Raw genomic sequence first — 118507 nt, forward strand, 5'->3', positions numbered from 1 at the left:
TCTCCGTGTCTTTGCTGGTGAGGTCACCCCCGCCCCCTGCTGCCCGTCCTGTTGAAGATCGTCTTCAGTTTCACTCCCGCTTTCGCTTCTCGGGAGAAGATAATCCATCGTGACTCCTGGATTTATTATCAAACCAAATGGATTTTAAAAAAGAACATTCTTGGAATGGTTTATGTGATCATTTCTCATTATTTCTTCATGTTTAGTCAATTTTTTGCATGCTTTTATTTGGAAAATTTTTATCTTAATCTGTGTGTGCTTGAACTTTCCTTCCAAACTCTTCTGTCTCTTCAGCGCCTGACTTGGCCCATGGACACTCGCCAAATCTGTATCTGCTCAGCTCTCTTGAAAGAAACATGTCAATTTGCCGAATGTTCTACGATCTTACCACTTTCCTTTTTTTCCCTTTGTTGGTCGTAGGACTAAAATGTCTTGATTAGATGTTTATTGGGTGGGGAAAATACCCATTCTCACCACAAGTCTTATTTGAAATACGAAGTGTGAACCTGGGCCCGGGAACACACAGGTCTGAGCGGCTGTATGAGGCGGAGGAGGACGGTGTTCAACACCGTGGGTGATGTCATGCTATAGCTGTGTTCACACCTGTCACACCTGCTCTGTCTGCAACACCCACCTCACTCTTTGCTGAAATGAATCCACAGAGTTCTCCCAGTGTGTGCACGGGTTAAGCAGATGCTGAAGGAGGAAGCTAGGAAGTGGGTACAGCCAGCGGTTAGCAGATGGGCGCCCCAACCCCAAGTCCATTTATCAGCCTGATTGAGAAACAATCAGTTGGAGCCAGGAGGGCCCCCCACCCCGACCCCTACTGCCGACCCAGTGAAGAGTGGCACACTCGGAACCCGACACAACAACACAGAGCAGCAGACCAACGCTGCTTCCGGAAAGGTAGGGGGGGTCACATGGGGAAGCTCAGTGGGCCCCGAGAGCCTAGGAGACCCCATGGCCCAGCCAACCAGACCCCTACTCCTTCCCACTGTACCCACAGAAGTACCTACCTCTCGCCACCGCAGTGGCCACCCACCCAGGCCCCTCTCCATTCAGAGCTTTCCGGTCCTTCTTCTGTTAGGGGGAAAGGATGTCCTGCACAGACTCCACACAGGCTTTGTGGACGCCACCCCCACTCCATCAGGACACTGGGAACTACAAATCCCAGGATCCCTAAGGGGAAGTTACGAGGCCTGAGGGTGGAGTTAAGCAGCCATTTTCTGGCGCTGGTGTTTGTAACCAGCCATGTGAGTGGGGTCTTGCTCTTGGCTCCTGCTCTCGGCCAGGCAGATTTGGTCTCGGCGGGTCATGTGGGATTCCAGGTCGGCGGAACGGGTAGGACTCATTTAAGAATTTATCTCCCTCTTTTCTCCATGAGTTGTGCATTTCCTCATTCCCCTTGCCTTGTGAATAAACCTTGGTTACCCTTCGGTGTGTGCCTGCAGGGTAAGTCCCCTTTAAGCCTGCAGGTGAGGGCCCACAGTCAGGCAACCCGTTTTATATCTGGCCCCTGTAACACCTCCGTCTACCCACAAATCTCCTGCTTTTCTGTGACTTTGGTCTCGACACTGAAGGCTTTCCTCACCGAAGACAAAACGACGGAGGGGCCACCTGGGGCCTTCAGACTCCAGGCTTGCTCCCAACACCCCGATTTAATGCCACTGTCATTACAGTTTATGGCATCTGCCAAATAGGTTTTTAAAAAGCCTCTTAGCTATTTGCGATGATTTGCATTTTTGTATGAATGGTAAGATGTTTCATTCAATTCTGAAGTAGATAAATTATGGTGGAATTTCATTAAATTTACATTGAATTTATAACATTAAAATTGAGAACATGGACTTGTATAAAGAATGCCCTTTATTATGCTTGGCTTTTTGAAAATGTCAGAAGCATTTTCTTTTTAAGTCCTTTTACAACAAGGACATGGCAAAGTAAACATTTCTGAGGTCTCAAAGCTAATGTGCCGTCTTAGCGCTTTTATTCAGAGCAAGAAAAGAAAGATGAACGTTAGCAGGCAACAGCGGTGGGACGCCAGTGGACACGTTCCAAGGAAGTGGCGGCAGGCATCTGGCAGACGTAGGCATCTGCTGCTGGGGCGCTTCCCAGTGTCAGGCAGCTCCCCCTTGCTGATGAGCTTCTGCCCAAGGGATGCTGTGGCCCCCAACAGCACCCACTGGAGCCCTGGCCTCCCAAGCTCACCTGAGTGGCTCCTAACTTCCCCCCTTTTACGCCAATTAAAATGTACTCTTATATCACTGCCATGTGGATTTCCCCAATCTCGTGGCTGTCTCAATGGTCAGGGAGCCCTCTCCCGGGTGACGGTCAGCATGTTGCGATCCTAACTAGACATGTCACACTCTAAAAATTCTCCTAAAAAGAAAAAAAAGTCTCTCATCCATCCATCTATCTATCATCTATCTAGTGAGTTGGAACTACTGAATATGATTCGGGGTTCCGTGGGGCGTGCCCCACTCCCGAGTCTTCGTCGAGGGGCTGCCGGTGGTGTGCCTGGTGTCAGGCTCCGGTCCATGACAGATGAGGGGGGTATCTGAAACCGCCACTGGCCGAGCCTTGTGCTTGCTGGGGGTCGCCAGGTGTCCGGCAGGGCCCGCTGTAGTGTTCCGTGATCCCTCGTGAGTACGGGCTTATGGGTATTGATGGCCAAGGAGCCACTTGGCAATTTAAAAAACAATGGGCTGGAAGGCCATTTTCACCTGCATTTCATACTTCATCACGCACTCAAGGGCTTGTTTTACAACGAAGCGTGAAGGCGAAGTGCCGGCGCCCGAGCGGCTGGAGGAACGCGGTGGACAGTGGGCCGCCCCCGAGCTTTCCTCTCCCGGCACCGACAGGCTCGTGGCGCGAAGTGCTGGGCTTCTGGGGCCTCGTCCTTATCCCCCCAGTTCTTCCACCCGTGCAACCCGCCTCACGCTTCTGGAGGCTTAAAGCGGCTCTCCCCACGGGCCTCCGCGGCCTCTTGGTCACGGCAACACACAGCAAAGAGTCTGTTCTTATCTCAGTCAGCCTGGGAGTGGCGCGTGGTGCCGAATCAGCAGACCCGCGAGGGCTTGGCCCGGCTGAAGGGGTGGCGATGTGGACTGAGGCTGCTTCCCCAAGCTTCAAACAGGCTGGCCAGGGCCCAGGGGCTCTGGAGCCCAGACCGGGGGGCCCAGAACTGCAGACTCAGGGCTGTCTCCAGCGTGGCATGAGGAGGTCGTGATGCCTGTGAGGACTGCAAAGGGCCTGGGGTGAGGCCCCTCCTGCTGGGGACTGGAGGTCGGGAGTCTGCCCAGCTGTGTACCAGCTGTGCACACGGTGCCTGTGGGCTAGGCCGGCCTCTCAGCCCCCGTGACAGGGGCCAGACAAGGAAGGTTCACCAGTGCGGACCCAGCCTTGCACCTGCCGTGTTTTCTGTGGAAAGACAACAGTTACACCCTGACATCGCAGGCCCTGTACTCACCACGTCCATGGTGTGTGTCCAGATGTCAACACAGAAAATTTAGACTAAACATTGTTGTTAAGAAGTCCTGAGTTACGTGAAATAGTGCAGCTTTTATTAGTTGGGGTGCCAGAACCCCGTCCTTTTTGGTTACCCCAAGGTGTGCAGTATTTGTTTTTGACAGCGTGTCCCCGCACGCTTCCCTCTTCTCAGCGTCCATTTGATTTCAACCCAAAACGCCAAGTTCCCAGCTGTGCGTCCCCAGCTGTGCGTTCCCTCGTCCTCTTGCCTGTGGACTTCTCTCTCCTGGCAGCGAGGACGAGAAACGCAAACCTGATCTTGGCTTCAGAGACTTTAAAGCTCAGGTCTTCCTCCTTTGGCCCGCAGATAAAACGCTGGGCTGCGGACACGCAGGCTCTTCTGGTCCTGATTCCAGAAGGGCCGGGCTCACGCGCCCCGCGGCTCTGCGCTCCTGGCTGTCACATCCCCATTCCTGCCGTGCCCCACAAGTTAGGAGCAGGAAGGGAAGGAGTTGGGACGGGCCGGGGCTGGTGAGACCCAGGTACAGGCCCCACGACCATGACACGATCCACTTCTCGTTGTCACACAGACAGGTCATGACTCCCGAGTGCCTGCGGCCTGCAGCCCTCCCGGCGCCAGGGAGACGCCTGCTATTGCTGGCTGCTGAGCAAAGGCAGGAGCTGGCTTGTCTCTGCACCCCACCTAGTGGTCTTGGGGGTGCCGGTCTCTGCTCAAAACAAGGACCCGGTGGGGTGGGTCCAGGTCTTCGCAGGCCTCGGCTGCTCCCCGTGGCTCAGGTGTGGCAAGCCCCCTGGGGAAGCACATTCTCGTTTTAAGCCCGAGAGTAGGAGCCGGTGACACTTACGATGCCTCACGGAGGAGAGAAATTCTTCAAATATTTATATTAAGGAGCGCTAATGTTTCGAGGGCCAGTGTAGCCCACAGTTAGGGTAAATACATCAGCACTTCCCTGCGGGGACCCTGCCTCTGCTCAGAAGGCCCCGATTCCGTTTTCCGAGGCGGAGGGCCCGTCCCCTCCAGCGGGGCTTTGCCACCCCAAGCTTTGAATTACCTGACCCTGCTTGACGGGCCATGGAGACGCAGACATTCAAACACGCAGCAAAGGGTTGGGGTGCCCGCCCTTTGGAAACTGGTTTTCAAGCCTGATTTTTTTTCTGACCAACTCCAAGCCAATGATTGATTTTTCCCTAAAGACAATCTCCTTAATGAGAAAGACCCGGTGAGGTGATTCGAGTTCATTGGCAGTAGCTGCGCAAAGCAATGGTTAAGAAACAGCTCCTGGGCCTCCCTGGTGGCGCGAGAGGTTGAGCGCCCCACTGTGAGGCTGTCCGCAGCTCTGCAGCACCGGTTCAATCCCGGCTGGCCGGGGAGATTCCCACAGGGCGCGGCGGACCTCTCCTGTCTCCCCGCTGCTCCCCTCAGCAGTGGATTTCGTCAGTCTGCCTGTTCTGCTCCCCGCTCTGTCTCTAGTGGATCCTCTCACCCGCCACACCTCTGGCCTGTACCCTGGTTCTTGTATAAATATATAAATCTTAAAAAAAAAAAAAGAAAGAAAGTAACAGTTCCTGCTCAGGTTGAAGCCATGGAGCCAGAGCTTCCGGCCGTGACGGAGCAGAAAGTGAGATGCTCAAAACAAAAGCCTAAAGAAAAGGAACATTTTTCCAATGACGTGCTTGTCTTTCAAATATGATGCTTCTTAAAAGGATGTCTGAAAATACCTAGGCGCTGTGAAGACTGGGGGGAGTGGGTTCTACTCAAGTCCTCTGTAACTTACTTTTTAAAAATTCACTCATTTATTACTGCTTTGCCCTTTTTTTGCAGTAGCAGAAGCGTGGAAGCCCCCGTGGCCCCAGCCCCTGGAATCGGGGCGCCTTCACAGTGACTATCTCTGGGCCATTCACACTGTGATGTGCCCCTTGATGGGGGGACAATTTTTTTTCCTTCAATCTTTTAAATGTAGAATGAGATCAAAGAGAAAATCTTTTTCGAAAGCTCAGTGCTAATAAAGACGGGCGACGCGGGCGAGAACACCTCACCGGCTCCTCGCACTTACACACGCGCACGCCCCACGCTCCCGGGGCCCAGGTGTCCCGAGTCACAGGTGTCAGTGGCCACACCCATGTCCCTTGGGTGGTGTCGCTGCCACAGCCCAGGAGGGGGCGAGACCTCAGGTGCCGGCCATGCGGGGGGACGAAGCCTGACGTACCCCAGAGTCCCCGCAAGTATCTAGTGTCATATAAATGGACCGATATGGGGCTCTCCTCACAACCCCTGAGCTCATGCAGCACAACCTGCCTGGGGTTCCAGCTAACACACCCCAACAGCCAGGGTGAAGCAGCCGCCGGAGAACAGACCCGTCTCATCCGTGTTCGCGCCCTAGATCCTCTGGGCTCTGGACGTGAGCCCGGGGAGAGCAGACCCCCAGGTCCTACCTCCTCCCCCACCCGTGGGGCTGGCGCCGGCCCCTGCAGAGCTGCCGCAGGACCTGGACGGGGCTGAGGACAACGAAAAGAGAAGCAGAGGCAGGAGGACACGTGTGCGAGACACTGTCCCCCAAGGCCGCTGCGCCGGAACTCCGGGCGAGAAAGCAGCGGGCGAATCAAAACGTGGGAACGAGCGAAATAGAAGCCGCTGTGAAGACCCAACACGCGGGGCGCAGGGCGTGGGGAAGCTGCTGGGCCCGGAGGAGCCGAGGGCACCGCCAGGGACACCCGCGCAGTGACCGCGGCCTGCTCAGGCAGTGGCAGGGGGCAGCTCGGGCAGCCACGGCCGGGGGGTTCCCTGCTGCTCAGCAAGCTGACCACAGCCTGAGCCTGCCCGGCAGTGGCCAGCTGGGGACACCCCGCCCCGCAGGCCCGCACCCGGTGTCCCCGAGGCTGTCACCGCAGGGGCAGCTGGGGGGCCAGGCCGGGGGCCAGCTGGGGCTAGGGAGGCGCTTGGGGCAACGGGGCAGGGGCCTGGGGGCACGTGAGGGGCTCTGGGACGGGGCAGTGAGTTCCAGGCGGGCTGCCCGTGCTCCAGAGCCGCGCTGGACATCGCGGGGGGCGGGGGGGGGGGCTGGCGGGCAGGACAGCGAGTCCTGCGGGAAGAGGAGGCCCTGGCCGCGGACGCCGCGTTTCCAGGCCTGGACACGCCACAGCGCCCCCCGGGCCTCGCCGTGGACAGACCGTCCCCGCCCCCCACTGACCGCGCCGCGCCCCCACTGACCAGAGCGGCGACGGCTCCTTCTCCAGCTTCGTGAGCGGGACGCGGCGGCCGGCGAGGGGACAGGACGCGGCGGCCGGGCGAGGGGGCAGGACGCGGCGGCCGGGCTCCTGGCGGCCGAGGGCGGCCGGCGCCGGGTCGCGTCCAGGGCGGGCCCGCGGGACGAGGCCGAGGGCGGGGCGAGCCCCGGCCCCGCAGCGCGGACGGCCAGTCCAGGAGGCGGGTGGCGGCGAGCGGGGGTGGCCGCCCTCTGGCCCGGGGGACCCGGAGCCGGCGCCCGCCCTCGGGGTAAGCCCCGGCGCCCCAGCAGTGGCCGGGCAGGAGTGGCCGCCGCGCCGCCGGCCAGGCTGGACGTGGGCGCCGCCCGGGCTCTGCCCGCCGCTCCCGGAGCTGCCCGCGAGGTTGGGCGGCCTGGACGGCGCGGCGCTGGGACAGCGCGGGGGACAGCGCGGCCCGGGGGAGGGGGGGGCCGCCCAGTGGGCTCGCGGCGGGGGCGGGAGCGCGTGGACGGCCAGGCCCGGCTCCTACCCGCCCGCTCCTCCCCTCCTGGCTCCTCCCGCCCGCTCCTCCCCGCCTGGCTCCTCCCGCCCGCTCCTCCCCACCTGACTCCTCCCGCCCGCTCCTCCCCGCTCGGCTCCTCCCGCCCGCTCCTCCCCGCCCGGCTCCTCCCGCCCGCTCCTCCCCGCCCGGCTCCTCCCGCCCGCTCCTCCCCGCCCGGCTCCTCCCGCCCGCTCCTCCCGCCCGGCTCCTCCCGCCCGCTCCTCCCCGCCCGGCTCCTCCCGCCCGCTCCTCCCCGCCCGGCTAATCCCGCCCGCTCCTCCCCGCCCGGCTCCTCCCGCCCGCTCCTCCCCGCCCGGCTCCTCCCGCCCGCTCCTCCCCGCCCGACTCCTCCCGCCCGCTCCTCCCCGCCCGGCTCCTCCCGCCCGCTCCTCCCGCCGGCTCCTCCCGCCCGCTCCTCCCCGCCTGGCTCCTCCCGCCCGCTCCTCTCCGCCCGGCTCCTCCCGCCCGCTCCTCCCCTCCCGGCTCCTCCCGCCCGCTCCTCCCCGCCCGACTAATCCCGCCCGCTCCTCCCCGCCCGCTCCTCCCGCCCGCTCCTCCCCCCGGCTCCTCCCGCCCGCTCCTCCCCCCGACTAATCCCGCCCGCTCCTCCCCGCCCGGCTCCTCCCGCCCGCTCCTCCCCCCGGCTCCTCCCGCCCGCTCCTCCCGCCCGACTAATCCCGCCCGCTCCTCCCCGCCCGGCTCCTCCCGCCCGCTCCTCCCGCCCGGCTCCTCCCGCCCGCTCCTCCCCTCCCGACTCCTCCCGCCCGCTCCTCCCCGCCTGGCTCCTCCCGCCCGCTCCTCTCCGCCTGGCTCCTCCCGCCCGCTCCTCCCGCCTGGCTCCTCCCGCCCGCTCCTCCCCGCCCGGCTCCTCCCGCCCGCTCCTCCCCCCGCTCCTCCCGCCCGCTCCTCCCCGCCTGGCTCCTCCCGCCCGCTCCTCCCCGCCCGGCTCCTCCCCGGCTCTGCGGGCGTCCAGCACCGGAGCTGAGTCCCGGGACGGGGTCTGGTCAGGGGATTCCCCTTAATAAACTTCTGTCCCTTCACCTTTGGTGACAGCGCGTTTCCTAGGGTGCCGTGGCGGGGTGTGGGGTGTGTGTGGGGGAGTGTGGGGTGTGTGGGGGGTGTGTGGGGGGTGTGGGGTGTGGGGGGGGCATGGAGGGGGTGGGTGTGGGGTGTGACGTGGGGGGGGTGTTCTCCTTACTGCACCCCCACCACGGGGCCGGGGCGCGCCCCTGGGTCTCCGCGCCCGATGCGGGGTCATCGTGGGGTTTCCCGCGGGTCTCCCGAGAACGAGGCGCCCCCTGGTGGCGACCGCCGGGAGGCGCAGCTGCCGGGCGAGCCCCCCCCCGCCCCCCCACCCCGCCGCGCCCAGCCCGGCTCGTCCAGAGGCTCTTCGAGGCCCCTTTCTGGGAACCCCCCTCGCTGCCGCTGACGCCCGCCCTGGCCGCCTTCCGCACCCCCAGGTGCAGGGCGCGCACCCCGCCCCGCGCCGCCTCCCACCTCCCCGACCCCACCTGGACCCAGGCCAGCGCCGTCGGGCCGCGGGTGTCCGGCGTCGGGGCCGGCGCGGAGTCGCGGGTCCCGCCCGCCCCGTCCGCCCTCGGGCAGGGCCACCTCGCAGCCCGCGGGCGCGGCACGGGCTCCAGGGCCTCCGGGGCCGGCGGTGCTGCGGGTCCGAGCGGGCGGCCGCCGAGCGTCGAAGGACGCCGGGCTGGGGCGGGCCGGGTCCCCGCGATCCCCGCTGTCCGCGCAGGTGCGTGGGCAGGTGCGTGGGCACGTGGTCCCGCGTTGGTCCCGCGTTGAGCTCCTGGAGCGCACACCTGTGTGCCCGGCAGGTGTGCGTGCAGTGTGTGGACTGCGTGGTGTGCTGCGTGGATCCACGCGCGCGTGCGCGGTGGGCGTGTGCGCGGTGGGCGTGTGCGCGGTGGGCGTGTGCGCGTGTGCGCGGTGGGCGTGCGCGGTGGGCGTGCGCGGTGGGCGTGCGCGGTGGCTTCGAGGACCCCACTCTGCATCGCCCTGCCGCGTTCTCCGGGACGGCCCGTGTCTCGCTGCACTCCGGGGGGCCCTGCGCCTCACCACGAGTCCGGTGTTGACGGCAGAACCCCACGCAGAACCCCCAAAGCGGCGGGGCGGCGCTGGGCAAGCGCGCACTGAGGGCAGCAGGCCCGGGAAGCTTGGGGGGCCACGGAGCCCCCAGCCCTGCGGACCTTGTCCCCTTTCTCTGGCCCTCGTGGCGCTCAGCGTCCGCTCTCGCCCCCCAGGGCCCTCCTGCCCGTAGGCCCGTCCGGCGTGACGAGCCCTTCGGCCCCGGCCTCCCGCACAGGCGCGGCCCACGCACGCGCGCCCCCGAGCCCCGCGCGCCCCTCCCCAGCCACCATCGCAAGTGCGGCTGCACCCCACGCCCCCGCCCAGGGCGCGCTCGCCCACGGAAGGTGGGGAAATGCCTGAGTTTTTGTTTCATTTACCCCACAGGCGGACCCCACCTCCCACTGGCTCCCCCAGAGATGCCTGAGCAAACGTGCATCTGATCAGAATCTAAGTACCCCCAATTTCAGACGAGAAGAAGCGAGAGCCACAGTCTGAGGCTGTTCTCAGGGGCCCTGGGTTTAGGACTCTGGGGCTGGATTCTCACGGCCGCCTGTGCAAGCCTGTCATGATGGGGGCCTCGCCGGCACTTAGGCTCTGAATGATCTTTAATTTACAGCTCTAGCTGTAGTACTGGTGTGGACACTTCCTTTTGGAAATATGTAAACATTCATGTATTCAAATATTTTTGTCAGACGCAAGTTTACTCACATCTCCAGATTCTCCAGATAGCGCAGATATTATTGTCACATCCCGGCACATATGCCCTTATAATGTTTTACAATGATGCACCTCATTTTTCAAATGAAATTTAGTAATATGGAGAGACACTGAAAGAAAAATGATAGTGGACAACAATCAGAAAATGAGGCTAAACATGCTCGGGTATTCAGCTCAGCAACCCAAGGTAGCAGCTCCGGGGGCACCGCAGCCCACCTGCTCCCAGCGGGGAGCTCCCGATCCACTCATCTTTCCTTCTCAAGTATAATACCGCGAAGCCAAAGACATTGCAAAAATGTATTTAATTTTAACCAAAAAGCCAAAAGGATAAAAATCAAGAGTCTTAAACAAAGTTTAATAGCAGACACGAACTACAAATCATTTTCTGCTTTGAAAAAAAAAGACTAAGGAAAATGAACGTGGGCCAGGGTCACTCTCCCGTTTCCTGTAGAAACTAATACAATACATTGTGTAAGGAAGTAAACTCTTTCCACTTTCATGACATAAAGGAGAGACAAGCAGCACAGGGGATGTTATAGACACGGCAGGGATTCCCGCGAGGGCCACCACAGGCTCCACAGACGGAAAGCGAGGCCGCCGGCGGGCGCCGCGGGCTCTGCCACAAGCAGGTGGCCTGGGACATTTCAGGATGTCAAGAACCTGAATGAAGCCCCAACTTCTGTAAAGCCGCTCTCATGAGTACTTGCAAAGGCTGGAACTAGAATAGCAGCAGTTAAAAACGAAAGGACAGGAAATAAAGGGAAATGACATTATAACTGGTAGGAGAGACTTTTTTAAGGAAAGCAATTATCATTATTTCCAGTTCACGCTTCTAGGCTTGCATTGGAGTCACCCTACGTGAAAACTTTTTGAAGTGAGTGAAGTGAGCGATCGAATCTACATATAAGCAGAGATACGTGAGAGAATTAGCTCCCTTCTGTGGAAAAAATGTCTGGGCATCCAACAATATATAAAATTAGAGATAAAATTGCAAACTTAAACCAAAAAGACTTAAATATTATCTACCTCCTGCTTTCTCACCATCTAATATGATAAAGTTGAATTTAATTTACCTTTTATGGGCCAGATGCAAGATCCTGTAACTTTTTCACTTTTTTCCACATCATTAACTGAGAAAGGAGAAAGGTGTGTTTACCATAAAAACGTGGGATAAGTCCTGAGACTTCCCACAAGTATTTGAACGTCCTATGGGGGGGCCCTTGTCCTATGGGAACTGGTGGAATACCGTTTTTGAAGAAATGATTACTGTCCCTTTGAATCTTGTGCGTCCCCCAAAATGGGAAGCTGTGCCCGAACGGCTCAGCGCGGCGTGAGAGTGAGGAGGCTCCTCTGGCCGTTCCCCGCATGGACCCTATTTCTTGTAATTCACATGACACCCTTTGGCTGGGGTTGCCTGGTAAGTTTCCTGTTTTGGTCTTGTTTGAGCAAACCAAAACAAACAGCTCTCAGAAAAGGCTACGGTAATGACATTTTTTTTTTTCCTTTTGGTATTTCCAGTTAAATGTTTTCTCCTTAGAGGTACAGAGAAACGGAGGAAAATAGCCACAGATGAGGTGTAAGTAGGTCACAGCAGCTTCAGCGCACCAAAAAATGTGCCGTCTCCATCCTGAGATATTTTAGCACCTTCTCGTGGTATTGCGAGTTGGAGCTCATCTCCTTCTTCCAGCTTTGCGATGCCTGGAAAGGAGTGATGTAAAAACAAAAACAAAAAAACAACTGTAAGTGTTTGTACAAAGGGGGAAAAAAACTTAAATAAAACTTGGTTTTGGCAAAAATGTTAACACAGGCATTCACACTTCTAATTACACCAAAGGGCTCCTGAACTCGTTACTGTTCTTCAGAATGAAGGAAATAATTAAAGAAACACACAGGAGGAGTCACAAGAGATATAAATGCTTTCATCATCTACTTTTAAAAAAATGGAGACTCTAATAGGAAGCAATTGTCTAGGAGAAAAATACAGCACATGTCTTAATGGAATGTTATATAGTGAAAAGTGCCTTTGCTTCACTTTATTAACAGGGGAAATATTTTATAGTAAAGTTAATAAAAATATAAAACACACACGCGTGTCTCTGAGTATGCAGATACACTATGAAGTCCTAGATATACTGTTTAATGTGCATATAAAAAATTCAAAATATCTAAACGCAAAAAAACAAAACACTGTCCATTAACAAAGCACTTCAGTTAACACATTTTCCCTGGAGTCTGGACTCTGGACTTAGGCGTCATTGGGGTTATGTCCCTAATCTTTCAAATGACAGGTTTCTTTCCAGGCCCATATGTGTCTTTATGATCAAAAGTAACACGGTCATTAGCCTCTTAGCCCTGATCAATACATGTGCATGTGACTAATTCATAATGATGCATCTGTGGAGAGAAGGCACATGGAACACAGCTCAGGAGCCACATTCCTTGTGTGGGAAAATGTTGGAGCCCACTTTAAAAGAAAAATATGAAGGAGGGGACAGAAGAGAAGAGGGGCAAAGAGATGAAACTAACAAAGTAAGTAGTATCTGCCCGTCAATGTGGGCAGCCAACAATTCAGAAAGCAGTTGCGTTGTTTCATTAACAGGCAGGAAGTGTATCTCTACCGGCACATCTGCATTAACACCTACTCTGTCTTCAAGCCCACAGCACCCACATTTCCTGGGGCACAGCCCGAATTTATAGAGCGCGTACACCATCCAGGTAGGCCCTGCTCCCGGGATAGAGCAGAGATCAGAACGGCAAGATTCTGTCTGCAAAGCTCTGGCTTTTTGTAACAGACCAACACAGACAACAAACAGAAGGGCAGAGTTTTAGGTACTGTTAGAGTCATGTGTATATTTTCTCAGATGGTTAAAGCATCTGATGACCACCTTAAATAGAAAAAATAAAGACTGGACTGTATTTGTTGAATCGCCATTGTCATAGAGATTGAAGGTAATCTAATATTTTGATAAAGATGATACGTCCTAGACTATTAAGTAATATTAACTCTAAAAATAACGTTGGTCTAGATTGTGCTTAACATTCCCGCACTGAATTACTGGCTATTTCAGTTGTTTCAGATTACTGCAATCAGCTATACCGTTTGCTGCAATAAACAAATCCAATTGGTGAAGTGCATAATAAATAAGATTCAGCTGTGTGTATCAAAGAGGTCCTTGGTATTATATTGGATTCCTTAAATGGCTATTTTAATTTTTTTCCGGTTATTATGGAAATGTTTTATGCATTTACACACTGACGTGCAATTATAGTGGTTTTAAACAAATTCATCCCAGACAGCTAAAAATTGCAAGCCTGACATTTTCTAGAGAATAGTTCTTATATTTAATGGTAAGCCATTAACTTTGAGAAATAGCTTTAAGGTCAAGTTAATTATTTGCAAAGACTGAGGCATCAAAGAAACCTGGCAGAACACCCTAACGGGAAGTAAAATTGCTGGGGCCAGATGATTAGGAAATTTGAAAAGGAATCCATTGTGAAGCTCGGGGAATTAATGAGCCCAAATAAGTTACAGATTGGAGAAGCACTGTCGTTTATAAATATTTTGCAACACTCAAATACTGGTCACCATGGGGCACGGGCCATCATTTCTTTATGAAAATTAGGGAATTTCAGTTCAACAAACTTCCTCATCACCCACCTCAAGCTATTTAGGGTGGAAGACTCAGAATGGCAATTGTGGACTCTTTTCCTTCCTTTCTGATTTCCTGTGCGTTTGCTCCCGAGTGCCTTTGAAGCCAGGCCCAGGAGCTGTCTGGCGGGGGAGTTATTCCTAGGGCTACTGGATGCATCTGCAGCATCACCAGAGGGGAGGATGTGCGGAGGGCACTTTTCTCCTAATGCCAGTCTTGGTTAATTTGAAATTAGCCCCAAGCTAAATGAACCTTACGTTGGCGATATCAGCTGGACGAGACCTGGCCTGGTGTAGGGTAAGGAAAAATATCAGGCTTTCCTGCCTTCCCGCCATCAGGATAGATGAGGGAACCCTGTGATCCTGAATGCATGCCTGATGGCGGCACCTGGAGTGGGCACACCTGGGCTAAGACTGTGCTTTTAAGGGCGGCGTCACGGGATGCCAGGAGAAGCCCAAGCAGAAGCCGAAAGAGAAGCTGAGAAGCAGCAGAACGAACGCCAGAGAGCCCACATACAGTGAAGACTTGCTGGGGGCTGGGAGGCTGGCAGGCCCCCCAGCCAGCACCCCTGCCTGCCATATGCCTGGTGAACCCCAATAAAAGACCTGCAAAAAACCACTGAGGACTCTGACTCCTCCTTTACCGGGTCTGCATGGGATCAGAGAACCTGCCCTGTGTCCTGTCCTGCCCCTTACACCTGGCCAGAGCCTGCCCCTGCTTCCCTGGCACCTCCGCTGGGGTGAGGGCCCCGCGCTGGCGTCCGCCACGGTCACGGTCGGCGGTGTCCATGCACCCGGGCGCCCGCATGAGGTGACAAGGGCCGGGGTGCTGGCGCCCGCCCTTGCCCTGCCACCGCCTTGACGCCGCGCGTCTGGGCGCACTGGGGCCCCACTGGGCCGCGCGGAAAGTGCAGGATGGGGGGCTGCGCAGCGAAGGCAACAGGAGCCGCCTATCGGGGCTCGGGTCCACCCCCCTCACCAGGGCTCACACAGAGGAGTCCGAAGCTCAGGCCCCGGCCGGCCCTCTGGGGAGGGCATCACCACCGGGCGCTCGGCCGAGGGGAGCGCAGGGCGGCCTGTCCGGCGGGGCGCAGGAGGCGCGCCCGGGGCGCTGCAGACACGACGCTGGGACAGGCCTCGCGCGCAGGAGAAGCCCACGCACTGCCCAGGGCCTGTCTGTCTCCACGCGCTTCTCCCTGTCCTGGTTCTGCGCGCCCGAGCCCCGGGTCGGCCGTGCCCGCCGCAGCGCCAGGCGCTCACCCGCCGAGTAGCAGGAGTTGTTGGGCACCTCGGCGGGCATGTTCTGGATGCAGCGGAACAGCGTCACCAGGCTCAGCTCGTCCCCGAAGACGTGGACCTTCTTCCTCTGGATCAGGTGGCCCATGGCGAAGGTCTCGTCCGTGTACAGCACCTGCGCGAGCGGAGAGCCGGGTCAGGGGCGCGCGCCAGCCGGGGCCGCCGGCACAGCCGCCCCCGCACCCACCTGACCGTAAATGAAGAAGTAGCCGGTCTGCTTCACCAGGATCTTGTTCTCGCGCTCCTCCAGGGCCGTGCCGCGCTTGAAGCTGAGCAGCCAGGGCACGAAGGTGTACGGGCCTGGCGGGCGGAACCACGGGTCAGACGGGGGGCCGCTCCCCTTCGCCTCCCGCTTGCCCGAACCCCAAAACCACTTTCATCTCTTAAAAAGAAGAGGAAGGAAGATGCATCGCGCCCCTGCGCCGCTGGCTCTGGGGCGCGGACACGTGGCTCGTCGGGGATGCTCCGAGCAGAACCGGGCCGCTCCGGGCGGCACCGCGGCGCTGCCGGGCCGGGTCCCCGCGTCCGGCGCTGTCCATGTCGGGCCCGGTATTTCCCCCGAGCCTGACCCCTGGCTCCCCAGGCAGACAGTTACCAAATTAGCGCAAGGACTTTTAAACATAAAATAATCTAAAATGATGCTGTTGCTTGAAACAACATCGTTTTTAAACAATGATTTTTGCTCAAAAGCATTTTACTAACGAGCTACTATAATTCTGGGAACTCAAGCATCCTCCACCATGGAACTAGGATAGTCTCTGCAATTGAGGAAAAACACAAATTTCTAACACTGCCTGTGTATATGCTGGTAGAGATAAATCTTTACTGAAAAATGCCTTGGTAATATTTTAAATTAATTTCTTATTTTTTTATCCTATGACTGTACCTATAAAAATCGGTGAGCTAGTTCTTAGCTGCTATGTCAGAATAGGGAAAAAAGAGCGTTATTAGGCTTATATTCTTATTTTCTTTTGGATGTTGTTTTTTGGCATTTTGTCAGGTGAGCTGTAAATGTTCCTATTGAAGAGAGAGCACGTGTTTACTTGTTTTCAAGTAATCTGCACTTCCCCCTGTGTGTGTGTGCTCACACACACACACACACACACACACAACCCATACACAAGGTGCACATATGAGTTATATTCACATGTCCAAGGCTATGACTACTTAGATGTGAACCTAAATGCCATGAACATAGTTTGCCCTCAATAAATACATGCTGCTGAGTGAATTCAAAATTCTTTAAGAAAGCAGGCTAAATAATAAATTAGATGGTAAAGTGATCATAAACCAAAGCATACATTTTATGGCATGGTTCTACATCGTAAAACTTAGATTTTTAGCACACTAGTTAGACTGCAGATAAATGCCAACAAGAGAATGAGCAGTAAGTGCCTCTTCGGGGCAGTGTTTTTCTACACTAGCATTAGCTCGGCAGCAGGTGTTCAAGAATGTGGAAGTGAACTCCAGGAATATCAAGAATATCACTGCTTGCTTCTTTAGCCAATGGCTAAACTACAGAAATACCTTTATATATAAAACTTGACTATCAGTTCCACTCAGCTCTAAATACTTGATAGATTTAAATGTTGTTGAAAACTGAAATATGATGTGCCCATTAGTAAGCAAAATTAAATTAAAAGGTCAGTATTAATATGTGAAGATAATTGGCATGTACTTCTTAAGATATCTTAATGAGTAACTCTTTCCTGTTCTGACATGGTCAAGAATTCTCAACAAAAGACTAGCAAATCACACTCAGGTGAACACTTAATGGCTCACACACTATGATCAGGTGATTTTTTTATCAACAGATGCAAGGATGGATAAATATAAACAAATCAACAAGTGCCTGTATCACACTTAACAAATGAAAAAATATATGATCATTTCAATTGATGCAGTAAAAGCATTGCCAAAGATCAACGTTCTTTCAAGATAAAGATTATCAATAAGTTAGGTACAGAAGAAATTTGCCTCAACATAGCAAAGGTCTATATGACACACCCACAGCTGCTAATATACTCAACAGTGAAAAGTGAAAAGCGAAATGCGTTTCCTCTAAGATCAGGAACAAGCCAAGGAGCTCCACTTTTGCTATTTCTATCCAGGCAGAGCAATCAGGCAGGGAAAGGAAATAAAAGCATCTACATTAGAAAGGAAAATGTAAAATGATCTCAGTTTACGAAGGACCCAGCCTTATATATAGAAAACCCTATGGTTCTTCATGCAAATAAACAACAAATTCAGCAAAGCTTCAAGATATAAAATCGGCACACAAAAATCAGTTGTGCTTCTATCCAGTCACAATGAACAATATGGAAAGGAAATTAAGAATACAATCCTATGCAGCATAGCATAGAAAGACCATTAAGTACTTAGAGATAAGCTTAACCAAACTGATGAGCGATCTGTACATGGAAAACTATTAAATGTTAATGAAAGAAACTGAATAAGACACAAATGAGTGGAAAGACATCTACCCACATTATGTAAAACAACCTATAGATCCAATGCAATCTCTATTCCAAAATTCCAATGAAATTTTTCACAAAATCAAAAAAAAAATCCTAAAATTTTATATAGAATCGCAAAATACTCTGAATGACCAAAGAAATCTTGAGCAAAAGCAAAGTTGTCGTTCCATGATTTCAAAATTTACTACAATGCTATGGAGTCAAAACAGTATGGTACTGGCCTAGCGGCGAACAGACCAAAGGAACAGAACAGAACGCCCAGAAATAAACTTGTGCAACAACACAGATAAGCCTGGAAGATATTATGTTAAGTGAAATAAGCCAGTCACAGAAAGACAATTACCACATGATCTGTCTTCTCTGTGGAATCTAAAAAGGTCCTGTTCTGAGAAGTGACACTGGTTACCAGGGGCTGAGAACGGGAAGAAATGGGGAGATGCTGGTGAGAGGCAGTGCTTGCAGCAGACATCAGTAGCATAGTAGAGAAGAAAAAAAAAAAAGACTCAAAAACTGGAATATGTTAAGGTCAACATCCTCAAACAGGGGGAAAATATGAACTGTCCAGAAATGTGTTGGTTTCTAAAAATAATTGTGTGGAGGAAAAATTTAAGTTGCATAGCTCACATTTTTTTATCAAGATAAACTGAAGTTAGACAAAATATTTAAATGTAAAATTAAGCTGTGAAATGAAGCCATTAAATTGGGATAGAGAGCATTTCTAGAAAACTCTGAAATTTAGAGTCTTTTGTAATCATACCTCAAAATCCAGAAGATTAAAAACATTAATAGAACTTAACAACAACAAGTAAAGCTTAAACAAAATTACAAAGACAGCTGACAGCATGGGAGGAGGGGATGCTTTCAATTCAGCGTGGATTCATCTGCTTGCCACGTGAAGAGTGCATAGAAATTAATTTGAAATTGAACAAAAGTCCAACAGAAAGCTGGGAAGAATCTGAACAGCAAGCTCACAGGAAAGGAAACAGAAAAGAAAAACACAGAATTTAAAGATAATTATCAGCAATACAAAAAGCATTCTTAAAATATACAAGATGGTCCGTATAGTTCATATTTGAAGAAAAGCAAATTGAGATGTACTGTTTTCCACCTGCTATTGTTTTGCTGCCACTGAGACCAGAACATTTAAAAACCCCATTGAGTGATGAGACAATAACCATCAAAATTCAAAATCTCTCCTATGTGTGGTGACCCGTGTGGAACGAAGACTGTACAGCTATTCTTTGCAACTCTGTCAGAGCTGAGTCTGCTCACAGGGAGCTGGTTAAATAAATTATGCTATATTCACCCCATAGAACACTAGGCAACCTTTTTCAAAAAAACAAGGAACTCTGTTCAGATATCAAAATAACGACAATATGCATTGCTAAGTGAGAAAAGCTTATGATAGTGTACCCAAATAACATCCACATGAGTATGGCACATCTTCTGTCAGGAAGAGGGAAGCCAGGGTACATTCTCATTTGGGTTTACAGCAAGTGTTGAAGGCCACACATGAAGTGATGACTTGGTGGGTGAGGCTGGGTGGGGACGGGCTGGAAGGGGAGCAACAGTTTTGAATTCACCCTTAATGGGCTTGTTAAATTTATTTGCAAAACGTACGTGTACCACCTATTCAAAAATGAAATTAAAATTCCAAACAGAGAAATAAATAGGAGAGACATGATTTTTCACCCTGCCAGGCTCTGCTGCATTTCATTTGTGGAGGCTGCCTTTGCCCTCCCTGCCTTTGCGGGAGAAAAGCATGAGAGAGACCCGATGCGAACAGCCCTTCTCCTCCGAATGTCCATGAATTTCATCTCCAGACTTGACGTGACATATCTTTCTCCAGAAGGTTTCTTATGGACTTCTGTAAGCAAGCTTAACAAAATGAAGTCTAGCTCTGCCCTCCCCCTACAATTCATGTGCACCGACATTCAGGAGTTGTGCCAGGCTAATCCCTGGTCCGAGTTCACAAACCCAGAGAAACACCCTCGGGGGCAGAGAGAGCTGGCCCCACGGGATCACCCCCTCTGTGCACTTCACACTCAGTGGAGTAGCAGATGCATCCTTTTGTGTGAAGTACTATGTCTTTGTTTTTGGCAAAATGTATCAAACAAAGCTTTTCCAAGTTATGTATCTTTTTAATTTAATTTTTGGAGCTTAGGGATTTTTTTTTGGCTTAGTTTAATTCTTAGGAAAGAGTTTGCTGCCTATTAAAAGTTGTAAAAACATGACTTTGGAAGAACAGAGCAATAAATAACAGATTTCAAGTCATTTAATGTTCATGTTACAGTTAGCAACACTAAATCACACTGAAAATTATAGCTGCAAGACAGCTCCCCAGGGTCACTGCCAAGCTGCATCCAACACCATTATCTGGACTCCTGGACCCCCGCTCCTGGCCTCTCTGCGCATCTCAGCTCCCTTCTTGTTCCCAGCACCACATTCTCCCCTCCGCCTGCTTTATTCCTTTCCCATAGTGTTTAATTGTATCATTTTCTACTTTGCTTGTCCATTGGGGGTTTATTGCTGGCCTGTGTTCCCCTCATCAAAAGGTAAGTTCCCTGAAAGTGTGAACCACACAGATTTTCTTCACTGCTGAGGGACAGTGCTGGGCAGGAGCTGGGACACTGCCTGCTTGCAGCCAGCCTGTGTATAAAGGAACCATTTGAAACTAGAATTGATCATAGAAATGCCACGTTCATTTATTTGTCTGTGCCATACATTAAGTCATGAATATTTGTGCTATTTTAATATCATGTTTAGGCTATAAAACGTTCAGTTTTACTCTTCATTCAGTCATTTCTACAACCTAATGAAACAGGAGAATTCATATTTGTGAAGATCATCTTGAGTCATTGCATAAGTGAAAAAGATTTCTAAATGATAATAAATAAATCAAATTTGGCTTAATGTTGATTTTGCGTTATCATCTGCTGATTAGCTAACATTGCTAAACATTGGTGTTGCTAAGGTAATTCTGTTGGCTAGAATGTTACATTTGCCCCAATTGTTTTGAATCCATTTAAATTTATTGTGTTACATCATTTTACAAGACATTTTAGGGCAGATAATTGATCTGAAGTCAAGTTTGAATATAATTTATGGACTTGAAACTTAGAAGTGATGGAACTTACTGAATTCGAAGTGGAAAAATTACTGGGGCAGGCAGTTTTTTTTATTTTTTAATTTTGTACATTTTAAAAGGGCAGGTGTATTAGGAAAAGCAGAAGGAAAAAGAGGCACCTGAACAGTCACAGGTGGGCAGGAGAGCTGCCTGCGGGGCTGTCATTACCTTTACGAATAGCAGGCGTGCCGCTGTCTGCGATCAGTTGCAAGCAGTCTTGGATGACTGAAAAGCAAAAATATATCTTTTTAGCTACTTGAATAGAATTAATAAGGATATGAAGGTGACTGAGAATATAGAGCTACAAATCCATACTTCCTGAAACAATGAGTCAATTACACTTGCAACATGGCTTGCATTTTGCCCCTAAAATTACTTTCTGATCTTGCCTAAGATTTTTAATATAACTTCAGCTTAAACCATAACATGTTTTAGCAAAGCTGTATGCTGCAGAGATGCAGTAACAGATCACCTCTGCATGCCACCTGACTGGCTTTCAAAAGTGTTGCCTGCAGAAAAAGCAAGTTCGTTTATTGCCACTTGTTTTTCAAGTTTTCAAGGACATGGACAGTCAAATCATATCATTCTAAAAAAGATTCTCTGCTAAAAGCTGACATTAAATAATGGTTCACTGGACTGAAAATACTGCTATCAACATCACTGGGCATAAAGAGATAATTGCTATGTTTATGGAGCAGATATAAATGCGGGTGATGTCACAAATCCTAAATATTACATACTGGAGACTAAGTCTTGAAAGATACAGATCCTAAGAGGAAGCAATTGACCGGCCAGAATTGAATCCATGTCCGCGGTGCTCTGGAGCCAAAGGCAGGCTTTTGGACAAATATTTTGGACCAAAATAAGGAGAGAAATATCTTTTAAAAAAATAATAAAAGGAAAGATTTCCCCAAGATTGCATAATCAGTAAAACTTCTGGGAAACATCAATTCATGCCACACATTACATGTAGATTGCTCCAGAGAATATTCAAGCCAATAAATAACTATTTGACTTAATAAAGAGAAATGCCTTCAGGTAAGAGCAAAATAAACGCACCCTGTGTAGGAAAAGCAAGGAAAGCAGCAGGAACCTGTGGCAGAGAAGGCCACACACGTGAGTGCTCTGTAAATCACCAAAATGCTAGTTTAGCTGTTCTATTCCCTACAAGGTATTTCATTCAGAGCTGAAATAACACTGTAAAAGGACACTTCTCTCAAGGCGTGGTATCGCCACACGGTGAAATACTATTCAACCACAGGAACCATGGAACGTTACCATTTCTCACCAGATGGAAAGAGCACGGGGGGCCACGTGGACCAGGGTAAGGCAGAGCCACAAAGGCAAATACTGGATCTTTTCACATATGCGAGTAAAATACAAAATCAAAGTGGATGAATGGATAAAGCAAAATAGTTATAAACTAGCAGGCATTAATGCCCAAGAGAGCTTTCTGGGGTTCAGAGAGAGGTGGAGGGAGAAGAGGTCAAAGGTAGGTGGGGGAGAAAGGAAAAGCAGGATGTGTACTGCAGAGGGACAGTTTCACTGTTACAAAAAGAAACAAGAAGATTATACTCACTTCTAGGAGACAGTATTAGATAATATATTTACGACCCCGGGTAAACAGAAGAGTAAAATCATGAAAAGACAGGGCTGATCAAGGAGACGACAATTACATCTAATCTAACATAAAAGATCATGAAAGAGAGGCTCATAAATTGGGGTACTTTGCAGTGAGTAAAATAAAAACACACTTGTCCTTGCAGGCGGTGACGAGCTGGCCGCGGTGCCGGAGTTCTGCTTCAGTTGATTAACTGAAATTTTCTATTACTTAGCGCTTGGGATAACAGATGTAAGAATTACATCCTGAGGTGGTACAGGCACAGTGACCTAAAAAGATTGTTGTCAGTGGAGTGACTGCTAAGAAAGCCTGTGAAGGAATTTCCCTGGTGACTCCGGGGTAGAAATGGAGCCCTAGAGGCTGCGTTTCCTATGTAGGCCGCAGCTTCTCTGACCCATCTTTACCCTGGTGCAGTCTCTAAAGCCCAGAGTCCCCTCTGGCTGACTGTCAAACAATGCAGCGCTGTCCGTGCCGCAGGAGGGGGCAATGCGGCGGTGCAGACGTTACGGGAACAGGGCACAGCATCCCAGTGGGCAGAGGCGTCGTGAGAGGACGGCCGGAGAGAGCCTTGACGGGGCACCTGGACAGCTCACGGTGGAAGGAGCAGCAGCGGCAGGAGTCGGATCCAGCTAGTTTAGGGGAGTCCTGTTCTTCCCGCCACACCGGGAGGAGCCGTGCCCAGGGCCCGCTCACAGAGGAGGAAGAGGGTGCTGATGAAAGCCGCATTCCTCTGGCGCCACGTGTGCACACGTGGATCAGCAAAGATGGGATAAGGCATTTGAAACATTTCATACTTTTTTTTTAAGATTTATTTATTTATGCATATAAGAGCTGGGGTACAGGCCAGAGATGCGGGGGGTGAGAGGATTCACCAGAGACAGTGGGGAACGGAACAGGTAGACTGACTGAAATCCACTGCTGAGGGGAGCAGCGGGGAGACAGGCGAGGTCTGCCGCACCATGTGGGTTTCTCCCTGGCCGGCCTGCTGGGATCGAACCCGTGCTGCAGAGGCTGCAGACGGCTTCACAGCGCTGCGCTCAACCCTCTGCGTGGAAACATTTCATATTAAACCTGGTACATAAAATACCACAATCTCAATTGTTTTTCTTTTTTTTTTTTTAAGATTGATTTATTTATTTATACCAGCACTGGGCACAGTCAGAAGCGTGGGAGGGTGAGAAAATTCACCAGAGCCAGAGCGGGGAGCAGAGCAGGCAGAAGGACCGAAGGACACTGCTGAGGGGAGCAGCGGGCGGCAGGAGAGGTCTGCGCGCCATGCGGGACCCTCCTCTGGTGGCCGGGGAGCAGCCGGGGATGGAACCCGTGCTGCAGAGGCTGCGGGCAGCTTCGCAACCCAGCGCTCAACCGCTGCGCCACCGGGGAGGCCCCAATCTCGATTGTTATTGGTGGCAGTGCTCTCATGCTTATCTCTACATAGCAGTGAACAGACACCCGGACGTAGGCAGATACTGGGGGCTGTGCCAGCCTGAGGGCACATCCGTCGCCAGGAGGCCAAAGAAAGCCCCAGTTAGTCCTGTTCACTTCCCCTGACTGTTTCCCCAAAGGTCCTGGAGGAGACTGACACTCAGGGGCACACCACCGGAGGCCTCAGCACTCACTCGCCCGAAAATGCCTGGAATTTACCCTCTGCCCTCCGCTGGCCTTGGCCACAGCCTGAGCCCCGGAGACTGAGGGTCTGTTCTGTCATGCAGGGGAATTCGAGCTTCAGGAAGACCTGCTCTGGAAAGTTCGTTTCTCCAAATGCTCTTCAGAAAAGAAAAGCGGCTGTGCACCCCGCCTTCTGCTTATTCCAGAGACCGTCACCCAACTTTCCTGGGAGTTGCGGGAACCAGGCAGCGCGTGGGTACACCTGCCCCCCACACTGCGCGCCCCTGCAGGGAGCTCCCCCGGTGCTCACTGCTCCCCTGGCGGCCTCCAGCCCCGCCTGTTCCCCACAGAGATGGCTGTAGGCTATGCACGGTCGCTCAGCTAAAAGATCACCCCCTAAGAGTGGCCCGGAGGGGCCGCCCGAGAGCAGGAGACCCCATTACAAGAGTTTGAGGAGGCAGAGCCACATGTCAGAGCCGCGGAACTGGTGACAACTGGTGACAGTTGGTGACAACTGGGTGTTGGTTTTCAGGCGCTCAGGCATCTCTCTACCTTTGAGATTAACTATACAGGAGGTTAGAAAAAGTCACTTACTCTATACCTTGTGTAAAATATTTGGAAAAGCGAGGTGGGGCACTGATAACACAAGCAGTTCACCGAAGAGAATTGCTAAAATAAGAACTTTTAAGACAAGACAGTTTTCTGTTGCTCAATAGTTGATATAATAAAAATCCAAGCAACGTCACAGTTAGAACAGCACGTAAGTGCTTTCCGTATGGAAGCATCTCAAGCTGCAGGCGCGTAACATTCAAACTCCATTTAACCAGGAAAAGTGCCTGGAAAGGATTCGGGGCTGTTGGTGTCGTCGTTTTGTTTTTCTTGAATGAGTTTTGAATAATAAGCAGTGGCTGGAAAGGGGCAGTGAGGAGAAATACCTCAAAGATCTAAATATTGACCTAACCCTGGACAGAGAATTGTGAAAAAGTTGGAGAAGTCGCGGCTGACCCGTCCCCGGTGCCACACGAGGAGGGAAACAGGGCGCGGTGGGGAGCAGCTGTCCTGGGCGGGCCGCTAAGGAGGCTGTAGGAATTAAGAACTTTTTTTTAAGTGAACTAGATTGAGAAGTTTGCATTTGACCCAAAAAGTCGGCCGGACGCCCGCCTGTGCCCAGAGCGAGCGCAGGATGCCAGCGCAGCGCCCGGGACGAAGGCGAGGCACTCGTGAGTTTCCGGCCAGGGACCAGGTGAATGGGAAGATGAGGAAACTCTAATGACCAGTCTCTGATTCTGGGAGTTCAGGAAAAGGGGAGCCCGGGGACTCGGCCAGGGGCGTGGCTCCTGGAGGACGTGGCAAGGAGATGATACCATAAATGGAAATCTTTGCAAATATTTTAAGAATTTCAAAAAGAAATGGCCCAGCTGGACAAGCGCTGGGATTGAAGGGCCGCGAGGCTGCGGCGTGTCCATCGCGCCAGGCCGGCAGGTGCACCCGCGCGCCCCGCGCAGGCCTGGCAGCACCAGAGGACACCCCAGAAGACGCCACCCTCCCCCGCGCTTCCTTTTCCAGCTGATCAGACATGTCAGTGCCTCCTCGCTCACCTTACAGTTGCCGGCAAGTCCACGGGGCGCGCTGGCCTCCGCCCGGCCCTGACTTCCTTCGAGTCACTTCCCTTGAAAGGCGCGGGGGGCGGCGGCGCACCCAGAAGGCCCTGGCCCCGGCCACCCGCTGCCCCAGCAGGTGCCCCCGCCGCGAGGCTTCCAGCTGCCCCCTGACGTCTCCACCCAGGCCGGCGACACCCTGGGCCCCGCCAGCCCCAAACTCTCTTCTGTCCTCACACCCTCACTTCACACTCCTTGGTTTTCTCTTGGCGCACACACAACTCTACCTCTGAGCTGTTCAAGCCAGAACCTTCTGTAAGTTGATTTCTTCCGATTGTCTGATTTCTTTTTCCCCAACGAATAATCTCGTAATCAAGTTCTAAGGGCTTGAGTTTGTAACTTGTGTTCAATTTAGATCCCGTCTCTCGGGCATCTCAGTGGACAGTTTTATTAAGCATTAAATTTACGTCCTGTGTCGTGTCAGGGATAGGGGAGAAAAGAGAGAATCCCAGACGCCCCAGAGGAGCAAAGACGCATCAGTATCGCAAAATAGAGTGAATGTCCCCCAAAGAGGGGCCCAGCGCCCAGATGTTAGACGGCTTCTCTGGACAAGTGCACTAAAATCCAAAGGAAGGAGGGGACAGGAATATCCCAGACTAAGTTAGCAATCACCAGACTATCAAAAGGCTGATGATGGAGGGACGGCGTGAGTGGGCCGGGGGGAGAATGATCAAAACAAGGTGAGGGATGTGGCGGCCTCAGTGCCGGTCTCCACCCGCCCCGGCGACGCGGCCCGGGGCTGCCAGCTGCGCCTCTGCTCTGCCCTGCAGTCCTAATACGTCACTTTTGCTTCCTGCACAATTGTCTCCCGAGCCCAAGTTGTCCCTTGTCCTTGTAGTAATTCCCCGCAGGGTTTCCTTGGACACAAAGCCGCGTCTCCTGTCATGGCTGATGAGCTCCACTCAGCTCCCCTCCCGCCTGCTCAGCAAGGGCCATCTGTGCGCTCCAGGGTGCACCCCAACCCGGCCTGTTCCTACGCTACATCTTCCTCACTCTCCACCAGGTGACGCCCCACCCGCCCTTCAGAGCCTAGGCCAAGTGTCGACCCTGACCTGGATCCTGCGAGCGGAAGCCCTGATACCTCCACACCTTGTCCGTGCATCCACCGAACCACATTTCACTGCACATAGTAATTGTTTCTATAACTGTCTCTCTCCCTAGACTGTGAGTCACTTGATACTCAGAATTTGCATAGTGACTGAATTTTAACAGACTGAAAAAAATCTGTGGAGCAATTTAGAAGGTAGAATAGACATTTTACAGCATCTGAGCTTCCAAATAATTCTCAAAGATCTCATGCTGACTCCCAACTATATAATACGTGCTGAATCCAATTAAATTAGGAAAAAGATTTTCGTATAAAAAATAATTCCCACAATTTCTAGATGCTCTAACAATAAAGCTTTAAGCCCATGCTTATAGGGAAAACATTTTCTACAGCAAATAATCTTCAAGAAGTTGTTAAATCTTCATCCACAGAATGATGGCAGCTATGACAGTTTTTAAAGGAAATGGTTGTGTACTATTTCTCTAGCACGGCTTACTCTCTGTTTCGCAGAAGAAGCTTTAAAGAAGAAATAAAAGAGAAAAAAAAGATCTTAATTGTGATCTCACCTTTGGGGGAAGAAGCAATGGAAGAGCAGGTTTTCAATTCCTTTATCTCTGTCTGAAACAGTCCAATCAAGAGGAGGAGGCTGAGCTGAACAGGGAGGGGAGGGCGAGGGGGTGACTCTGCACTTGTGAAAACATGTCAATCAATCAACTCCTGCAGAAATCCCAAAACTCCGAAGAGTAAAGGGTGGTGTCGGGGCCTGACATACATCGGGCCTCTCGTCTTTCCCTACGTCCCGTTGAGTCATGTTCCACCGTGGGCTGCACCCTCCTCTTACCCGGCAATCCTCAGTCTTCATACCCCAGGGTGCTCTTCTGCACCCTGGCCTGGGTGCCCTCCCCCCTGCAAGCTCCATCACTGCCATCCCTTGGGTCCATGACCAGTGTCCCTCACACTGGCAGCCTCAACAGTCTAAGCCTCTCCAGGACCGAATAATTTGACACCTACAGCTCACACGGTTGAAAAGACTCACAATTTACAATCAGTAGGTAATGAATTCAAGCCCTAGTTCTCAGACCAATGACTGTGTAGCCTTGAGACTGACACTTCATTCTGAACAAGTCTTTCTTATCTGTACAAAGGGAATAATTTATACCTCACAGTGTTGCTGTGAGAATCAACTGAAGTCATAGTTTACCTGTATTTTGTAAAGGCTGAAGAGCTTGCTGTTTATCTTACTGTTACGTAAAAATTTAATTTAGGAGCCTCCCTGTGGTGCAAGGGGTTAGTCTCAGTACTATGAAGCTATTAGCAGCCACTGCAGCACAAGTTTGATCTGTGGCCAGGGAGCTACCCACAGGGTGCAGCAGACCTCTCCTGTCTCCCCTCAGCAGTGTGTTTCAGTCAATCCACCTGTTCTGCTCCCCACTCTGTCTCTGTCTCTCACACCCCCTGCACCTCTGGCCTGCACCCTAGCTCTTGTATGCATAAAAAATAAATAAATCTTAAAAATATTTAACTTGCCCAACTAAATATCTAGCTGGTTGACAGAAGAACTTGACTGTCTGAACTTCAGTTTTCTCATCCTCAATGAAGACGTCAGGCCCACAGGTGGAAGAAGAGACTGGTGGTGGCGACGGGCGGGGGCTTGGGGCGGGGGAAGGCTCGAGCGTCTAGTTATAACATAAGTAGGTCCTGCCAATGAATGGACAGCATGGGGCTGCAGTGGACAGTACCGTCTTGCATACTTGAAAGTGGCTAAGATAATAAATCTTGAAAGTCCCCATCGTAAGAAAAAAATGCATAAGTGTGTAGTGATGGATGGTGGACTGGGCCAGGGGTGAGGGGTTACCACGTATCCAAATACCACACTGTGATGTGATGTGCCTGAAACTCACGTCAACTAGATCTCCACTCAGAAAGACAGTGAAGACCACAGCACCAACCAAATTGACTCACCCTGAGAGGGTGAGTCACCTCACAGGTTGGACCGGCCTGCACGCAGGGCCCGAGCAGTGACCGGGGGTCTCGCGCCCCAGTTCAGTTCATTCTGGAAGCTGCTCGGAGCTTGCCATTTTGAGGACCATCTGTGTCTTCTCTGACTCTTCGGAACCGGGCAGCACAGGGGCAGCGGGCGCGGCCCCTCGGGTAGGGCTGACCAGGAAAGCGCGACCAGTGTCCAGTCTGCTGGGGTCGTGAGTGAGAACACGCCACACACGACTGTGTCTTTCTATATTTCCTACGAATGTGTGCATTTTTTTTCTTAGAAAGTATAGAGAATGATCGAGCTTCAAGGAGAAGATCACACTCACCCCGGCCTCCCCGTTGGGAGCAGAAACGCACCCCCTGCCGCTCCTCGCCCTTCACGCCGCTGATTCTTGCCGCCCACCTAGAGAGTCCACTTTGTCAATGTATTTGTCTTTTTCTCATGTGACAGTTTCCTCACGAGTTACGTTTGTCAATTACATTCTTTCCCCCTCGCTTTGATCTCCCGAGGGCCCAGTTCTGTGACTGTGTCCTGGTGGACACCCAAGACCCGACCTGGCGGCCGCCTCCGGCTGGAGGGGCGCCTGCAGCAGGCACCGTCGTGATGGGCTGTGCTGGCTGCCTGGTTCCGGCTCCTCCACTTCCCAAAACCTTGAACTTGACGAGAACAGAGTTCAGAGGTTGGGTCCTCAGCTCACTATTTTCAAGTCAAATACTTTTTGAAATTGAACAGACACCAGCTCTTGCGACACTGAAGAAAAGGTCTCTCATAATGGAAGCAGAGGAGAAAAATAACTCTGGCCAAGGAAGATTCTGGGCAAAGATCGCCATGACAACAGCCAGCTGTTCCCGGCCTGGAAGCAGGGGCCCTTGCTGGGCGAGAGGCTCCGGCCAGCCTGGTCTGGGAGGGCCTGGGTGGCTGGGTTCTGCACTGGCCTTTCAACACTCACCCTACGCCTGAAAGCGGCTGCCGAGCCAGAGCAGCAGTGGAGCGGAGAGGGGGCGTGACCCGCCCTCCCTGCCAGCACCTCGCCCAGGGAGCGCCTTGGAGTCTGAGGCAGAAGACCCAGAGGGATTTGGGTCTTGGTAGTTCTACTTTCAACCATTAAAAATGTCTACCCCAGGGAAATACACAAGTCACAGTACTGGGTGTTCAGTAGGCACAAGATAGTCCCCGCGCTGATCTTAAAAAAAACGGCAAGTGCCAGGCGATCCTGACGAGGGGAACACTGGTGGAGCCCCCAGAAAGCCTGACTCATCAGTTAGGTCCCAGGTTGGGCTCTTCACCGTGACAAAGACCACAAGGTCAAAGCCAAGCTCCCTGCACCCCCTCAGGTCTTGCCTGTCATCCTAAAGTCCAACCTAAAAAGCTTACTTGAAAATGGAGAATAAAGTACATTGGTTGAAATCTTACAATAAATATTTAGAAGATAAAATATGGGCATTTTCCCCATGTTTTACTTAATAGTTCTTTGAATTCTTCATGTTTTCACCAGTTGAGACAAGTATAATAAACATGATCAATTAAAAAAGGAACTTTGTCTTTCTGTAATCTAAAACACATGGGTTCCTGATAACTCTTCACTTCCCCCAAAATAAAGGGAGGGGTGCAAGGCCACCCGGCTTGGCCAACGGCTGTTCTGGCTCCGTGGAGGCGGCTGGGAGAGCATCCCCCGGACTCTCCGGGACTCCCAGGGCCTGAGGGTGAACAGGCCTCCGTGGTACGCGGCTCGCTACGTGCGGAGCCGGAAGCTGGGGAAGTCTTCATACACACATCTCCAATGCCGAGTTGCGTCAGTTATTTCTTTCTAACTGGGACTATCTTCTGGGTTTAAAAGTGAAGTTTGGCTGGGTCCAACCACTATGGAGAGCTGTGTGGAGATTCCTCAACCTACTAAAGATGGAGCTTCCATAGGATCCAGCAATTCCACTCCTAGGGATTTACCCAAAGGACACAGAAACATCCATTCCAAAGAGCACCTGCACCCCTATGTTTATAGCAGCACTGTTTACAATAGCTAAGCTTTGGAAACAACCCAAATGCCCAAAAACAGATGACTGGATCAAGAAGATGTGGTACATACACACCATGGACATTCAAAAAAGATAAACACATGCCATTTGCAGCAACATGGATGGCGCTGGAAGGGATCATGCTCAGTGAAATAAGCCAGAAAGAAAAAGAAAAATACCGGATGGTCTCACTCATAGCAGGAATCTAGAAAACTTAAATAAGGGACCAGGAAAAAGAATAACTATAAGAAAGTGAAAATCAAAATCAACAAACAATTATGAACCAGGGACACACTATGCGGAGCGGGGAAAGGTGGGATTGGGGTCAAAATAAAAGGGTTGCTATTGTATAGGGAATATAAAAATAAAATTAAAAAAAAAAGTGAAGTTTGGGCTGATTTGAAACATTTGGTGATTCTTTGATCCTGGATTTCCCCACATTTCTGTTTGTTATACCACCATCAAACATTATCTTATGAAACACACGAAAGTTCACAAGACTTTGATTTAAAACAACATCATTAAGAAAAACAAAGCCAAGGCCAAGTTCTGAACAGATCCCCATAACCGCAATGTCTTTCTCAATAAATGAGATATTAGTAAAATACTTATGTAACTTTTCCAAAGTTAAATGACAGGTTAAGGTCCTTTCTCTCTGCGGAAAGAAGTGAAATGAACAATCAAGGAGAAGGGGCCTGGGGGCGGGCGGGAGGAGGGGGTCGTGTGCCCTCGGCTGCAGTGGGGATCGTGAACACCCACCAAGCGGCATCCTTGAGACACGCACCCTTGTTCTTATATAAACGATGCTCAGTGAGAATAACAGGTGCTAAATAAAACCGGAAATCCATGAAATGACCCTTCCAGAGACCGCTGGGTGCGGCAGTTCTGCTGAGGCTTCTCAGCAGCCCAACAGGCCCTGCCTGGCCGGCAAAGAGGCCCCAGAGCCTCCCTGCTCCCCGCCCGCTGCCCGTGCCCAGCTCCTTCTTGGGTTCAGTAGCTCCTTCCAGGCCTCGCCACAGAGGCTCCTGAGAAGGGCTGTGGCTGACACTTGACAGGGGGAGAACTCAGAACCGGGCACATCTCCCCAGGAACAATGCCAGGTCACGCCCAGGCCACTCTGGTTTGGCTTCACATCGAGGTCAGAATCAACCAGCGGCCGTGGCTCCTGGAGCAGGTGCTGTTGCCGGGGTCGGGATGAGCTGACGACTCGGACCCAGGCCCTGGGTCTCTGCTCTAGGCCAAGGAGACAGGGCCAAGGCGAAGGGAGACTCTGGGTTATGTGTCCAAGGTGCCCAGCGCAGGTGCAGCATCTGCCTGTGCGTGGGAGGTGGGCTTAGGGCCCCGCACCCTGCACATAACTACAGAGTGAGGTGCACATAATAAAATTGGAGGGCCTGGTGAACTGGGGTTGGACTTACAGAAAAATAAAAGCAGATAACATCCTGGTTGCATTGTTTAGCAATACTGAGCTCTTTTGGCCCAGTTTTACGGTGAGGGTGCCCTGACGCCAAGCAGTCGGTGTAGGATACGGAATATTCTAGAAAAAGTCTATAATAATCCTGTAACACAGCAAGTATACATCCACTGAGTGTGCTGATGTGGCTTAGAGATAATGTGACATCAAATACTGTACCACTTATTTAAAACTGTATAATTGCTCAGCTTAACAAGCACTTGAAAATGCTAAGGCTCCAAAATAACAGCAGAAGCTTGCAGAAAAATCACCTGGCAGAACGGGGAGGCCGCCGATGTGCAGCTGTGACGATGGCACATGTCCTGTTTACTCCCAGAGTCATGGAGAGCTTTCAGGAGAACAGGAATGGAAACACCTGTGTCCTGTTTCCGCACCTGCCCGACACAACCTAGGTGCTCATACCTGCCCTTTCTGTGTGGCAGCTTCTGCCCCTGAGGCAGCCTCTGCTGCTGAACGCCAGTGAGCATGCTGAACAAAGGGTGGCAGTTACTCAGACACAGAAAGTCAGAGTACATAAGACCCCCTTCCCCTGTGCGTTGGACTGGACAGCCAGTGACAGGTAAGATCGGGGGCAGACGACAGAAGGCACTGCCTGCATAAGTGTCTGCGACTCCTGACAACCTAAGACAGGCGCAGTCCCCGAGGGGATTCATAAAAACCCCTTCTTTGGCCTTAGAAGAAGATGGCTGCTATAAGGCAATGCCATTGTATTCCAGCTGACACTGCCCAGCTTGCCGAGACCACGCCGCTCATCTTTAACTTACAACTCAATAGCTTTGTGCTTCACTGCCCAGTTGCTGCCTTAAACTGGTTTGACTATTTACAGAAAATGCTTAAGAATCTAAATGTGAGAAATAGCTGTTGTGATTTTATAATAGTAAATTTAATCAACAGAAATAGTTATAAGTAATAGTAAAGAAATATCCATATTATAGTATATACATAATACGCAATGTAGATGGGAAATTAATAGTTGAATCAATGTTTAAACTAAGGTTAATAGCAAAGACCTGAGGGTCAAAAATGGTTTCGGACGAAGGAGACCTCTTGCTGTGGTCTCGGTATGAACTTGATTTATTGATGATTGTACATGAATGGAATCTTGAAATGGTGCATATTGTTTTTTGTTATGTTTCACTGCATGTAATAATCTAACGTATAATTAACCACAAACTGTAAAAAATAATCTCATGTAATGGTCAAAATAATGTATAAAAAGAGAAAGTTAATTCCAGCCAATTACACTCAGATTTTCACTCCCTTAGAGTGTGTCTGTGTGTCATTTCTTTTCGTCCCTCGCCCTAATTCCTTCGACCACCTCGTGCTTGTTCTCGCTCATTCCCTGAGAGTGCCTCGATTTACCCGCCGCTGCTGGGCTGGTCCGCGGCATTTCTGTACTGAAGGGAAAGCGCACCAGCAGAGGACGCCTGCGAAGCTCGATGCTGGCCCACGGGAGGCCAGCCTGCCCGTTCATCTTTGATTTGAAGGAACGGAACGGGAGCAGGGCGCTGGGAAGACCTCACCCACACTGAGACTTCACAAATCTGTGTCATTTTGCGGAACATGAAGACAGGCAGCAGCTATGAGCTAACGATCAGAAGAAGGTTCATATACTGTGGCTCACTTGGGAAGGTGCATGTGAAAGCAGAATGTGAACACCTCTGTGTGTGCATACAATAGACTTTTCTCAAGTGGAAAGCAAGCCGCCAGCACACACACACCTGCTCCGCGATGACTCTGCCTGGCTGTAAGCACCAGATGCACCTCAGGACGTCTTGGTCTGGAGCCCCCCACTGTGACTCAGGTAGCCAAAACCCCCACAGTGTTCCATGCTCAAATCACAGCGTCTCCCCTGAAACCAGCTCTCTGGAGGAGAGACAGCCTGCAGCCCGTGACGTCTGCCTGCACCACATTTGTCATGAAGCCACATCTGCACCAGCTGGCAGGTGGCTCAGCTCCCCGTGCTGTTCTCTGGCCCCAGCCTGGACGTGCCCTCCACACCTGTGAGCACCATGCAGCAGGCGTTGCACAACCCCAAGCCCCCATCCTACCTGCTTCTTCGGGACCCAGAGCAGTGCGCTTCCTCCTGCTGCCAGAGCTGGCGTTGCTAGGCGGTGCAAGGCTCCCCTAAGAAGAGAAAACCCCAAGTTATTACCAAGGCCTCTGCCGTTGGAGGAGAAGCGCGCGTAGGGCTGCAGCTGCTGCAAACTCACTTTCTGAGCTGGGGTGACAGCTGGGGTCTCCGTCAGAGTTGCCCTGGGGGCTGCTGTCGCTGCCTGGGGAGGTTCTGGCTGCGCATCTGCAAGGGGGGCCTGCAGTTCTGCCCGGAGGCTCCCCAGCTCCGCTTGCAGGACAGCCAGCTGGTAGAAAGACACCCCGGTGAGGCAGCAAGACAGCAGGGCCAGCAGCAGGGTCCCGGCCAGCAGCTTTCCATCTGGGGAGAGCAGGGCAGAGGGGCTTTCCTTCTGGTTGAGGATGGGGACACCCTGGCCTTTCATTGCTTCCCTGTTCTCAAAGCAAGGAGAGAGGCGCGCCCGCTTCCTTTCCGTGGAGTCATCCATCCCACGCCTGGGCTTTGAAGGTTAGGTCCTTTAGCCTAAGTGACCACAGGGAACGGGTCATTTCCTGTTCTCGGTGTCTGTGGACGGTCTGAGTTCAGAGCAGCCGCTAGGGTGGCCCCCCAGGAGCCCTCGCCTGCATCCTCTCCCCTCTGCCCCTCGGCATCGCTGGCCTTGCTGTCCTGGCATCGCCCTGGGCCGATTGCTCAACCAGCCTTCCTCATTTCACTTTCAGTTTTTGCAAGCATCGTAATGGCATCTCCAGACGCCGGCCACCCCGCGCCCGCCGCTGCGCGGGCTGAGTGCTGGGCTGGGAACGGCTCGCTGGAGACCACCTGGAAGCCCCGGGCTGGGGGCTCTCCGGGGCCCAGGCGAGACCCGGGGCCTGGGCCTGTGCCCAGGTAGCGGGGGAGGGGGGAGGCCTCGCTGTGCTGCTGTGGTTGTGAAAACAGTGAGTGGGAGCGCCGCTGAGTCAGCCCGTCCGCCTGTCCGCGGGCTCCGGGCCCGGCTCTGCAGCGAGCGCGGGGAGCAGGAAAGGCAAGCAGGTGTCGCCTGCAGGGTTGTCTGTCTGTATCTAAGTGGTGCGGGGCCCAGACGCCGCCCCATTCTGGAGCCGGGTTTGGACAAGACCAGACGGGGCTTTCCGCGTGGTGCAGGAGGGGGCGCACCCCACCTGGTCTTCCCCCACCCGGTGGGGCATGCATGCCCCCCACTGCAGAGCCACCTCTGGAGCTGCGAGTCCCCACTCCTGCTGACACTGCTGCAGGGAGCCCGGGCTTCCCTCCAGCTCCAGAGGCCTCCCGCCAAGCCGGCCCACGAGGCCCCAGGGGCCTGACCCAAGGACTCCGCCTCCAGCCAGCTGGCAGGCCCAGCCCAGCTCCCCATCGCCAAACGTGGGGGTGCACCGGGCCAGTCCTGGTGGAGATGACGCCGGGCACACGCTCTGGCCGCCCAGTGCAGCACCATGTGCTGGGCACCCCGCACACACCCCAGCACTGCTGCTGGGCACCCCCGCAGGCCAGGCCGCCCCCCACCGATTCCCCAAGGAGAGGGCTGGGACCAGGTCCGTGCCAGCCTCCCCATCCTGGGTGAGCAGGCAGCAGCCCTCTGGCTCCAGTGGCCACTTCTGCTGGGGCTCTAAGGAGACTAGGGGAGGGGTGGGAATGGACTTGGGGGGTCCCAGCTGGGCCCCTGCGGCCACTCCCCAGGACATGCTCCCTTCTCCGCCCTGGGAATGAGCCCGCTTTCACCCACCCCTTCCTCGAGGGCTTCTCCTGGGGACATGTGCTGCCCCTGGAGGCATCTGGGCACAGCCTGCACCAGCGCTGGCCAGCAGGCCCCTGCCCGGGCAGCGCCCGCCCCGGCTCGCCCCTCAGGACGCCCCTCCTCGTGCTCACCTGGCACGGCTGCTTGTCCTCCCTGCCTCGCGTTCCAGGCCCTTTGAAAAAGCTTCTTCAAAACCCCTTTCAGAACAAACCTTGTGGTCTCCAGTAGTGGCTCCGCTTCTCAGAGGAAGGCCTTCTGCACAGGTGGGACCCTGGCCAGACGGCACATGACCCGGGCCTCTGTCAAGGTCAGTCAGGACAATGCCTTCCAGTCAGCCTGGCGAATAACAGAGTCAGCTTGGGGCTGCCTGGGGCTGGACTGGGGGCTGCCCGGGAATGCACTGGGGTCTGTGCTGGGCTGGGCTGGGCTGGGCTGGGGGCTGCCCGGGACTGGGCTGGGGGCTGCACAGGGCTGGGCTGGGGGCTGCACAGGGCTGAACTGGGGGCTGCCTGGGGCTGGACTGGGGGCTGCACGGGGCTGGACTGGGGGCCGCACAGGGCTGGACTGAGGGCTGCAGTGGGACTGCACCTCAGCTCAGGGAGCAGTTGCCGTGTGTGAACTAGACAAGGCCACCCCAGGATCCAGCAGCGCTAGAAGCCAGCTTTCCCCAGTGAGGGGACGTCCTCCCAGGCCTGGGGGACCCTGTCTCCACATTCTGCAGTAAAAATCCCAAAGAGGGCAGAGGTGACCCGGTGAGCCAGGGCGGGGCGAGCGCTCCTGGGCGGAGACCTCACTCTGCAGCCTGAGGGAGCCCCTGCTGGCCTGCTCAGGCCATTGTAGAGCAAGTCCCCGTCTTGGATCAAGTGGTGGACACCAGGGGTGGACACCAGGGTGCGTCCTCTTGGAAAGGTGTCAGCGCAGCTCCCATGCCTCAGGCACCTCCCTGGAAAGGGAGGTTTGCTTCCTGCCCCACGTGCCAAGGGCCAAGGCTGGGGGGTGGGGGGGCAGAGAAGACCCGAGAGAAACAGACTCGGAGGCGGAGGGTCTTGTGGAGAACGACGCGTCCGCCTCTCGCCTGGGGCTTCACCAGGGACTCGGGACACGGAGGAGACCGACGAACGTGGGCGAGACGCGGCGGGAGGCTCACCACGGCCGCCCTTGTCTGGACGGGCACCTCTCCTGTGCGCCCGTCCTTCCAGGCCGGTCTGGCTCCTCTGGCCCTGCCCTGTGGGTCCCCACCAGGAGGGGCCTTCGGCTGCGGCTTTCAGGCCTCAGGGGCCCTGCTTTGGGCCGACCCTGTCCGGCGGGGCGCTCGTCACAAGGGGGTGGGTGGCTTCGGGGGCTGCGCTGGGAAAGCGCCGTCCTCTCTCCTCTCTCCCCTGCACACCTGCCTCCTGACGCTCTTCCACGCCGAGAGGAGCTTTGTCTTTACGTGTCGGAGGGTAGAATCCCTTACGGGTGTGCAGGTTTGGGGGTCCTGGGGTGCTCCTCGGTCTGCCCACTGACCCCCGCTCGTCCCCTGTAGTGACCACACCCTCTGGGCCGGCAGGAAGGGAGCTGCGTCAGGAGCACCTGGCGGGCGCCGTGGAGGGCCGGGGGTGTGGGCACTCCATAACCCGGGGCTCTGTTTCCTGCCGAGGAAGTGCTTTGACAGTGATTTAACTGAAATTCTGTGAAAAAACCCTTGCGTGCTGGTTCGGGGCTAGACACGCAGCACAGGCCGCGCGGCGAGGCGGCTGCTCCGAGCTGTGGATGCTGCAGGGAAGCGCGGGGAGCGCCCTGCTTGGGCAGCAGCTCCCACCTGCCCCTTCCCCGCCTCGGGGGGCACAGAAGGGGCAGCGGGTCTGGGAGGGGGGCCTGCAGGACGGCAGCTGGGGTCCCCCAGGAGACGCTCGCTGTCACACTGGCAGCCGGAGGCGCGCAGACCTCAGTCACCGCCTTCCGCGGCGGCCCCGGGAAGGCCGCGCAGGCTGGACGTCTGGCCTGAGCCTCCCGGGAACAAAACGACGACTTCCGTGGAGTTGCCCCCACGAGGAGACAGCGGGTCTTGCAGACACGTGTTCCCACACTGGCCCGGCGGGCGAGCGCCCAAGCTCGGCACGGGGAGAGGTTTGCTCCAGAGGAACGTCACGCTGCGGGGAAGGCACAGCGGCCGGGGCGGCGGGCACCGGCGGGGAGGGCTGCTCCGGCACCTTGACCTCGGAACCACAGTGTGTCTTTAAAACAGACCCGCCGGCCTCCCTGAGACGGAAGGAGAGGCTGATGGGCGGGGGGTGCTGGCTTCCCCTTCTTCACAGTCGGCCAAGGACGTCTCTGCCCTCCCCGGAGCTTCGCTGTCTGGGCTCTGACCGAAAAGATCCACGTTCGTGACGCTCCCAGATGTTCTGTTCCGACGGGATGGCCCTGAGGAACCGTGTCCGTTTGTGCTCCCGAAAGTCCTGCTGACTTGAGTACAGGGTCCAGGGTGGGGTTCGGCTCGTGAGTCTTGACCTTCACCTGCACCCCAGCAAGCGCCCGGGAGCACCGAGGGGCAGGCGATGTGGCCACTGCCCCTGCCCATGGACGGATGCGCCCCTCATGGGCCCAGAGCCGGGGCGCGCCCACACCCGCCGGCTGCGCCCCCACAGCAACGCTGGGGATGTGGAAGCACCCCTACGCACCCCGCTCGAGTCGCTCCCATGAGACCTGGCTGACCCGTGCGGGGGAAGAGGCGGGCCGGGGGGGCAGACCGTCCCCCGCCCCAGCCGCTGTCCCGTCCGCGCGGAGCTGGTGTGTTTGGCTGCCCACGGCTGCGGGCCGGGCGGCTGCGCCAGCAGTCGGATGTGAGGGGCTCTGGGGGCTCAGGGAAAGGGGCCCCTCGTCTTTGAAGAGAAACAGTAACCAGACCCTGCTCCTCCCCGTGCCACGCGTGTCCAAGCGATGACCTGAACGGGACGCCCGGCTGAGACCCGGAGATGAGCCCGGCCGGGGCGAGGCTGGCCTCTGCCCACAGGGGTGTGGGTGCGGGTGGGGCGTCCCTACTCCACACTCCCGCTGACTGGTTCTTCCTCCTCGTCCTCTGAGTCAGCTGCAGACAGGATCGGCCGTTAAGGCAGAGGCCTCTGAACTAATTCCGCTGGCTTGGGGAGGCTGAACTCTGGACAGAGCAGCTGTGGGCTTCCTTTCAGACTCTCCCCCAAAGGTCCACATGCTTAGAGCCCATTTTAAAGAGGAAAGGTGGGTCTCCATTGGTCGGAAAACAACTTTATTCCTTAGGAGTTTTATTTGGAGTTTTACTCTGAGGTGACTCTTGAGAGCCTCTGTGACTTAGGAGTGCGAGAAAACTTGCCACGCAGACAGCAGAGACGGTAAAAGAAGCGACATTTGAAATGACAAATTAGTGATGTGTACGACGCCAAACTGAAGCAAGAGGGAAAGCAAGCCAGTGAGACCCGGGAGGCTCTGAGCGGGAGCGCTGAGGCCGGGGAGAGGGCGGTGGCATCGTGAACACCGGGGAGCAGGGGGCTGGGAGCCCACGGAGTTCCTGGGTGTCTGAGGGAAATGAACCCTAGGGAGGTCGGCGGCCTCCACTGCAATATTGGGGTACACAGGAAAGCAGAGGAGTCGGCCTCCGGGAACTTGGCTTGGGATCCTGCGGGCGTGAGGTTGCCTCTTCCCGGCAATGGGAACTCCATCTGCTGGCTTTATGCAAGGAGTTTCTCATCCGGTTTCAAATTCCTTCGCCTCCGTGGTTTCCCATTTCACTCAGGAAGAGCTGCCGGAACCCCTGGTGTGTTGCTGACATCTGAGCCCCTAGCCGCAGGCCTCACGGTCTGTGGCATCCACTTTCCCTGAATCGGGTGTGGCTTCTTCACTCTGGCCTCTCCAGCTGAACGCTTAGGCGCTGATTTCCTGTCCGATTTGATATAAACATCCAGGCAATTAAACGCTCCATATTACTTGCTGTGCAACATTTTTATTAATACATGTTTTAAACCTTGACAACTGGTTTCTACTGTGACTCAAACGTCATTTATGGCTACGTGCCAGTTTGTCTGGTTTGCAGGCACGCTGGCATTCTCTTACTGATGTCTGACTTACGACGCAGGGTGTTCCTCGGCCTGTGGATCAGGGCTGCCGCGTGTGGAGAGAGCACAGGCCCAGCCTCGCTGAGCTTACCGTCAGCGACACCTTCCGTGGCTGGCGTGCGGCACTGCAGGTGAATGGGCGGCCACCTGCCCCTGCAGCTAATGTCCTGGATATGGCCGGGGGGTTTCCACAGGTTATGTGGATGATGAGTGACATATTCTTTGGCGTTGTCTGCAAAGATAAGAGGACCAACTGGGTGGAGGCCCGTTGGCGTGTCACCGCCAGCGCCTCCTGTCAGAGCGTCTCCACTGGCCTGTCCCGGCAGTGAGCTACCTCTCGAGAGTTGCTGTGGCCAGTAGAGCGTGGTGGACATGCCCATGTCAGCTTCTATGCCCTCAGACTGCTGCCCTGAGGTGGCCATGGGTCAGTCTCCCCAAAGGGTGGGACAGACCCTCCTCAGTGTGCGGAGTCGGCCTCGAGGGCGCTGCTGCGGGGGCTGGGCTGCCCCATCACGTACAAAGTGCAGGTTGCTTCGGGGGCTGACACCACTGAGGGAAGCGTCTGCCCCTTCCCTGATGCCAGGGGCCGTCCCTGCTCCCCTGTTGCGGCCTAGAAGAACGGGGCTTGGGGTCCCATCCAGGAGGAGGCTTATCAGGGAGCACGTCTTCTCTCTCTGAGAATCCCGAGTCTGCTCTGAGAGGAGGGCTATGGCCACCCCCTTTCGCCTTGACGCCCTGGGTCCCCAAACACGGGATCAGTATTCCTGGCGGCTCCCTTGCCTTGGCATCCACAGCCATGTGCGGCTGTCTGGATGACTCGTCCGGGCTGAGAGGGGCCTGGGGGCGGTTTCCTCTGTGCCCTGACACCACCGAGAAAGTCAGCCTGGCCCACTGGGCGACAGGACACCGAGGAGCCCCGGCCTGTGCTGGCCGAGAGCCGGCGTCTACTGCCCATCCGAGCGAGCCCTTCGGCCAGTCCAGCCACCCGGCGGCGAGTGACCCCAGATGGACCGGCAGCACCACCCAGACAATCCCAGCGTCACAAGGGTAAGACGTCATCGCTGTGGCAGGCTGAGGAGTCAGGATGGTTTGTTGCTTAGCAAGTGATGACTGGGCCGTCCCGCTCGCTGATTGCACCGCGGTCCCAGTGCCAGGACTGCCGGAGAGCTGGCCCGGAGGAGTGCACTTGCGACTGGAAAGGGACATCTGCAGGTAGAACTTGGATCAACGAGGTGTGCAAAACCGAAGTTAGAAACCACCCAGCGACGCCCCAAGAAGGGAAACAAGCGAAAGCAAAAGCTCACTCAAAAATGACAACACTGGGGGGAGAAGGCTGCAGCCACAGCAGCGGCGGCCAGAGGCACCGCGTGCACCCTGCGACACAAGCCAAAGTAACCCGGGAAATGAAAAATAATAAAGCTGATAAACGCCGGTGACTAATTATTGTGCGCCGCTCGCTGGGCTGTGAGCAAAGGGTACACGTCTGTAAACGCAGAATAAAACAGTTGTTTTGGAAACCAGTCTGGGAATACCCGTAACGCTGAGAACACCCCCCCCCCAGCACACAGCCTCGCTGCCCAGCCCCGGCGCCCCGAGGACAGCAGGGACAGACCCGCGGGCGAGCCGGGGCTCCAGGGGAATGAAATTCCACGTGGGAGTCAGTTGCTTCTTTTTTGTATTTTCTTGTTAAAATAGAAGCAAAAGCCCCCCTGCTCTCAAACTGTTTTATTCCCAAGTCTGATTTCCCAACGACACACCTCTGTACATGGAAATCCACAAAAATTGTCTTAGGTAATAGCGGACGGTCGTAAAACGTGTCTCCCAGACCGGTGAGGCTGCCCCGGTTGGATTCTCACATCTGAACTGACAGCGTTTAAAATGGACTTGCTGAATTTTAGGTCTATTCCTCCTAAATACAAGTCTCTTGTTCTGCCATTTTACTAAAAAAAAAAAAGGTGATTTCCAGAACCTTAACCAAAAGCAGGCTCTGTTTACATACTTCAAACGAGTAACAAGCCTCTAAAATTTTCAAAAGCTAAGCACCCCCAGCCCGCGCTGGCCTCCCGCCGCGGGGACGGGCCGCCAGCAGACATGGCGGCAGAGCCAGCAGGGACCCCCCGGGGGCGCCAGGAAACCGGCCCCACAGAGGCGGTTCACCCCCTCCCCATGTCAGAGCACGACTCCCCACCACCAGCTGGGACTGATGATGTTCACTTTTTGAAAAGTTGCATTAAGAGGCACATAAAATTTCCTGCTTTTCCCTCTTCAATTTGCCTTTACTATAGTTGACACTTGAATGTACAATTCTCGCCCAGATGTGTCACCTTCGCTAGCAGGTTCGTGCCGTTGTGCAGCCATCACCAGCCAAGTTCCCCAGAACTTTTCTCTTGTAAAGCTGAAGCTCCCCTCCCGCAGGGTGTGCCCTCCCCCGGCACCCACCAGGGACTTTCTGTGTCTGTGAACCTGATGGCTCCCGGTCTCCCACTCACGGGGGCCCCACCGGGTTGTATTTCTGTAACTGGCTTTTTTTCATTCAGCGGCGTGTCCTCGAGGTTCACCCATGGGGTGACAAGCGTCAGAATTTCCTTCCTTTTCAAGGCTGAATCATTCTCCATCGCATGGCCTGGATGATGCCTGTGGTCAGTGCCGACGGCCCTCGTTCAATGAACTGAACGCCCGAATAAATCCGTGAGGCGGACTGCCCCCCGAGTAAGAAGATGGACGCACACCCCGAATCCCCTCCGTTTTGTAACAAAACTCTGCTGGACTAAAAAGTGGGACTAAGCAGAGTTATATCTAAGCACCCTCTGTCCTCTCTTGCCCCGTCCCTCCTTGTGATGGAACTTTGGCTCCCGGCTCACAATGCATTCCTCTCCAGCTGCATTCTGGGGACTTGGAACACTGACTGGGTCACACCCCTAACACTCACTCCTGCTGTTGGCTGTGGGGCGATGGCCCCGAGGTGCACTCCCCACCGAGGAAGTCTAACCGTGACTCCTGGCGCCCAGGCTGCCGGCACCTCCTCAGACCTGGGGTGGGAGGGCCCTGTGCCCGCACACCCCACAGCCTCACATCCTCCCCACAGAGGGTCAGGGCACTCTCTCCACTGGCGAGCCAGTTCTTGGGGGTCAATCCCGCTGACTCCCTTGGTGACCACCTCGAATAAAATCTCCTTTGTGAAAAGACATGCTCATTTTTCAGGGATGAGCTCTCCGGGCAGCCATCCAAAGACTTCCATCTGTGTGCACCGTGCATCCGGCAGTTTGCTCTCCGGAGAACTGACTCATCAAATCCCACATCTTATTAATCCACTGATCCTTCCGTGGACATTTGGCAATTGTGGATGATGTTGCTAGGAGCAGGGGTGTGTAAATAGCTCTTTGCCTCCAGCTTCCGATTCTTTCAGGTACATTCCCAGAAGCAGAACCACAGAATCATGAGGTAGTTGTATCTTTGCGTGTTTGAGGAAGTGCCACCAATGTACACTCTCAACCACAGTGTGCAAAAAGCCCCAACCTCTCCACAACCTCTCCATACTGTTATTTTCTGCCATCCTCTATACAAAATTACTTTTAAAAAGTAACACAGCAGCTTATTAATAATGTGAAATAAAATTACACACAATTCTTGTTCACTTATGAACAAGTTTTCTCAAATATGTAGATTCATGTGCAAATTTACCAGAGAAGTGAAATTAGAAGCACAGGTGGCTGAGTACAGTGGGGGGTTTAGCTGGATTAATAGTTACTATTACTAGCTCATGTTAGCAAACTAGACCTACACCCTCTATGAGATACACCTGCTTGACCCCCACATCTCCAGGTCATAGTGGACACTGACTGCCCATCTGATGTCCACTCTCTAATCCCCCACTACTGAACACCCGCTTTTCTCTAGGTGAGATATTATTTGTCCTTTGAACTTGTTAGTCTTGTCCCAGGGACCATGCTATTTGTTATGATGACTTTACTTCTATTTAATCCTACCATTGATTTTTATAATATAAAACATAAAGCAAATACAATGTAAAACTAGAGAAAATCCTGGTCAAAAACATAGGTTTACATGGATTGGAAGAATTTACATTGTTAAAATGGATATATTACCTAAAACAACACACAGAATCCATGCAATCCCTATCAAAAACTCAGTGGAATTCTTCACAGAAATAGGACAGGGATCATGAAATGCATGTGGAGCTACCAAAGATGCTGAAGAGCAGAAACACTCCTGAAAAAAAAAAAAAATGCAAAAACGGAGGTATCGTGTTTCCTCATCTCATACTATGCTATGAAGTGATAATTAAAACAGCCTGGGGCTTCCCCGGTGGCGCAGCAGTTGAGCGCTGGGTTGCGAAGCTGCCCGCAGCCTCTGCAGCGCCGGTTCGATCCCCGGCTGCTCCCCGGCCACCAGAGGAGGGTCCCACATGGCGCGCAGACCTCTCCTGCCGCCCGCTGCTCCCCTCAGCAGTGTCCTTCGGTCCTTCTGCCTGCTCTGCTCCCCGCTCTGGCGCTGATGAATTCTCTCACCCTCCCACGCTTCTGACTGTACCCAGTGCTTGTATAAATAAATAAATAAATTTAAAAAAAAAAAAATCCTGGTAGTGAAATAAAAAGATACACAGATCAACCAAAAAGGATTGGAAACTCATAAATAAAATCATACCAATGTATGGTTTATGACAAAGGAGCTTCGAGCATGCGGGAGAACAAAGAATGTCTCTTCAATAAATGGTGCTGGTGAACGGGGCCACTACACGCAAAATACTGGAACTAGCCCACTGTTGCACGCCAGACACATGAGTTGATTCAAAAGGGATCCCAGGCTTGGATATAAGACCTGGAACCATAAAATGCATAGAAGAAAACTGGGGATTCTCCCCTTGACACTGACTCCGCGCTCGCCGCAAGGGAAACAAAAGCAAAAATAAGCAAATGGGGCCACAGCAAAGTAAACAGTTTCTGTATCAGATGAAAAGGTTTCCTCGAGAGGGGAGAAGCCCTGACACGTGACACTTCCCACAAGGGGTTGACATCTGAAATACACGAAGACCTCATAGCACCCAACAACAAAACCGAACTTTTTGATTAAAAAGTAGCTCGAGGATCTGAATAAAGACTAACCCAACGGCGACACGCAGAGGAGCAGGAGGCATTGACAGAGAGGCCCAGAATCTCTCCTTTCTTAGGGAAGCAAAAATCAAAACAAGGTGTCACCTCACACCTGGGGGAACAGAACGGCTGTTCCCTGAAAGCCAAGAGACGCATATATTCGCTTTCCCGCCTTCAGGTGTCCAACTGGGGGGAAAACACAAGAATGAGCTGCCGCCATTCTATTGCCAACCAGGAGGAGTTTGCATTGTCCAGGAAAGCAAAGTGTGGCGCCCGGAAGGGACACGGGCTGCCGTTCGTGACCAACTCTCGGTGGGCACAGCGGCAACAGCGCGAGTTCAAGCGTGGGGGGGACCTGGGAGCTAAAGCTGGTAGCAATGTGTTCTGGAAAGGGCGCCTGGCCCCTGCTCCCATGGAGAAAGCGGCCCCGGGCGGGGCGGCCCCTCTTCCCCTTTTTATCTCCCCGGACTCTGCACCGTCCTAAAGCTCCCCGGGGACACCAACTTGCTCATCTTTTGCACCAAGAAACCAACCGCACCAGACTTTGCAACCCGCGCGTCTCCACGAAATCAGCCAACACCACAACCGGGCGCGACCTGGCTGCGGCCGGGGCTCCTGGCTTCCTGCGTGTTTCCAGCCAGGGAGCAAACCGCGCTGCAGGCTGACGGGCCGAGGCTCAGCGGGCACCTGGACAGACACCTCAGTCTGCTCCCCCACCCCGGGGCGGGTCTTACTCGCCGAGCCTTTAAGTGTCCCAATTCTTCGGACTCCTCCGAGGCTCTCGTTTCCTTGCAGAGTCCTGGCCCAAACATTCTCGCGCCTTCTTGTTTTCTAGTGCAGTAAAGTACACGTCACAGCACTGGCCATTTTCTGCACTTTCCGCCGTGGTGTCCAGTGCACTCGGGGCCTCTGTGGGTTTCACAGACAGCGACAGCGACTCTGACGCCTCTCCTCAGCCCAGGCCTCGTCCCCAAAACCTCTCCCCTCAGCCTCTCCTTTGAGATATTCCAGCCTCCAGGGTTCCCTTAGGTGCAAGCAACGTAAATCAAATGCAGCCCGTTGACGAGAAAGGCAGTATTGCATGGAAAGCATCGGGGGTGGCTTCCAGCACACAAGCCTCTCCCAACCGCAAAGCAGACCTGTCCCCTGGACACCACTGCACACAGCCGCGGGGCCACGGGCCCTGCAACTCGGGCCTCCGCAGCTGGGCCCACCGGAGCCAGGGACTGGATTTTCACGGCTTTCCCTTCCCACCTCACCGCCTCCGTCGGAAGTCCGGAGAAGAGTGTCCAGCAGACAGAGCCCAGGCTCGTTCAGCGCTGGGTCAGCTGCGGGAGGGGCCTCCGTGCTGGGCACAGCTCACCTCCCCGCGGCGGGACTGTGCGCACAGGGCGGGGGCTGGGCTGTCGGAAAGGTCTGATGTATTTTTTTCTGTTTTTCAAGCAATATTATGAACTTAATGTAAACTCCTGGCATCTCTCCCAAGGCTTTTCTTCAGTTCTCCCGATCACCCAGGTAGGAGCGGCGGTTGTTGAGGCATCGCTCCACATTCCCCCGCACAGCCCCCGCCAGCAACAGCCCATGAGGGTCTCGTGTCCACCCCCTTCCCTCCAGCTTCACTCCTCTCAGCCAGCTCCACACACGATTTCCCCACTTGGCACTGCTAACAGGTGTCGCCCATTAGGGGTATGATTGACTAGTGACGCTGTTTCGCGAGGAATGACTTGCGTGTGACCCGGCTCATGCATGTGAGGTGTGACACAATGATTTTCAACCCTGAAGACTCTGTGAGGCAGAGCGACCCCATGCTCTGTATTTGAACACGCTCACTGCCTCTCTAAAAACCCGTGTCCAGTAACAGTCACTTTGCATTTTCCCCCCAAAGCCCCTGAACGTCACCATCATTCTACGTTCTGGCCCAAGAGAGGCGCTACCCGGGGACATTTCACTACGTGGGTCCTAGAAGGAGGGCCTTCTTCGGCGGGGTTCTTTCACTCTGCGATGCTTTCGAGGTTCGCCCATGTTGCAGCCTGCGTCAGAATTTCACTTCTTCTCACTGCGAAGCAATGACCCATCGCGTGGACGCGCCCCTTTCTTCTATTCAGTCATCAGTTGATGGACATCTGGGTTGCTTCCCACTTTTTTCTGTTATGAATAATGCTGTTGGGAACATTCGTGTGCAGGTTTTTGTGTGAACATGTATTTGCAATTCTCTTGGACACATATCCTAGGGGACACCCTAGCTCCATTTTCACCATGTTAAGAGCTGCTAGACTGTTTCCTGGAGGGCTCTGCTGTCTTACATTCCCACAGGCCATGTGAGTGTTCACATGTCCCCACCCGCTAGGTGACACTGGCCCGTGGTTTTGATTACACCCATCCTAGTGGGTGTGAAGTGGTATCTCAGTGTGGTTTCAATTTGCAGTTCCCTTATTAGTAAGACGCTGAGTATCTTTTCATGTGCTTATGGCCATCCCGTGTCTTCTTGGAGGAATGTCTGTTCTAAACCTTTGCCCATTTCTAGGGCAGGCTGTTTGTCTCGGTTGTGAAGTGGTTTCCGTTGCGAACATGTGTTGTATATTATCAAATGCTTTCTTCTATTCAAATGCTGTTAAGGTGTTAGGGACGGAATTGTCTCCCCACTCCGATCCACATGTTTAAACTCTGACCCCTAATGTATTAAGAGAAAAGGTCCTTACGAGATAATCAATGAGATAAGGTCATCGGGTGGGGGGTGCCCTAGCCTGACAGAACTGGTGTCCTGAGAAGACGAGGGCACAATCTCTTACGCTCGCCAGAGGAAAGGCCATGTAAGGGCACGAGAAGGCAGCTGCCTGTGGGCAGGAAGAACCTTCTGGGACCAGTGTGCAGGCTCCCAGGTCTCGCGCTTCTGTCCTGAGGAACTCTGAGGACGTCTGCTGCTGATGCCACCAGAGGGCGGTGTTTCCCTCCCTCGCTGGCCCAAGCTGACCTATGCGTAAGGTGCGTCCTATTAACTGATCTTCAGACTTTGAACCAACCGTGCATTCCCGTGATCAAGGCCACTTGGCCACTGTACTTAACCCTTTTACGCTGCTGGATACCATGTGACAGTATTTTGTTGCGGAAGCTTGCACCTACATTCCCAGGACCCTTTCATACAATATTGGGGGCGTAACTGACAAAACGTGAAAGGGATCTGAGAACTGGATGTAGCCATGTACTTTGTGTTAATGTCTTGGTTTCCATTCACTGAATTCCAGCTCTGTGTTTCAAGTATCCCCCTGAGTCGAGAAGGCAAGGAGCAGGTGCCCGGGATGGGGAGTGCAGGTTCTGGCATCCTGGGCAGGCTACCGGGCCATGCTGACCCTGTTCATCTCAAATGGGGTGAACAATTAAAGGTTACCTGTGGGGGTCCAGCGACATGGTTTCTACATGTTGCCTTACAAATATACCCCCCAAATGTCTTCCTTCTCTTTCTTTAAATAATACATTAGTTGTATTCTCTGATCATATCCAAGAGCTCACGATTCTTCGGGTGTAGCAGAGAGTACACCCTACAGCAAGAGTAGGGGAGTGAAGTAGGAACGTTACCTTTTGAAAATACTGGGTCTGAATAATACCGCTCTACCTTGGATTCAGGCTGGCGATCTCTCGGCAACGCAGAGACCCTACATAGCATCAGACCTGCCTGCAGAAAGGGCACCGCCAGGGAGTTCTGCACCCCAGCTGGCACGGAGCCTCTTATGGCCCGCCACGCACCCCCTGGCACCCAGCTAGCCCCGACACACTCAGGCACACGTGCCCGTTAGGGAACGAAGTTGCAGATCCCAAAGTGGGATGAATATCAGGCCGCATTTTAATCATCCCGAGCCAGTAAGTCAGTGCTGACGGATGAAAACACAAGGATTCTGTGACAATGTGCTCTGCAAAGCCTGCAGCAGCCTAACTCTGAACAGTTTACATTCATCCATCCCTGGATTCATACAGTGAATCCGTGCTCCGGGCCTGTTCATTCAGCTGCAGCTCCTCTATAAAAAATATTTTTAATTTCAGTCGAACGAAGCACAGGCGGGAGGGAGGAGGAAGGCAGGCACTGTAAGCCTAACGCCCGCTTTTCAGCCACACCGTTGTGCAATAAAATTCATTATTTCAGTGCAAGTCCAGGAGCTGTATTTAATCATGAAGGAAACTTTAATGTCCTACCACACCACTGAGGTTCATAGGAAACTTAACAACAAAAAAAGACTGAATGCAAACTATCTTAAGACATTAACCAAACCTTTAATGTATCAATTTATTGCATATGTCAGTACAGAAAAATAGAAAGTATAATTTAAAAGAAAATTCATTGTAAAAAAACAAATGCAGATGTTTGCTTGCCATGGTGAGCCAGAACCTAACCTTCAAATTTAAGTTATAAAATTTTATTCCTGCTTCAAATGAAGTATGGTAAATAACAAAAATGGCTTACATTATGAAATTGGAATAACTTATTTCGTCCTGAACATACTTAAATATGTTGAAAACAACTTGAATTTGAACGATATGCTGTACTGGCAGGAAGTGTTAGAAGTTATGTTAAAATGCACACACTCACCCTGTCGCATGTGCGTCTCTGGCACTTTATGTAAAAAAGTGTCTCTTGTACATAGTTCTATTTTTAAATTACATTTTTAAGATACAAAATATAAATGGAGGTATATTTGTGCCACTTGGCAAAATGTGTTGACTACTATTAGGATGAATGCATTTATTTGCGTACAAACGAATATATTATTTCTGATTAGCTAAGATAAATATGCATATGTGGTAATATAAACAGAAGTGCTTCTCATTTCTCGTCTAGTCATTTAAAAAATAGATGTCTGTGCTCTAGCATTATCCAGCTTTACCTGAGTGATATGAAAATACAGAGAGAGAATCATCTGAAAGTGTCACGACTAATTTTTTTCACAGTTTTTTCCCCCACAAATGCTGTTCAACGTAATGGGAAAAGGGGAGCGGGAGGGCCGGTGAGGACGTCATCTCAACCGCGATCTGACTTAAAAGCAACTTCCAGGGTATCCTTTCCAGAAGTGTAGCTCGGATCCGCGGAACCTCGGGGAGGAAGGACGCACGGACACGCCACGCTTCTGCCGAGCTGCGGGACTCCCACTTCCTAGAGAATGCGCTTGGCCTTGGCTAGTCAGCGCCAGCGGCCGAGCCTGCTCCCGCCTCCCAGCAGACCTCAAGACACGAGACAGGAGTGTGAGCGCATCGGCGGCTGGACGCTCAGCAAGAAGGAAAACAATGTAATTCCCACTGGCCCGGGGACATGTCACCACAGCTGGAACTCGTGCGATGGTAAGAATCCACCACTCCTCACAAAAACACCAATTTAAGCGGCCCCGTAAGAAAATTGAGAAAACCATTTTCATGAAAATAGCTATTTTACAGTGGAGATGTTTGCAAACCATGGGGAGCGGCCACCCTACGAGCTTCGGGGGGGGGGGGGTTGGCTGGGGTTGCCCTGCCTTTGACTCTCACCAGCCAGCCAGGCCCCAGAAACACTGTCTGCACAGGAACTGTGTCCCGGTCCTCTGGGCGCTTCTGTCTTACAAGAATTCTTTGATCCTTACACATGATTTATTTTGTCCCGTCTCCCAGTGCCCTTTGCTGGGGTCCTTTGTGCCATCTCCCCTGGCGACCCCTTCGGAGCTAAATGACTGCACCTCGCCACATGTGACGGCATCCGAGGATTCCAAATTCACAGCAGCGTCATCCCCTGAAATCCATCCATGATCTTCCACAGCTGCTCGTGCAAGTGAGCCAGAACCACCAGAAGGTGGACGTGCCCCACTCCCGCGGAGGGCCCCGAATGGCCGGGGATGCGCGGGGATTTCGCGCTTTATCCAGACCGAGGCTTTGGCCATGAAAGTGGCAGCTTCTGCCACGCTGCCACGGCTTTGAGGGGGCGTGCCTACGTTTCCTGCTCCGCCGTGCGGGACAGCCCCCCTGGGCAGCTGGAAGGCAGGGGTACCCCGCGGCCTCTGCAGAAGGTGCTCCGGCTGGGAGAGGGTGCAGGGACGCACGCCCCAGGGCCCAGCCCGAAGCAGAGGGCGGAGGCCAGAGCTCCAGGCAGAGCAGCGCGGGCGGCAGGATGGAGGCCAGAGCCCCAGGCAGAGCAGCGCGAGTCGCACGGAGTCGGGGCTCCCCCAGGCCCAGGCTCAGCCGACACCATGGGTCTTGGGTGCCGCGGGGCCTCGCTGCACTTTGCCGGACTGGCTTTCTCTCTTCAGTCCATGCCTGCTTGGGGTCCCGGGGAGCGGAACTGCGCCGTGGGCCGGGGGTGTCCTCTCGGGCATCCTCAGGGACCGGGAGACAGGCTCCTTTCAAGAAATGGCTTTTTTTTTTTTTTTTTTTTAACGATTTATAGAAAAACACTATCCTTTGGAAGTTATGCCCACGATAATTTCTTGTTTTCAGTGCCGTCAGAGAGAGAATGTCAACAGCGTTACCTGGCAGAGGCGCTTCCAGGCCTCTCCACGGGCCGTGAGGTGCGGCGTGGGCCAAGCTGCCGCCCGGCCGGCCCCTCCGGCCCACGGGTGAGGTCAGCACCGGGCACCTTCACGCGCCGGGCGCTCCTGCTAAGCTGCCAGGGGTCTGTGTTTGGAGTAAGAGCTCCCCTGCTTTTCTAAGGCTAACCCTGGCTTCATGCTCCAGCCACTTGCAGTGGTAGCTTCTGTGCTAAAAAGCTGAAGGTTCCACTCCCACCCCCACAGGGGAACAGAAGTAAGATTTCCTACAAAGCTGCCTTTTGCTGCAGTTTTATTTCCTAGCAACTAAAGCACTAAACCAAGGAACGCAGCTCCTTTTGCTTTTGCTAACCTTTATTTTCAGAAAGCCCGATTAATGGCATCGTGGCTTTAGTGAGCTAAATATACCTAGAAACTGGGACTTAACATCAAGTGTGGGAATTTTTGTAAAACAGTACGTACAGTCCTGTAGCGACAGGCTTCCGAATTTCAATCCCCAAAGAAATTCTAAGGTTCACTCTGCCTGCTATTCGGGGGTCAGCTGCAGACTTACAAAATTGATTGAAACGAAAATTCTCTTTGCCCCCAAATTACAAATGTTAAAAAGTTCCCCTCTGTACATGAGAGCTGCAATAAAATTCCAAATTTCTTTTTTTTTTCTCGTTTTCACATGCCATGATCCAGACTGTATCTGACAAAACACGGCAAATTTATTGGAAAATGTGTCCCCTTTATTTGTAAGAAAAAGCTGGGTCTCAGCTTCACCAGAGCAAAATTCAATGGCAACCTGCACACAGCGCTCCATTTCACTTCTCGCCAACAACAAAATAGAGTTTACATAAAAATATAGAACCCAGGTTACCGGATACATTGGTAAATAACCAGTGCTATTTACATTAGAAACACTGCATTGCATAATTTCAAGGAATGTAAAATACCATCATGCATTTCATTTTAACTTTTAAGGTGAAAAAAATGCAGTTACACAATTAAGTTGCTTACCATGATTGTCCTAATATTCACTAAGGAACACACCCCAAAGCAAAGGTTTCTTGTCTCCATGGCTCCTTCCACACCCAGCCACGATCACGTGTCACACAGATTAAACCACTCTAGCAACAAGAAACTCGTGAAGATGCGATATGCTGGCGCACTGAACTAAGGATGTGGACACACCACCACAGGGAAGAGTTCGATGGACACGTATGAAATAATCCCAAGAACCAGAGTTCTCCAAATGTAAAAAACTATTTGGGTCATCTTAAGGGAGCACAGACGTCCTTTCAAAGTCTGACGTCACTCCTCGGCCAGGTACAGATGAACTAGGCCTGGAGAAAGGAACATTCTTTGTCACTCCGCACAAACTGAAACACAGCGCATCCGCGGCGAAGGAGACATTAGATAATCGTTACGTTAGACGAAGTCTTCGCCATCTCCTCGGGAGAGTGGCTCTTGATGACTTCTTTGATGAACTGTTCCAGGGCAGCGAAGTAACCCTGGCACTGCCACGTGTCGTTGTGCGTTCCGTCGGGGAAAATGGCCAATCTCTTAGTCCGAGCCGGGGAGAGTTCGTACAGCTGCTTCATCATCACCGGGGGGATGAGCTGGTCCGAGAGCCCAGAGATGAAGAGAGAAGGCATTCTGCACTGGGAGACTTTTCTGTAGGACAGAAACTTGTTTTTGTAGCACCACAAAGGCAGGTAATGCACTGGCAAGAAGGGAAACAAAGTGCTGGCCATGAGCGGGATGCTCAGAAACGTGTTCTCCACCATGATGGCGGAGATCCGGTGTGCGTTTTCGGAAGCCAGGTGAATCGCCACCGCGCCGCCCAGGGAGCGGCCGAAGAGGAAGACCTTCGTCTTGTCGAGGTCGGGTCTGGCCATGACATAGTCCAGCACGGCCTCCGAGTCCAGGTAGAGGCCCTCCTCGCTTGCCTCGCCCTCGCTCTTCCCGTAGCCCCGGTAATCCACCAGCAGGAGGTTGACCTTGAGGTTCACCAGCATAAGCAGGGCGTTGGGCAGCCTGTGCCCGACGTTGCCCGCGTTCCCGTGGAAATAGATTATAGTTGGGGAATAGGGCGCGTTGTCTCCAGTGTACCGTATCAAAATGAGATTCAGCCGCACCCCATCCTTGGTTCTGACGAACACGTTCTCGTGGGGGATGCCGGTGGGCATGGGCACGTAGAGGCGCGAGGACGGCGGCTGCTCCGGGAAGTAGAGCAGCACGTCCTGGAACTTGTACAGCGTGCCCGCGATCGACACCAACACCAGCAGCAGCGAGACGACGCCCCCGTACAGGTGAAACGTCACTATCAAAGGCAAGAGGGAGATGCGGCAGAGGGCCCAGGACCAGGACGCCAAGGCCCTCAGCCACCTCTCCACAAAGCTCCACAGCATCCAGGACTTTTCCATGGTAAGTCTTGGTAAGTGTCCTAGAGAGAGAGAATCAAAAATTCAATACACGTCCATTAGTTGGAACATCAGATCCACGATCCACCACGGCACGGCCCCGGCGCGTCCTCGGGAGCCTCCAGCCACCCCCGCCTCCCTCGGTGGCGCTGCTGCTCACTCTTCCCTTCTCAGGCCCATCTCCCTCCACTGCCTCTTGTGCGCAACCCAAAGTTGGAAGTGTTTATTTACTGCCAGGTGAATGCACCCCCGGGATTTTGTAGAAAAGCTGACGCCATGTTCTGACTGCGTGTGTGAGGAAAAGGCGCGCGGACCGCCAGCCGCCCCACCCCGGGCTGCACACCCGGGCGTGCTTGTTTCAGGCCTGAAGCGCGCGCCCCTGACCCCTTGCACCCAGTGTGTCCACACGACACCGCTGCCGGTGGCCACCGGTCTGCTCTCGGATTCTGTTTAGAGTCCACGTGAGATCACAAGGGAATTTCTCAACGAATAGCATTCATACGTGTGCACATATGTTGCAAGTACCTACATGCGCACATGCATCTTCATGCATTTATCTATCCGTGGACTCTTAGTGGTCCCCGTATCCTGGCTTTTGTGAAATACGCTGCCGTGAACGCAGCGGAGTGCGTATTTCCGAGTTAGTGATTCTCACTCTCTTTGGACAAATAACCTGAGTGGGACTGGAGGACCCCGGGCAGCTGCCCCCACGGACCTGCGCTACCTCACGTGCCCCAGCAGCGCACCAGGGCTCCCCTGCCTTCCTGACACTTGTTCTTTCTCGTCTTTTCGGTCACTGCCACTCTACGCCGTGCCTCACTGCGGTCTTGATGTGCATCCCCTTGGGGTTAGTGATGTCCAGTATCTTTTCATCTACCTGCCGACCCTCTCTATGTCTTCTTGGGAACAATGTCGATTCAGATCTGCCCATTTTTTAATCATACTGCTTGATTTTTGCTACTGAGTTACAGAAGTTCTTTATGTATTTTGGGTGTTACCCCTTAGCAGTTACATGATTTACAAAATATTCACCTATCCAGTAGGCTGTATTTTCATTTTGTTGACTTCCTTTGCTCTGCAGAAGCGTTTTAGAGTTTAATGTAGCCACATTGTTTATTTTTGCTTTTAGTGGTCCCATTTCCATGTCAGATCTAAAGTCACTGCCAGGAGCAATGTCAAGGAATTTACCCCCTGTTTTTCCTTGTAGGAATGTTATAGTTTCAGGTCTCATGTTCGAGCCTTTAATCTGAGAGCTAACTGTGTGTGATGTGAGACAAGGGCCCAGCTTCATTTCTCTGCACAAAGCTGTCAGTTGTGCCATACCATTTATTGCACATTCTTGGCTCCTTTGTTGCAAAGTTACCAACCACATAAAAATGGGCTTGTTCACAGGTTTTCTACTCTGTTCCAGTATCTGTGTGTCAGTTTTTATGCCAATGCCATACTGTTTAGGTTACTACAGCTCTGTAATATAGCTTGAAGTCAAGGAGCAGATGCCTACAACTTTATTCTTCTTTCTCAAGATTGCTTTGGCTATTTGAGATCTTCTGTGTTTTCATATACATTTTAGGATTATTTGTTCTATTTCTGTGAAAAATTCCATTAGCATTTTGACTAGTACTACACTGAATCTGATAGCTCTGGGTAGTATCGCCATTTTAACAGTATCAACTCTTTCCATGAGCATGGAATTTCTTTCATTAATGCCTTAAAATCTTCAGTGCACAGGTCTTCCCTTTCCTTGGTTAAATGTATTCCTGAGTATTCTGTACTTTTAAACCAAACCGCAATGGCACTGTTACTTTGATTTCTCTTTCTGACAGTTAAAAGTAATCAGAAACACAACCAATTTCTGTATGTTGATATTGTATCCTGCAACTTAACCAAGCTAGGTCCGGTGAGAGTAAATTTAATTCAAAAGCTAGTTAGTAAACAGAGTCTTACCTATCAAGACCAATGCAATTTATTGCCAAATTTCTTTCTCACATTACAAAAAAAAAAAATACATGAGTAAACAAATTAGAATAAGAAAGAATAAAATATCTTCCCTTCTATCTACCTAAAGGTTGTCAGAGGTAAATTTTCTTTCACATCTGATTAAAAAGAAATTCCAGATTGCCAGTGTCATGAAATATCACAAACCGTTTATACAGTCCTCACTGCGATTTCATGCCACTGAGTCAACGATGCTAGTCAAGAAGCATTAGTAAGGCCATGTGCGCAGAGGGAGTAAATGTGAAACAAGGATACAAAAATTCTGAGGAACAGAGATAAATGTAGCAAAATAACTCACTGGAGAGAAGTAAAAAAATTTTTCTGAAAAAAAATAACTGAGGTAAAGAAAATATAGAAAAACTATCAAAAAACAGTCTTTTGTCATGAAGCAATGAAAGTATGCGTGTTGTCTTAAAAGCAAAAGTGGGAGATATGTTACAAGTTGTCTGATGTAGCAGTCATCTACTTAAATATTTACCAAGTTCCCAAAATATTAATTCTTTTTGTGCATGTGTGTGCGTGCACGTGTGTGTAGAAGAACCATAGGTCAAGTGTGTGGGGCGGGGAGGTGAGTGGATTCACCAGAGACAGAGCGGGGAGCAGAACAGGCAGACTGACTGAAGTACACTGCTAAGGGGAGCAGCGGGGAGACAGGAGAGGTCTGCTGAGTCATGTGGGAAGCTCCCTGGCCGGGGATGGACTCAGGCCTCAGTGGTGATAGTGCTGAGACTTAACCCCTGGGCCACCAGGGAGGACCTTAATTCTCTTTTATTCCCTAACCTATGCTAAAGAAGTCATTCTTAAATTGAATATACAATAATGACTGATTTTAGAAATGTTACCATATGCCATAAATTAATAAATGTGGCATTTTAGCCTGTTACATTTAAAAACTGAAAAAACATCAATCACATTCAATTTGCTTATGATGAGTTAAGTCAAATATGATTCAACATATTTGATTTTTCACTATTATTTCACCAAACATGTTCTTATTTCACTGAAGCGACCTTCATCTTCAAATGCTGATTCAGATCGCCATCCCTGAACCAACAGCAGGGCACCTTCCTGAGCTTTCTCCGAGGCCAACACCGCCACCCAGCGGCAGCAAGCTTGATGACAGCTGGAGAACAGGAACCAGGAGGGCGAACAAAACCCGGCCTTGGAGAAGGATCCAAGGCAGCCCTTGGGCCTGGGCGCCGCAGCTGCTGGAGACCAGGCGGCAGCTACGGGAGCGGGGGCGGGTGGGTGGGTGGGTGGGGGTGTGTGTGTGTGTGTGTGTGTGTGTGTCAGGGCCAGTGGCTCTGGGCAGGCACAGGGCACCCTGCGTTTCCCCACCGTGCTGCCTGCCCGTCAGCAGCGCAAAGCATAAGGTCACTTCAAATTTCACCTCCCATTTAATTTTATTTTTAAGTATCAGCAACACTTGAATGATTTTCACTCACACTCAGTAATTTTGGGAAATGTGAACACACATTATTAACTATACATAAAAAAAAAGAACTGCTGCGTAGTGGGTGGGCATGGCAAGGTTCGGGGTGTCAACTTCAAACATACTAGAACGGCGCTCTCTGGAGAACAGGATGCCTTTTAACATAGTTGTTTAGTGAAAATATTAATCTTTTTTTTTTCATAGTTGTGTCAATCATTTACGACCAAGATCTCAGAGCCGTGAGTAACCCGAACATCGTTTATTTGACAGAAGAGTAGGACAAACACACGAACATTCCATCGCCCTTTAAAGTCTTTGCAGTAGCAGGTATTTTCCAAGTAACCCTGGGCTTGCCCCTTCTCTCCAGTCTGCATGTTCTTTCCAGTAGAACCAGAACACCTAAGACCAGTCAGCACGACCAAATAAATTTCATTTCAACAGACATTTAAACGCACAGATGTGCCAGCTGCGGCTGCCGTCGTGACGGCCCTCGTGGCGCCGCCGCTCCTCACGCGCTCTGCTGACCACCACCGGCATCGGCGCTGACCCGCCAGGAGAAGCACCCCGGAGGCGGAGAAGGGCCTGGCGAAGCACTGTGAAAACCTGGACACCCAGCAGTGAATTGCCTCAGCTTTCAAATCAAACTCAGAACACCGCAGAAAATAAAGAGGTTTGAACACATGGACAAGGCAGATTTTGAAATTCAAGCCAAACACACACACACATCTGTACGGATTAAATCTATATAAATTTTCCAATTATTCAAACTTTGGAAAGTTACTGCTTTTGAAAGGCGCCTCTTTAAGTTCTAATCCCAGCCTTCAATACCGAAGCCCACCCGCCAGGCCAGGAGCCGTCGCCTCCCCTCACCGCTGAGTCCCTAACGCGAGACGCCGCTTTGCATCGCCGCAGACCCAGCGACCTGGCACGGACAGCGCGCGGTACGTCCGCACGCCAGACGTCCCCGGGACATCACTGTCCTCTGAAACGGGCGCCAGGGACGAGGCGTGGGACATGCTTGGCCAGGGCAGCGGGATCTCACTGCAGGGTCCCAAGCTTTGGGTCCAGGAGCAGGACGCTGGGCCAGGTGCCCACGCAGCAGCACGTTTCTCTTTTGTTTCTTGCCAGAAAATGAGTGTAAATGAAGACCCTCCACTCCCCTCACAACCCCCTTGAACAAATGGCCTCAACCTGGAGCGGAAGAGGAGGGCTGTCCCCGCGGCTCTAAGCAGCATCTATGTGGCCAACTTCCGCCTGGTGGGGGCAAACCGGCCTGGGCTGCGGCGGGCAGGGCTACGGGGCAGCGGGAGCTGAGGGCTTTCCTCACGGGCCAGCAGGCGGGGCCGGCGCGGCCTCGCCTGGGTCCCAGGCAGCTCAGGAGGAGGACTGAGGTGGGCGCCCACTCACGAGGCTCTGCCCTGGGCGCTGCAGGCCCGAGGCTGCCGCGCTGGGCCGCCCCGTCTGTGCCCTGCATGCGGGAGGAGAGGGCCAGGCCGGGGACTCGGCCGAGGGTGTGGAAGTCGAGGGCAGGCCAGAGATCGCTGCTGCCCGCGCACCGGCCCGCCCATCACGCGCCTCCGGGGAGACCGTGTACAAAACGGGGCTCTGAAAGAGAGGGGTCCCCTGCAGGCGCTCCTGCACGCGCGGGCCTCTGCTGCTAACATCTCAGCATCACGGAGAAGAAAAACGGTGCGTCTGCACCTGGAGGACAAACTCAGACGGGCCGGCTGGGGGCAGAACACTCGGCCGGCAGAGCAGGACACCGGCCGGCCCCTGGCTGCCCGTCACGTCAGCCAGACCCACGTTTGACTTAAACACCGACAGCGCCCCGCCTCCGCCCTGCCTCTGCCCGGCATGCCCGTCCACCTGCCAGCTCAGCACCCCAACTCTCGAGCGCTCGCTGAGAACATGCATCCCGCTGCCCTCCGCAGCCCCTCCTCCCGCGGGCTGTCCTCACGCTGTGCCGGCTCCACTCCGGGCCGGCGTCCCGCGGGCCGCCCCTCCTCCCCACCCGGCCACCCGGCGTCCTGAGGCTCTGCCCGACCAGCGAGGAAGGCGGCCGCGCTATTTCAGGAGCTGCAGCACTGGACTCAGACCCTGCCCGGGGTGAGTCAGGCTCGGCGCCCCGTCTACTCACGGCGCCCCGTGCTGTCCAGGAGCGCACGATCCACTCGGGCAGCAGACGCGGACCAAGGAAGCTCACACGCGGAAAGTGAACCCCTCTGTCCACTGACGACACAAGAAATGACAAAATCGAAGGCCACCACCGTCCTCACACGCAGCAGAAGGCGAACGGGCGTCACCGCGCCGCGCACGTACCCCAGCGCCCGGTGCCATCGTGCTTGGGTACGTGGAGAAACGCAGAGGACATTTGGGCAAACTTTCAGAAAACAAGAGAGAGCACAACCCTACATTCTGGGTGAGAACACAGGGAGGACACCTGAAGCAGCTCCGCCGGGTGCCGCAGGGTCTCAGGAGACAGGCCGCACCCCTGCCACCCGGGCCGGCGGCCACACCGGCGGCGTGTGTGGTTTTCTTCAGTGGGGAGCGCTTCTACTTGAAGAGACAAGTGCCAAACTGGCCATTCCAACTCGGGTGCTTGGCAGACGATTCCGAAAAATGAATGAGGGTGCCAAGGCTCCCCAGGAAGGGAGAGGCTTCTCAGAGAGCTTGGGGGTGCCATCGGCAGGTGCGAGGGCGCCCTACCAGCTCTGCCGCACAGGGCAGACCAACATATTCCAAACGACCAATGACGGACGTCACGTGCCAAGCACTGGTGCCAAGCACGGCACCAGTCACTGTCAGATGAACAACGCACTTGAACCAAAGAGGCCAAGGTCCCCAACACTGGCTCCCCAACGGGCAGGGGCTCAGCCCCGCCAGTGCCCGAGGAGACCCCGGGGCCAGGCCGCCTCCCTTCGCAGCCACAAATCTGAGTCTCATTTTCTCCTAAAACCCATTGTAAGAGGAAAAAAAATGCAGAAACACGATGACCGCCTGACTCCACTGTGCAGACTCAGGGATATCTATAAAAACATAAACGGTATATTCCAAATTTTGCAGTTTTGCAGAAAAGGGTTTACAATGAAATTCTGTCATGATTAAATAAAATCACTTATTTTTAAACTCCCAGTTTTAACTTCTCACACCACCAGTTCTTCTCTGTAGAGTCCACATACGTAAAATCTTCAGGGTCCTGAGTTGTTTGGTAACATAGACGTGGGTGCTGAGACTAAACAGTCTGAGAACTACGGGGGTGCACTGCCTAACTCCCCAGACTTCCTGCTTTCTTCACCCCCAGACTTGCCTCCCTCAAATGAAAAATGATGTACTACATTAACTTAACTCTTTGGTGCAGCGTACTGTATACGGGTCACTGAAGCTCGCTAATTTCTGGCTGACAAATCTCTTTAATGAAAACCCCGAACATTCTCCAGGCCTGGGATCATAAACCTGGGACGCAGACAGCGCCCTGATCAGAGGCAGCGCTGCGGGCGGGCGGGGCTCTGCAGCGCCCACGGATGGAGGGTTGGCCCACAGCTCCGGAAAGAGGCTTTTACCCAGTGGGTGCAGCTTTGCACCTTCGCAGATGAGACTCCAAATGCCCCTTTGAATGGGTGTCCCTTGCCTATCACTTCTTCACTTTGGTGTTGAGTCTCTACATTTCTAAAAGGAAGCAGTTATCTGAATGATCCCGAAGGGCTCACAAGTTCTATTTTACAGGTGATAGAGAAAAATTAAGATAGAGGAGGAAAAAAGACATTGGAATAGGAGTAACATGTCCTCTACTCAGCAGTACAGAAGGCGGGGCCTGGATGAACAACAGGTGTCTAGAATTCGCAGCTCTGCAGATACAGAGACTTGGTATCTCGGGCGAGGTTTACGGTTTATTCATCAGACATTTTTAGTCTCCTCCCAGATCACTGTGGTCAAAGTAATCTGTTAAGGCGCAGAGCAAAGCTGCTGAAAATGACGGGCTGCACACTCCTCACAGGAGCAGGCCGCGCTTCAGGAAGGTGCAGGTAAGGCAGGGGGAGGGAAAAGCAGAGAAAGACGACCACACGGAGCTGCCATTAGTTTCCAGGAGCCCTGCGTGTTTTTCTTTGCTTTGTTAGCAAAGCACAGATTATTCTTTCCAGCAAGAAGCAGTGTGAACTACATGGAAGTTTAATTCCAGATGCAGATTAACGATCTCAATTTCCTCCCTGCCGAAGAATCCCACTACTCTCCTAAAGCTCGTAATCCACTGGGCTCAGTTCTTTACCCAGCAATTATTTTAACCAAAAAATGAAAATGAAGAACAACAAATACGCCAACGAGTAAAACTCAAACGACGGGAATGGATACAGGTTAATCATTACTGCCCCAGGAACCAGCCGAGAGAGACAGCCAAGTGTGTTATTTTTTCAATCACAGTTAAAATTATATTTTAATGAAGGTCAGAATTGTCCCACAAAAACTTAAATACTAATTATTTTAAATTTTTTACATGAAATTTACATTGTGTTGCACAGTGTCTACTTTTCTGACAATAGTAAAGTTACAAAAGCTGTCTTACCGAGCCCTGAATCAAATACGAATTTCCCAAAACCTGTAAGGTTCACGGTGAACCAATGACATAAGCGCACTACTGTTTGTAGAGGTCTGCAGTCAACCCTAGATAAGCAAATTTAGGAACAACTTGTCTACCGGTGAAAAGTGCTCGTGTGTGACAAAACCCATGTACACATGACGCGTGCGAGTTCGAGTGCAGACAGCAGGAAGCACAGAGCGTAGGCACCGTCCTGCTGACATCACCGAAGACGGTGTCCTCGGTGCTCATGCAAGGTCCTGGGGACACTCCCAGCTCCGAGCACATCTCCAGCAACACCGAACTCAGCCCTCCTGCACCACCACCCCTCCTTTGCCAAGCACTGGGGAGCCGCAGAGCCATGCCAGCCGCACAGCTGAAAGAGAAGCAAACAGCTTCGAGCAGTTGTGGGGAGCACGTAGTGCAGGATCCATCTCCCTGATGGTCACTCGCACGCCTCAATAATGGAGACGAGTGTGTTAATAGTCCTGTGGGGCCAATGAACAGTAACTGCCTATGGAGATGCTGCCAGTAATTGAATAGTTCGGAGAGCACTTTACACCCGGATTTCAATCTGCTTGAGCGGGCATCACAGGCACACAGGCAGCCACACAGGGGTGTTTTCATGCCTTCCCCTTTGCCTGATGTGTGAAAAGACTAAGCGAATACAGTCGACTCTGGCATGACAAGGTGACAGATCGTCACTACAAAGGTCGCTCACAATTGTTCTGAGATCAAAAATATCTTCAAGAAAGAAAATGGTAAAAAAAAAAGATGCAGAAGGCTAAAAAGGTAGTGACGGCAGAATGGAGACCAAGCATGAGATTCGGGACATCTCCAACATGTTCTAGAATGTCACTATAAACCAGATGGAGGAAATGCAGAATTAATTGTGTTATAAAATCAAAGTCACAGAAGTAAGATGTTCAGGCACTCGCGAAGCCCACGGTCCCTGTGCTGGAATCACGCCCCCCGGCAGTTCAGCAGAAGGCGCTGCCGGAGGCGAGCAGGGAGCAGTGCAAAACGAGGTCTTTCACTTGGGGGGAAGAACCCGGATTAGAAAAATCAGAACCTCTTTTAGGTTTGTTCGGAGATGGGCACAATGTGGGCCTCAGGCTTTCCTGATCAGCAGCAAGGTTTCAGAGTCTCCTCAGGACAACGGAGATGGAGAAACAGACACCCCAGAGAATGGTGACCAAGATCATAGACAGCTTCTTGTCCCCACACTGGGTCAGGCTGCTAGCCCAGGGTGACCTGGTTAGCGACACTCCCCTGCAGAAGGCCAGCGGCCTGAGACCGCAGATCCTGGGCAGCCTCCTATGCCAATCATTTATCAAGGGCTCTGCTTCCCTCTTCCAAATGAACTCTCAGTGGGAGGCGGTGTGGTGTGGTGGAGAGTTGGGGCTTGGTCTAATAGCTACGTAGCTTTTGCCAACACACTTAGCCTCTGCAAATGTACATTTCCTCATTTTTAAAGGGGGGATGAAACTCGTCATCAGAAAACCATGGAGATTAAAAGTCATACAGCGGCTGTTCACAGATGTGGCCGCTACGATGAGCGTCAAGTACTATCTAGCAGATCGGAGTGAGTGAAAACAAGTGCAGCTACTAGTTCCACCAGACCTGATGACGTAATGGGAGAGACTCCTGGGGCCTGCCCAGTATCTGGCCACAGGAGCACTTCAGGGCCTTGTGCCTCCTCGGCACCCCGCAGCTGCTCCTGGGGGAGGTCTTTCTGGGCCTCTGCTCCTGCCTGCCAACCCTCCCCAACTCCCTCCTTTGCAGACAGATGCTGGGGCACGTGCGCTGCAGAAAGCAACTCATCTGCTAGAGGCTGTGGGCTCCTGGAGAGCTTCATCTTATTCAACTCTGTACTTTGAGCAGAAAGTGAAGTAAATCTCTATTTAAACATTGACTGAACTGAGCAATCTAAGTCACAGGGAGCAGAATTATGACATAACACTGTATGGACAATCACGAGTTCTTATTCAGAGTAATAGAATTTAACCTTTTACAGTAAAAAGACAGGTGAGCAACCTCAACCGGCATGCGGGTCAGCTTCATGCCAGCCACCAGGAAGGAAGCATTCACTCATGCCAGGAAAAGGCAGGGGAGGAGCCTGGAACACCGACATCAAAACTCAAAGCCCCACATCCTGTTTCTCTACCCCGCAGGGTTACACCACAGACACCTGAGAGCCACCTGAGAGCCGATGACCAGAAGACTGGCTGGGGTCAGAATACCGTGGGCTGATCATTTCGCAGGAAAAAAAAATGTCGCCCCAAATGCACACAACGCCCACTTGGATTGTGGGGGCTGTGCTGTCTCCCCAACTCCCCACACCTTCTGCCCTGAAAGGCCTCTGGCAATAGTCGGTGCCAGCCGGGGCCAAGCCAGGGGCAGGACCCCACCGCACCCCCAGCCTGGGTCTCCCCCTTCGCTCTCCATGGCCGCTGGGTTGCAGGAGGGCGGGGGGTTTCCAAGCAGGGGTCTGTGCTCCCCCTGGAAGGAGTCCCAGGCCAGGCCATGGCCCCGAGGCCCTGCCGAGCCCCAGCCCTGGCCCCGAGGCCCTGCCGAGCCCCAGCCCGGCTCCTCGGGCCTCGTCTCCCCAGGGGCGCGCTCGGGGCTCTGGCGGGAAGGGAAGCCCGGGAGGCCCAGGGTCCTTCGCCAGCTCTCCCTGGAAGCCTTGCCCTGTGCCCCCCACCCCCGCCCCCCCCGTACCCCCAGTTCCCCAAGGCCCCTGTCCCCAGCGCACTCACCTAGACCCACTGCCCCCCACGTCCCCGCAAGCGCCCCCGCCTGCAGCTGCTCCCGGCCCCGCACTCACTCAGGCCCGCGCCCCACTTGCCCCTGCGGCCCCCCGCCCCCCCACTGCCCCGGCCACACTCACTCGAGCTGGCGCCCCACTTGCCCCGCGACCCCCCCGCCCCCCGCCGCACTCAATCAGGCCAGCGCCCCACTTGCACCCCTGGCCCCCCGGCCCGGGCACTCACTCAGCCCCGCGCCCCACTTGACCCCCGACCTCCCGGCCCCCAGCCCAGGCACTCACTCAGGCCCGCACCCCACTCGCCCCCCGGCCCCCCGGCCCCGGCCCGGGCACTCACTCAGGCCCGCGCCCCACTCGCCCCCCGGCCCCCCCGGCCCGGCCCGGGCACTCACTCAGGCCCGCGCCCCACTCGCCCCCCGGCCCCCCCGGCCCGGCCCGGGCACTCACTCAGGCCCGCGCCCCACTTGCCCCCCGGCCCCCGGCCCGGCCCGGGCACTCACTCGGGCCCGCGCCCCACTTGCCCCCCGGCCCGGCCCGGGCACTCACTCGGGCCCGCGCCCCACTTGCCCCCCGCCCCCCGGCCCGGCCCGGGCACTCACTCAGGCCCGCGCGCGGGCTGCGCACTCGGCCGCGGACACGGAAGCCGGCGCCGCGCAGCAGCGATCCCCCGCGCCGCCGCCGCGCCTCATCGTCCTCCGCGCGCGGAGGGGCCGTCGCCGTCCAGCCCGGAGCCGCCGCGGCGCCGCTCTCGGGTCCCGCGCGCCCGGCCCGCGCTCGGGGTCGCCGGCCCAGGCCCCGCCGGCCCGCGCATCCCCGCGCCGCCTGCCTCCGGGGACGGCCGAGCCTCCCGCGCATGCGCCGAGCCCCGCCGGCGCCCTCGCCACGGCGGCCGGCAGGGACAAGAGACCTCGGGCGCGCGCCCCGCCCCGCGGCCTCCCGCCCCGCCCCGCCTCGCCCCGCCCCCCCGGCCGCGGCGCCCCCCACGCGCGGCCCCACGCGGCGGGAGCGGAAGGCCGGCCCGGGAGACGCGGGCCCGAGCGGCCGGCCCCGCCCCGCTTCCCCCTCCCCAGCCCGGCGCCGGCGGCCCGGACGGCGCCCCGCGAATGCCGGCTCTGTGAGGCCTGGCCCCGGGCCTCCGGCGGCGCCTGAGGGGAGAGGAGGCGCGGGCGCCGCGCGTGCGGGGCCGCCGGGGCGCGACGTCGGGGCGCGGGGCCGCGCGCCTCCCGGGGCCCCGGACGCGGCCGCTTCTTCAGGAGGCGGCGGCAGCGCCTCGGCCGCCCCGGCGTGTGTCCGCCCCTCCCCGCGCCCCGTCCTCCTCGCGGGGGCCCGGCGAGAGCCGCGCGCCCCGACAGCCGGGACCCCGCGCCTGCGCGCCCGGCCCTGCCCCGTGCGGCCCGCCCGCCGGCCCGAGCTGCGCTCACTCGCGGCGCGGCTCCGGGGCCGCGGCTTCTCCCAGCCGCGAGCCGGGCGCGCCCTGGCGGGGGCGCGGCGGGGGCCGAGCGGGGCGCGCGGGCAGGTGCCCCGGGGACGGCGGGGTCGGGGCCCGGAAGGGAACTGACCGCACCTGGGCGGGGCGGCGGGCGCGGCGGCGGGCGCGGGCGTCCCGGCGACTAACAGGCGTCGCCGGGCTGGAAACGCCCCGCCTGGGCCGCGGGCCGCGGGGTGCGGGGCGGCCCCGAGGCGGGTTCGCGGACGCAGCGTTTCCTCGGGGCGGCCGGGACCGTTTCTTCCCCCTGAGGACAGCGGCGTCTTCACTAAAAGGGCGTCTAACGTGGCTTCCCGCCTCCCACGCGTCACTTCTCCGTTCCCGTCGGGGAAGGGGCCGAGCCCGCGGCCTCGGACGGCGGGACGCCAGACCCTGCCCGTCCGCCCCTCGCCCGGCGCCCGCGCGCCGCCACGGCAGGTGCCCGCGAGCCGCCACGGCAGGTGCCCGCGCGCCGCCACGGCAGGTGCCCGCGAGCCGCCACGGCAGGTGCCCACGCGCCGCCACGGCAGGTGCCCGCGCAGGTGAGCCCTGGGCCCGGCGCAGACCCCGGGAGTGCACAGCTGGCTTCCGAGCCTGCCCCGGGCTGTGTCGCCGTGGCCAATCTCCCACGGCGCGCGGCCCAGCATTATGTGTCACTCTTTGTCGCGACGCCAGCACCCGGGGGGCCCTGCGGGGGTCCCGCTCCCCAGGTGGGCGGTGCTCCCGGCGGCGCCGCGTCCCCGCGCCTGCGCACTTCTCCGCGCGCCGCACGCCCTCCCTGCCGGCGGGTGCGAGTGCGCCTGCGCGGCGCGTCCCTCGTCGTCACGCCTCCCCGAACGGCAGGTGCAGCTGCGCCTGCGCACCGCCTCCCGGCCTTCACCGGCCCCCCCCCCCAGCCCCGGCGCGCGGGGCGAGTGCGCCTGCGCAGTGCACAGCTGGCGGAACCGGCTTTCTGGGCGGCGGTTTCCGGCGGGCTGGCGTCCGGAGCGTCCCGTCCCGCGTCAGGTGGGGTTTGGCGGCGGAGGTCGCGGCCGGGCCGGGCCGGGCCGGGCGGCGGGGCCGGGGGCGCCCGCCGCTCAGGCCCCGCACCGACCCCTCTCTTCCTGCTTCGGCGCCTCCCCGTGGGCCCCCCGGGGCGGGGCGGGGCAGGGCGCGGGGGCGCACCCGGCCGGGGTCCCGGACCCTCCCGGAGGCCCGGGCAGGGCTGGGTCAGGGGCGGGGGGCGGGGGGCCCAGCGGCGGGGGCCCCTCCAGGGCCCGGGGAGCGGTCCCTGCGGGACAGGCCCGGGCGCCCCCCTCGGCCGGGTGCCCGCCGGGCGGCTCGCGTCCAGGCCTCTGGGTCTCCCCGGGGCGCCGCACGCCCCCCCTGGTCTGGGGAGCTCGGCCTGCTGCTTGGGGGCGCCCCGCCGACGCGGACCCGGGGCGCGCGCTGGCCGCGGATGGCGGGGATCCCTGTTACCCCGCTCAGTTTCTTACACTGAGGAAAACCGAGTCTTACAGGAATTAAGAGGCGCCGCGAAGTCGGATTTATGAGATGCTCGGCTCAGCCCCGCCACAAACCTCCTCGCTGGCCTTTTAGCCAATAAAAATCATAGATCAAAAGCCTCAGAATCCCGAAAATAAAGTGAGCGTGAGCGTGAGCGCGTGCAAAAGCAGGGGCGTCCTAATACTTGGTATTTTGTACAAATTTGATACCTGAAAATATCCGACTATTCATCCCGTACTGAATTTTGGCCCCCAGTCCTCTCTGCGGTTTCAGGGTACGAGCCCCAGCATGCCCCGCACCTCCCCCCAGTGTTAGGCTGCAGGTGTCTGCCTGGGAGTTGCTGAAGGAAACTGCCGAGAACTGGGGCCCATTTAGAATCTGCAGATGGGTCAGAAGTGGCCCGACCTTGAGCCCTGGTTTCTTCGCGGTTTCACTTCACACACTCACATGTAGTCGGTGTGACGCAGACCCAAGTGTACGCCCCTCGGGAGCATGTTTTGGGGCAAATAACATAAGCAGGTGGCGTAGCCCGTTGTGCAGACCACACGCAGCCAGCCAGGGGAAGTGGGGCGCTGGAGCTGTACCCCGGAAGGTGGTCTTGTGGGTTTGTCTCTGGGTCTAACGGCTCAGGAGAGGTTGAGCTTCTGCTGCCAGGCATTAGGCTGAGAAGTGCAGCAGCCTTTTCCCTCAAGACCTGCAAGTGGTTGTTTTGAGTCTTTTTCAGAGCAGTCCTACCTACTGCGTGTTTTTAAAAAACTGCATCCCACTGGCCTCATGGGGTGGGGGGTGTCTGCGGGTGACCAGCTCTGGCTGTCCCCAGTGCACTTTCCCAGGAACTCAAATCTAGGTGTTGAGGAATTCATTCAACAAACAAAGCTACAATGTGCCCTCCTGGCACAACATGGTTTCTGACTGCAGGAGATGGCCCCAGTAGCTAGGCATGGTAATTAACCATGGCTTCCCCTACTTTTTTGGGAAAAGTGAATTTTAGTGTTACATTGTTTAAACCCTGTTAAGGTAGCTCTGATACCTTACAGATTCTGATAGAACTGACGTGAATATTTAAACATCCTACAAATTTCACATTTGTGGTGACCAATTTCAGGAAATATTCTCGACTCCAGCCCCACAAGCTCTGTCTCCCTTTAGAACACACTTCAGTAAAAAGCTGTCTCATGACATTTTACTTTTGTGTTTGTTTATGTTAAAGCATGCACACTTGCTCAGTTCCCAGTGTATCCCTTTTGCCTTACAGCGATTATGCTCTCAAGGTCAAAACACCATCTTTGCCCTAGTGCAGCACCCAGCTCCCTAGTGGGCAGGGAGGTTGGCAGAATAACTGGCTTGGGAATTTGAACTAAAGGGTGTGCTAATTAATTTAAATACACAAACTAAGCAAAGTGATAAAGCAAGTTGAAAGAGATGGGTCAAGAGAGGATATCCCGGGGAGGGTGTGCAGCGGGTTTGGAGTGTGGGTTGCTTCGATGCAGCCAGCAGAGGAGTGAAAGTGAGCTTGCCCATGGGCTTGGTTTGCCTGCAAGACGGGGATGTGCAGCGCCGCATGTGGAGTCCCAGCGTGGGCTCCAGCCACCAAGCTAGTGACTTCTTCAAAACATGGTTTTAAAGAAGTTTGTTTCTGGTGCCGCGTGGCAGCCTGATGCAGAAAGAGAAATGGCAGGCAAGGCCGTTGCTCAGAAGCCCCCAAGATGAAAGGGATTCAGCTTTCTTTGCTTCTCTTCCATCTTTATTGATATTATTCTTTTGCACCATGTGCTAGATAAATAAGGAATGGAATAAGTCAATGGAATTAGGGAGAAAGATCATTTAAATGCTGATTTTCAATATTGGAACTATAGGAAGCGGGGCGGGTGATGCTTTCCATGGTAAAGACTAAATGGGTTTGAAGCACAATAGGTGCTTATCATTAAAAGTAGAGGTTGAAAAAAACACAACTTACGGCATTGATTTATTTTCATCTAACGCCATTGGCAGGCATCCCTTCTCACTCTAAGGTCTCTGCACTAAGTATCAAGCCGACGTCCTCCTGGGCTTTGAGTCATTTTCTTTTTGTTTTACTAGTTAAACCAGAGGAGCCGCGCTCACTGCCATGGCTGCAGCCACCGCACAAACTCCGCCAACAGTCGCCTCTCATGTTCCTTTCACGGATTTGTGTTCAACTTTAGAACGAATACAGAGGAGCAAAGTACGGGCAGAGAAAATCAGACACTTCAGCGAGTTTTTGGATTCTTGGAGACAGTTTCACGATGCCCTTCATAAGAACCAAAAAGATGTCACAGACTCATTTTATCCCGCAATGAGACTTATTCTTCCTCAGCTAGAAAGAGAGCGAATGGCCTATGGAATAAAAGAAACGATGCTTGCCAAGCTTTACATCGAGCTGCTCAACCTGCCTAAGGAAGGGAAGGATGCCCTGAAACTTCTAAATTACAGGGCCCCTATGGGGACGCGGGGGGATGCTGGAGACTTTGCCACGATCGCCTACTTTGTGCTGAAGCCACGGTGCTTGCAGAAAGGAAGTCTGACCATACAGCAAGTCAACGACATTCTCGACTCAGTTGCCAGCAATAATGCTGCCAAAAGAAAGGACCTAATCAAAAAGAGTCTCCTGCAGCTTATAACTCAGAGTTCAGCCCTCGAACAGAAGTGGCTCATCCGGATGATCTTAAAGGACCTAAAGTTGGGTTTTAGCCAGCAGACTGTGTTTTCTGTTTTCCATAGCGATGCTGTCGAGTTGCACAATGTCACCACGGATCTGGAGAAAGTCTGCCGGCAGCTGCATGACCCTTCGGTGGGACTCAGCGACATCTCTATCACCTTATTTGCTGCCTTTAAACCAATGCTCGCCGCCATAGCAGACATTGACCGCATCGAGAAGGACATGAAACACCAGAGTTTCTACATCGAAACCAAGCTGGACGGCGAGAGGATGCAAATGCACAGGGATGGGGGCGTGTACAAGTACTTCTCCCGAAATGGGTATAACTATACGCCTCAGTTTGGAGAAACCCCACAGGAGGGGACCCTCACACCATTCATCCACGGGGCCTTCAAAGCAGATGTCCACATCTGTATCCTGGACGGAGAGATGATGGCCTACAACCCCAGCACGCAGACGTTTATGCAGAAGGGGAATAAGTTTGATATTAAAAGAATGGTGGAAGATTCTGAGCTGCAGACTTGTTTCTGTGTTTTCGATGTATTGATGGTTAATAATAAGAAGCTCGGGCATGAGACCCTGAGGAAGAGGTACGCCATTCTGAATAGCATTTTGACGCCCATCCCAGGTAGACTAGAAATAGTGCAGAAAACGCAAGCTCACACTAGACAAGAAGTCATCGATGCCTTGAACGAAGCTATTGACAAGAGGGAAGAGGGCATCATGGTGAAGCAGCCCCTCTCCATTTATAAGCCAGACAAACGAGGTGAAGGGTGGTTGAAGATTAAGCCTGAGTACGTAACCGGGCTGATGGATGAGCTGGACATCTTGATCGTGGGGGGCTACTGGGGCAAGGGGTCGCGGGGCGGGATGATGTCCCATTTCTTGTGTGCTGTCGCTGAGACGCCCCGTCCGGGGGAAGAGCCGTCCGTGTTTCACACGCTGTGTCGCGTGGGCTCGGGTTACACCATGAAGGAGCTGTATGATCTGGGTCTGAAACTGGCCCAACACTGGAAGCCCTTTCACAAGAAAGCACCACCAAGTAGCATTCTCTGTGGGACGGAGAAGCCCGAGGTGTACATAGAGCCCTGTCACTCTGTCATCGTCCAGGTCAAGGCGGCCGAGATCGTGCCTAGCGACATGTACAGGACTGGCTGCACGCTGCGCTTCCCGCGCATCGAGCGGATCCGCGACGACAAGGCCTGGCAGGGGTGCATGACCCTGGGCGACCTGGAGCAGCTCCGCGGGCGCGCCTGCGGGAAGCTCGCCTCCAAGCACCTGTCCGCGGGGGGCGAGGACGGGCCCCAGGAGAAGAAACGAAAAGCCGCCCCCAAGGCCAGGCGCGCCGTGGGCATCATCGAGCACCTGAAAGCCCCAGACCTCTCCAACGTGAGCAGAGTGGCAAGCGTGTTTGCAGATGTGGAGTTCTGCGTGATGAGCGGGACCAGCTGCCACCCGAAGCCCGACCTGGAGAGCAGGGTCGCGGAGCTCGGCGGCTGCGTGGTGCAGAACCCGGGCCCCGACACCTTCTGCGTGGTGGCCGGCTCCCAGAGCATCAGGGTGAAGAACATCGTCGCCGCGGGCAGGCACGACGTCGTCAGGCCCGAGTGGCTCTTGGAGTGTTTTAAGACCAAAAGCTGCGTGCCCTGGCAGCCTCGGGACATGGTCCACATGTGCCCGGCCACGAGGCAGCGCTTCGCGCGCGAGTACGACCGCTACGGGGACAGCTACTTCGCGGACACCGACTGCGACCAGCTGCAGGAGGTGTTCTCCAGGATCCGGAGCCCCGGCGGCCAGGCTCCCGCGGACATGGCCTCGGTGATCGCGGACTTGGAGCACCGCTACTTCTGGGACCGGCCGCCCCTCGCCCTGTTCCGGCACCACTCGGTGTACGTGGACTTGTTCGCCGTGGTCGGCGACCCCAGCACTGAAATCCAGGGCGCCAGGCTCGCCGCTACAGCCTTGGAGCTGCGGTTCCACGGGGCCAGAGTGGTGTCCTGTTTGGCTGAGGGGGTGTCTCATGTCATCGTCGGGGAGGATCGCAGTCGGGTTGCAGATTTTAAAGCTTTTCGGAGAACTGTGAAGAGGAAGTTTAAAATCCTACAAGACAGTTGGGTGACTGATTCCATAGACAAGTGTGAGCTACAGGAGGAGAATCAGTACCTGGTTTGAAGTGGCTTCTGTAGGTAGAAGGGCTCCGACCCGGTGGCCTGATTGCAGCAGGGGAGGGGAGCATTCAGCTGCACGTCACTTTCTCCCTCACACTCTGCGCAGCGATTTTATTAGGTACGGGAAAACACTCATTTTAACCTTTGAAATCAAAAAAGCTACTGATAGCTCAAAACCCAAAAAGGAGAAATTCTTTTAACACTGATTATTTGGTGGTTTGTTTTTTTTTTTAATAACCAAGATGAAATAAACAGTTTAAAGGAGAGGTGATTATATAATATCCCGTTAGAAATCTAGAATTTTGACTCACGTTAATAAAATACAGTTAGAAGGTTTTAGTCATTAAAAATGTTAAGTGTTTGCGTCTAATGAAAGCTCTGCCAAAAACAAAAGCAAAATTGCTACGGTTGGACTTGGAAAAAGATGCTTTTTTAACACAAAGGCTAAATCCTGTCTCTAAATGTGGAAATGTTATAAACAAAATTATTTTTTAAGGTTAGGATCAAGCTCAGGAATAAAACCTTGTTGATAATGTCATTAATCAAATTAGGAGAAATTGAATGAGATTAAATGGTCTGAAAACAGATCAGCTTGATCTTTTTTTTTTTTTCTAAAATAGAACATGCTTTAAAGTATTTTTATGTGAAAATGTGCTTCAGTATAAACTTGCACTTCACAAAGTGATCTTCCCGCTGGGACCCACCGAGTGGCTGCCGGGGCGGCGCTTTTGTCCTGACGACTTTCATTCTGGGGAGTCACTGCTCTGGCTCGTATTTGTAGGTTATTTAAAGTCAGTGTATCTAGTATGTATTTGGGTGTCTGCACCTAATATTGGGGTGCAGCCGATAACGTTTTTAAAAAAGTCTTCATGGCCCTATGGAGCTATTTGGAACTTGGTACCTCAGAAATTGTGTGTAAATGATTTGTAAGTAATTAGAAATTTTATTCAAACAGTGGCACAAATGTATATAATTTTGCTATATTTCTTAACTTAAATAAAATATTTAATGTAGCATTAAAGTAGTATCTTATAATTTGTTCATTTTTAAAGCAATCCATAATAGTTATTTCAGTCGGAAGCAGATGGTCACCGTATAACTTTAGCCTGATTTAAATCGGGTGCCTATTTAAGGGCTTTTGTATTTCCTATTGCTGGATGACCTTTATTAAAAACTTTGAAATTGTACATTTTTATCATGTTTACTGAGGAAAATTACAAAATAAAGGTCAATACCCTGGGAGAAAAAGTATATAACTTTATCACCAGAGGTGCTAGGATGTAGTTTTAGGCCTTGGATGCTGGCACCACGCAGGTGCAGAGCCCGCCTTCACGGGGTGAAGTGCCAAACCAGCTGTGGGGCTTCATCTCACCCGCTCTTCTCACGGGCGCTGGTCTTTCCAGCCGCTGGCCTGGAACCGCGTGACCTGCAGTTGCTGGACAACGAGCTCCGGAGCTGGGCTTTGAGATGCGGGCCCCACCTCATGCCCCCAACCCTGGCAAAAATAGCTCCCGCGGCCCTCATCTCTGAATGTTGGCGAATCCGCTGCCGGACCCTGGCCTCTTCCCCACGGTTCCCTTCCCACGGGGGTCCCCGCCCTGTCTCGGGGCGCCCCGGGTGCGGCAGCGCCCCGCCCGTCGGCCCTGCCTTCCTCCCCCAACTCCAGTCTGCGTGTCCTGGGAACATCCGCCGTGACGCCGCGGGCCCGCTCGGGCCCTGTGTGTCAGAGCCCCCCATTCTTTTCAAAACCGCTGCTGCCGGCGGGACGGCACAGGGAGCCCGCGTCCCAGGTCCCGCGGCTGCAGGCGCTCGGGCGTCCGTCACTTTGAAGTAACCTCAGATCGCAGCATTTCACCCACAAGTATTTCACATGCAACTCCTGGTTTCTCCAACTCACACTCCTCCCCAGCTCTGCTCTCCTCCCCAGACAGTGCATCTGCTCGCCCAGATGCTCGGGCTAGTCGGCCTCGCCGCCATCTGTCCTCACAGCGCCATCACCAGCAGGTCTGCTGGCCGGAGCTGCCAAACGCCTTCAGAATGCGGCCTCTCGTCACCCTGACCGATGGCCGGCCTGCACCCCTCCCTCCTGCGGCCCGTGGGCTCTGTGGGCCCGTCTCTGCCGGCAAGACTGGCCTCCAGAGCAGCGTTTTTACTTCTAGAGATGCAAGTCAGCCCCTCACTGCCCTGCTCAGAACCTGTGAGTCCCGCCTCAGAATTTCCAAGCTCCTTCACTTTTGCTGGCGGGCAGAACACTGCACCCCAGCTTCGGACCTCATTCCCTATCAATTAACCCCTTGTTTGGTTCCTCTGAACCTCACTCAGTTCTCTCCTGTTCTTTCCCCGCCTGCAGCCTCTCCACACCTCACAGTCCTCTATCTGCCTCGTTTTACAGCACTGGAGACGCTGCTAGTTCCTTGCCGCCGGCATGTCAACACTCAGGCCTTGTTCACTGCTGTCAGCGGTCACTCAGCGACTCCTCTGCGGACAACCCTGCTTGGCTCTTATTCTCCAGGTTGTGGCTTCTGGCCAGAAAGCAGGGGAGATTTGCTATCCAAGAACAAGTCCACCCTTTTCTGCCTTTCTGGTGACCTTTGTCCTGAGAAAGCCCATCCATTTTTTCAGGCTGCCTGTCCCTTCTCTGAAAGCCAGGCAGCTGGCCTAGCTGCTGCTTACACAGTTTGCCTGGGCTTGGAGGAGACAAGGCTGCTCGGGGAGAAATCGGTTGAGTCTGGCTTTAACACATCTAAGATGAAATTCAGAGCTGTTCTGGCAACAACCGCTACCAATCACTTTCAGCCAAGGCATATTCAGTCCTTTCTCTCTGATAATCATCTGGGCAAAAGACGAACAAGACAGTTTTTGCCCTCAAGGAACTCACAGTGTACCGAGAGATAAAGATAATTGGAATACAAAAGAGTAATGTTTTCCTCGTTACAAGAATGATGGCTGGCACTGCAAAGCCCCTGGCGTGGGTGAGAAGAATACAAGTTCTAGCCTCAAGTCATTCTGAGCTCAGCTCTAGTTCTGCCACCCATTATCTGTTATTTTGAGTATAACCTGCAAAGTCTGAACGTTAGTTTCAAACTTTCCACCTATCTCACCCAGGGTGTGTGAGGACAGAATTACGAGCATTCGGCGTGCAAGAAGGGCATTTTTCTCTGAGTCTTAGCCAGGCCTCCCCAGTGCAGGCTAATTAACCCTAGGGGGTACTATGGCATGGATTCTGGAATAAGTAGAATTTCATCAGACGTGGTGGCCTGGAGGATTTTTTCCGGGGACCCCATCCCTGGTCTGACAGGCAAAGCCACATTAAGAGGTGCCGTCATGTGCACAGGATGAAAGGCACAGTTTTCTTCAGGAAAAAAGGAGAAAGATTTAGCCGTGGGCGCCAGCATCTGCGCCTCGGCAGGGCACCCAGTGGGATGGGAGAGACCAGATCCTGCATCTCTTCCTCTACCATCGGCATGCCTTGAAATCAGGACAGCTCAGAGCAAGAGGAACGATGGCATTTTTCATGTCAGTGACTCACTGTGTCTACCTGTGTAAGCTGAATTCAAACTGAATTTGTCAGAACGGCTCTCACGGACTGAATCTGTGGCTTCCCAGGCTCAAATCCTCACTCTGAGGCTCTAATGAACTATTTGTCCAGCGGTGACGGAGACTTTATTTTCAGTTAAAACTACTAATAAAGAGGAGTGTCGTCTAAGCAGTTTTCTGTTCTAGTTCCTGGGCACTCAGCAGAAGCCAGCGTGGGCGAACCCCTGCCCTTGCTGAGTGCACACGTCAGTGGGAGGCGGGGGGAGCGAGTCCTTCTCCCTCTTGAGACGCTTGCCCCCTGGCACCGAGACACCCCCATTCTCCTGCTCGCCTGCGTTTCTTCTCACACACGGCAGCTTAAAGGTATTGGCTAACCTGCTAGTTTTACTTCCTGACACTTTCATTCTTGACATAATTACTTTGCTTATAACGTCTTTGACCTCTGAGTCTCGCCCCACCCCATCCATGTGAGGAGCTTGTGGGAGAGTCTGTTGAGGAGGACAGGCCCTTCCACAGTTGCCATCAAGAAAAGACAGTTGTTTTCTGGAGAGATGGACGCGGGGCTCTGAAGGAGACACGCCCCCTCGCCCAGGTGAGCCGGATAAGCCTGAGCACGCCTGAGGGAGGCCATGCGGAATTTGCCTCGGAAGGAACAGATGATTCCTTTGTTACTTGAAACATTTTGCAGCATAGGAAAAAACCCCCAAGGCTTCCTAAATCATGGTCGGCTTCATGACTTTGATTCTGACACTTAACCAAAATAGCACAGAATTTGGAGCAACCAGAACCCTCAAACATTGCGAGGAGAAGCATAAAATAACACCACTTTGAAAACCTGATAAATTAAAAATGAACTTACATACCTGCTTTGTGACTCAGCAAAGCTGCTCCCAGCTCTGCCCAGGAGAAAGGGGCAGCCCGTGCACGCGGGTGCCGCAGGCCGGGCGCCCGCTGTGGATTCGGGCAGAGTCCGGGAGCCCTCAGTGGGTTTCTCAGGGGCCCAGTGCCAGGCGCACAGGCAAGGAGGCGGCAGGCAGGGGCCTGGGAGGCAGGCAGGCCACGGGGTCCCTGTAGAGGCAGGAACAGGCCACAGTGCAGGTTTTCTGATCCCATGCAGACCGGGTAAAGGAGGAGTCAGAGTCCTCAGTGGTTTTGCAGGTTTTTTATTGGGGTTCAGCGGGTACGTGGCAGGCAGAGGTGCTGGGGGGCTGGGAGGCTGGCAGTCCTCCCAGCCCCCAGCAAATCTTCACTCTATCTGGGCTCTGTGGCCTTCTCTGCTTCTGCTTCGGGCCTCTTCTCTTTCGGCTTTGGCTTCGGCTTCTGCTGCTGCTGCTGGCGTCCCCGTGACGCCGCCCTTAAAAGCCCAGTCTCAGCCCAGGTGAACCCCATCCACCTCTGCCCGCACCCTATTCCAGGTGCCGCCATCAGGCATGCATTCAGGATTGCAAGGATCCATCATCTATCCTGATGGCGGGAGGGCAGAAAAGCCTGATATTTTCTTTACCCTACAGTCCCCCAGCCCCCGAGGAATCGCTGGCCCCTCTCTCTGGCTCTCTCTGGCCTGGCAGTCTGGGGGGCTCGCCTCAGAGCCGTCCTCCGTGGCGTGGTCCCATCTCGGGGTGATGGCGCCCTTCCCCCGCCTCTCTGCAGTGTGAGCTCTCACACACGCGCACACACACACATGCTCCCCGGGCCCAGGTGTCCACAGTCACAGGCTCGCGAGCCCCGAGCACACGGCCCTCGGCCCGGGCACCCACGCCTGCCGCGTGCGGGCACCTGACGGGGCCGGAAACGCAGCTCAACAGGTAGAAAACTCGCGTGACTGCCAACCTCAGCTCCTCGAAGTCGTTGATGCTTTCACGACAGCCAGCATCAAGCCTCTGCTGGCAAACGTCATCGCCCTTGAGGCAAAGGCACCACCTTCACCGTGGCTCTGTCCCTCTCCTTTGCTGCCTCCTGCCTAGTGTTTCAAAACATCCTTCTGCCTGGGGCGGAGATGCTCCTCAGCCCCGCACGCTGCCCGGACGGCGCCCCTGCTCCCAAGCCTCGGCGCAGCAACAGCACAAATGCTCACCACGCAGCCTAGGCCCTGCGGTGCCGCCCCGGCCGGTCTCCCCGGCGGGGGCTCTGGAGCCCGACTGACCGGGTTTGAGTCTCCTGCCCGTGGGGGAGAGGCCCTGCTCCGTCATGCGTAAAATGGGTAGAACTTTCCTGCAAAATCCCAAGACAGGAAATGAGTTAAAATGCGTTTGAAAGAGAGCCTGGTACAGGGCTGTCCTGTCAGGACGGGGTGGGCGCGGCGTGGGTGCGTCTGCAGAGGGGCCAGCCTGCGCCCGCGTCGCCTAGAGCGACGTCGCCCAGCAGCCAGGGCACAGTCCTCAGATCCTAGTCCCCTGGCAGCTCAGGGCTCACGTCCTTTGGAGCACGTGAGCCGCCTCAGCTGTGGTGAATCCCCTCCCTCCCACTTCGGGAGTGTTCCGCCAGGCGCTCTCCGTCGTGATCTGCCACACTCAGCGGCCGCTACCTCGCGGTTTCGCTCTCTGAGGTGTGGCCTCGCCCTGCGAGTGGGTCTGTGCTTCAGCCGCCTTGCGTCCATTGTCTCAGAAACACTGCCCCACCCTTTCCTCCTCTGAGCTGTTCTTGCCTTATCCTTGGCATCACTGCCTTTTGGAGATTTTATTTTGATACATGAGAAATAAAACATATCCAGGGCTGGGAATCTCTGTTGGAAAAAACAGGCCTACAGGGACAGCTCGGTGGACAACAGCACAGACCCCGGGGTGCGTGTCGGGCAGGTGTGGCTGTGCTGGCCTTGGTCTCCTCCCCCGGGCAGGGCAGCAGCGGCACCTGTCCTACAGGACTAAGTGTGCACACGTGGGTGTGCCCGTGTGTGTGTGTGTGTGTGTGTGTGTGTGTGTGTGTGAAAACAATGCTCAGAACACTGTAGTGTCTGTTGCAGGGGCCCTGGGCTACCCAGGGATAACAATGTGAATTGGAGAAAAGAACTGCTTTTGGAAGGGAAAGCTTTGTAGCAGGCGCGATCAGTCTCTCTTTGCCCTTTCTTCTAGACAGCGAGTCACCACTGGGGATGATGGGTTTGACCCTCTGGGGTTTGCCAACATCTGGAAGCTTTCTGGTCATCAAGACGGGCTGGAGGGACCGGCATGGAGTGGCAGCAGAGAAGATGCTGTTAATATCCTGCAGAGAACAGAACTCCGACCTCAGCGGAAGGATGTGTCCAGACCAATGTCAATCATGCGGAGGTTGAGAAAGATTGTTCTAGAATCATCTGGAATGTGGTGGGGGGAGAAGACATTATATTACTGATGAGTAATTCCTTTAGATCAGTGTAAAGGCCGGACTGGCCACAGTGCAGGTTTTCTGATCCCATGCAGACCGGGTAAAGGAGTCAGAGTCCTTAGTGGGTTTTTGCAGGTTTTTTATTTGGGGTTCACCAGGCATATGGCAGGCAGGGGTGCTGGCTGGGGGGCTGGGAGGCTGGCAGGCCTGCCAGCCCCCAGCAAGTCTTCACTCTATCTGGGCTCTCTAGCGTTTGTTTCTGCTGCTTCTCGGCTTCTCTTTCGGCTTCTGCTTCGGCTTCTACTGCTGCTGCTACTGCTGCTGCTGGCGTCCCCGTGACGCCACCCTTAAAAGCACAGTCTTAGCTCAGCTGAATCCCATCTACCTATGCCCACACCCTATTCCAGGTGCCCACCATCAGGCATGCGTTCAGGACAAGGATCCATCATCTATCCTGATGGCGGAAGGGCAGAAAAGCCTGACATTTTCTTTACCCTACAATCAGACATAACCACAACTTGACTACAATCAGTTTTTTATTCATAAATGCTAATTCCTGTTTACTTCCCTGAAAAGGGTCAGGATGTGGGTTAATTAGTGTTTGCAAAGTCCTTTGAAGTTGGGAAGTCCTATGTAAATGTTATTTATTATTAATTACCATTCTGGAAGTCCTGTGCCGTGACCCTACTTGTTTGCCGATGTGGCCGTGGCTCAAAGGCCTGAGCAGGCCTGAATCATTTCTGACAAGTGGGGACACTTATAATGAGAAAGAGGCACCAGAGACCCACACCAATTTCAGATAGTTGGGATAGGACTGTATATAAATTGGCTCATTAAGATCAAGAAAACTATAGGTTTTGCTTTGGGATATGTTTGCTAAATTGGAGTAAATTCACAGAAGGTGGTAGTGGGATCTATAATATAACTTTAATGATTATGAAGAAATAAAAATAATTCATGAAAATAAATTCGTATGTTTTCTAGTTACAAGCTGCTTTCCTCTGGCCAGTGAGTCGCTGTGTAATTTAGACTGTGTCTAATGAATAAAGACAACCGAGTGATTTGCAAAGCCCCCCCCAAAAAACCCTATAGAAACCAAGATACTAGGTAAAATACAACATGTTTTTTTCCTCTCGGTATGAAGCGTGAATCCTGCCCCTCACATGGGCCATGTTGAAAGTAGAAACACTTTCAAGCTCAGTGAGCTCTGGATCTTCCCCAGGGCACTGCCCGCTGCGGGTGAGGGCTGAGTCCCCAGGTTTACACGCCAACTGCACTGTGTTCTGAGAAAGTGCCCTCAGGGTGGTCTTTATCGCACAACAATATGGAAATTCAGTCGCAGAAATTCAAATTTTCAACTCCTCCTTTAACTCCAAACATTGTTCTCAGCGCCTGCTCCCTGAGGTGGTGGTGGGGGGGGGGGTTTGAGGTGGGGTGGAGGGCTCCTTTCCGGAGCTAATTGTTGGTGGTTTGTGGATCCCCCACCCCTGAGGGCCACCAGCAGCCCCTGGTCTTCTTTCTTCTTCATCCAGGGACACTAGGCCTGCGTCTGTGGGACTCACCTGCCCTTGCTCGGGCTCTGCCACCGGCAGAAACACTTTCTTCCTAGTTCTGCTGTAAATGTTGTTCTTTGCTTTGTTGACTATTTCACCAGCTCTATCATTTTTTTGTAAAAGAAAAGGATTCACGGGCCTTCCTGGTGGCACAAGGGGTTAAGCATCAGCGCTATGAAGCTATGGGCAGCCACTGATGCATGAGTTCGATCCCTGGACAGGGAGCTACCCACACGGTGCAGCGGACCTCTCTTGTTGCACCCGCTGCTCCCCTCAGCAGTGTACTTTGGTCAACCTGCCTGTTCTGTTCCCCACTCTGTCTCTGGTGAATCCTCTCACCCCCTCCCCTCGCACCTCTGGCCTGTGCCCCAGTTCTTGTATGCATAAATAAATACATTTCTTTTTAAAAGCAGAGTATTCAATGTAAAATAAAATGTACCAAGATACTGTGCAGCAGACACCAAAAAAACTCAAAGGAGGTGACACAGTAGAAAAATATTGGTAATAAAATAGCAGAAAAAAGACATTTTCTTTATTATATGAAAAACACCTGTAAAAAGTCTACCAACTAGCTAATAAGTAACAACTACTACTATATAAAAAAACATTCAAAGACATAAAAAGATAGGTCAAAGAAACCAGGCAGCTATTAAATTTATAAAAAATATCCTCCCCAGCGATGACAGAGTGAGACAAGCTAATGTTATATTTTTCTTTTTGTTATAAAATGTGTAAACCAAAACTTTGATAGTTCTCCATGTAGGTAAAAATGTAATAAATAGATATTCTTGAGGCTTTTTGACACAAATATTTATATTATATCACGTGCATATTGTTTCTCTACGGGCAGATGGTATTACCTGCCAAGATGTAAATGCATTGATACCTGGGCCAGGCAATTTACTCTGCAGGCTTTTATCCGTGTCATACAAGCACAGGAGATATATTTATGAGAATAATGACTGTAAAGGTGCACTACGGTGAAGGAAAAGTCTCAAATATGAACAGAAGTTTGGTTAAATAAATGAGGTGCATCAACCGGTGTGATAACAGGAGGCTCGCAGAGAGGAGGGAGGCACATTTCTTTCCAAGAGGTCTGTCCTACTCGAGAGTCAGCAGAGACATACGCTGCTTTAAAATAAAATTGGTTTTTTGTTGATTGAAAAGAACACAAATGAAGAGCAATGCGATTTTAATCACAGGGAAATTTCTTTGGAATTAAGGCTGGGCGCCCCACAGAAACAGCCTAGACCAAAGAGCCCGGACATCACATTTTTCTAATGGCTACGTTGGTCTGTCTTTCATGTTGGGAGTGTGAGCCAGAGCAAATTCAGTGCATTTTGAGTTCGATTTTCAGAAATCAGTTCTCACCCTGCGCCCCTCATCTGGCCACGGCAAGACCACTGCTTTCTTTCATTGTTAAAGCAGCAGCAGTGAAGCCTCTGGGGAATCAGGCTGTAAATGAAGACTAAACGTTAAGAGGACACTGCAGACCACGGAGGGGGTGGAAGTTAGCGAGCGCTGTGGTGTGGGCCCAGCGTCCGCGCAGCAGCCTCGCCCCCTGTCCAGCTCCACAGGGGACATGCTCCAAGGAGATGCAGTTTCCTCCTCCGTGGCAGGTGACCCCGGGCAGGTAACCCCAGAGGGCCCCGGGTTCCCAGTTATTTATGGGAGCAGTTTCCCCACTTGCATAGGAATCCAAATATAAAGCCGACCTGGATCCTCTGCAATACTGAAATCGAGGGTGTGTTCCTGGTGGGCGTCTTCTCAGGCATGTTCCTGCTTCTTGAGGAGATAATCTGCAAAGCAGACTTTTCCAGACAATCTGTGAACTCCCAGGCACAATTGCCAGGCTCGGTGGCACCAGCTGCCAGGCTCCTGATTCAGTGAACCGGACGATACATTCCAACCTTATTTGATTTCGTTAATTAGTGTAAATGGAATCACTGTAGGAGCAGTCGCTAATTATCAGCTCCCATCAAATTCCTGACAGGAGAGGGGCGGATGACATGGGTGGTTTGGATTCGATGCCCTTGCTTCACGTAAGGGAGGCTGAGGGGTCGCAGCTCTCACGATGGCGGTTTTGGCTGACATCACTCTGAAATGAAATTCCCTATCTGGCAAGACGCGTGTGCAGGGATGCTCACCGGGATATTATTTGCAATGCAAACAATTGCGACAATCTAGAGGTTAAGCGGGAGAGTGTTCTACACAAAGGCAGCGCAGAGACGGCCGCTGGCTGTTGCGGGAGGGCCGTGGGAAGCAGCGTCCGGGAGATACAGCAGGGAGCTTGTCAACACGCAGCTCAAGCACATGGGCCCGCTTTGACCTTGCAGATCACGTGTCCAAGAGTGGACACCGACTCTGTGCACATGCAGGAGTCACGAGCGCTTTCTTTTCTTTGTGCTTTTCCATACTTTCCTATTGAGGGGGAAATGCCAGTGAAACGCAATTGGTCTGAGACAAAAAATGAGACACTGAACAAAAATCAAAAATCTTATTTTTTCTCCCCTAGTGGAATTCAGAAGGTACCTGCCTTTCCTTCCCTGGGCTAATTTAATTTTTCAGATATCTATCTCTTTCTACGGATGTCTCATTCTTTCCAGCAGTGGTGGCTGAGGGGAACGCAGGCGTTCCCCTTCATCATGGTCACTCGTGGTTGGGGGTGATGTGGGTGTCGTCCTTGTGGTCTGGCCGGGGTGGGGGGCTGGGCTTCCTACACCTTCACTCCCCTGCTGCTTCCTAGGGGCCTCGGGGGCAGCGTGGGGGTCCAGCACCGTGAGAGAACAGCCGGAGACTGAGCCTTCCCCACGTTTCCCTATTTTCTCAAGCAAACACCTGCCTTGGTAGCTCAATGTCCCAGGGCCAAGGAAGGTGAGAAGTCAAATTCCCCCGTGTCCTCTGGGTGAAGGCAGCAGCTGTCAGGGGTGACGCCAGCAGCTGCCCAGTGCTGGTAACGGGTCAGCACTTCTCGGTGTCCTCGTCCTCCCTCTGCACCCTCTGCACAAGCCCCGGCCTGCCAGGCCCGGCGTCCAGCGGCTCTCCCGCTCAGAGATGCGCCCACTAAGGAGGACAATCAGGGGAGAGCGGAAGCCTCAGAGCACCCGCTTGCGACCACGGGTGACCACCAGCATCCCCGTGTCCTCACGCCCACACTCACAACCCGCTCCAGGTCTCAGCATGCAAACTTTGTTCCAGGGAACAGACATCCCACGACCACCGCCACCCACAAGCCAGCTCAGGAGAAAAGACAAGAAGCACATGTCTTGCTATTTGTGCCCCTTTTGTTAAGGGTTTGGGGACCCTGACCCGGCCCCCATCTACACGTGCTCATCAGCACATTTGACTCTTACCTGCTGCTGCCCCCCTCAAGTCATTAGTCCCCATTTCTGACATCCCTAAACCTTCTAATTTGTTATTTAATCACATTCTTTTTTATTTCTGTGGCCTTAATTATTTCAGGGAAATTCAATCCCTTACCACATTTTTAGGGGATTCCCCACTGCACTTCTAATTCATAGAGGTTTAGCATAAATACTTATCGATCAAGTGATGAGCTTTTATTGTACTATTATATTTTAATTTTGATCTGAGTAGCCTTAAATAAAAAAGACAGTAATAATGCATAATTATTAAGCAGTGGTTAAGTTATGCAGAAATGTTTGCAAGTAAATATTGCTGGTGAAGAAATGACAGAACTGATCATTTATTTTAAGAGATGCCTAGAAGAAGATGTTGGGAATTTCATGGGAAATAATACCTGAGCTAACAAAGAGGTAGCTGAAGGAGGAACTGAAGTTAATTCAAGAAAACCGTCCAAACCAGCGGCAGAGATGGGAGGGGCTACCTGAGCCAGGTGGGTGCCCACAGCAGGAGGAGCGCAGCCCACGCCACCTCGTGGGGAGGCAGAGGGTGCCCTGGCCTCTGGGCCTCAGCCGAGTGGGGACGTTTAGACCTGAGAAATGGCTGAATCTTGGTGAGAGTAGCCGGAGTGGTAGGGAATTAACCTTCCCCGTTCCTGTCCTTTCGTCCATGGGAGCACAACCTCTAAAACATGCTCCCTAGGGACAGCGCCACCCAGAACCTTGGGGACATAATGAATAATTTTAAAGAAGCCTCTAGAAATTTCCATGACATTTTTGTGACCCTGTAAACCTTCTTTCCCTTCCCTGCTTGAGGTCTGAATGTTGATCCAAAGATTCACTATCACCCATTTTTAAAGTTGGCTAGAGTAGTAGTTTTTCTTTTTATAAAAGAAAATATAACTTTTTGAAAATTATATGTTCAAGAGAGTGTTGGAGAGAAAATACAAAAGAGACAAAAATTTAAAGTAGTCAATAATAATTTGAACTGAGGAATGTTTTGGTTAAACTTTTTTAATTATGTTGGATAAATAAATTATATGGACTTGAATGAGCTGTAAGAGTCCCGTAAACATCTAAAGGATTTTCAAAGAGGGAAGCTGTCTATAATTAAAGTGGTAAATGTTTAAATAAGCAGTGGTTAAATTATGCAGAAGCCCTTGAAGAACTTACTAGAAATAAAAATGAGGCAGAGTGTAGGTAGGTAATTACATATGTGTGTGTATAATTATATGTATCTGTACCTATATGTACACTTCTGTTGTTTGGAGTGGGATACTTTTGAGACATTAAATATATTAAATATTTAAAAAAGCAACTAAAAGTATCTCACCCGTGAGAAGACAAAGAAATTAAATATCAGGGCCTCCCCGGTGGCGCAGCTGTTGAGCGCTGGGTTGCGAAGCTGCCCGCAGCCTCTGCAGCGCCGGTTCGATCCCCGGCTGCTCCCTGGCCGCCTGCTGCTCCCCTCAGCAGTGTCCTTTGGTCCTTCTGCCTGCTCTGCTCCCCGCTCTGGCTCTGGTGAATTCTCTCACCCTCCCGCGCTTCTGACTGTACCCAGTGCTTGTAAAATAAATAAATAAATCTTTAAAAAAAAAAAGAAATTAAATATCTAAAATCATGGCATTCTGGGCCTCTCCTGGTAGCACAGGTGGTTGAGTGCAGCGCTGTGAAGCTGTCTGCAGCCTCTGAAGTGTGGGTTTGATCCCGGCCTGCCACCGAGAATCCCACATGGCCCAGCAGACCTCTCCTGTCTCGCCTGCTGCTCCCCTCAGCAGTGGATTTCGTCAGTCTGCCTGTTCTGCTCCCCACTCTGTCTCTGGTGAATCCTCTCACCCTCCCGGGTATCTGGCCTGTACCCCAGTTCTTGTATATATAAACAAACAAACAAACAAACAAATAAATAAACAAATCTTTAAAAATATAAAAAAATAAAATTATGGCATTCTGAGGAGGCTCAGCACTGGCCAAAGTCCTTACTCCAATTTAAAAAGCAGAAAGCCGCGTGGTAGAGAGCTCATCCACATGACTCAATCCTGGGAAACATATCTGCAAACCTAAATGTGTGGAAGGTGTGAGCGAAAGGGTGAGTCCCTGGGGAGTCCAGGGACATGAAGACAGACGCAGAGGAAATCGACGGTAACATCCAACCACTTCCATGAAGGAAACAATCAACATGAACCTTCCTCCTTCCTCCCGCACAAGCGTGGGCTCACCCAGGGGGGCTTCCTCGCAGGTTCAAGATGCCACACCCGCCTGGACAGGCCTCCTGGGGAGGGGACGCTCCTTTCCCCTTCCCTGGGACCTTGGCTGGCCGGCGGCGCCTGACCCAGAGTGTAGGGTCCAGCGATGCCAGTTCCAGGCTTGGCTCTCGGGAGGCTGCCCTCTCTGCTTGGCCTGGAGGCCTGGACACGCGAGGCAGAGGTCCAGGGTCCCTGCTGCAGAGGCTGTCCGTCGGGGCTGGAATCCCAGGGTGGGTGAGGCGCCCAGGTGAGCTCAGCCTTCGAGTCACCGCTCTCAAGGCACCTTCGAGACCAAACTGGCAGCGGCTGGACTTCTGGTGACCTCAGGCTTTGCACACCTGTGCACCTGGCACCCAGACCAACGGAGAGAATAAAGCGCCTGTTATTTGAAGTCACCGCATTTGGAAGGTTAATCATGCAACAAAAGAATGCTGTGGTTGGGTGAATCGACAAAGAGGTAAAACGAGAAGTTCAGGACATGCCTGCCTTTAGGGGAAAATCACCATAACCCAGGCAAGGATATTAAGATTCGTCATAAAATATTCCAGAAAGACTCAACCCCGAGGCTCCGGCGGAGGCCCCAGTACCAGCTCCCCACACAGGCCGCGCCCCTCGTCCCCGCAGCCCTGGGAACCGCTGGCCGCCCCGTGGGTGCAGCTGCTACCCGCGGACATCGCCCGGCGCCCCACGGCCTGCAGGGGCCAGGTGGGCGCAGGTCCCCGGGCCCAGCCCAGGCCGGCCCCTGTGGTGTCATGCTGGGAAGGGCAGGAGTGCAGCCAGCCCGGCTCTGGACACTGCCCGCCGGCAGCCCTTGGGGCTCACGTGGTGGCTGCCTGAGGACTGGATGACGCGCGCAGAGAACCGTGAAAGGAGAAACACGAACCTGCGGCCGCCACGGCCCTGAGAGGAGCCATCCAGCCTTGCCCATCCTTGTCCAGCCTTGCCCAGTCTTGGTCCAGCCTTTCCCAGCCTTGTCCAGCCTTGCCCAGTCTTGGTCCAGCCTTGCCCAGCCTTGTCCAGCCTTGCCCAGTCTTGGTCCAGCCTTGTCCAGCCTTGTTCAGCCTTGTCCAGCCTTGTCCTTCCTTGATCCAGCCTTGGTCCAGCCTTGTCCTGTCTTGGTCCAGCCTTGTCCAGCCTTGGTCCAGCCTGCCCTGGGCAGCCCACAGACCCAACAGGGGAGAGGCTGTGTCTGGAGCGGGGACCGCGGCCTGCTGGGAGGCGGGGAGGGCGGCGGTTCCTCGCGGGCTCCGCTGCCCGTCACTGGCAGGCCCAGCCCTGTCCTGAGGGCCTCGCGTGCCAGCCTAGAGTTAGGGGACCTGGCTCTGCCGAGGCCCGGGCTCCTGGTGTCTGACTCCCCGAAGAGGCAGCCGAGCCGTGCAGCCGTGTGGGTTGGGGGTTAAATGCGTTTTCAACTCATGTTGGATTCTTGGGGCGTAACCCAGAGCTCAGGCGAGAGAGAGGTATCATTTCTTTTTAAAATTAATTCAGGGAAAATCTAATCACAACCCAAGTCAGAAAAAAGGGGGTGATCGAGTGTCCGCTCTCCCCCGGCTCTGCTCCCCTGGGCTCTTCTTTTTTTTAAGATTTATTTATTTATGTATACAAGAGCTGGGGGACAGGCCAGATGCGTGGGAGGGTGAGAGGGTTCACCAGAGACGGAGTGGGGAGCAGAACAGGCAGACTGAGGAAATACCCTGCTGAGGGGAGCAGCGGGCGAGGCAGGAGAGGTCTGCTGTGCCATGTGGGATTCTCACCAGCTGGCAGGGATCGAACCCGCACTGCAGAGGCTGCGGGCAGCTTCACGGCGCGGCGCCACCAGGGAGGTCCAGGGCTCTCTTGATCCGAGTCTCCTCCCACACCACCGCGCGCTGGGCCGCGGAAGCAAGCCCTCCGCTTTGCTTTTCTTCTGCATAGCTGACTTTTTTCAATGACCACAACGCCATTGTCATCCCCAGGAAACGGGAGATCACTTCCTGACATCGTCAAATATTCCTTCATTGTCCAAATTCAGAAAACGAGTTTTGATAAGTCGTGGGAATTCAAAGTTTGCTTCAGAGGCATCGGAGATGCTGCTGGAAATCTGAAGGAGCCTTGGGTAAGGAGGCGGCCAGGGGGATCTGGGGAGTCGGAGAGGTTGGGGAAGGGGTGACTCTTAAAGCAGCAGCAAGTGTAATAGTCAATATTTAAATCATGGTTTTGGAGGGGACCCCAAAGGGGGTGAGTGTTGGGGGGACCTGGTGGCAAGCCACCAGAGGGGATGGGCAGGAAAAGGAAATACATTTCCCAGTGACCGGAGAGAAGCACAGGGGGGGCGAGCACAGGGGCCGGCGCTGAGGCCGAGCCGTCCGCAAGTTCACATCAGGGCTCTTGATTCATCTCTGAGTCACTGCTGCAATTTTGTGGTAGAAGCCAAGGGCGATGAAGTTCACTCATCAGGCGTCTGCTCGGCGCTAAAGTGGAATATTCCACAGATGGACCTGTTTCCACGGTTATTAATTTATCGCACACCCTGTATGTCGAGGTCACGAAAGTTGCTGGGTGGCAGAAGAGAACATTGGTTGCCTAGAGGTTCTGCTTGCAAAGGGCCCGATTGCTTTAAGGTGAGACGTCGGCTGCGACGCTGGCGCGATGGGGCAGCGGCGAGTGTCCAGGCGGGAGGAGCGATCTCTGGGATCTCTGGATGATGTTGGAGACCGACTCAGCCCGGCCCCTTGAGAGCACTCAGCAGGCCGGCGGCCCCGTGAGCCAGGGCTCATGTACAAACCCGTCCTGCTTCGGCTTCATGGCGCCTGTCTCGGAAGAGCGACCCTGGGAATGCCCACGCGGCCACGAGCGCGGGTCTCGTACCAGCACAACCTCGTTCCTGATCTAGAGTCCACGGGCAAGAGGCCTCGCTAGAACCCACGTTAGCCCGCCCGCCTGAGACCCTCGGGAGCTCCCGGTGCTCCTTTGTTTGTGCGAATTTTAAAATCGGGTTGGAGTGTGGATTGTCTTTTTGAGGACGGCGAGCGAGCTGTGGGCGCTGAGGGCCGCTGGGTTTGTTGGTACGACGGGGAGGTGGACCCTCGGGGCTGGGCCGCGGGCACCGAGCCGGCGGGGAGGAAAGCAGTGAAGTGGCCGCCTTCCTCGTGCAGAAGCCCGTGCAGGTGAGGCCCCTGGAGACTCAGGCCGCTCAGGAATTACAAGCCCGGCCATGAGTTAATTGTCCTTGCTGAGAATGTGAATTATTAGCTTGGACAAGACAGGGGGAGAAATTAAGTCACTTGGCGCTTCCGCAGATGTTTTTCTGAAGAGATGAGCTAAAAAATGGAAGGTAAACTCAAGGATCGCGTGTCTGACGGGAAAACAAATCCATCAAATTTATCGGAAGAAACCGACCAGCTCGGTGTTTATGTAACAGCTTCGTTTTGACGAATTCAAATTAGTTGGCTAAAAATTCGGTCTCCTCTGCAGAAAAATTAAATTATGAATGGAGCAAAAGGGGAGAAGAGCTGGGTCCATCTCTCCATGGCTTCAGCTCGGCGACGAAGGGCCTGCGGGTCCTGGGCGTCCTTGGGGTGCTGGCCTCAACCTGGGTGCTGAACTCTGAGCCCCAGTTTCCTCTCCACCCTCCTGCCCTTGCCTGGTCGTTGTCAGATTTAAAATGAAAATGTATGCAAATCTATGCACACGCACATCTTACACAGCGCTGACACGCTGGAGGTGATTCGATGATCAAAATAGTAGTTTGGGCCACACAGTGCACGCGTCCGCCTGTCCTGCCTCCTGGACGTGCAGGAGCGGTGTCCACCCCGGAGAGAGAAGTCACCCAGGAAGGGGCAGGACTCGGCGTGGGCAGCCACACGGAGAAGGGACGGTGCTGTTGGGTGGTAGAGGTCGGGAGTCAGAGTGTGGAAATAGACCCCACGGGGCACCCGTGGGGCCTGAGCGTGAGCCAGAGCCAGTGAGGTGCAAGAAGCACAAAGCAAGGCGTGGCGACGCGGACGCCCTAGCAGCCCTGCGTGGGGCAGCCCCCTTCTGCCAGTGCGTGTTCTTGTATTCCAGTCGCCACCACATGCCCGGCACGGGCGCCTCCTGGGCATTGAGCAGACGTCCGACACTCCCTGATGGTACCGGGAAAGGCCTTTCATCGCACCAGACATGGAGAGCAAAGACGGGGGGATTTTAAGTGAAGGCATTCTTCCAGTTCCCCATTTTCTCATTTCCGGGAAATGTGGCTTCACCTCTTGCACCCCTAGATTGCCCAGGGTTCTCCAGGGTGTGTACAGAGTCACATGCAGACAGAAACACACACACACGTTTTATTAGGAGGCTATACACAGAACCAGGGAGGCTGACAAGGCCTAAGCCCTCGAGTAGAAACTGGAGACCCCCAAGGGCTGTTGGTGCAATTGTAAGTCAAAATCCAAGTGCAAAGCCAGCGAAGGCCGGTGTCCCCGCTGGAAGACAGTCAGGCAGGGACAAGTTCCCTCGGACGCAGCCCTCTGCCCTACTCAGCCCTGCGGTGCATTGGAGGAGTCCAGCCCGCGCCAGGAGGGCAGTCAGCGGAACTCAACCACCGACGCGTGCGGCCCCTTCCGGAACCCTAGATTCTGGGAGCCAGAGCTCTAATAACTCGTGGAAACTCGTGGGAGGATTTTAAAATGCATTTATATTTCCCTTCCTTAGTAATATGACCAGAGATTATTGATTTTCTTATTTCAGTGTCTCCTATTTGTTTAATCATTTTCTTCATTTTCTACTAAAGTATTTCTAAATAACAAGAGGGAAACTGCCTTATGATATCAATAATTTAAATTCCCTGCAATTTAAAAAGTACAATCTTTTAAATGTCACATTTATCTTGCATTCTACTTTTCATTACAATATTCCCTGAAGCGTGCATTTGATCATTCAGAAAGCCTTCTCAGTCATTAGCATAAATATGAGGACGCTCCTAATCTCGCCGGCCTGTCTGGTCTTAGACTGCACCTCCTTTCTGGGCCGGCTAAGCGCACCTGTAGTCATCCACAGGGCAGTTGCTCAGGGGATGCGGTCGAAGTTGCCCGGAACAGCGTCCTCTACTCTCTCTGCGCAGGTGGGCCAGGGCAGCCTCTCTCCGCGCAGGTGGGCCGGGACAGCCTCTCTTGTCGCAGGTGGGTGAGGACAGCCTCTCTCCACGCAGGTGGGCCAGTACAACCTCTCCCCCACCAAGGTGGGCCGAGACAGCCTCTCTTCTCACAGGTGAGGACAGACTCTCTCCATGCAGGTGGGCCTGGGCAGCCTCTCTCTATGCAGGTGGGCCTGGGCAGCCTCTCTCTGCTCAGGTGGGCCGGGACAGCCTCTCTTGTCGCAGGTGGGTGAGGACAGCCTCTCTCCACGCAGGTGGGCCGGGACAACCTCTCCCCCACCAAGGTGGGCCGAGACAGCCTCTCTTCTCACAGGTGAGGACAGACTCTCTCCACGCAGGTGGGCCTGGGCAGCCTCTCTCTACGCAGGTGGGCCTGGGCAGCCTCTCTCTGCGCAGGTGGGCGAGGACAGCCTCTCTTCTCGCAGGTGGGCCTGGGCAGCCTCTCCCCCCGCAGGTGGGCCGGGACAACCTCTCCCCCACCAAGGTGGGCCGAGACAGCCTCTCTTCTCACAGGTGAGGACAGCCTCTCTCCTCGCAGGTGGGCCGGGACAGCCCCGCCCAAGATGGCCGGTCCGCGCTGGGCGCGTGCGATCCCGCGGGCGCCCAGCAGGTGGCAGCATGGAACACGGGAAAAGCGCAGAACAACCTCAAAAACCTGAGCGCCCGCAGCGCTCTCCTCTCTGTGGCACAGCCTGGGCCCCCTCGAATGTGAGGGTGACATGTATGCACAAGCCAACAGTGACGTCACTTTTCAGCATGGAGATAACGTCACGCGCAGCTGAGATTTGCGGAGGCTCAGCCTGTGCTCGGCGCCCGGTTCCAAGTCCCTAACCTGCAGCTTGGGGCTCGTGGGGCGCGCTGGGGGCTCTGTCGTGGCGCCCCCCTGCAGGTGACTCGGTCTCCCCCGCGCTAGGGGAGAGGGCAGGGTGTCCAACCAGCCGTCCTTAACCACAAGTCTCATGGCTGAATTGTGGGAAATGCAGAGGCTGATGAAGATTGGTAGAATTAGGGAAAACAGGATGTTTCCAGAAAAGAGACCTGATATTAAAAATTGTTAAATGATGGAGAAAGGCTGGGTCACTGCTGAGTTTTGCAGTTAGAAATAAACACTGTGAGTAAACCAGAAGTCTTTCAGGTGGGCAGAAAACGGGCCCTGACCGGGTGTCGCCCACGGCGGGCACGAGGGAGGGGGCAAAGGTCCTGCTGTGGGGCAGGAGAGGCAGGCCTGGGCACCCGCCGTGGGGCTGGAGTACTGGGTCTGTCCTGGCCGCAGCTGTGCGCCCTGGGCTGACCTCTGCAGCCCGTGGCCTGGGCTGTGCCCACGGGGAGTCTGCTCAGGGTTCACCTCGTGGGAGTCGGGAGCGAGCAGGTCCTCAGGGGGCCGGTCAACGGGTTGTTTCCTTTAGTCACCTGCCCGCACAGCTTCTGCCTTTCTCTGACCCCAGACCCGGGCTGTTTTCCGATCACCTCTCTCTGTCCTGTGAATGCGTTTCTCTTGCTTCTAAGGCCTGGAAGGAGCCCCTGGGTCCAGGCCCCTTTCAATAATGGCTGCGGACTCCAGGGAGGGCGACGCAGCCCAGGCCGGCGGGGGCAGGAGGAGCAGGGCGCCCCCGGGGCTGGCCGGGCACCGTCTCCCCAGCCGCCTCCCTCACCCCTGGGCCCTCCCGTCCCCAGTGCTATGCCCGGCGACGCCTTGTCAAAAACCTGAGTATAGTCAAATCTTTCTAGCTAGTTTCTAATTTACAACAAAGCTGGGAATTGGGAGGAAAAGTTATACGATGATGCAGTCAGCAAGTCACGACTACGGGAAATTCTATACAAAACGACTCCTTCAACAGCACGGGCTTGCAGTGGGGGAGGCTGTGTGGATTACAAGGAACTCGACACAGTGGGACCTTATTTGCATCCAAACTCACAAGATGTTACTTAGACACTTGGGAAGATTAGACATTTGGGAAGATTACACTCGGTATTAGGTTATAAGAAACAGTTATTATGTGGTAATAGGCCTGCGTGATATTAAGGCAACACAAGTGATACGCACGGCGTAGTTTCAGGAAAAACAATGTGGTCCCTGGGATTCGCTTTAAGTATTGCAGCCGAGACTGAGCTGTTCCGTTCCGAGGGACTAGGTTCCAGGAAACAAACCTGCTTCCTCCAAATTAGAAAAGCACATGGATCATTCATGGTCCCTCTCCCTTAACGGTCTACACTGATCTCTTTACCTCTGTAACCATCCGGAACCATCTGCTCAGTGACACCAGAAAGCTGGCATAGCGCAGGGGCAGAGCATTTGACGGCCGAGACTCCAGGACACGGCCAGAGCATCGAGGTCACTGAGTGCAGAGAAATCACTGGGTGGAGCCTCTCCCCGGAGGCATTTATGGGTTTTGAAATAATGCTGGTTCAGAGGCTGAGAAACGAGGAAAACCCTGGGCAGAGCAGAATGGTGGTGTAGACGGCTGGCTGCCTGCCTCCCTGCCCTGGTGGCCAAAGCTGTAGGGCTTGAGAGGCCGATTCCAGTGAGGGAGGAAGCTTGGAAATAGGAACTGAGTGTCCAGTGATGGATTGATCCATGTCCACGACGAGCGGGCGAGAGAACCAGCTAAGAGATTACAGAACTATGAATGTCCCTGCACATCTTTTCTTTGGTGAAAGCAGGGGCTAATTTATTTTTATTACTGTAATCTATTAGTAAATTTTAGGCGTATGTTTATTTGGCATGCTGGCCCGTGTGGTGACTGGACGCTCAGTCTTTAGGAAACTGACAAGATCTTCCGTCTCAAACCCGACAGCGGTGCCTGAGGGGTCTAGCTACTTCTGTTGTCACCAACACCTGGAATTCCCGGTCATCGTGGCCCTGCATACAGGCGTGCCTGGTCTCTCTCTGTGGTTTCTGTTTGCATTTCTGAGGTGGGTAAGTTGAGCCCTCCTGCTACAGGATGGGCTGTTTGTGTATCTTCTTTGTGAAATGCCCCAGTTCATGCCTCGTGTAGACATTTGCAAGTGCTTGGCTGTAGCTGGGTTTACCTTTCCAGTACTGCTTGTAGCTTCTAAGCCCTTAGCTCCTTTTATTCCAAAATAGAACCAATGTGCTTTCTAAGGTCACGGCTAATATCTTTGTAAAGTCTAAAGTAGAATAAGATTCATTTATTTCCCATCTAAGCTGCTTTCCTGTCAACCTTTGCACAAAATAAAAGTAGCAAAATTGAAGGTAATTTAACTATTTTCTTACTGAGCTTTTCTGGGTTTTCTTATTAAAACTCTGATTTTTCTCTGAAAATACTTTTCAATTACCAAGCCCCTTGCTGGCTCACCGCGCACTAACACGCAAGAGGAACGGCCTTTCGGTCATTTCATACTCAGGTGCCGAGTGACTGCGATGCCCGAGCACCCAGCGGGAGCTCAATTATTTCCTTTGAAGATTTCGTCATTCTCAAGCTGGGATGAAGCCTGCACAAATAGAACGGCTCCTTTCTTGGAAAAATCTGACTTCCTCTGCTCTTAGAATCCTGTGTACTTACATGCCATTGGAGGGAGACGTTGTTTTGCCAGGTCTGAAAGCATCTTTGCTGCCGAGGGTCTGTAAGGGAAAGTCGTGTCCCCTACATTTGCTTTCCACGGTTCTGAGGGATTTTAGGGCGCAGGACGTGAAGTGCTGGCAATTTCATCTTAATCTTTGTATCCTCTGCTTTTATTTCTCTTTGAGCCTCTTCTGTCCCCAGGCTCAGTGTCCCTGGCAAGCTAAACCGGGACGAGCCCACCCAATCTCCTCCCCAGATCCGGGGTCGTGTGCAGGCAAAAGCAGTGATAAGTTTTGACAAAGCTCCTGTCGATATGTGGGAGCATCGCCAAGTGGCATTCGACATGCGCAGTGTCAGTGGGATGACGGTGCCTGAATTTCCTTGGCCACGGGCAGGCTCAGCAGCCTCAGCACCAGGGCTGGACCCTGGCCGGGCTGCCCCGGCCCCTTGGTGCCGACTTCCTTGGCATCCGTGTGCCAACCCCATGGTCACATTGCGTGCTCTCAGAACGTTCCTAGAAAACCAGAAGCAGCCAAGATGCTTGTGTTCTTTCTTCTTTTTCCTCAGCATATTATTTAACAATTATTATGTTTCAACATCTGCCTTATTGATGTTTACATATACTTAGGAAAAGCCCGGCCGTCTTGACCTGCATGAAACCAGCAGAGGAACTTCCATTTTACCTGGAAGGGATGCACCCAAAGGCTGAGGAGTCGCTACTTTTGTTTTCCCAGCACCGCCGTGCACGGGCCGCTTCCTCCTGGAAGGAAGGACCGCAGCATTTCAGTTTGCTCGTCCACTTCGCCGAGCAGCAATATTGCCTTCTTTTTTTTTGCTGGTTTATTGATGGGATTTCCCTTCTGACCACCAACTTCCTTCTTCATGCTGAGCTGCTTGATTGGGTTTAATACAAGAGGCTGAACGTCTGTTTGGTGAGATGGGAGGCTGCTCTTTACTGCCTGTTGTCTACCAAACATCTGCTGAGGGTCCGCTGGGCATCCAGTATTGGTGCACCCGCAAGAACAAAACTTGTAACCATAAGGGTTTGTCTTCAAAGGCTCCTGGCCCTATGGAGGTATGTGGAGCAACGCCTTGCCCACGTGCTCTCCCTGACAGCGCCCACGCAGGCAGCACCGGCTGTGCTGGTGCTGGGGCCACGCAGAGGTCAGCATGAGAAAGGCTGACACGCACGTCTGTGAAGTTTCCGTACTTTGAGAAACACGGGTGCTTCGGTGGGGGGAAGCCTTGTGATGGCCACCCCCGAGGGGAGAACCCTGCGTTGTCAAAATATTAACCAAGACAGGTACTCCCTGCCCTGTGTCCTTGCTCTTCTGCAAGCTGCAGGGCTGCTGCTACGTTCACCCTTGTGAAGGGTCCAGACGTGGGAGAGTGATCCACCATGTCCCTGACGCAGAATTTGCTGCAGGTGTTGAAGGCCATGAAGGACGTCCACGGGTTTGGTAGAATTTTGGAAAAAGTGACTCTTGTCTCTGCTGATCCTGGGAAAGTGATTTGTGAATTGAAAGTAGAAGAGGAGCATACCAATAAATTAGGCACGCTCCATGGAGGCCTGACAGCCACCTCGGTGGATAACATGTCAACACTGGCTCTGCTATGCACAGAAAGGGGAGCACCTGGAATCAGTGTGGATATGAACCTAATGTACGTGGCACCTGCTAAAATAGGAGAGGTCGTAGTGGTCACAGCACGTGTTCTGAAGCAAGGAAGAACCCTTGCATTTGCCTCTGTGGATCTGACCAACAAGACCACAGGAAAATTAGTAGCACAAGGCAGACACACACAACACCTTGGAAGCTGAGAGAACAGCAGCATGACCAAAAGAAACCCAACAATGAGTATCAGGTGTAAATTGATGTGAACAAATGTAGTTTTCAAAATAAATTAGCACAGCCAGAGAAAAAATTTTAACCAAGACGCACAACAACGTTTGTTCATTAGTGAAAATTGTCTACAAAGGACGCCTCAGTCGCCACGAAGAAGAGGGAGGGGTGCTCTGAGTGGAGCGGGTGTGGGCGAGGCGGCATGGACAGAGCCGCACTCGGAGGCTGCAGGTTGTGGACATGACTGGGACGGCGGAGGTGACGGAAGGGGGCCTGCCTGCCAGGCCCCTGCGAGAGGAGGGAGGTCAGAGCTATCCTGAGCTGACTCCACCGGCGCGAAGGGAGGAGAGCCTGGCCTGAGAGGGAGCACTGGGAAGCCTGTGATTGCTAATTGGCTCTGCTCAAAGGTGAGCTTTCTTATGCCTGTGGTGGAGATAAGTTACGCCCCAATGTGAGGTGCAACCTCCAGTGACCAGGGAGATGCGAGCTCGCTCCAGTGTTTACACTTCAAAGTGATGACTCCCAGGACCTCCAGAGAGACATCTGCAGCTTCAAAAACTTGCAAGAGGCTTCAGAAAAGATTGGCTGTGTTACAAAGACGTAGAGAAAGAGATTTACAGGTTTTCTGCATTAGGTACCCTTCAACAAAGAGAGCTCAGCGCCTGGAACCCCGAATCTGGAAGAAGCTTGGTTGGGGGAGCATTTGGTTCCTCTCGGAAGGGGTCTGTGTCTTAAAGGGCGTGCTGGTGAGGGGGTGGGAGGGTCAGTGAGAGTCAGTCCTGGGAAATCTTCAGAGTCCTGAGTTCAGGCCTCACTCCAGGAAAGAGGACTCTTTGAAAGCCATCAAGTATGGAAATTATCAATCTTATAAATTAAAGGATGAAAATTTGCATTATGTTATGAAAGAAGAATTAAAAAGGGCAGACCAGGTCGCAGGGAAACGAAAGGACATAAAAGAATTTCTCTTGCTCGCTGCTCAAAACCCTGGATGTGGGTGTTTATTATTCCCACTTCCACATGACAAATCAGAGGAACTTTCCCAAGCGCTGTATACTTAGTAAATGTGGGCCGTTCAAATGCAAGCGAATCTGTCTGTCAACACGCCCAAGAGCTTCCCACGTAGCAACGGGGCTACCGAGCTGGCGACCATCACACAGAAAACATTGTGGGTTCATCTGGAGACATCTGAGGTGACGAGGGGAAGGTGGGGACAGTGGCTCTGCATTCACGACACCTGCAGCTGTGGAAGAAGGCGAAGTGATGCAGCGGCAGTGTCGGGTGTTTGGAGATGGACGTCCGCTCTAAAAGCTGGGACCCTCCTGGAGCCCTGGCCAACACCGGCGTCTTTTGGTTTCCCAGACCAGATGAGATAATACACATAATACAGCTTTACACACTGAAATCCTGAGAGAGGAAGGCTATTACTTTCATGTTTTAAGAACATAAATTGTTTATAAGTCAGCTTCCATTTTAAGTGCACTAGGATAGATCATATTCCACCGAGCCCATCATGAATTATTTATAAAGTGAGGAATTACTTCCAGTTATATTACTGGAGATTTTCATATTTTTAGACTGTCTGTGGATGATGCTAAAACCCTCTTTGAAATCCCAAAAAAAAAATCGTCTTGAGCACATCCTTCTTTAAATTTGCATTGTTTGGTGTGTTGTGTGGGGCAAAGTGTGGAAAACCCAAGTCAACTCATTTAAGCAGCAACATTCACTCCGTGGGGCTGTCGCTGGAGCCTGGCGCGGGGCGGTGCTGGGGTAACAGCTCCATCAGGGGCCTCCGGAGCCTGACTCTTCCTCGGTCTGCGCCAGCTCCTTCTTCCCTGCTTCCCCGCAGAGTCCGTCCCACCTCCACCGCCACCTCCAGCCACTCCCTGGGGAGGCCAAGACAGAGCCAGAGCCCCCCTCAGCTCTGCCAGCGGAGCGCGGAGAGGAGAGAGCTCCTGCCCAGGGTCCTCTGCGGGGAGACCAGGCGCCTTCTCTCTCAGAAGACCTTGCCAAACACCTCCTCACAGCTCATTGGTAAGTTTATAAGTCAGCTTATAAATTCACTGTTCAACTTATAAATTCATTGTTCTCCACTGGCTGCTGGGTTTTCCTGAACCTCTCACCCCTGGGCCTTGCTGTCGGCGGGGGAAGGACCATCTGAGCCCTGCAGTGAGGCTGGCTCAGGCCTGGCCCAAGCCCCGGACCCCGGGGTCCAGGGGACCTGAGGCAGGGCACCCCACGGGCCTCGCTGTAAAGGCCTGGCTGCCTGGCGGGTGTGTGCTCCCGGAAAATCCCAGACGTAGAGTCATGGGTTCCACCCACTAGGCCCATTTCCTTTGGGATTTCTTTTTACATTTCTTTGAAGTTTGTCAGCTCTTTGCCTAATAGTTTTTTGTTTGAGCCGATCTATAGTTTTAGCTAGTAACTTAGCGCTGTGTTTCGTTGAGTCTGGAGTCCACCTGGGTTTGCGTATAATGGGAACTGCGGGTCAAGAAGGCTCTTTATGGGGCGGGTTGTTCCAAGTCTTGTCGGCCTTCACGGAAACGCGTTTTCCTCTGTGTTGCGCTATTTCACTTCATGTCTCGTGGGGCATCTGTTTTGTTTTATTTAGTTGTGGAACATTTTTTTTTTTGTCATAACAAGCATTTGTTTGTGTATAAATCTTTTTATGTTTATGTATAAATGTTTGTGGATAAGTCTTTTTATTTTTAAACTTACTATTCATTTAAATAAAAATGTAAGATATTTACATGGTGACTTTTTAATCAAGAGTATGCAAGATAACACCTCCTGTCTATACCAGAAACTCCCTCATCGTCTCAGAGATAAGAATTTACTGCAGTTCCCTCCAGAAGCATTTAGGGCACCCACTCACACTTCTGAGTAAACATGCACAGTTTAGCACACTACTCTAAATGACAAACATATTTCCAGAGTATGAACCATATTTTACAATTAACAATATCTGGAAACCCACTTCCATAATAGCAGGTAAAAATCTATTTTTTATAATAGCCAAAGGATACATGAATTTATGGATGTGTCATAGACTTTTTTAACTGATACTCTCTTAATGGACATTTAGTTTATTCACTGCTCATGCTTTTAATCTGTTTCCTGTCACATACGAGTAAGTTAACAGATTAGCCCTCCAGAGGGAGAGCTGGCGCACAGGAGACTCCAACCAGGCAGTGTAGACGCTGTTCTCAGCTGCCCAACCGGGCAAGCCAAGCTCTGACCTTTGGGACTATTGAGGTTACAAAATAGCATCCAACATTTTAAAATCCACATCTGTTTAGTTATGTGCTTGTGATCACACCTGATTTTCATGACCCCTGTGTGTGTAGTCCACCTGCCTTTCTTCTGTGAATTTTCCAGTTGTATTTTTGTTTTTTCTCTCCCCAAATTTGGGATATTGTTTTTTTTTTTTTTCCCTACAGGTTTATAAAAACTCTTCAGACCATTCTTTGGTCTGAGCTATGTGTTAAAAGTAAGCACCCTGCCCTGGCCTGTGCCTCCCCCGTTGAGGGGTGTATAATTCAGCACGGCTGGGCAGGATGGATGCCGGGGTGCATAGCTTGCAGTCACCCCTGGAAGGGCCCTCACCGCGACGGTGGAGACCGGTTGCTGTTCATGTTGCGTTAAGGACAATGAAATTTTTTTTAAGATTTATTTATTTGTTTGTTTGTTTGTTTATTTGTTTATTTATACAAGCACTGGGCACAGTCAGACGCGCAGGAGGGTGAGAGGATTCACCAGAGCCAGAGCGGGGAACAGAACAGGCAGACTGACGAAATACACTGCTGAGGGGAGCAGTGGGTGGCAGGAGAGGTCTGCCGCACCATGTGGGACCTTCGCTGGTGGCCGGGGATCGAACCGGCACTGCAGAGGCTGCGGGCAGCTTTGCAGCCCAGCGCTCAACTGCTAGGCCACCAGGGAGGGCCTGAAATCTTTTTTAAAGAGGAATTAGACTGAGGTGCTCAGCGCCATTTCACGGTATAAAACTAACAACGTAACCACCTTTTATTTCAACAGATGGTTTTAAAAATGTTCAGTGGTGACACTGTCCACTCTGGTCCTGAGGAGTTTTCAATGTAGCGTGTCTAATCTTTTCAGCAACACTGTAAAGTACTATCACCCAGTCGTGGACAGATGAAGAAAAAGAGGCTCCGGGTCGGGAATGTATCTTCACACGGAAGTGGGGCCTCTTGTCCAGGCCTCTGATTCCAAACCGCATTCCCGTAATAAGGTGAATCTACCACAACCTCTTGACTTGAACAGTAAAACTTCATAAACCAGGAGGAATCCAAGAGAAAGTTCCCTTTGAATGTGCATAATCCTTCAGGAATAGACTGAAAGAGGCAGGGAGGGGCACACGGGTACAAAATGCCAAAAGAGGGTTCTAGGGTTGTTATTTTTAGGGTATTTGCTTTATCGAAATGTACGGCTGAAATTAAGTGACCAACAATGCATCTAAAATATGTAGAGTTAAGCAGTTACTCCCATATTTTAATTTTATTACTTAACTCACTAAACACGCGTGAACTGGCTCTATGTGTGTTACAGTATCAAGCAGTTTAGTGTCTTTTCACATTATATTTGTTCCGTTTTTCTTCCGCAGGATATTGTGTGCTGTCCTGGCTAATGTGACAAATGAGGCTGATTCTCTTTAACCACACGGGAACCTGCCGCTGGAGCTATTGCTGAAACCACAGGAAGCAGCGAGCTGAGGCTGCAGACACTGAGCACGCAGCTCAGGCCACACATGGGGAGTCTTGGAAGACAATGATGTCCTTTACTCCATTAACAGCGAGCAGCAGTGTGCTGGGCTCTACCCCTTTCTCTCCTTTCTGGGACTATTTTAAGCCAATCCACAGTCATATGTGCAAGTGTCAAAAACTGGGCCCGCTGATGAAAGATTGTAGGTAGCTGAGAATGTTTGCTTTCTGGAGCTAGAAGTTACAAATACTAATTGTACAGTGGCCTTATCCAGGCTACTGTCCAGGAATGCTTGATATTATATAAAGATTCTATTGAAATTGTGGAGTAAAAAGAAAGATCATTTTTGGGGACAAAGCTGTGAACAACTCTTCATCCACCATGTCCAATTTTGGGCGTTGCAGTTCAATAAGGTCTTTGTAAATGGGATATCAGATGGGGATTTGAATAAAACTAAATGCTCCAATATTACATTTTTCTTTTCAGCAATGAGTACCTTTCTTTTTTTTTCATTTTTAAAAAAAGATTTATTTATTTATGCATAAAGAGCTGGGGTACAAGCCAGAGGTGTGTGTGGGGGGGGGCGGTGAGAGGACTCACCAGAGACAGAGAGGGGAACAGAACAGGCAGACTGACCAAAGTACACTGCTGAGGGGAGCAGCGGGGAGTCAGGAGAGGTCTGCCACGCCACGTGGGACCCTCGCCGGCCGGCCGGGATAGAACCGGCGCTGCAGAGGCTGTGGAAAGCTTCACAGTGCGGCGCTCAACCGCCTTTGCCACCAGGGGAGGCCCAATAAGTACCTTTCTTGACACACTTATGAGACTAACTCGAGTGTGCCTTTGGTGTGGGGTCTGCCAGCAGAGGGCTTTCAAGAAATGTGTGTCCTTGTAGAGCAAAATGAGTAAAAATCTTGAATTATCACCACCCGGCTAGAGAAGACTTTCCAAAAGAGCCTTCTCATCATAGATTCTCTGCAAATAGATTTCAGTTCTATGAATTATATATTTTTTGCCTGCAGGAGAGCAGGTAGTTTTCTGTCTTGAGAAATCACAAAAGAAATACTGTCATCGGGCCTCCCCTGGTGGCGCAGTGGTTGAGCGCTGGGCTGCAAAGCTGCGGGCAGCCTCTGCAGTGCCAGTTCAATCCCTGGCCGCCGGCGAGGGTCCCACATGGCAGGACAGACCTCTCCTGTCTCGCCTACTGCTCCCCTCAGCAGTGTATTTTGTCAGTCTGCCTGTTCTGTACCCTGCTCTGGCTCTGGTGAATTCTCACTCTCCTGCGCTTCTGACTGTACCCAGTTATTTATTTATACAAGCAGATAAATAAATTTAAAAAATGGTTAGTAAATATAAAAAAAATTTAAAAAATACTGTCATTGTATAGGGCATGTGCTTTAATGGAAATCCATATCTAATGCTCACCATTCTTAAGAGTTTACTTACCAATTTATCCTTGATTATTAGCTCTATATCTTCTTACTGTGCTGGTCTTGGTTTGCATCATTGTCTATGGGTTAGAAGTATGAGGTGTCCCCCTTCAGGCACCCACAGTCCCCAAGGCACACATAGTCCACTGCCATAGTCCCTTGTGGCCCCTCAATATTTCTTTTTAAAAGACTCCCCCCCTGTGTCTTTCACATGGCATTTCTTACCTTAGGTTTCTCCCCTCAAGTACACATGCACTATTGATTTATAGGTGCTCTGTCGTTTACCCTTGCTCCCTCTCCGTGGGACTATACTCTTACAGAAGGGACCATGTGTTCCCAATGCTCCAGATTTGCTGTTATATATAAACAATAAGCAGGCAACAAATAAACACTAAATAAGTGCAAAATGGAATTTTATACTGCCAACACATGAAACCCTAAAGTGATGACACAGCATTAAATATAGGCGGCATGAGAGACAAATGCTAATGATCACACTTTTCTGAAATATGAATAAGTCTTTAATCTTGTCATTATCAAGGGCTCCGTGCCCTTTCTAGGTTGAATTAAGCCTTGCTCTTCATCACAGGATTTGACTAAAACTTTAATTATTGATTTAGTACAATCCTATTATAGCATAGCTCAGGCTTCAAGGCGGGTCGACCAATGTGTATTCTCAGTGTCTCTTCTGCACTGGAATTATGCAGGAAGTTTTGGGACATCAGAAGCAAAAGATAAAATGGCACAACCTTTGGGATTTTTAAAATGTTTTCAGGTATATAGGGACCCAAAGATCACCCCTTGAGACAATATTACCTCATAGTGCAAAACTCTGGAGTGATCTGAAAAGCGCATTACCCAATGGCAGAGCCAGGTACACCAGATCCTTTGAATATTGTCACTTATTGTAACTTAACATTGTGAATTTTCTCTTCATGGGTGGCCCTCAGGTGACATGCAAAGGCACTTGGTCCACTGAGGCTTCAGGAAGACATTGCAACTGGAGGCTGGATCGGCAAGTTCAGAAGACTCTCAGGGAACAAGGTCAAGTGCAAGGTGGACAGAGCCTGCGGAAGCCCACAGTGGGGCTGGACGTGCAGTGGCTGCTTCTGACCTGACCCCGCATTCTAAAGGGCTTGCTGGAGTTCCCATCCACTTCAGGTGCGCTCGCCGAGAGGGAGGCCTTCGCTCAGCTACCTGCCCGCCTTTCCCCTCCTGGAGGCGCGCAGAGGAGCCTTTGTTGCTCAGAAGGGATTCTGGAAGCAACGACCACTCTGTTGCTGGTTCTGCGGCCCTGGACAGACCTTGTCCCACTCTTCACGGTGGGGGTGCTCTCCTCTGCCCAGAAACTGGTGGTTTACAGAGTCAAGGCCTGCTGCAGGGCGACGAGTGGGCTGAATTTGTAAAGCCGGGGGCTGAACACACACGTGAGAGTGACGTTTCTAAAGTCACGGGACTAGTCCAGAGAGCACAGCTTCCGACAAAGAGAGAAGGGAGGGGAAGCGGGAGGAGAGGAGCTCAGCGCTCCACCCATCACACATACTTGATTTATACCTCGGTTTCCACCTACTTTATGTAATCAAACATTTTATATTCATGAAAACCGGGCCCTGACCAGCACGTGTGCTTGCTAAGCAGACGCCTATCACTTCGGGCTGTGGCGTGAAGCTTCAGCACTCACTCATGCCCCACGAAGGCTGCGTCTCTCCTGCTGAAAACTCACCTGTTCTCCGTTTCCTTCAGTGCCGAGAGAACCCGAGTGTCCTGAATGCTAATTCATTGATAGTGAAAAGCAGCCTTGCCTGGCGCCAGCAAAACCCAGGAGATAATCCAGCACTCCTGGAAAAATGCCCAAAAGTGGGTGCAAGGGTGGGGTCCTCCATTCACTGGGCACAGAAACCTCTTTAACATCTAACCGTTCCTTAATATGAACCTGAGTCAAAAATGTAAGAGACTCCATTAAAAAATATTTTGAGGGCCTCCCTGGTGGCACAAAGGGTTAGGTCTCAGCACTATGAAGCAATCTGCAGCCTCTGCAGCACGAGTTCCATCCCTGGCCAGGAAGTGACCCACAGGGCGCAGCAGACCTCTCCTGTCTCCCCACTGCTCCCCCCAGCAGTGGATTTCAGTGGATCTGCCTGTTCTGCTCCCCACTGTCTCTGGGGAGTCCTCTCACCCCCCACCTCTGGCCTGTACCCCAGCTCTTGTGTGCATAAATAAATCTTTAAAAAGTATATTTCAACTGATCTCAGTCTTTTAGAGTTCTAAACATGCTCCGCCTGCCATATCAACTGAGACAGTGTGTTTGGATCCAGTGAAGTGGCAGGGATTCTCGCAGTTCTCGACAAGAGTCCCCGGAAAGAAGTAAGAAAATACAAGAAAAGGGGCCGGGTGCCCCGTGGCTCTGGGGCAGAACACTGGAGCCATGGAACGGTGTAGGCCTTGGAAAGAGGGGGTCACGTCGAGAAGGCTGGCGGGTCATGACTCACAGGGCAGAGAGAGCAGAGGCTGCTGTAAGGAGAGGGACCCGGAGCCCGGCCTGCCCTGGTCACCTGCGTCTCCGCCTGTTGGCCGCGGAAAGCCTGGCACACCTGGCATTCCCTTTTAATTGATCAAGCACCATGCTGGCAAACATTGCTGTCTTCCAGAAGACCAGAAAGGCACGCCGGTAAAAGGAATTCCATCTTCAGATCATTTTAAAGGAGCAGCAGATCTCTGTCGGGTGAAAGTCACCTGTCCGTGCATTTTCTGCGCCCTGGCCTTTCCCGACTTCTTGGTCTTTTCCCTTTGTGCTCACTGTCATGGCCGTGGCTCCTCAGGAGACACACAGGGAGAGGGGGCGATTCTCCTGCCTGCTGCCCAGCACCCAGGGGATAAACAAGCGGAGTGAAACACGGGTCTGAGGAGTCTGTGATGGATCTGCATGTGGAGCTATTTCTCACTCACATCAGTTTTGGAAATCACAGACTGAACCCTTCAATTAGTCTTCTGCAGGTTGTATTTTCTGTAAGAAAAATCAGAGCATAGCAGTAGATAAGGGCGTTCTTTAGAACCTTGATAAAGCATTTGGCTCCTTCTATTGGTTTCCTAGTTTTAAGTATCTCAATAATAATACATTATAATATATGCTATAATATGACATATAGCATGCAATTATATGCATCATTTATATAATATGAATTATAAATGAATCTTAATACTTTCATTACCTGTTCTGCTCAGCATCCATATTTCTCAAACTGTCATCTAAAATCCCCCACAAACCTAGGACATGTTCTTAGAGAATTTCAGATTTTCTGTGTTTTGGCTTTTTCTATAATTTAATGACAGCTGGAAGTGTATTCTGGTCACTGGCATCGCTGCCTGGCATGGAGCCTGGGCCTTCACTTCTGCTACAGTCATTACCTGCATGTTTACCTTCACGCCAGGTAAATCCTCCTATAAACACTTGTGCGGCACTGTGGGAAGGAGGGCTTTGTAAACTTCAAGGAAAGCGGGGACATGGCGCCATGTCACATGTGCCCGCAGAGCTGGGTGCATCCTATGCCCCCTGAGTGGCAGGTTCTGTCCTCCCGTTGAGCAGACCTGGGTCTCCCGGGTCACTGACAGCCGAGCGCGCGGCCCCAGTGGCGATGGGCCCTGCAGACCCTCCGGAAACGCAGCTGTGTGTTCCAGGAGACGTGAGTGCCATCTCCTAGGCGACTCCTAGGTCAAGGTGGCATTAAGGGCTTCTGATGGCAAAGCTGCACTAAAGTGAGGAGACTGATCAGCCAAGCAGTCAAGTCCTAAGATTATCCATATTTTATAAAACAGACCCATGTAAATAGGCATTTTCCTATGTTAGTACAACTGTGTCAACAGGGGAGGTGTTGAAATAGAAATGGCCCTCATGCAAGAGCTTTCTTATTATGAAATCCAAAGCCTTTATTTTTATTTTTTTTTTTAAGATTTATTTATTTATACAAGAGCTGGGGTGTAGGCCAGAGGCAGGCAGGAGGGTGAGAGGACTCACCAGAGACAGAGCAGGGAGCAGAACATGCCGACGTACTGAAAGCACCGCTGAGGGGAGCAGCGGCGAGACAGGTGAGGTCTGCCGCGCCATGTGGGTTTCTCCCTGGCCGGCCGGCTGGGAATCGAACCCGCACTGCAGAGGCTGCAGACACCTTCACAGCGCTGCACTTAACCCGCTCTGCCACTGGGGAGGCCCTAAAATCCAAAGCCTTTAATATTAATTAAAGCCATCACTTATCATTTAATTTCAACAAAATAATCTAGTGGAATAAACAAGACCTATTTAAGATAGACTTTTTTTTCTAGTTTTGGGTTCCTTTATTTTACAATTTCTTTTGGCTTTCTGGGTGCACTGGACTGTGGAGAGCAAGGAATTTATATGAGATTGTGCAGATTTAAGTCACTATCGGATCAAATGCCAGGACAATTCCATTTCCTTCAACGGAGACTGTATGTCGTGAGCGTCTGAGAACAGACTTTCCTTTGCTTTGTCAGTGGCGGCTCCTCGGTGGACACCGGCCACTGTATCGCAACGATGGAGCTGGCAGAGCCTTTGGAATCTCTCCTTTCATCCACTTGTTTAGCAACAATGTGGACTCAGTCGGCAGAACCTCAAGCAAGACCACAGAGCAAGTGAAGCCCTTCACTCCAGAGCTGGTTCTGGGCACGGGCCGGGATGCCGGGCACCGGGCAGGTGGCGACCCCCCTGCACCCCCGCAGCGCCTCCATGGCCTTGCCCAGCTGCTGAGCTTCTGCGGGGTCCCTAAGCCTGCAGCGGCCCCACAGGAAGCCGCGTCCCCCGTGCAGAAGCCCACCCGCTGGGCGCCCTCTTCGCCTCTGCCTTCTGCTTCCATGAGCATCGCGGTTCACTTTAAAGCCAGCCGAGGAGGCTGGTGTGTCTGGAGCTCATGGCAGGAGAGTCAGGGAGAGTCGAACACAAGCACTTTCGACTTGGGGCTGCCCTTCCACACGACCGTGGCTCCTTATCCTCGAAGGCCATTGTGAGGGGGACACAGGCCGCATTGTCCATCTCTGGTGCAGCCGTGGCAGCCGGTGACCCACCCCCGGGGGCAACCAGAGGAGGGTGGGTGGGGATTCACGTGACCACATGCTGGGGCAGGGGTGGGGTGCAGAGGTCGACGGCGCTGGCCCCCAGTGTCACAGTGTGCTTCTGCGCTCCTAGGACTCGGGACCCAAAGGCCTTGGAAATTTGGGGTGTCACCTTATCCCCACTCCACAGTTGACCCCATCAATGAGAAGCAAACCTAAATCCAGCGAATCCGTGAAGAGATACTCGGTCTCTGGGGAGTATAGAAGTGAAATAAAAAATAGCCCTTTTGAAATTTTGGCGTGAATAAAACAAAGGAGCTGGGCGTTGCCAAGGGCTGGCGAGGATGGGCCGCCGGAGGCTGACCGTGGCGGCGCAGGTGACTGGGGGACGCAGGTGACCGGGGGACGCAGGTGACCGGGGGACGCAGGTGACAGGGGACACCCGCCCCGCGGGCTCACTTTCCAAACAGTTGCTGCAGAGATTTTAAAAAATTTGTGATTGTTGAAGCACCATCGTTCCATATCCTTCCAGGGCGACGGCAGAACAGGCCCCCGCAGGGGGTCTCCATCACCCCCCACGGAAGCTCCCCAGCCCCCCACCAAAGTCCACTGTGCACCCCCGGCCCTCCACCCCGCCCTCCATCCTTTCCCAACATTTCTCCTGGCGTCAAAAGCAAGATTTTTCAGCGGGTTCTACTCTGTTTTGATTTTAGGAGCTTCTGCCCTTTTCCAGATGGAAACAATCCCACCGCCTTTTCTTTTCGTCGGCGGGGAGTCTGGGCTCCGCCGGGCTCCTGCCCCACGGTCCACTCCCCGGGCACAGGCGCCTGGTGCCCGCCTGGCCTCCTCACGCCCCGGCCGCCCTCAGCTCCGCCTGCCCCACCCTCCCCTCAGCGGACACCCCAGCTCCAACAGTCCTCTGCAAATCCCCGCCAACTCCGAGCCCCAAATCTTGCCCGCCTGCGAGCCAGGGTGTCCTCCCCGGGCTGAAGAGCATTCCCGGCTGCCCTGGCAGAGGCAGAGAGAATGCCCTGCGCTCATTTCCCTCTGAAAGGCAAACTGGTGCCAGGCCTGGTCTCGCCAAAGCTGACGCCGTTGCGCTCCTGCTCTGGAGAAGCCGGGCTTTCCCTTAACTGTTGGGTTTCGTTGTTACTCTCTCCTCTCCAGCATCACAAAGCCAGAGCATCTTGCCTCGCTTCCTGGAATTCAGGAATCATCCCCAGGCAGGCCCCAGCACTAGTCTGGGACCGGGGTGTGTCTCCCATATGAAAGATGGGAGGAATCTTCCCCACTTTGGGCTCATTTTCTATGGTATTTGATTTTTTTCTTTCTTCTAGGATTCTCATTGTTCGTGCGTTGTCACTCCACCGTTTCTCTTCCAATTCTTTCATTTTTTGCCTTAAATTTTTTTTTTGGTTTCTCGAAACAAGTCATAGAGTTTTCAGACGAGGGTTTTTATGAGGTCATGATTCCTTTATATATTCAAACACAGTGCTCAGGTCACAGCAAGTGCTGAACAAATATTTATGTATAAAAGAATGTAAAAATTAGTCAACCATGTAATTATTATCACCTCACAGATCTCAGAATATGTGGACACAGAGAGCTCTATAGATATGCGGGTGTATAGGTGGATAATAAGGCACGTATAAAAATAACATTGCGCACACACACACACACGTGGATTTCCCAGAGCCACACAGAACCGTGGTAGGGCCGTAGGGTTTTCAGGGCATTTCACTCCAATTTCCTTCTATCTTGATTCAGAACAGGAAACGTTGATGTGCACAAGTCTTGGGCATTGTGTAAATGTGTTTGTGTAAATATGTTTCAGGCTTCACAAAATAGCAGCACAATCAGCACTTTTGATTTCTATCTTTTATTAAAGCATTTAAAATATTACTCTGTTTCCAATGCTATTCTAAGGAGCAATTCTTTATTTTTTATTTTTATTTTTTTTATAGAGGCATGTTTTTTATTTATTTTATTTGTTTGTTTGTTTGTTTTGTTTATACAAGCACTGGGTACAGTCAGAAGCGCGGGAGGGCGAGAGAATTCACCGGAGCCAGAGCCGGGAGCAGAGCAGGCAGAAGGACCGAAGTACACTGCTGAGGGGAGCAGCGGGCGGCAGGAGAGGTCTGCGCGCCATGCGGGACCCTCCTCCGGTGGCCGGGGAGCAGCCGGGGATCGAACCGGCACCGCAGAGGCCGTGGACAGCTTCGCAACCCAGCGCTCAACCGCTGCGCCACCGGGGAGGCCCAGGAGCAATTCTTTAAATGATATGCATGAGACTAGAATGCTTAAAAGGGAACTCTGTCACACTTTAACCACATTACATTAAAGCCACTTTTGGGACGCGTCCAGCAAGTTCTTGCTTGAAATTGTCCTGTCATCTTAGCCAGGGTTTTAAGATGTTTGCTTGATATAGAAAACATCTTATGTCACTGTGATATAACAACACATTTTCTTTTCTTGAGTGAGACACTAAAATATGAATTTTATTGTGCTTGTCTTTGCTTTTAATTTATCGAGGTAACATTGTTGACTACTCTATGACTCAGAGGTTGAGCATCACATCCTTCAGGTGATGTCCCCCACCACACCCCACCAGGCCCACCCCACTCCCCTGTGTGTCCTTCCCCAAGCCCCACTCCCCCTGGTGGCCTCAATTCTCCTGCCTGGTGTCTAGGGCTAGTTTTGGTTTGCTTTTCTCTGGCCCTCGCTTATCTCTGTTCCTCTGTATTCCACCTAGAAGGGAAGCCATCCAGTATTTGTCTTTCTCCTTCGGACTTACTTCCCTCAGCACATGTGCTTATCTTTGGACAGTGTCTCAAGATCCTTTTTTTTTTTTTTTTTCTAGAAGGATTTAAAATTCCTAAACAGGGATTGTATTAGTCATAACCTTTGCATTGTTTTATGGCCAAGAGAGAAGAGTCTCTCTTTTGTAAAAGAATAAACACATGCTTATGTCTGCGGCTCAAGGAGCTGTGCCTGGGGGGTGTGAAGCGACATTAGTGCGGTGGGGAGGGCTTGGGACGCCTCACAGCCACCAAGTCAGTTGTATCTGGAGGAAGCTGCTATTCATCTTTTAATAAATTTACCAGCTTTTACAGGATGGAAAAGTTTGCTCTGTTCCCGCACAGTGAATCCAGGTATAAAAATGTCACTTCTTAATCATAACTTACATTTATAGAGTTCTTTTTGCTTCCTTGCTGGGAAATCTCATCTTTTTGATTCAAGGTCCTTTAGATTCAGGATTTAATTTCAGGCTTGGGGTGGTTATCTCAAGTCTCTCCATTTTGCTTAGGAGAGACTTAGATTTTCTCAGTAGTTTTGATGTGTGACCTATTAGATAAAATCGAAAATCTCTAAGAAGTGGCAGAGATTTAAATATATTGTATAAGTCTAGATAGGTTACATGCAGTTTATATATACTGTATTTGTACTTTAAGTAGGTGCTCATATCTCTATGCTTCTGGAAGCTTTCATCAAAAGAATGATTCAATGAACTGACCTTGAGACAAATCATATATTTGGAATCGATACCATTAAGTTTCTTTGAATTGGGAGATAAGATACACAAATACATATGACATTTATTTACCTAAAATGACGTCTTCAAGGGTGGTTTGGGTCATCTGAGCAGGAACGTCCTCCATGTCCTCCTCGATAGGGGCTTGTCGTGTGGGAGAAGGAACATGAAATTTGGAACCAAAGCAGGACCAAATCAGATGCTGGCTCTATACGTCAGGGAGAAGTACCCCCTCCGCTACTGGAAAACACACACAGTAACACTTACCTGGGAAGACTCGCTGTAATAAACGCCAATTACCTAACACAGGTGTGCCACTTCCAGCTCTCCAGGAAGCAGGTGCCTCGGCAGGATTAGGTGTACACACACTTATCAATGTCTGTGCAGAATGAAGGGGGGTGGAGGGCAGGGCAGGGAAGGCTGCAGGTCATGATGTGTGCAGACTTTGGGGATGAGGGGCTGCCAAGGTGGTGTGTTCGATTCCCTCCCTTCCATCCCTTGTGCTGTTGTCGTACATTTTACTTTTACACACACCACATCACATCACGCGACTCATTGTGAATATTATCCCTTCCCATTTATCCTCTAGAACAATATATTTTCTTTTCCTTCACTTGTTGCATTGTTTGTTTATTTTTTTAAATATTTATTTATTTATTTATACAAGCACTGGGTACAGTCAGAAGGGTGAGAGGATTCACCAGAGCCAGAGTGGGAGCAGAACAGCCAGAGTGACGAAATACACTGCTGAGGGGAGCAGTGGGCGGCAGGAGAGGTCTGCGCGCCATGTGGGAGCCTCGCAGGCCGGGCCGGGGGTCGAACCGGAGCTGCAGAGGCTGCGGGCAGCTTTGCAGCCCAGCGCTCAACCGCTGCGCCACCAGGGAGGCCCTGCATTGTTTGTTTAGATGCACACTTCTGACCTACATCGTGGGCCTTCTGGGTGAAGAGCTTCCTTTAATGTTTCTTTCCTATGGGTCTGTTGACAATGAATTCCACAAAAAATTCCAGGTTTTGTCTGCCTAAGAAACTTTCATTTCCTTTCATTTTTGAAGAATATTTTTCCTATACACAGAACTTTGGATTGACAATTTTTTTTTCTTTCAACACTATATTATGCCACTCCACTGGCTCCAGTCTGCTTGGTTTCTGAGAGATGTGTAGTCATTTTCACCCCTTTTCTTAATTGGATAGGTGCTGCTTTCCTCTGGGTGTCTCCAGCATTTTCACTTTGTCTTTGGTTCAAGTATTTGAATGTGATATGCTTAGTGTGTGTATGTGTGTATTTATCATGTTTGTATTTTCCAAGCTTCTCGCATCTGTGCTTTGATGTCTGTAAGTAATTTCAGAAAATTCTCAGCCACTCTTTCTGTGAATATTTTCACCTGCCGATGCCCCAATTATACGTGCACTAGAATGCTTGCCATTGTCCCACTGTGCTCAGATCTTCTTTTCTCATGAATATCATTTTATTGTTTTGTATTTCATGATGGGTAACTTTTCTTGACCTATTGTCAAGTTCACCAATTATTTCGGCAGCTGTGTTGTGTCTCCTAATGAGACCTGAGTCTGTACCTGTGTGTTTTATTTCTCATGTTTTCTTTTACTGATTTGTAAAAATATCCATCTCTGTTGAAATTACCTTCAGATCCTCCATGTTATCTACCTTTTAAATTTATAGTCTTTAACATGATAATCAGAATTATTTTGTCTTCCCTGTCTGATAGCTTCAGCATCTGTCTTTAACTGATGTTGGTTATAATGAAGAACCTCACTCTTCAGGCTGCATTTCTTTGCCTTTCAGCGCCCCTGACAGTCCTGTGTTGAAAGCTGGACAGAAATGACGCAGCAACAGAGGTGACTCTTTGTTCTGCTCCGCCTGTAGTGTCTCCATGAGGATCTGTTCTAATCCAGGCAGGATTTGAAGTTGGCGGTTGCTCTAGTTACCAAGGTCAGACTTTGCAGTTGTTATGGGCGGTGCAGACTTTCAGTTCCTCTGTGATGTCTTTTCATCTCCCTGTAGGTTTTGTTTTCAATTTGTGCTTCTCCCGTGAGAGAGTTTCCCCTCCCAGCTCCCCAGCTGTCCTCCCTAGCCTTCCACGGGAGACCGGCGAGACTGAGCTAAGGTGTAAAACCCTACAGTCAAAGTAAAAATAAACTACAAAAGTGGGATCTGGGAGGAGGTGGGTTTGCACATCTTCTGGGAACCCCAATCCTGTGTGGCCTTCACAAGGTTTCCTGCTCCCAGAAAGGGCACCCCCACCCCAGCTCCTCCAGGGTAAGGTTCTCGGGTGCTCTCCTGAAGACTGGCCTTTCCAGGTGGGGAAGGTAGGAAGGGTGATCTGCTCTGTTCTCCTGCTAGGAGGCAGTAACCACTGCGAGGCGCTACCTGCCGTTCTCCCTGTGGGGGAGCAGCCGCTGGGTGTGGCAGATTTGCATGTGGATTGTGGGGGACGGAGCCCATTTCTTCTGCCCTTCCCTGAGCTAGAGGCTGGGGAGTGGGGTATCCTGGAGGGCAGGCCCAGAGGCTGTCAGAGCTGTAGTCATACTCAGTATTTAGCAGTTTGTTAAAATCCTCTGGTTCTACCTTCCACCAGATTTCCAGTGTGGTCAGGGCAGCCCCGCAGATGCTCAGGTTCTGTCTCTGTTTCTCTCTGCAGGTATTGGGGTTCCCCCACAGTCAGTCACTGATTGTCCTGGGACTGCATTTCTCTGAGGGTTCAGAGAAGGCACCGACTTGCTGTCTTCTTGTGGTGGAGAGCTCCCTCCACAGCTCCCTGCACCTCCCAGGTGTCTGTTGTTGATACCATGACCGGCGTCTTCCCTTTGACGACATCATTAACAGGTGCGGCCACTCGGGCAACCCCGTCCTGCATTAGTCAAATGTCCAAATGACCTTGACCATGTTGTGTGACTTTTTTTGCACCCCCAAGAGGGATCTTGATACAGGAAAGGTGTAGTTTCCAGGAAAGCTTCTGAACCTAAAAGTAACTCGAAGCTCCCCGGAGAGGCCCCGAAGATGGCGTTCATCCTGCGTGGGGAGTGTGACGGCTGGACCCGACCCGTCGGGGAGACACCGAGCCTTGGAGAGAAACTGTGCTCCCATTTGGCGCGAGGTCCTGGCATTGGCCAGCGACCCGCGTGGTGATTTGCTGCATCAAACAAACGCAATTCATCAGGGTAGAGGCGGAATCGGCTTCATGAAGCCCTCCCTGCGGGGCAGCCCCTCCAGCAAGCAGCCAGGCAGAGAACAGAAGGGCAGCAGAGGGGTGAGGGCGGGGACACATCTCTCACCCACACCCACACCCACACCCACACCGCACACTCCAACACAAACACCCAGTGTTAGCCCCCGGCTGACTCCTCGGCCCTCTCCAGAGCGGTGAAGGATTTGGACAAAGTGACTTTCTCACAAGGCGTGTCCTCCGGATCCTCCCGGGGCGTCTGGAAGACAGGGCTGGCCTGGCCCCCAGCCCCGCTGTGCTGACCCCCAGCGCCCCACCCACCGGGAACCAGGTCCTTCCTGCCCCCAAGCTCCATCCCCCGCCCCATGCCAACGCCCTGCCCTTGTCCCGGGCCCCATCACGCCACTCACCGCCTCTCCTCCCCACCAGACACAATTATCTTTGAAAGCAGAGGCTGCCTTTTATTTGACTCTGTGTCACCAGCACTTATTTTAGTTCCTAACGGCAATATTTGTAGAATTAATGAATAATTTATGAGTGACTAATGGCAAGGAAGAAGTAAATTTGACTTAGAAATCTCTTGCTCCGGTGTCTGGGAGGATAATGGATGAAGCTGGGGCGCGGGGTGCGAGCGCGGGCATGAGGACCCGCCGGGCGCAGTGGGCCGGGCGGATGCTGGCTCAGACCCAGATGCGGGCGCAGGTCCGAGCATGAGGAGGGGTCACCCGCTGGGGCGGGGGGCGCAGCCTGGGCCCCTCCACCGGGCATCCAGTTAGTCATCAGCTGCAAGGTGAGACGGCCGGCCCAGGGGCGGCCCGGGGGTAACTGCTCGGGGGCCCAAGCCGGGACAGCGAGGAGATGGCCCTTCTGCCATGATGTGATGCGGGTGCCACCGGATTCCAGTTCCGAGACACTCCACCGCTGTGGTAGAAATGAAGTCTAGCCTTTTCCCAGGCAGCGGAAGAACAAGCGGTACTTCAGGAATGGTGAGGGCAGGAGAAGCTTTATGACTCGTGCATGAGGTCCCCGACCTGGACAGCCCCGTAAGGCCTGAGCGCCCTTGAAAGACCAAGGTTCCTTTGAACACAACCGTGTCCAGATCTGTCCCATGGACAGCATCGCTTTCCAGCAGGCGCAACCATCTGCGGCAAAGTCCCCAGACAAGGGGGCCAGGCAAGGGGCAAGATGTGGCATTCGGGGACGGCCTTGGAGAGAGAGACCAGCTGGCCGCTGCCCGACCTTGTAGCTAAGAGAGCTGAGGCCCCGCCACGGGTCTTGACAGGGAAGGAGCTGTAAGGAAGCACACTTGTTGGTGACGCCTGCATTGGAGTGTCCACAGCACCTGGGCTGGACGTTCTGCTGGAATCTTTATTATATTTATTTACTCAATAATATATTTTCTCATCACCGCGGGCTCTCCATCCATGTGAGTGTCCCAGTCCGCACACCCACTGCTTCACGAAGCCACTGTGAAGAGCTTGCGAGGAAAGCAAACAAGCCATCCTCCAGGAGTCCGTATTCTAGGAAACAGATGTGGACACACAGCATGAACTGCATGTCTGGGGCGCTACAGGAACACGGCTGTAGTGGGGGTGGATCTGGGCCAGGGGCGCTGTGTGTAGTGAGGGGCAGGGCAGAGCAGGGAGTCCCCTCCATGTCTGTAGTGCTGTAGGTCTGGGGATACAGCTCCATGCCGTGCCCCCAGGCCACACTCCCAGTCTCTGCAGACACTCATGCGGTTGTTTATTTGATTTGCTGTGGTGTCCTGATGGCTGGTGTTACTGTTCCCCTGCAGCTTCACGTAACAGTCCGGCCAAGATGGTATGTACGTGAGGGCAGAGGCGTAGCCACCACAGTGAAATCTAGACGTGCATTTCTTATAAAAGAGGCAACTTACCTTTTCCTTTTTGGCGATTTCTGTTTTCAAAGTGTGGCCTGCAGGCATTCCTGAGCTTTCCACTTCCGAGCATAGCTCTGTGTGTGTGCGCACGTAAGTGTGTGAGTGTGAGAGAGTATGTGTTTATAAGTGTGATTAGCATCTTCCTCCAAACCACTTTCTCAAATGTTCTACCATTGTCAAGTGCTGTTCCACGAAGCAGCAGCAGCAATACCATTTCTAGAACTGGATGGTCTCACTCATAGCAGGAATTTAAAAAACCTAAATAAGGGATCAGGAAAAAGACTAATTATAATAAAGTAAAAATCAACATCAACAAGCAACTATAAACCAGAGACACACTACAGGGAGGGAGAAGGGAGTAGGATCGAAACAAGGCAGGTGGGAATTTTATGGGGACGATCACCCAGATGAAAATGCATACATTGTACAAAAATGAAAAATGATATGTAAAAATATATAAAACAAAGAAACTGTGTTAAATTTTCTGGAGGAAAACACAATCCTAACCTGTCTTTTCTACATGCAGAGGGTCGTGTTTCTGTCTACGTGATACCAGGTACTATTTATTCCTTCATGTATGTTTGGTTATTTACTCATTTTTTACTTTTCTGGCATCATCCCTTAAGCCCCTTTGGCCCTCGCAAGGCCATGTGGTGGCCAAGGAACCCCATTACTTGCTGTATTTTGCTCAACATCACACACGCCTTCGTGGCCGCTGAGAGCATGACTTGGAGGTGCGGAGTCGTGAGCTCCTCACTCTGAACTTTACTTCATTGCCACCAGCATTTTCCGTTTACCATAACCTGGAGTTCCCTACTCTGCTTGTACATCTAATTTTTTTCCTTAAGTATCTCATGTTCTACTGTCTTTCTCTTCACCTATTATGAATAAATTTGAGAAATTTCTCAGAAGATACTGTTTGTAAGATTGTCTGAAATACTCATTCATTTGGGAAGAAGGAATATTTCAGAAGATACCTCTGACCACCTGCCTATTGGTCAGATTTATGAGCTGGTTCAGTGGAAAGGAAATGCATTATTTTGACATGCAAGATTCCTGAACAATTCAGATTTTAGCAAAACATTCACTAAGAGCTTTACATTCTGGAAATGGTTACTTAGGTAGTAAAACCTTTCATGGAGCTCAACGTAGTGAGGTCGACCTTCAGTCATGAACACTGAGGTTTTCTTTCCTTCGTTGGAACCTGGGAGCAATAACTAGCTCACGGAAATCCACTTCATTGTCTGTAAAACATGAGTGCTGTGTCTACACCAGTGAACTGGCGTCAGGACAAAATGAAAAATCACATCTGAAGGGTCTCGCCTCCAGTGAGCACCCAACAGCAGCTGTGCCAGCCTCCTGCCAGCCAAACCCCATTCCATTCTGCCTCTAGAAATACTCAGGCTTTCTGGACAACATTACCAATATCGATGTCATGTAGACGCCACTGATGACTGAATCCCAAGGGTTTCATCACCATTAATACACAATCTTTCAGCAGTAGCAACGTTTAGACTTAATGTTGATGCTTTTGAATGTTATACTTACGAATGAACAGAGAATAAAATAAACGAACAGGTTTGTTGGATATACATACATATACATTCAGAGAATTGTGGAAACACTCCATTAAGTTGTTTCAGATGCACTAAACTAATAAGTGAATAATCTCCTCCCAGCCTTCTTGCTCCCTTCTCCCTGAGCTCCTGGGCTCCCAGCAGACGCCCGGAGACTCCCTGCAGTCCTAGGGAGACCAG

The 118507-nt window shown here is 52.8% G+C and overlaps 4 protein-coding genes across 10 annotated transcripts; 2 read left to right on the forward strand and 2 right to left on the reverse strand.

Moving 5' to 3' along the window:
• Window positions 1-10111: 10111 nt before the first annotated feature.
• Window positions 10112-36070, reverse strand: TNFSF13B (TNF superfamily member 13b). 6 transcript variants are annotated; one of them, XR_008554297.1, is made up of 7 exons: window positions 34210-34804; window positions 34048-34123; window positions 20754-20810; window positions 15169-15281; window positions 14946-15096; window positions 11110-11734; window positions 10112-10146 (listed from the first exon to the last, which is right to left on the reverse strand). XR_008554297.1 is itself a non-coding variant. In XM_037527610.2 (7 exons), exons 2-7 carry the CDS (start codon window positions 34555-34557, stop codon window positions 11622-11624), a joined length of 858 nt encoding a protein of 285 aa, XP_037383507.1. In that variant the 5' UTR covers window positions 34558-34592; window positions 36032-36070; the 3' UTR covers window positions 10363-11621. The 6 variants fall into 6 exon arrangements, 3 of the variants coding, with proteins under 3 accessions (XP_037383507.1, XP_037383506.1, XP_037383508.1); XR_008554298.1 differs by lacking the exon at window positions 10112-10146 and having other exon boundaries at window positions 10363-11166; window positions 11283-11734; XM_037527610.2 differs by lacking the exon at window positions 10112-10146 and adding an exon at window positions 36032-36070 and having other exon boundaries at window positions 10363-11734; window positions 34210-34592.
• A 13195-nt stretch (window positions 36071-49265) lies between these two features.
• ABHD13 (abhydrolase domain containing 13) lies at window positions 49266-65324 on the reverse strand. Of its 2 annotated transcripts, none has more exons than XM_037528698.2 (2): window positions 65267-65324; window positions 49266-53926 (listed from the first exon to the last, which is right to left on the reverse strand). In XM_037528698.2, exon 2 carries the CDS (start codon window positions 53904-53906, stop codon window positions 52893-52895), a length of 1014 nt encoding a protein of 337 aa, XP_037384595.1. In that variant the 5' UTR covers window positions 53907-53926; window positions 65267-65324; the 3' UTR covers window positions 49266-52892. The 2 variants fall into 2 exon arrangements, with proteins under 2 accessions (XP_037384595.1, XP_054557502.1); XM_054701527.1 differs by lacking the exon at window positions 65267-65324 and adding an exon at window positions 64728-64733.
• A 1756-nt stretch (window positions 65325-67080) lies between these two features.
• Window positions 67081-73804, forward strand: LIG4 (DNA ligase 4). The gene is made up of 2 exons (XM_037528700.2): window positions 67081-67137; window positions 69697-73804. The coding sequence occupies exon 2, from the start codon at window positions 69725-69727 to the stop codon at window positions 72464-72466; it is 2742 nt and encodes a 913-aa protein (XP_037384597.1). The 5' UTR covers window positions 67081-67137; window positions 69697-69724; the 3' UTR covers window positions 72467-73804.
• Window positions 73805-96490: 22686 nt separating this feature from the next.
• On the forward strand, window positions 96491-96910 carry LOC119259654 (acyl-coenzyme A thioesterase 13-like). The gene has a single exon (XM_037528619.1). It carries the CDS (start codon window positions 96491-96493, stop codon window positions 96908-96910), a length of 420 nt encoding a protein of 139 aa, XP_037384516.1.
• Window positions 96911-118507: the final 21597 nt, after the last annotated feature.

This window comes from Talpa occidentalis, unplaced genomic scaffold, assembly GCF_014898055.3.
Source record: "Talpa occidentalis isolate TD23 unplaced genomic scaffold, MPIMG_talOcc4v2.1 talOcc4.5, whole genome shotgun sequence".
In the NCBI taxonomy this organism is placed as follows: Eukaryota; Metazoa; Chordata; class Mammalia; order Eulipotyphla; family Talpidae; genus Talpa; species Talpa occidentalis.

Excerpts from the sequence above, each read along its gene's own strand:
- ABHD13 (XM_037528698.2), bottom strand. The coding sequence starts at position 53,906 with ATGGAAAAGTCCTGGATGCTGTGGAGCTTTGTGGAGAGGTGGCTGAGG.
- LIG4 (XM_037528700.2), top strand. The coding sequence starts at position 69,725 with ATGGCTGCAGCCACCGCACAAACTCCGCCAACAGTCGCCTCTCATGTT.
- TNFSF13B (XM_037527610.2), bottom strand. The coding sequence starts at position 34,557 with ATGGATGACTCCACGGAAAGGAAGCGGGCGCGCCTCTCTCCTTGCTTT. Across the intron at positions 34,124-34,209 it reads CTGTCACCCCAGCTCAGAAA|GGGAGCCTTGCACCGCCTAG; the intron begins GTGAGTTTGCAG and ends TTCTCTTCTTAG. Across the intron at positions 20,811-34,047 it reads TCTGGGTCCCGAAGAAGCAG|TCATCCAAGACTGCTTGCAA; the intron begins GTAGGATGGGGG and ends TTTGCTTTTCAG.
- LOC119259654 (XM_037528619.1), top strand. The coding sequence starts at position 96,491 with ATGTCCCTGACGCAGAATTTGCTGCAGGTGTTGAAGGCCATGAAGGAC.